This window comes from Trichoplusia ni, chromosome 21, assembly GCF_003590095.1.
Source record: "Trichoplusia ni isolate ovarian cell line Hi5 chromosome 21, tn1, whole genome shotgun sequence".
Lineage (NCBI taxonomy): Eukaryota > Metazoa > Arthropoda > Insecta > Lepidoptera > Noctuidae > Trichoplusia > Trichoplusia ni.
In genome coordinates this window covers 2,635,863-2,757,758 of record NC_039498.1, presented here as the reverse complement: position 1 = coordinate 2,757,758, position 121,896 = coordinate 2,635,863, and the positions used below count along the sequence as shown (strand labels likewise).

At 34.7% G+C, this 121,896-nt stretch overlaps 5 protein-coding genes and 1 long non-coding RNA gene across 18 annotated transcripts in view; 2 read left to right on the top strand and 4 right to left on the bottom strand.

The window, feature by feature from the left end:
* Positions 1-925: 925 nt before the first annotated feature.
* Positions 926-41,356, bottom strand: LOC113504150 (PDF receptor-like; the record flags this gene model as incomplete). The annotated part of the gene is made up of 13 exons (XM_026886312.1): positions 926-1,743; positions 2,057-2,179; positions 2,826-2,942; positions 3,566-3,669; positions 5,713-5,896; positions 8,264-8,349; positions 10,845-10,914; positions 11,185-11,414; positions 12,600-12,741; positions 12,873-12,976; positions 15,455-15,609; positions 19,336-19,446; positions 41,233-41,356. Coding segments are annotated over 13 exons (1,566 nt in total), but the record flags the coding sequence as incomplete, so codon positions are not given.
* On the bottom strand, positions 23,467-26,026 carry LOC113504151. Its single transcript, XM_026886313.1, has 3 exons — positions 25,774-26,026; positions 24,836-25,034; positions 23,467-24,464 (listed from the first exon to the last, which is right to left on the bottom strand). Exons 2-3 carry the CDS (start codon positions 25,018-25,020, stop codon positions 24,275-24,277), a joined length of 375 nt encoding a protein of 124 aa, XP_026742114.1. The 5' UTR covers positions 25,021-25,034; positions 25,774-26,026; the 3' UTR covers positions 23,467-24,274.
* Positions 29,670-31,801, top strand: LOC113504152 (TPPP family protein CG45057-like). The gene is made up of 3 exons (XM_026886315.1): positions 29,670-30,081; positions 30,870-31,061; positions 31,404-31,801. The coding sequence occupies exons 2-3, from the start codon at positions 30,880-30,882 to the stop codon at positions 31,591-31,593; spliced, it is 372 nt and encodes a 123-aa protein (XP_026742116.1). The 5' UTR covers positions 29,670-30,081; positions 30,870-30,879; the 3' UTR covers positions 31,594-31,801.
* A 31,859-nt stretch (positions 41,357-73,215) lies between the features above and the next one.
* On the bottom strand, positions 73,216-81,931 carry LOC113504113 (solute carrier family 35 member B1 homolog). Its single transcript, XM_026886238.1, has 8 exons — positions 81,742-81,931; positions 81,393-81,616; positions 80,930-81,052; positions 80,453-80,689; positions 80,028-80,089; positions 79,452-79,599; positions 78,235-78,370; positions 73,216-77,148 (listed from the first exon to the last, which is right to left on the bottom strand). The coding sequence occupies exons 1-8, from the start codon at positions 81,824-81,826 to the stop codon at positions 77,084-77,086; spliced, it is 1,080 nt and encodes a 359-aa protein (XP_026742039.1). The 5' UTR covers positions 81,827-81,931; the 3' UTR covers positions 73,216-77,083.
* Positions 81,932-84,779: 2,848 nt separating this feature from the next.
* The window catches only part of LOC113504335 (coiled-coil domain-containing protein AGAP005037), a 269,885-nt gene continuing 232,768 nt past the window's right edge, over positions 84,780-121,896 (top strand). For 3 of the 12 annotated variants that reach the window (XM_026886599.1, XM_026886595.1, XM_026886593.1), the window contains exons 1-2: positions 84,781-86,157; positions 98,821-100,677. In XM_026886599.1, coding sequence (XP_026742400.1) covers positions 98,883-100,677 — 1,795 coding nt within the window. In that variant the 5' untranslated portion in view covers positions 84,781-86,157; positions 98,821-98,882. Of the gene's footprint in view, positions 86,158-98,820; positions 100,678-121,896 lie in introns of all 12 variants that reach the window. The other 9 variants (XR_003401555.1, XR_003401554.1, XM_026886600.1 and 6 more) reach the window with 5 other exon arrangements.
* Positions 94,451-121,896, bottom strand: part of LOC113504340 — a 44,659-nt gene continuing 17,213 nt past the window's right edge. For both annotated transcript variants that reach the window (XR_003401557.1, XR_003401556.1), the window contains exons 6-8: positions 101,964-102,078; positions 95,320-95,505; positions 94,451-94,862 (exon numbers count right to left, since the gene is read on the bottom strand). This is a non-coding gene — a long non-coding RNA (uncharacterized LOC113504340). The remainder of the gene's footprint in view (positions 94,863-95,319; positions 95,506-101,963; positions 102,079-121,896) is intronic.

Here is a 121,896-nt window from a genome sequence, read left to right as displayed (position 1 = left end):
ATATTGAGAAAAATCATAGTTAATCTGTGCTTAAAAACTTTTTAAAGTTATCGAGATAAGGAGGACGCCGCTTCCAGCTTCATCTGTCTACTCTACTTTCATAAGACGGTACGCTTTTTTTTTATAACTCTATTCATATCCTCATCAACATCGTAGTCCTCTAAAATCTACTATAATACTAAGTAATACTAATAATATAAATTGAGAAAAACCGCTCTACATAAATCCTACTACGTCATAAGCAGATTAGAAATTATCTAAAATTCATCGCACAGTGGTCGCCTTTGTATCGCATCTACAAAGTACCAAAAAAGCTGCCAAAATTATTTTTTTCTCGTGTTATTCTGACTTTAAATTGATAAAAGTTTTTATAACATTTGACTAATATTCCTTTTGGAAAAAATATGTTTCGATCAAATAACAGCGTCTTTAAATTTATTGGAAAAGTAGTTTCCTAGGTTGATTGCTGCCTTTCGGCTGCTCGCGTATTTTTGCCTCTAATCCTGATTTTAAATTGGTTTAAACTTTTTCCTTAGTTTTATAAACCATGCGCTGTGTTTTGTAATTTTAAAACGTTTATACTGAAATATTGTAATTGCCTTTAAAATACTTGTATCTAAAGCCCGTAGTTGTTTGAGCTTCCGTTTTGCCGACGGCGCAACAGCCTTCTACCATTGCATAAAGCGTGTGGCGAACGATTTACCTCGTATTGTAATATGTAACGTTATTTCTACGAGAAATGCTCTCGCGAAGACCAGACCACCATTATGCGACAAATTCCTAACATTAACAACATCTACACTTAACAATTACAAGAATGAAAACTACAACTTACAACTAGATTTTTTTGGGTTTTGGTTTTTTATTTCTTTTTTTGTATTTTTTATCTCTTTTGAATTTTTTTGTGATTTTTTATCTATTTTCTTTTTTTTCGTAGCAAGCGGTATTTGCGTGAAGCGAAGTCCTTAATATAATGTCTTCTCAACAGAACCAAATTAAATGACTATAGAGCTTTAATCAGACTTTTGTCTCGAGCTGTCTTCTTTTAGCAAGCTTATTTGAAAATGAACTGTATTGAAAGCTTTTCTTTTTGCTCTATCAGCCTAGATACTATTGCGAAATTATTCTACATAATTTAAATACACTAAAGACCACGTGATCCTGTTACAATACTGATTGCATACAATATGCTGTGAAATCGTCGTTTCGAGACAAACTGTTAAGTGGTATTTCTTGCTGCTTCACCCTAATGTCACTCACTACACATAGTACGTATGAGTTGTGCAGGGATGACAAGTCCTTTTCTTAGCACCACACAATTTTAGAAGTTCCCACGTCACTCACCACCTCCCAGTTTTCATTGCAGTTATGCATCCATTCTCTCTGCCGCCTCGCGTTCATCACTTACAGTGTTTGCAAGCGCTGCCGAGAAATGACACGCGCATTGTTTGAGACGGCATTGATGTGGTAACTTGATACGCGATCTGCCGCTGGATCACATACAATATAACCGCTGTTGACGAAAGACGCTGTTTTTGCTTGCAGCACTCGATATGCAATCAGAACTGGATAAACTTTAACATACTCTTTAGAGTTCTCGTCTATACGAGAGTTGTCCTTGGTATCACTGATACACGAGTGATTTACATGCGCGCAGCACGTGGACCCAGCTCGAACTGCACGCGGTGAGCGCGTGGGGTGACCGGGTACTTCGGCCAGCGTGAGGGTCAGGTGGTCCTCGGCCTGAAAGCATAAGATCCACGTAACTAAATGCCGCGAGGATTGCCGTCGGGCAACCAAACTTAGGGAGAAGCAAACGAATGAATTTAGAGACGTTATTGACTCCGTCTATTACCCGTACGTAAAAAAATCCCATTTCTTTCTGTAACTCGTAATTTGCGATGTTGTAAGATAAAAGTGAGAGATGACAGTGTCACTTTAATATAAATAAGGTGAAAAACACATTAAGGCTTCGAATTAACATTACTAAGCAAAAGGCACATTCTTAGTAGTGTTCGGGGATTTGATGATAGTATAACCTCCTTATGATACTCACGGGTCGTAGTAGTCCTCAGGAACAGCAGGGCATTCGCCCGTGAGGGGGGGGTCGGCGAACTGGACGACGACTGGCGTGCGGCGCGGTGGAGTCGGCGGGCGGTGGCAGCATAGAGTCTGACACCTGTACAAGAATAAAACGATTTTTCGAGAGATTTAAGCGGGTTGGGAATTGTTGACTTTTTGAGCGTATCGTCTTCGTCATATGACTGAATTCGCGCGATTTGTTCAGGGATGCGCGCCACGTTTGTGCTCATCGTGTTGCTTTAAGAGCTGACACGTTGAGTTTAATTAGAGGCTGTTACACAGCTAAGTTAAAGATTGGAAGTCTGATAGCAAACACTTGTTAACTTTTTCGACCTTATAATATCACGTCTCCGTACGACACCACTGTTGTTATACGGAATATATGAAAGGAGAAAAAATGTATATGTAATTAATATACACGGCATTTCGGCAGTAAGCAGTTTGATGCCACAGCTCAATATAGTTAGTCGCAAAAGCATTGAGATGCTTGTATAGCAAATGTGATTTCACACAAAACATTTAATATTCGCTTATAGACAATCGCATACGCAGAATCGCTAGTATCTTATATTATTATTCAAACTATTTCTTATGTCTTTCTATTTTAGGGCCCAATAAAAAACACTTCAAAACTTTTTGTAACTACTTCGTTTGACCCCGAAATTTAATAGTAAGCGTGTCATACAGATGAGTTGAATTTGCAAAAGATTGCATTGCGTGCCTAAGTTATGTGTTGTACTCACTCAACCGTGCAACTGTCCTCTTCGGGGTCCGAAATGATAGCGTTATTTGTCGTGGATGAGCCCGGCCCTCCTCCTAGTTCCTGCATCGGTAACTCTTCGCGGATGGCGATTGCGTCTCTGTAACGAAGCATCACCATCGTAGACTTGCCCTAAGACTGATCTACATCAAGTCACTAAGTCACTAAGTCACATCAAAAAATTAAAAAAAAATATTGACAAAATCATTCGTTTCCAGTAAATGATCTAATGGAAATCAGCCTTTATTTATACGATGCATTACGTCTGAAGATTAATTGTCTTACGTTTCGTCGCTCTCCTAGAAAACATGATCAAATAGTAAACATTGCAATAAATAAATGAAATACTAGAGACGTCGATGTGCAGAGATATCGGTGCGACACTAATATGAAGATAAGTGGAAACTTAACAGAACAGACGTTATCACATTTACTGCGCTGCTATACGCGAATGCTTGGATGAACATTGTTTTAATTCAGAGAAAGATTATTGTCACATATTATCTTATAACGTTAGACGTATAACATAAATGTCCGTAACTTAGACAAATCAATAGAGGAAGTTCGATAAAAAAATAAAAAGTCTCTTTTCGCCGTAGGCAATCAAAAAGAAAGAGCTTCGTACCCTACCATCCATAAAATGCCTTTTCATTTGAAAGAGGTGTTAGTAAAAATGCATAACCAGCATAGCTCATCGCAATCTGGTGAATAAGTTGTTCTTACCTTAGAGCAAGAGCTGAAATGCTGTTGACGTTTTGGCGGCGGCGGCGGCGGTATTCGCGCATGATGCGGTAGTTAGCGTAGTGTTTCCTGATTGCGGTCTGAACCTGAGAGAAATATATTAGATGTTTTAAAAGCCAATGAGACCAGCCGAAATATTTATAACAAAGGCTCTTCAAACCAACTGAAATTAAAATCTTATCGAACTTCGGAAAACGTTAGCTATTGTATTGAACTTTTGTTTTTGATACCCTTGAAAGAAATTTGTGCAATTATTAAACCGCACAAATACATTTTTCGTAGTGTGTGATTTCTGTGATTAAAAAAATACCCTTATATTATGTATGAATGGACTTGTGATGCTTAATTGTACACAATCCGATGGCGGCTATCTCTTACCGATTTTTATCAAACGTACGAAGAACTCTACCGAATAATTCATCCGTTTAAGCGCTATGATGCCAGACAGCAAAGCTGTATCTCCCTGTAGGTCTAGCTTCAGGGCTTTAAAACTAATACTTTGTTTAAATCAAAATGTTTGACCGCCTCCCGTTATACTTAGTCGTAATCTTACAATAGACTCGAATGCCAGTGAATTTCTTCGGCTACGAGAATAGCATTGTCCGTAGCATTCATGTGGTCAATTATATTAGAGGTGTAGCACTTAGAGGGGTTAATCGTCAGCGGGCTGATACCTGCCCCGCAGCAGACACTTTTATCTTAAGCAGTTGAAAGATGTAATAACCAATTGCTCGACTTGGTGGATATGTATATGGCAGATATGCTTCGTTTTGAAAACCGTTTTTCCATTTCCCGTGTATTTTATCACTATTTAACTTTTTTGTCGAATATACTTTTTTTGAGGGATCATGAAACATTCATTTACGTGGTAATAATTTATAAAAAAATAACAATTGTTATATCGATTCGCTCATGGACTCCCTTTTCGTCATCCGTTTTGTCTGATTCGTCTGTTTTCATTGATTGCGTATAAATGACTTCATATTTGACAAAGTAGGTATTGTGCTGACTGTTAAAACTTGTTGATTGTAGAATACCGTACATTATCCAAAAAAATGGAATTTGTATGTGAGAAACATTTATCAGAAAGCAAAAGCAAAATACCTTCATAATAAAGTCGCCCTTCTGTAAAGACGATAACTATTCATTGGTTGACCATTTGAGTATTTGTAAGGCCGAATTCTGCAGAATTAATTTTACAACATTGTCACTGTGCAATGTCCAGTATATATGTACCTAAAACGTTTATGTCAAGTGTAACTGACGTTTCTCTCGTCGGGGGTTCGATGGCTTGTCAGCTTGTATTTAATACACCCAAAGGCATACGCTACTATACGTTTCCATCGACATGGTAAACACAGCCAGAACTGATAGGCTGACGTCTGCAGTTCGAAATTATACCGTAATAATATTAATTTTCAATCGATAATTTCTCAGTACCAAACTTGCTTGAGTAATATTAGATGTATTCTCGAATATCAAATTGTGTTAGTAATGCTTTCCTGAAACAGTTCTATTAATGTTCTAGATAAAAAGGCAGGAGTTGCAAGCAGCTTATCCCTCACTAAAGCTGTCCCCTACATTAATATATCCCATTTATTTGTATAGTTAAGCTTGTACCCACATTCATGTATGCAGGCTTTGTAAACGTTCAGTTCATATCTAAGCCCATCAAAAGAATTCCAAGTTAGCCAACACAGCTTTGAGGTGCACAACAAACGGTACTTTTCCGGTAACATTTTCTTGCTACAGCTAAGGTTATCACTTGTTACATACAATTATTTGTATATTCAATAGACGTGCGAGTTTCCTGGAAATATACTCCTTGAGAGCTGACCTTATTCAGAATAATGGCGTGAAGAAAAGGCACCAAAAAGGTTTGCTACGTATGACAATGGAAATAGATGCAACAATTCTTTGTTGTCGTTCACATTTTTCAAAAAGTAGGAAATGCAGTTATACAAACAATTTTGTATGCCAGTGTAAATTTTCCATTCTGGAAATTAACACTTATTAACACCTAAGATAACCCTAACAGTCACTTAACCTAAATGGATACTTTTTTTTTAAATTTCAAAGAGCCTTTTAACAGATAAATGAAAGATGCATTTCAAACACATCATACTTACCTCGCCGTTCAGAAAACAATATATGACGGCGATGAAAAGACCTTGAAAGGATCTGAAGAAGTGTGTCACGTAGCACCAGGTCGCGAAAACTGCAACGGAACTGTCCAGGGGAGCTTCAATCATGCTGAACACGTTCGTCATTCCGAGGAGGGGTAGCAGGATCAAGGCCGCATGCGCCGCCTTCCTATCAGACAAAACAGAATACGGTTCAAAATGCCTAGATTTTGGCTCTACATTTTTGTTTTGGTGACTTTCATATAATATCTCCTGTAACTGTTCAACAAACAGCGTCAAAATACAACAAAATCTCCCAAAATCACAATCAGAAAACAACATTTATCTCATACTATTACAAATTAAAAGATACTCAAAGCTATGTGATCTATGGATGACCACTGCGCTGTGATACATATTTTAAAGTTGTAGTTCAGGAATGGTAACTCATAAAACGAAATGTAACTTTATGTATAAATCATTACTAAAATAGAATATTCTTTATTGTACACCTATCATAGAAAAGCGGTGAAATCGCTAGAAGCATCAGACTAATTGAAGAATAACAAAATTTAAGAGCATTAAAAAAATATCAGTACATCATTACATCATTACATCAATATTATGTACTATAGCTATTAATATACCTGGAATTATTTATTTTTATCCAATCCCGTACTTATGACATGTGTTAAAAAATATTCGATCTATCTATCTATACCTTTACCTATTTACAGACTACCTGGGCAGTCCGATAAGAACCTAGCCTCACCGCCGGAAGGCGCTACTTTCGTAATACATTTTACTTACTATACTATACTTCGTAATATATTTTTAAAAATACCTTCAAAAATTTCGGCCATATTGGTATAGATTTTTTGTTTTGCCGCGTTTTTTAATCAGCCGTGTGTGAGGATTTTAGAAAAATGGAAAAAGAGCAATATCTGTCAGTGATTCGAGTTTCGTTATTGGAAGGAAAATCGTGCCACGAAATTAAAGCTTGGATGCTGTGTACGGTGGCTCTTTTCCGTCGATGGTACCCGTCAAAAAATCGGTTGAATGAGTTTTAATGTACGAACGAAAAGGACGTCAGTTTTTGATGAGCAACGCCCAGGTGCTCTAAAACCACGGAGGATAAAGTAACAAAAGTCGATGGTAATCCGCCGATTGAAGGAGCGCAAGATAGCTGAGGCAGTAGGCATCTCAAAAGACATTCTGCATGAAATATTGGGCATGAGGAAGCTGTCGGCGCGATGGGTGCCGCGTTTACTCACTCCGGACAATAAGCGCTCCCGCGAGACCACTTCAGAACAGTGCCTAACTCTGCTTAAAAGCAATAAGAAGGAATTTTGGTATCGTTTCGTGACCTTTGACGAAACTTGGATTTACTGGTACACGCCAGAGATCAAGGAACAGTCGAAACAGTGGACTTTTCAGAGCAAAAGAAGAGCTCCAAAGAAGGCGAAGACAATCCCATCGGTTGGAAAGGTAATGGCCACCGTTTTCTGGGATTCACAAGGGGTGATCTTCATTGACTACCTGGAGACAGGCAAAACGGTCAGTGGGCTCTACCATGCCGAACTATTGGACAAAATACAACCCTACTTGGCGAAGAAAAAGTGATTTTCTAACATAACAACGCATCAACTCACAGCTCCGCCATAGCTGCAGACAAATAGGTCACATCAGGCTACGAAAAGCTGCCCCATACACCGATTCTCCAGATTTGGCACCGTGTGACTTCTTTTTGTTTCCATTATTGAAAAAGACACTTGCTGGCAGAAATTTCAGTCGAATGAGAAGGTCTTCGCTGCACCAGAGGCCTATTTTGTAGACCTTTCCAAAGCACGTATATTTCAGATGGGTTAAAGAAATTGTAGCATCGCAGGATCAAGTCATCATCGGCCTAGCCTTTTCCCAACTATGTTGGGGTCGGCTACCAGTCCAACCGGTTTCAGCTGAGTACCTGTATTTTACAAGGAGCGACTGCCTATCTGACCTCCTCAACCCAGTTACCTGGGCAACACGACACCCCTTGGTTAGACTGGCTGTCAGACTTTTTCAAGCTTCTGACTACCTGTAACGACTGTCAAAGATGTAGGAATAACAGCCGGGATCCACAATTTAACGTGCCTTCCGAAACACGGAGGAACTCGCTATGACAAAGATGGTCACCCATCTACGGACCAACCGCGTCAAGCATAGCTTTACCTGTGATCGAATCACTTATGCGGTTATAGCACAGCCACGAGCTCCATCGCAGGATCAGGTGTATCTAGTTAAAATTTACTTTTCTTTTTTGTGGACTAAGTACTTATCGGACTGCCTATATATGTATCTAACGAACGAACCACTGAGATCCTACAGAGAAACTATGTGGACGGTTTTGTTAGACAATCTTGTAAAAAAAACGTTTTTAGCATGTTCCTCTAAAAATATAAATAAATTTTAATAAGAAAGACATGACCTTACAAGTTTCCAGTAAACAGAACAGCTCTGGTTATTAAACTAGTGAAGTAACAAAGTATTGAACTTTGTCACACAAATAAATACGTACTTCACTTTCTCCATGTCCGAGTTGATGGTTTGGTGAAGTTTCAGTACCAAGACACGCATGATGTTCAGCAGGAATAGCAGATTCAGCTGTAAAAAAACTCGCATTAAAATATCATCGACTTAGTAGAGTACCTGATAGGGATAGAAAACGAAATATGTTTGTTAAAAGAAGTTGAAGTTAATTGGTTTGTCAACTTCTACAATATATAGATATAGTAGGTATACTAGCTGACCCAGCAAACGTTGTTTTGCCGATTTTTTTTCTAGTTGTATGTATTTTTAATGCCACATTATAAAAAAATAAAAACAAACAATTTCGTCCAAAAAATTAAATCTTTTTTTTTAGTGTGTGCAACCCTTATCACTTAGGGGTATGAAAAATAGATGCCGTTCTATTTTTTCTCAGACCTAGCCAATATATTGGGTAGGTCTGAGAAAAAAATCATAAAAATCGCTCGAACCGCTTCGGAGGAGTACGGTAACTAACATCGTGACACGGGAATTATATATATTAGAAGAGATTGGCTGGTATAGTAGGAAATCGTAAAAAAAATGCTTGTTTTCTATTTTCTTGATCTTGATCCTGAACGTCTTCCAACACGATCCATTATTTGCAAACATCCAATTTCAAATATATAAAATTATTTGAAGGTCTGTAATTGCTTGATCATGCGTAAATCTTACGCAGTTACAATTTTACTATACTAATTATGATGAATTACATTACCAATATGATCCATAGAGGTTAGAACAACACAGGCTTAAAGTCTATGTTACTTACTACACTAATGATAACTTTGTATATTTATATAATTTACTTATAATTCCTGCGAACTATGAAAGCGAGTACTTTAAAACGCGGACCTACTAATAAATAAAAACCTCAAGAGCTCACAATAAGCTTTTGTTGAATTTGTGAAATAATCTCGATATCGGTTGAATATATTGAATTCTCTCCCGTTTCATGTACCCTGACCAGGTATGTTGTAATTAAATGCAATATCGTTAAATAAAGGCGACTGATAATGCACATCAATTTAATCATCGTGTGCATCCATGCGAGATATTGGTTTAGGTTCAGTATTTGCCCGATAATTGTGTGGTAATGGGTTGCTTATGATTTCGTAGGCTGTCTCTTGCATTGAAATTAATTATCACCAATATAACATGAAATTAATTTCACGTTCTCAGTCGCTTACATTCTGTAAAGGCCATGTTTCAAAGTCAAATACCAATACATACATCCATCACTGAATTTGTGTGTTTTTTTCCAGTTTTTTCTAAACTTTGATACCTTTGCACGGTTCTTCAAATGTTTATCTATTTTCAATAGGTAGATTGGATGTTGAACGTTGGTACAAGCATACAGATTGCGTTGCCCGCGGTTATATTTTTTGAAAATCCGGTCTCTGTACGCTTGTGCAGCAATCGACGAGCTGAGCACGCAACGTACAAATTAAAAAAACTGAAAATTGTGAACAAAATTGTAAAACTTTGATCGCGTGCAGTTGCATGAGGATACAACGAATTGATGAAAATGGAGCGTTCATTTTTCAAACTAACAACGTATAATTGTTGTTTAGCCTAAATTAAAATTGAATAATTGCATTGGATCTGATCTTTAAATTACTTCTACTCTAGACTGAATAACTGCTGTACTGAAGTGAAGTGATATCTAGTATCTGTATTAGGATGGGAGCTGATGTCACCACTGCTGATGCTACCGGTATCGCCTTAGACTTTCATAATTCGCTCAACTTTTACATAATTACTGTCTATCTGAAGTATTTACATTTGATTCCTTTACGTTGATAACTCTAATACGTATCAGAAGGACAAACATAAAATGAATACAATCTACACAAATTCAGTGCAATCTAATATAATTTTCAATCAAGGTTTTTATTTACGTTGGAAGAAACTGAATACTTTGGCAGCGATTTATTGGAATAAAACCATACAGCTGTTTTTCATATTCCATCTGTGAAATGAATACGTATCGACTCTCGAAAAACATCAAACTATTTCGAAATGAACCGCAAAAGTCCCAGTAATATATTAATGTTTCGAGAAATTAAGCGTCCGTGTATTGTTGTGTCGGGGAACGGTTTTTGGACAGCTCTTTACGCGTCCGTTGCAGGCTAAAGGACCACTCGGTAAACTCAATGTTTCGCAATCGGGTTCGAATGCACTTGACATTAATATCAGCGCCTGTAAAGACTAATTGCTCTCGTAATTTCAACCTGAATTTTTATGCAACCAGATTTGCTTTGGGATAACGAAAAATATTGTTTCAATATGTGAAATAGTTCATTTAGAATAAAGCTAAGAATATATTTAGTGGTAGGTGGTTTTACAAACTAAACCAAGTCTGTATCTTGGTGGTCATCAACAAAGAATTTCAGTGAAATCTATGTATAGACTTATACCCTCTTTCCAAATGTATCCCATTCAAATTGTATCTACTACAAACAATTTTGTTTAGTATTTTTTGTGAGTATGGATTTTGTTTAAAACAGAGTTGTAAATGTTGTAAGTGTGTATTTCTCTTACAGTAACTGTCCTTGTAATGTTGTACTTACTATGATGATGCCACATCTAGGTCCCTGGGCAAGCCAATAGAACCAATGGAAATTATACCCGTACCAGCATCTGTTAACATAATCTTACGTTAATAAACATTCTATAAAACGAAGGATATATGTTTTATGGACATTTCTGATACTTTTTATTCTTATAAATAGCTTAAACCAATGTGAAATCCCGAATCCATTTAAGCCTCAATGATGCACTAACAAAACTAAGTCTTATCAATTCCTCTAGCTACCACATCTCATAAATAAGATTGATCTGAGATACTCAATACTTTTATTACGTAACAGTACAGTTCTAAAGTTAACTAAACTTAAAAATTAAACTTACTTGTTAACCGTTTCGTCCTTGTAGTAGTATCCGGTCGTTATGGCCCAAGCCACCGTTCCAACTACAGGGGCAAGCCAGCCGATCAAAAAGTACGTGGTATACGACCAATGAGTACGCATCGCCCGATTCGTGACCAAGTTGTTGAGAAATATTCCCTCGATGAACATCCACATGAACATCACAGAGACGGAATACTCTAAGCAGACGTAAGCAGCCTCGCAGAGGTAGGGCTAAAGAAAATATTTTGATTTTAAAATAACAAATGCGGACAACATCACATACATTGTTCTAAACCCTAAGTTAGTTGCTAAAGCACTCGTGTTATGGAATTCAGATACAACGAAGTTACCACAAAGACAGGGAAGGGACCCGAGACAATGTAGAAATGTGAACATAAATTGATCCAAATCACAGTGAATGAAACTTACAGATGACGTCACTATTGTGTATATAAAATCGTTACGTCACAAGATGCCATTTTTAAAAATTACAGTAGCTTGACTTGACAAATTAAGTTTTTCAGAAAAAAGGAAAAATACTCGGCTAATATTTTTCAATTTCCTATCTAAGGGACATCTCTATTCAAAAATAATTTTAGTAAGGCGGTCCCTGGATGTTCTGTATGTGTGATATTGCCTGACATGATGTTGCTGAAAATTTGTATAAATAATCATCATTTTAAAAACTAAATATTAAAAATGATTTTTTTGGGCTGTTTTTCACAATTTGACTATTAGGAGTCGAAGGGAAAAGATGTAAAGCTATTCTGATGTAATGTACATATATCGCTGAATTTAGTTAAACACGATTGTGTAAAAAAAAATACACCTTGTCGGTCTAATGACAGTAAAAACTATAGCCCCCTACCCTTACCTAATTTGAAATCGCTCAATTCGTTTGGGCGAACAGACAGACGAAACTAAAACTTATGTAAAACCCTCTTTTTACGTAGAAGATTAAAAAAGATCGTCATGTTCCCATTAAGGTCAATAATACTTTACAACTTAATTTTTGCAAAATTACCTCAACGCTAACATTAAAATTTATACTAGTAACATCAAACTACCCTTTTATGTCTGTTAAAGTGTAGGCAAGTAGACTTTATTTATTTTTGAACTTTTGAATAAATAACATGTCATTGCGCAAGTGTGTCTTGAGAATCTGAGGCCATTTGTCGTATTTTAGGCCTCCGAGTCAAATACTGCCTTAGTAGTTAGTGCCCGTAAGTGTTGCTGCAGCTCCAAACTTGTGTATTCAAGGAGTGTAGCCAGCAAGATTGTGTAATTAGACGAAGTGTATACGGTGTAATACGGATTAAACAGCCGCGATCAAAATATTGAAAATTCCTAAACGAATCGTATTCTTTTAACAGTTTAAGGTCAATAATGTTGTTTCGACAAAAATTAATCACTTACAATTGAATTAATGCCGTAGATTCTTGATTCTCTGCTACGTCCAAAAAATTGATCAAAATATAAAGCAAGCCGAATTGTAATTTCGACCAAAATCGATGCAAATAAATTGCGGTGTATCAAGGTGCGCCGGTTATGCAGAGAACTGAAAAAACAACAACACATTAAGATTCGAAAATAAATTCGCATTGAAGATGAAGGTCAGTACGAGATCTTGAAAAAAAAATACTTTCTTACATGTATTGAGTGATCAGGAAAATTTGAAAAAAAACTTACCGATACATAGTAAATATAAGCATAGAGATACTCAAAGCGACAAAAGAGATTGAGTACCCTACCATCTCCAAATAACGAGTTATTTCAGCGATACGGAATTTTGCCTGAAAAAGTTAAATTCATTAGTGATATTTTTGTCCTATAAATTAATTAACAAATACAATGACATGACGAAATGGGTGACGATATGACAAATCTAAATCATTGAAGGTTTGTGTTATAGCAGGTCTGTGAATATATACCCAGGGAAAATGGTTATCACCAGTTGCGCAACAAAGAATACTTATAAATATTATTATTTTCCCCTATTGCTCATCTTAACTTTGATTCGCTACCTATCTTAGACTCATCCATGTCGCTCTGAATTCTAATCCCAGTTTTGTCCACGGTTTTATCCCAGAAATGTTATGCTTATTATTGTCAGGACTACGCTGAATACGCATCAGAATGCACTGCAAAAGTAGTCTTAAGCTTTAGGAGATAAGACTCACATATACATTATTGTAGAGGAACGGTTCATTCGCTTCATATGGTACGGTAAATGCAGAGCTTATTTGCAGCGAATATCTCATTTTAACACAAGCATTGAATATAGTAACATTATAGAGAATATTCTGTTTGCATAAACAACATCACGATTTTGAATTTTGGCATTACTCAATGCATGGTATTTGTTGCTATTCGACGGTGATTTCTATTTTATGAATTCAACGAGGGCCAATTATTACATAGGGATATTCATCCAAATACTCTTTTTGTAGTATGTTCAATATTTGAATACATTTCCACCAAAAATAGGCATAAATTTATCCATGAGACATTGAGCAATGAAGCCTTTTTTCTCTCTCTGAGGTATGTTGTACACATGTATGTAGCATACATTGCACTGATCACGCTCTAAAGACACGTCAAAATATAAATAACACAATCAAATCAGCAGTTCACTTCGCTTTCGTCAAGCCTTGACAACAGCCGGGCTCAATTCGGGAGTAATGAGGCTTTGTAAGCGATTATATTTAAGAAGTGTTTGAAAAGCCCCCTTCATTTACGTCAATAAATCTATTTCTGATAAATATTTTTTAAGGGCGTAACGCTTCCTTACCTTAAATCAGTAATTTTGACATTACGTCCAATTCGTAAATGATATTTAAAAACGTTTTCTCGTAACACCAGTTGATGAACTTCTCTTTAGGATCGTTCTATTTTAGTTGTACGTGAATTTGACATGAATGAATTTACAAACAATGAATGACAGCGCTAAACAGGTTATGAATGTGAATTAATTAGTCGGTTTCGAAAAGTCCCCAGAATAGACCGTAGGTACACAGAATTAGAAATCCTAGCATAATTAGGTACATTTTGGCACCGCTAGTAATATGGCTTGAACTGCATGAAAAAGAACTAAACTCCAAGTTTATCAAGATCTTTCCCAAAGTTAAAGTCTCCACTGAGTCACTTAGTTCATACTCATATCACCGTGATATTGCAAACAGTCTTCATCTAAATTGAGAGCGCACGTGTAATATTTAATTAGAATATGTATGCATGGGGTAGAATAGGTGTAGTTGTAGACACCGCGACACGAGGCAATGACGTTAAGGCCGATGTTTCGCAAGACTGAACTAGGCATGTAGGCACTAAACTATTACTAAACGGAACGACTACAGTAGTTATAATAACTTTGAAAATACATCTTCTTACAGTCTGTATCATAATTAATGTGAGTACTTTTACACTTATTGCTTAGGGTCGTAGCTGCGTAGACATTGTCAGCAAGCTACGGCGTAGCCTCGTAGCGGAATGCAGTCGTGAGGAAAGAAATTAGGTTTATCATGTTGTTTACATCTAGTATTCTATGTCATTTTAAGTGTAAAGTAATGTCAGAATGGATTTTAATTTCGTCAATTATTTTATTTTTATATGTATTTGTGTGTTTTTAGCTAGACGAAATAGACAAGTTATACGCTTTTAGCAACAACTAATAAGACAAGTACATTCTAAATGAATTTTAAAAGAGCAAGCCATTTGGTTTTCCAAGAAACCTTTGCTCCTGAAATAAAACTTCTAAAATAGGGACGTGTGGGTATAAAACCTTTAAACTTTAAGCTGAAATATGACTGGGCGTTCTCTGAGCGAAATAGATCGTCTGTCGTTATTGATTTTGTTACCTGCAACTTTACAACTTGTTAACACTGATACTTACATTGACTTCAACCTTCTGGTAACGTACTGCAAGATGCTGTAGGGATTTTCTTAAACTAAACTTAAACTTATAATGGAGGCGAATGACTGATAAAGTGACTCCAAAATATTGACATATTTAGAAGACGTAAATAACTTTCTTTCAATCAATGAAACCTATTGTTTACAGGTTTGATCAGTAAAATAAATAGTATTTATTCAGGCTAAATTTGCAAGATGGATGCGGCGGTTAGCAGTTCAACAAGTCGCCTTACAAGCCTTAGTAGAATATAAAATAAGTACGTCTTAGATTGTTGCCTTTTTCTTTTGATGGTTACCATATAACACTTGCATTGCATTGCTACAAGCATCTCTGACCGTAACACGGCCTTTTAACTTACCTGAGCATCGCCCTCATCGTCATACACTTTATAGAATAGTGACTGGACGAGAGGGGGAAAGCACGGGGTATAGTTAGTCCAACCGTTTGGAGAGCTATCGTTGGCGTGGCGCCCGGCCCAACCGCCGTCCCCGCTACAGCGCCTATACGCGAACTCTAAATTGAAAAGATAAATAATCAATAAATCCACAGATGTTAGAAACAAAAACCCAAACTTCAAGGAAGTGCGTTGTTATTTGTGCAGTATGTTATGTAGAAAGATTTCGTCAAAACGTCGTTAGTTTTTAAAAGATGCAAGGAAAACTTGTCAGCACATGCTCCGAAAAGGTGGAAAAGATGGACCATTACGGAGTTTGGATTATATATATACGGCCTTAATTTGCATGAAGTTATATTTCTACGGTGGCGTCTTGGGTCGGGTCACCTCCTTCCCTCAAATATGGCGAGGGAGATGATTGCTGACCCTTGCGTCATACTCGTGAACGGGTGCTGCTTGCGGTGGCTGGTCGGTCTGCTGACCTTGGCCGAGTAGTTGACAGTTTAAGTTCATAGTGGCATATGTACCACGACCTCAAATATTTGTTTGTTTGGCACGGCACCTACACACTTATTTTGATATATTTTTTAATAATTATATTGTAAATGGAAAGACAGCGTGCTGCTGGGGAGTTTGTTGCGCCGTTTCTTCTCTCACAGCAAAAGCACTTAGGAAGCGGTGACGGGTGGGCAAAACTGGGTGCTGTCAATGTAATTTGACCTTCAAAAAGTGCTACTTAGTAGCCTAATTTGAATAAATGACTTTTGATTTTGATTTTGATACGTAAGCCATAGTATAAAAGGTATACCTCCTTTATACTAGACTTCTTTTAAGACTAAACTTCTTTACGAACGAAAAACTCCGGCCATAAATTGGTATGCCAAGATTTGTTGTAACTAATTGAATGCCCCAAGAACGACCAAACTCGAATCTTTGCTCCTGGCGACTGCATCTGCACTAAATTTTTTTAGTATCTACGACTGGAATAATTTTGAAACCCTACAGCCCTGATCTTGCACCACGTGGCTTTGGTCTATTTACAATGATTGAGGATAAACTAAAATTGAACGGTATACCAACGACACAAAAATAATTGGAGCGTGGGACTTAGCGTGTGAAGAAGTATCTAAGGAATATGGAAAGTTTTTGATAATTGGCTTCAGTGTGTGGGAATATACATTATTATCGGGACCAAAGGAAATTATTTTGAAAAAATATGAAGGTATTTTTTCTTAAGACGTCTTCAGAATTAACAAATAACCATTAAAATTATCAGTTACGTAATTCTGTTCAAAACGTTTATTTGTATACCTCATCCTAGTAAAAATCCCATCTTTATGTGTGTCTCTCAAGGAATCCAAACCATTAAAAGTGTTTGACTGATTAAATAAATAATACGTATTATTTAATTGTTTAAACAATACTACTCAATACAAGCGCATCTCACTTTGATACCTATTTAATACTACCTGGCGCAGTCTCAAACAGCAGCTTGCAGTTGGTAGTAACCCTTTGCCAGCCACTTAAGCAGTGTAGCATCCCTACATACATGTCTGGCAAAATTTTGGGACTATAGTAAATGTCTGGCTAGAAGGTGAAATCATGGTCTTGAGTAATAATGGGTGTCTTTGTGCATGTGAATTGTATGTTTGTGAAACACCCGGCGACACAAGGATTAAATTGCTTAGTGCGGGAGTCGTTATTTTTTTTAATTGATTGATTTGTACTAAAAACTACGATAATCCAAAATTCATGATGGTTTGTGTGTATGTTACCTATGTTGGAAGCATGAGCTGGCAAACTTTCAGTTTTTACGAAATAAATAAAAAATGAAAGTGAATCTTAGTCCATGATGCCATAAAGATAAAATAAAGTGGATTTTAATTAAGTATAAGGTACATTTATGGCATACAGCAAAAAAAGGAATTAACTTAACTTTTTATATAAAACTGTTTGTCGGCTATATTATGTTACTTCAATAGATAAAAAGCATAATTTTCTAATTACTAGAATATAGCAACATAATAAACAGGAATGCTAAGTAAATTAACTCATGCAGCTATCGAGTGTTAAGCCGCTAAGCTGTCGCACAATATCTATCTATTGGACCAAGTTATACGAGCTGAAGACCCGCAAGCCATGTATTAGGGTATAAACCAGACTTGAGATTTGAAAGCCGGCTTTTGGGCTAAGACGAAGACACTGATCAACACAAAACATGGAACCCGATAACGAGTTAAGTAAAGGAAAAATGCATCAAAACGTCTCCCAAATCTTGTATTGACCAGTAGATTATTATCTCAATCGGAAAAGCTTTCATTTTAACGTATATCTCAATCGTGTAGGATCTCATATTTTCACGAAAATTTCTCTTGACTCTCAGGAAGAAGAATCCTCCAAGATCGGACGAATCGAAATACCTTCGTAAATTATTACATTTGTTTAACATCAGGATATCACCCAAATAACTTTTGGGAGAACAAAGATATTACAAAAAATCACGATTGACTTATCATCAAAAAGACCTCCTATTCTTACATGGACAAACTTGGAAAGATCGCAATCGAATGAGCGTCGTAGTTGTCGTGTTGATTTTTGAGATAAAACTTGTAGCTAGTTTTTGGGTTCGGTAACCAAAGGATGAAAAGGGAATTTTATGGCTGAGGTCTACTAAGGACTACTAAAGTCTACTGAGGACTGCTCGACTATCCGTCTGTCACTAGGCATATTGTGTCTTGAATGAACCACGATGGCTTGTTAAAATTTCACAGATAATCACAGATCAATGATGACGATAATCATTCAATAAAATTATGAATCGACGAAACGCGGTAATAATTTTGATGGGTGACATTTCAAATTTGTTTTTCTTTAAGAATTTTGTATGGAACTTTTAATTTTACTGGTTTTCCTATAGATCCAGAATTAAGCTCCTTTACGTACAAATATGTTCTCAGATAGGAGACAGGTCTCATACAAATTTGATCTTCATTCTTGCTTCACTAATATTTTATGTGATTCTAGAATCGATTTCGATAGTGCCGATCGGTTAAACGGACAATGATTAAGAAGAGAAGTTCAAAATATAGAAATAATTGCGAAAAAAAGGCAACACGACATCTTATAATAATAATATTGTGCATATCAATCGATTTCTGAATTATTCTTGTTCCGTGTTCTCGATAGAAATAAGTAGAATAAGGCTAATTTGAAAACAAAGGTACACTGAAATAGCATGTATCAAAGCCACACAAAAAATTATAGGGGGCTAAATACAAAATCCAATGCCAGAAAATAAATGTCTCACTTCAAAGTTATATACTTGACCAATAATTAAAAGATAAGATGAACTGAATGTGGAAGAAGAGGTATGGCAATACGAGCAAGATGACTGTGTCAAGTACATAAGGCTTACCCCACATAGCCATGACGAGTGCTGTTCCTTAGCGCATTAAAGACTGAAGGCCGGGTCTTGCCGCGATAACGCAGCGCGACCGTCGCGTTTGATCAGCATGCGGCGTATGTTCAGAGCGAACCCTGAACTAGCTGCCGCTCGCGCTCCCGCCTCCCGCTAACCCCGCGCCCGCGTGCGGCTCGAGTGCAGCGTGGGCGCGGCGTCCACGCTTTACATACAGTTTTCAATACCATCAGATCTCCTTATCATTATTAACTTTATAACGTCAAATTAATATGCAATAAAATGTAGAGCTGTAGAGCCTAAACGACGGGTGACACGGTACACAACTTGATAGGTATGCGACAGGTGTTTGTTATCGACAGCTTCAAACCATGCGTGAGGCTACGTCAGTTCCATTGGCGGTAACAGTCTATGCCTTAGTACTCACGTGTTGGGTCACTCAGCTGTATATCGGGACAATGTTGGTGCGAGGTTTCACCAGCAAGCGTTGGTGGCCAGCAGAGGAAACCGTCATAAGTTGAGTTGCAGTAAAGAGAACCTACGACAAATTACGTTTTATTAAATTATTATTCGTTTTTTGGTCAGAAATTGTTAAATATTTGATTCATTCCTCTATAATCAAGCAATGTCACACAAAATAGACACTAAACTCACTTGGGTGTTGCAAGTCGACCTTTCAGGCGAAAAACTGTTTGAGGCTAATGTATTTCAAAATTAATACTAAATAAACGCACCACACTGCTCTAACAACCACTTTGTATCACCGTTAGCTGAGCTTCCTTCTGTTCGGTAGTCTCGTGCTATCAGTAGTTTACCCGTTCAATGCGCGCGCCGCTTTCAAATAAACAAGTTATTGACAGCTCCAACTGCACAGGTAAATGAATAGTACGGAAATATAATTTTATTTCAGACCAACATATTCAACAATTGGGCAGTTTCCCCTTTTTTGGAACTTATTCGTGTGTGAAAGATAATTCAGATAACCTTAAAATGTTACTCACTTATGGTCGACTTAATTCATATAAACTACACCCAGATGATCTACGCCGACTATTTTTCTGTGATTGTTTGACGGTACCTCAAATGATTGAAGTGGAATGAATCAAAATTTCCAAAAATTCGGACCTAAAATTCCTTGATTGCACTATAAGCAAATATACAATTACAGTTAATAGAAGCCTTCAGACCATTTTTCGTCACCCAGGAATTGAACCCAGGCCATCAAGCCGTTAGATGAATTAAAGAGACAGATCTAAGACATCACGACAATCATATTACACTAACAGAAAGCTAGGTATACACAGGCAACTAAGCTAATTATTAAATACTATAAAACCAGTAAAAAACTATATCCAGATTAGGGGGTTTAATTTTATCTTGAATTTTATTTGGCTGTCAATATTAGTATTTAATTATATAGGTACAAAGTTAAATTTGACAAAGAAAACTTTTTAGTCCGTCATACAGATTACCTAAAATTATTAATATATCTCGTAAATAAAAAATGAAGGCGATACTTACCTTACCTACATGCTGACGTCACTTACCAGTACGCTTTCACTAGCGAGTGATGTTTCTAGCCCGTACTGCAACATGCCATAATCTAAGGTGCCTTTAATCTTCCTTAATTTTAAATAAAGTGATGAAATGAAGAAAACTTGCTAAATTATTTTTTGGAAATCTGTGTGAGGGACTACACATATTTATATTATTAGATTTAGTCAAATATAGGGTATTTGTCAATCAATTTTTTTAAGGCTGCACACTAACGAAAAAGCTTAACACAACATGCATGCAGAGCTCATGTCTGCGGATACGTTTTTGTTAGAGGCTATTCGACTGAAAAAATATTAATATAAAATAAAAAGGGTAGAAACTGATCAAGGAGAGAGAAAAGGCTGGTGTACGTACGTATTTAAATTTCTGGAGATTGTAGCTTTATAATATCGTGTATACCTTATTTTAAAATTCCCATTTTCCATGCTAACATGAAACGAGGATTTTCCTGTACATTTAATATGATTTTTCGTAAATCAAAAGCGATACTTTTAAATTTCACATTATTTATTTAACGGCAGCGGTTCAAAGGGATTTTATAATAGTTTTGTATTACTCACGTCACTCATTGCAGATTCTGTGAAGCGGATTGATAATATCGACGCAGCCTGTTTGATGCAAAATTTTAATGAACATTAAATTAATAGAGAGAATTTTAATAAAGGCAATATTTTTTTAAAGAAGGATTTATCTCAAAAGTCTTCTACTATTATGAAAACATGATGATGTACTTGCAAATTGAGGTTTCTTTTGAACATTTGCATTTATACTTTTTATTAAAAATATATTTTCTTAGCAGAATGTACAAAGGAACCAGATATATCCCATTACCCCGCACCAGTACCAACACTTCTTTAATCTTTCATTGTATATTCAAATATAACCTTTACTCTCATACTCATATATCGACAATAACTGATAACCATTTTGCAATCCACAAACCAACAGGTTTAAACCACTAAGTAAACGCATAAATCCGCATGTTCCATGTCTGTACCACGAGCTCTTCAACTAACACTGTGGCTTTTGAGTAAGCGAGATGGTGCTCTACTCTAATCGTTTTCTGTCTTGCTTCCACATTGGCATATGTGTATTGATACTAGCTCATAGTACACGCACGAGACTAATACGTTCAACACTTCGTGCTATGGATTCAACGTCGGGACTATTACGGAATATTCCAGTAATGCACAGAACGTGCGATTGTGGACCACTGTTGAGAAGATGTTACGTCACTCAATTCAGTCGGCTAATAACACTTAAGTACGGGTTAAGTTTGATGGAATCTATCCATATTGGGATTCAAGGTGTAATCAATAATTAGTATTTTTCAACTATTTTACAAGTAAACCGAATCAGCTAATGAAGCGAAGCTGCGATAATCAAGGTTTAATTGTTGTAATTATGGTGTAATATACCACGTCACCAACGAATGGTACAACCTCCAACGTCACTGTCGGCGTTGTCACTCCCGTATAGGCCTTGTTAGCCATCAGCGCAAGTGATGAAATCAGAAAAACTAACACGACTGCTGTTTCAATCGTCCGGGATAAATCTTAGAGGCCACTGAAGTAGATGTAACATTCTTCAAGTTTAACACATCGCTTCCTAGTCTCAAACCAAGCAAAGCTTTAATCTTGCGTGCCAGGACAATTTAAGCACACCCAAAAATAGAACAAATGATGGTACTCATCACACAAACATTTTTGTCCTGGGTGGGAGTCGAACTCACAACCTCCGGTATAGCAGTCAGGGTCACTTACCCTTAGAGCAACTGGTTAGTAATGTTTCATTTGTTTTCTAATGACTGAAATTCAATTAACAGTGTTTCCATTAAAGAATCACTTCTCGTACTGTTTTATAAATTTCAAACGGTTTTTAGAAATACCAGAACCAAACTCCAGCTTCATAAAAAGGGCTTGTGTTTATTAGTGGAACTTGAGATAGAGCATATACTAACAAAACAAACGTCATTCTGGAGGGAGTATTTACGATACAGAGACGTACTGAAGCGCAATCTTAAATCAGTGGGCCTGTCACCAACCTCTTGGGAGCAGCTATCTACTCAAAGACCAGAGTGGCGAGGAGCCATTCATCAGAGCATACAAGACTTTGAACAGCGGCGTCTTGAAAACCTAGACGCCAAACGCGAGCTCCGAAAATCCCGTCCCAAGCCCTCATACAATTACACCTACAATGCGCAAGGACAACTCTACTGCGCTACTTGTGACCGCGTGTTCAAGACCAAGGTGGGTTTCGCAAGTCATATACGAGCACATGATCGAAATCAAGCTGCCATTATATGCCAGGGTGTCGCCGTCGACGGAAACGTCTAGGAGGACATCATCATCATCATACTAACAAAATCGAATAGAAAAATAATTGTACGTATGTGCAAAACATCAGTCTGTCAGCTAGAACATAATGTCAGCTTTATTAGGTCAGCTTATTTCAGTGCTTAATAACACTGATTCTAGCACAATACGACCAAATTTTGTATCGGATTTGCATGACCATAGTTTGTCGTATATGTGGCATCAAACGAGACTTGCATATTTAATTCATTCCAGTAAAAGCCATGTCACGTCTCACTCCCGAGTTTACTCTTTTGTTTCATTATTAGTAGGTAACCTCGCGGTCCAGAAATAAATAATTGGACGCTGCGAATGTTGCCTTCGTAATGTCATTTTTGCTGCAATCTAGAAGGCTCGTCGGCAAGACAAGCTTAAGCTGGCTTATTTTAAATTAAACAATGCTACTTGAAAAAGCTTTTAAGACGATTTCAAAGTTTATGAAGCGATTTTATCTTTCAGTCACCATTTTAATAGTTTATTTAACATAAAACAAACTCGTTTTGTGTGAAATGTGTATTACGAAATCGAATAGCAAGTAATAGTAGGTAAAAACAATAGTAAGTTTAATTCTACAAATCTATAAACTTAAGTAACAGTTATTACAGTTACCTTAATAATAATAATTAACAAATAAATAATATTCTATTAAAAGTAGTAGAGTACAATTCCTTTAAAAATAAAAACTAACTAAATCATCAGGTAAAGGCCGACATTCTAAAATTCATGTATTAAATCTGTAGAAAAGGCAAATGTCAACGCAATCTGGTTTGGAAAGAGAAACGGCGAAATTAATAAAAATAAGGTAAAAACATTATTATTAATAAACCGCGATCAGAAATACAAGACCTACGGTTCAACTTTAATTAAGTATACCGCAAAACTAAGCCAAAAATATTTTAACATCATGAGGTATAATTACAATTTAAGAAACGCTCTGTATAATTCAATCTTAGACGCTTAGAAAAACTTCGGCGAAACAGTATTAATAGCCAATTCAAAGGCTCCCGAGCGGTGAATAAAAAACGAAGATGACATACAATGCTAATGAAAAATCGTTTTAAATTAATCAGACTGAGGATTATTTAAGGAAGGTATAGCACACCGCTAATGAAATTCTATTTTTATACTTGTACGGCCGGTATCCTACTAAATTTAAAAAAAACGTTGGCGCCTAGTAAATTTCTAGTCAAAGCTAATGGTGGGACAAGTCGACGGGACGTTTTCTTTACGATTTTCGTGTGTTTGTGGGAACAGGCACAAGCTCGCCGTCTCGCGCTGCCCAAATAGACGTTGCAAAATAACAGTGCGATAGCTTCCGTATAAATGGAGTGGACAACATTAATTACATAAAGATCGGAAACGCGAAGAGATTTAGAACGCCTAGTATTTTAACAGTTTAACAATTCAGTTATCCAAACGAGGACGAAGGATAACATAATATTAAAGCAAGATTTCTCAGCCAACCAAGGCATGTTTTGATTTGTAAGTGCTGAAGAACTTTCGGTACTGCGGTACCTCGACAGGCGTCTCCCCCGGTAGACCGCAGTTCGTCAATACCTCCAAGAATCTTTCTTCATTAAATTCTTTCCTCGCACAAAGTTCAGACACAAATGTAAGCCATTCATTTATATCTATTTCAGATTTACTGAAAGCAAAACAAAAATAATCCATTTTAAAATCAGACCTCATTGATTGTTTGTTGAAGTTTTTCAAAACTTTCCTCGTTATTTGTTTTCGTTTCCCGATTTCATTGCATCATTTTTATTATGCGTTAACCAAGGTTTTTTCAGTTGATTTTTGTGAGAGGTGAAAAGTGGAAAACTATTTCGGACTTTGGATTTAATGAGCTCAGACTCTGTCACTAAAATGCAAAAAGTGACTGGTATAGTATATAAAGTCATAGGTCAAAGACTTTGATGGTTTTGAGTCGAACCAAAAACACAGATCCAGATCTAAAAATCACTGAGGTAATTAAATATCTACTTCATGGGAAAAAAGTGTTAACAAACTTGTTACCCAAACTTATTAAACAAAATCCCCGTATCGGTCATGGTGAGCTTCCTATCGTCAAGAAGGCTGGCTTGACGCATCCAGTAGTCAGAGTTCCACAGAGTGATTGTGAGACCAGTTCTATTCTTGCTGTCGAATAGTTTGGCGAATGCAAAGAACTGGCTCTCAATAGTGGCCTGCTCTTCCTCCATTATTTTGGGTTAAGCTGAAAAAATTGAGACGAAACAAATAAATAAAAAAAAAATCTTGCCAGCCACTGATATTGACTTCTTATGCCTAATAGAAAGGCTTCAAAGTTTTCTACGTGTTACTATCTTATACATCTTTGTCCAGACTTTCAAAATAAATTATCTAAAAGTGACCGAAAAAATATTTTTTCACAGCTTTGTCCTCCTTAATCATTAACCATTTTTATGTCAGAGGTAAAAAATATCAATGTTGCAAGGGTAATATAATTTGTACTCCAATTAGAGGACTTCGATTTTGATAGCTTCCTAGTGCGTACTTCGAGATTATAAAATATAACATTTTCGAAAGCTTTCGTTGAAAACGTTAACTCGACTATTAGACCTGTCTATTAGTGGACCACTTCAAATCAACTTCACAAAGTTAAAGAATTCCATGAAATGTATGCAGAATTTTAAACTATGGCGAAATTCGAAACCCGCTTCGGACTCGATCGAACGTATCGAGTAGCTACAAGTGCATCGTGAAAAGAAACTTTCAATGGGTAGCTAGATATTGATTAAATCCAATTATAGAGTACATCAGAGGCAGGTATTGGATCCCTAACAAGGATATTTCAGTTAACCAGCCTCTGTATAAATTTGAACGGATACTACTACTAATTAGCAATGTCAGATGACGTCTGATAAAGAACTTATCAACCAATTTTTTTTTACACGTGCTTATGTTAAGATTAAAAAAAATCCAATTATTTTTACCTAACAGATAGACAGGGTTATTTTCGAATGTAGAAATAATAATTGATTGAGAAGAGTATGTCAAGGATGTTTTTCAATATGTTTTTTCACTAGCCTAATCGTCTTAATGGCTTTGCATCTGTGAAGACTCGTTTGATATCAATCTTATTGTGAGGCAAATTAATTGGCTGTCTGGATTATTTTCATTTTATAAATAACACAATTTGTTGATTTTATCTTACTTCTGATATCGACGTATCTATTGTGATGTACTTATTTTATTTTAGGAAAATAATTAGGTCGAAAACAATGAAGATAAAAAACTAAAAAAAATATTCCTATAGTTTATGTACCTATCAATTTCATAAAATAAACCTTTTAATAAACAGACCGTACTGCGAATTGGAATACACGAGAACATTCTATGAAATAAATTAATGCTGATGAAAAATTCATATTTTGCGAATTTAAGTTTAATTAAAACTCAATTTGAAAAAGGGAGATAACCAATAACATCTCATGTCAGTATTTTCTTTGAAAATGTGTTCGGGGATCAAAGCTGCATAGTTCCTGTTTTCCGCCTTATCTTCGATATTATTAGCATCAAAGACAACAATGTTCGCAGCAAGCCACCATAAATCACACTTAATAAGACTTGCGACTTGAAAGTCAATAGCGCAACTTCGTAAAATAGTTTCTAAAGAACTTGTCAATTGAAGAGCATCGCAAAGTATACTGTAATTATCGTGGTTTTACTGAGCGCCTTCATGCTATGTAGAGTTGATTAAGAAGTGATTTTATTAACAAAAGGGTTTTTTATAGAGCGGATGACAAAAAATACTAGATTTCGATTTCTTCATACTCAGAACTGTTAAAAATATAATATAATATAATATATAAAATATTAACAGAAAATAAACATTTTGAAGATAGTAAACATAGTACTTAGGGACTTGTATAACATTAAAATGCAAGTGATCATTAATTATTACATTCTTATTAACACACACATTTGCCGCATATTTCAAACAGCAAATCAAATTATCTCAAAACAGATACTTACAGTAAAAGAAATAAAAAAATCCAAAATAAACTCCAAAATGCTACAAAATTGTTGATTTGGTGTGCGTTGACATGACAGTTAATGGTTGCCATGGGTTACGTTCACAATGGAGGGTGCTTATTCTAAAAGCTATGGCGCCCTTTAGCGAAAAAACATGATTTCAACAATAATAATTCTAATGAGGTCGACACTCGTACGTGTTAACAAGTTTAGTACCCGTCAGTCCTAGAAAGCAAAATACAGTGAAATAAATTTCGAGTGACGTCACCTGCAAAATTTTATGATTTTAGTAGTCAGCCCCCACTTTTAATCTATTTCATCTTTAACTATATTGTCTTGAATCTTTTATCAGTTGTTGTTCAGACACAATTGTGTATTCTTATTTTACTTATATTTCCCTATCCCAAAGAGAGGTATTCATGCTAATTAAATCAATAGACAGAAAAACTGCAGTGTGTGTGACCAAACAAAACACGACCACACAACAGCATTAATTAAATTCACAGCTGACAATGCTAAATTCCTTCTATTTTTATCGAACATTGTAAAATCAGAATGCGATTTTATAGAGTTATTTGTATGGAAATATTTCGCAAAATATAATTTGAAAATTTTTCGACTGACGTATACAGCATGTACTTAATATAAAATTAAATTTGTGGAATATTAAATTTCATTCGGTGTAAGTTATTTCGGTAGCCACATTCTAGGTTGTAAAATTTTAAAGCTATTATATGGTGACGGCAATTTTCTGGAGCCGACAAGTTCTTCCTGTAATTTCACATGAGCGGTTATTAAATTTCTCATCTCATTTTAACATGATGCAGCCGGCTGAAGGATATTTAAATACTCCTATGAAGTCTATATTAACTTCTTCGGCATTAAAGTACTAAGAGCATTATTAAATGTTACTTGCCTATTAAGTGAATATTGGACTTTCTAGCTCAATTCTAGATTCGGAAGATTTGCTCTTATGTATGTATCCCCAAAATTCTAGTTCCTATATTCAGGCTTTCGCCAGTGCTCAAAATTAACTTTTACTTTCATAGTTTTAATTAGTTGGCCACTAGGCAACGTTGCAAAATATAACAACTGCCAAACAATATTTGCTCTGTAACAGTCATTATTTAGAGTACCGAAACTGATATCAAATATTCGTAAAACAAACGTTACAGAATAAATAACTGCACGTTTACAAAGCAATTGAAAATGAAACAATGTTTTTAAATGTTTTTCATTATTTTTTTACTCATCAATTTTTCATCATTTAGATATCTATTACGTAATGGACCCGTTCAATTTCATTCCTTTCTAATACGTCAACAACGAAATGCAATTTTATATTTTTTACTTTTGCTTTTATCGACAGTGGAGTTTAGCCTATCACATGTATTATTTTTTGGGGATCAAAAAAGATACAAATTACCATTTGCATACGTACACGGGCAAATCGATAATCAGAAACTAGTAATTAATATACAGTTTAATCTCCATTGTCTCAGCTTTATGCTTGATTTGCTGAGGTCAAAGCGGCCCTACTTACTACAGATTACTTGTTTGCATAGCATCCTTGATAGTTAATCCATTGTCAAAGGAGCGCGTTTATCAATGCGCCGTCTACCGCAATAAGTGACATACGCAGAATATGCGAAGCTAGTAATTACTAATTATATGTTAGAAATCGTGCTCTGACGTCACCTGAACCGGACCGTATTGATCAGAGGCCTGATTTACTATTGCGGTTGTCAAACGATATGATAATTACTGCATACAAGACAACAAGGAAATGAGATGACGAAAATTGAAACACATTAAATTGCAAATATACTTTGGATCTCAAAACTGTATCATACCTATATCAAATGTATATCAAATATCGATCCTCGCGTAGGATAAGCAATTATGTGATCCACGAACGATTGTTCGGAGTTTGGTAGTTTTTTTGCATGTGACTTGAATGCTTATAGCGTATCAAAGTTTACGTTTAACTCACGCCAGAATCTATTGCGAATTCTTCAAAATATAAGCTTTCATAGGGATAAATTGACAGGGGAAGCTATCGTTTTGCATTTCGTATTTTAATTAGACTACTACTACTATACTTCTCGCCCAAACTATAAAGATACAGCAATAAATTCATAAAAAAAAACAATAGTATAAGTTTTATAGAATAACATATAAGAAACCAATATATTATCAAGCGAATTATCTTGCCTGAAGCCACCATTGATGAGCGCGCGTTGCAAAAAATCACAATTCAAGTGTCCGACTTTGCATTTTTACCTCACAAAGGTCCAAGTGGTGCTTACATAATCCCGTCGTAACGACCACAATGAGTCTCATTCTCCAGATCTTGGATTGATGATTTATTTGATACTAGCTTGTTCGTATGGAGAATAGTGAAAACTATAAAAAAGAAATGTACTTGCTTGGTGTCTAAGCCAACCCTAACTTTATTTAAATAGGCTGTGAACCGAAATTCAGTAACTTTTCCAGGTGATGAAGACGTATAATAATGTATATGTTAGTTGAGCTCAGAGCGCTGAGTTCTAGTTTCAGTGCATCGATTTGAACGACACGTGTAACGAAACGACCGACTTGATTGGACTAATGGACGGACAACGTTTACATCTATGGTAAAACAGTTTCAATTTCATACTAAAACAAATTGAAGTAATTCTAATACGTAGAACTTTATTTAATATTCATTTGATTTAAAAATATTTCGAAATAGTATACGTTCATTTTTGCGTAAAAATAAATATTAATAACTTGAAACGGATACGCAATCCGACATCAATAATTGTAAAATTGCGGCCGTTTTTTTGCAAGGCATTTAAAATAATGGCGGGTGTTGGTTTATGAAAACAGGCTGTATCGCGAATTAATTGTTGCTGGTCAACGTAAACTCGTATTGTTTTCGTTTTAAAATGTCACTGTCACTTTGTTGTTGCGACAGATTAGTTAATACTTGATAGAAAAACTCGGAAAACTGTGTTCCAGTGCCTACGGTTAAATTATATGAAGTTTGATTTGATAGTTTTTCACGCGTGTGAAATTATCAGATCTTAAAACAGTTTTTTTATATTATGAAGAGAAGCTCCTAACTGTTTCCCTGGAATTATAGGCGAGACTAAGCCAAGCCTCCAGCCAGAGCAAAGGAAAAGCTAACTGTGTTAGCTACTTCCCGCTGGGCACCCACCGCGAGGTTCGGAGCTCGACTTAGCGCGTTGCGAACAATCTTACTAAGGCAAACTGCAAAAGAGGTCTGAATGGCTTTATTTATTTAATATTTTGGCCGCTTCTAGCTAGCTTATACTAGAAACGGTGGAGTTTGAACGGTAACGACATTTTTAGCCAAACAAAAGTATTAATATTGCAATTTATGCGAATAGTCTTCACACGTAACCGCGGTAGTTAATTAAGAGTTGAATGTGAACTCGTCGTCTTAAATGTCAGGTATTTCATATTCTAGAGAGGTATATCTGGATTTATTAATATTATTCCTCGATCTAGGCCTTCACGATTGAGTTCACTTCACTGAACCACGTTTATGCGATTGCTTCGAAGTCTGATTTATGGATTATGTTTTTTTTTTATTTATGCTTACGTTTAAATTAAAAGTTATATTTTTCTTCTAAACACTTTTTTTTTAATCTTTTGAGATACGACAATATGTCTGGCATGAGTTTTGCCTTCTAGTGATTTCATGAAACCTGAAGTGTAAGTCAAATACGAAAGTTTTTAACTTCGGTTAAGGATCGTGTATCGCTCGTAATGTTTGCATGCGCGGAGGAATCGCGGGGAACTTCCGAGTGCTTCTACTTCTATGACTTCGAGAGCTTTATTATATTGTCTGTCTGTTACGTACAAATAGTATGAACGTAGTTCAATGCAGAAATTGAACGAGAAAAATTTCGTCCAGTCTGACTTCTGTTTTTTTTAATTTGAATTTTAGGAAGAGAACTCTTCTTGTAGTTTTTTGCGAGCTCTGAATAATCTCTATTGTGTCTAGTTTTTTTTTGACTCTATTAAGTTTAGAATTTATTTCTAGATAAGCCGCGATGGATGACGATACTGCCACATTAGACGGTCAATTCGTTGAGTTTGCGAAGTTGTACGATAACAAACGTGACGGCACTACAATCACTCTGTACAGGAGCGACTACTGGCTGCGGCAAGCAAAGGTGCTGGACGACAGGCATGTCACCATGACCGACACCGGACTGTGTTGGTGGAAATTTGAGTAATACTAATTATTATTTTTCATGGCATAAAGTAGATATTTTAACACTTAAATATGATAGAGCGATAAAGTCCTTTATTTATCGGATATAACTATTCCATTTTTCAATGGAGGCATTTAGTACAGCCTCGTGAGCACTCTTTACATGACAAGAAATGGGTAGTCAGAATCTTCCAGACTAAACCAGACCATCGATCGTGCAGTCTTCAGCGGTCGATGCACATTATATTTCCATGCGTAGTAATTCATCGCGCACATAACGCGGAGCATTAATGACACTTATTTAGGCAATGAAAGAGATAAATATGGTAATTTTTTAAATAAAATCTCAATGTTTCTCAGAAAGACGGAAATAACTTACGACGAGTGGTACGAGATATTAACGGATTTGTGCGTTGCCAAAGGCTTGGAGCAAGAAGCTGTCGAGATCCTTTTGACTAATTGTGGGTTACCGGGTAGCACTCCGGTGGTCGTGCCGCAGTACCGAGACTTCTTTGATTCCTATAAGTCGAAATCCAAGCTTGTGTTCTAATGCTGATGGAGAGACCAAGAAAACTATCGATAACAATCTTAACGATAATTTGATTGAAGATTGCCTCTCTCATTACGTATTCTTAACATGAATAACGGGGTTACGAATATATTATCGAGAGTATAACTTTTTGCTCATCACTTTTTTTGAAAATTTATTTCATGAGTAACGTTATAGAGTTTTTGAAAAGTTAGAAAATACTTTATTATAATAGTGTTCGATTTTTAAGTATTATTTTAAACATAAGATTTATTTTGTTTTGTTTTCTTAGTTTCACTGAACGTGTATTTAATATTAATTATGATATTTAGAATAAAAGCTTATTCGTTGTAATTATTATACTTTAAAATAAACATACCAGCGATAAATTTCCATATTCGCCAAATTTTGAATAATTTTCCAAGGTAATTATTTCATTAAAATAAACTAATATTCAATAACACAATACTAATAACGCTCGTAGAAAATGAATAAACATTGTTTTATATTTAATAGAACACATCGTAATAATAATACTCAGTCGCCATGGCCCAAATAATAAATACGGGGAATTATTTGAATATTGCTAGTAATAATTACCAATGTGTATTTAGTATAAATGAAAAATATAAACGCTGTTGCGTCATAGAATATACCTGTTTACACACTAATAGTTATTGATTTATAATCCAGTAAAATACTTTTCACTGTTTCCCTGTTTGAACGGAATTATTTGAAATTTCATTCGAACAGGGTAGTATGCAAACTAACTTTGCTTTTTGTCTTAATTTTCAATTATGTCTTAAATGAATCAAGATTTTGGTTTTTGAGGCAAGATTCCAATGTATTGCTCGTCTCGAATATTCTAGTTTGAAAGTCGATTTTCAATAATGGTCGATACGCAAAATCCTTTTATTCCTTAGGTACCTACCAACCTACATGTAAGATGTATTACATAAAGATGCTAACCTTCATATTCCGTCATAAATCAGAAGTATATTCATTTAGTATATTTACTTGTAAACCGCTGTAACCAATATACCCACGGGCGATGCAATCTGATTGACTTTCCCTAGTTGCCCTTTAAAATTGAGTGCGCGCCACCCACGCGAGCCACCCACGCGCTCCCACTCCCCCCTTCTCCCAGGGCTGCTGTGGGTGGTGCAACAACCATTTCCATCTGCCTCGATACTGGGAAATTTAGAATACCGACAACAAACTAATCATGTTACCGGAGGAATCAGATTTATTGGATATTTTTGCAGAGCCGTGACATTTTATCAATGTTAAAAAAATAATGGATTCCAAAAAAACTAAAGCTGAAAATCGGGTTAAAGTAAACTAGTAAAAGGAGTCCTCTGTTTCCAATCATTATGGGAGTTAGCCATGGCTTTGTTGTCAATGTGTACTTAGGAGAATTAACATTAACTCATTTAATTCTGAGCCATATTTTTTGGTTTTACGGATCATATCCGTTGCGGATCTTAGAAAGCGCAGCGCACTCGCAGCGTTGTCCCAGAAAATCCTTTTACCTTTAGAGCTATGCCATTTAAAATGTCATATTTTACAGCGCACAAAACTGTCGTTTGTACCCAAAAGTTAAACAGTTTATTTTTGGTGTAATCGCCGGTGAAAGCCTTTGACGTTTCATCATCACTGTTGACTTTGCGCCGTGCTTTGAGTTCAGCATATTTATTTAATGAAGCATTTAACGCATACGAGAATATTATTTGATGCGAAATGTTTATTTGGTCAACTAATTAAATATTTCGGGCAACATGGCTTCTTTGTGTGGTTCATTAAAAACATATTTAAATTCGAGAACGGTTTGGGAACCTCGCTTCGTTTTATGTTAAATTTAACATTTTATTATCACAGTTATGTTTCTAACAAGAACAGTGTTCATTAATTTTCATGGTGAAACTAACATAACCGCCTATAATAAATACGGTTATTACATTGACGTCCAAAATATCCATTAGACAAAGCTGAAACAATGCATAGTTTGTGTTCTGTGTAGCTTAAGCCTCAAAATTTTGGTCGGTTAAATACAATTTCAATTTAGCAAAGCATTTTCCTGTATCAACATAATATTCAGATTTACTTAGTAAAATTAATTAACCACAGAAATTGTTACTCGGTGGTCGAAATTCGCTGCAACTTTCCTTGCAATGTAATACGCACAGCATTTCTAAAGCCTTTTCATATTGTTCTAACTCAGGACAATGGATTTCACGTTCGGTTTCCAGTTAATTTTAATCTCTTTGCTCGTTTGACCTGTACTGTTCGACTGCTGGCGAACGAGTGCCAAACCCACACAAATATTGTTTTTGTTCGTACCGGATACCCGATGAATGATCTAGGTGCATCGAGCACGGGTTTCATTCGCCGACTGAGTTTTATTTAAATCTCTACGTGTACTTTTTTTGTTACGAGTCTAACTACGAGAATTTTCTAGTTTTCGAAGCCAATCCAATCGAATATGAAAAGTTGGAAAAATATATTTATTTCATATGAAAGGCTATTTTGGTACGACAATGTTGTGTAAGTGAAGCTCCTGACTAACAGGTAGAAACCGTGAAAGGGTTTTCTAGAATGTTCAACAATAGACGGTGTATTGAATGTTTCCCGTTTCTTTAAATTTTCTGCAGTTTTGCCTTTAAAAGGAAGTAAACCAGACGTGTTGAATATGGAGTTGGCTTCGTTTTATGTAACCGCCTATCAAAATGGTACTATACAGTATTGTAAACAGAGAGCCTGATTTATTCGCGAAGGTAAAATCCACCCAATTCCAGGTTCATTTAGATTAGTGCATTCTCAGTGCACAGCACGTATTGTTCCTTTACAAAAGCGGTCAGCCAAAATAGTTTCCAATTAGCTTTGTATTTAATTCAATCGCATTATTACCAAGCCACGAGTAGGTGTTTGTTTGTGTTATTTTTTTTGCGAATGTCAAAGGCGAGACTAAAATGAACAGTAAAGTGGTTGTTTTGTTGAATACACAATTTCCCTTTTTCATAGTTGTAAACAAGAAATAAATGTAATTTAGTTAATGTTATATGTTCAAAGCATAATGTGAAAATTTCTATGAACAAGTAGGTCTTTGAGCCAATGGTATGTTACACAACTTACGGTAAAAGAAAGAATTTTAGCCTTTGTTCTTTATTAAAGACTTCATTTCTGTTCTGCTTTATTTAATTTTAATCCTAGTGTCTCAGAGGATTTCACAAACATTCAGAACTAGCTTTCATGGATCACACAAACGTTAGTGCTAAGCTTGGATCGAACCCACGACACATCGTTCTCAGTCTTGGTCGATATCATTTTATCATTCAGTTGCTGAGATTCAATTGCAATTGTTTTAATTAAGATGACAGGTCAGTATCAAGTGACATATCGGAACGAAATGTCTTTTCTATATATTTGAACGTTTTTTTTTTGTGACGATTGTGGAAATGCCTCTTGGCTAGAGCGGCAAATAATGATCACTGACTTAGGCTCAAGTGTTCTGGTAAAATGGGCATCCATACTCATCTCAAACATGCAGTTTAACTGTTTAATTACAAATTTGAGATTCGACTATAGATTTGACCAAAAATTGTTTTTAAAACGCGTTACATGTATAATCCGTTTAAATCGGTGGGGGGAAATAAACTATGATGTCTCCGCGCTGCTGTTTTAACTTGATTATAAATTGAACTCTCAATTTAAAAAAACCCTCGATAATCGTCTGAGTTTGCGGTATCGGAATATTCCGAAAAAAAATATATCGGATAATCACCCTCACCAAACTATGATGTTTAATTTTAATTTAATTATTGTTTCATTTTTAAATAGCCATAGTTTTTATGTGAGTACCTCACGGGTTTTGTTTAAAAAATAAAGAAAAGAAACGATGAATGATTTTCGGGGATTTTCGATTAGGGGATTTTCCAAACATTGAGTATTTTACTAATTTTCGAAAAAGACAAAACTGGTTATATAAAAAAATCGAAGAAAGATTAGGCAAGATTTTAGTCTGGTGCTGTATGGATGGAAGCAATCGTCAGACGTAGAAATTAGAAAGTGATAACAGTTTTATAAATTAATGGACTTTTTATTATTTTGAAGGTTCCTGAGGTTATTCTTGATTTAAATAAGTTTTAAAAATTTCTAAGAACCTTTTTCGCTTCACTCACATTTAGATTAAATATTTATTTTCCGACTGGTGTGCTATAGGTATGTCCGAGCTTCTTCAAAATGTGCGCATGAGGACTCTAGTTCTAGAAAAATTTGATTATATATGAATTATGAATTTTATGGGAATTTTATGTAATTCTGTGAAAAAGAGTAGTTCTGTTAATGATTGAATAGTCGCCATATTTAAATATATGCATATGACGTCATAGAAGAAAGAACTGTAACCCAGCTACTTAAGTGCCCAGCACAACTACGACCGTCTCTTAAAGCACTACTTTCTCAGTCGTGAAAATTTGACCATGCACTATACGGCTTTTAATTCTAGTGTCTCGGAGAATTTCGCAAACATTCAGAATGAGCTTTCATGGATCACACAAACGTCAGTGCTTCTTGGAATTATAAACAGCGACCGTCTTCGATTAATACATCTTCATCTTAATATGGTGGTATCAAGTTCCCTGGTCATTACTCTTCGAACAATTTCCATCTTCACACTTATAAAGAAAGGTAATAAGCGTGACGAGAGAAGGAAAGCTTTTCTAGGAAGTAAAGTGATTTGATTAAGAATTGAAGACTTTGACTTTGATTAAGGAAGCAATTTATGTACGATTAAAAAGGTTTTTGGCCTTTTTTGTGTGTAAGAAAACATACATTAAACTACTATTACTTTATTCCTGGCTATCACTAAAGTTGATCATTTTGAGACCATTGCTGATTTAGAATTTTAAGACCTCGTGTTACATATTTTAAAGGCCTTATTATAGACATATATCTCTTATTAGAGGAATAATTTTATTACGTTCGTAAAATTCAGCACTTTCATAAATAAGAAACCGGGGCAGTGGCAGTGGCACTATACTACCTGACCAGCGCCCGTTAGACGAATAACAATGTTGCAAACGCTAGCTCTCATGAAATCCTTTGATTTATGACTTATATTAGAAATATATTTTTCTTTTATTTTGTAAACAAAAGTTAAGGGGATACAGTCAATTAAATCTCGTGTGACGTCACTTACCAGTAAGCTTTTTACTAGCAAGTGATGCTTTAGACCTTATATTTTACTTAAGTTCTTTTATCTTCCTTACTTTAAAATAGTGTGATATTTTGAAAAATAATTATTTTGTATTCTAGTGACGGACCAGATTATAATAGTATATTTAGGTAAATACACTATCGTGTTTTCATTGGAACTCGTATTTTCACCGTTGTATCAATATTCAACAAGAAACAGTAAATATGAGCAAACTGCACATCATATTCTACATGAGTGTGGTCCGGCAGGGTGGAGGTAACACGTTAATAGTTTACAGCCAACATCCGGTGTTGTTCACTATGAGGCTGATGCTGCCACTAGAGCAAATTTCCGTCCTTTTAGTCGCTTTTGAGGTTAAAATCAAAATATAGCTCTAATATAGGACCCATTAGCTAGTAACTTTGTATGTCTGGCTTGGCAACTTGATTTAATCAGCTGTCAATCATTCCCTTTGCGAGCTTCTGCTTTTGGTCTCCCGTTTGCGGAAATGGAGGGAAATGGAATATACTTTTCTGACTACTTTTTACTATTCCTGATTGAGGTTGTTGCGGTTTCCAAGACAGTCAATTATTTCTTCTGAGACACACTAAACTATAATGTTTCGGTGGTTTTCATGGGTAGCTTTGTAGAGTTTGGGTACAGGAGTTGCAGTGACAGGCATGTGTCTCGGGCTAGTACTAATCCAAGGAAGACCGTCGGAGCTTATAGCAACGTCGATTTTCTAGGCGGCCTGATCTCTGACCAAAGTGACATCAATGCAACTGGTAGTTAAAGATATGAAATTGTATACCTAGTTTTCTTTCGGGACGAAAGCATAATATATCTAGATACTTTTTTCAGCGGATTTTGTTTATTGTTTTTTGGCAGGGCACCTACACACTAATATCAATATTGCTATTATGTTCTAGATGGTAAGTAGTTGGAAAAGACGTTTCTCCTCTCGCAGCTCGCAGCTAAAATTGCTAAGCTGGGAAGGATGGGTGTATTGGGTGCTGTCCAATGTAATTTGATCCGCAAAAAGTGCTATTAAGTAGCCTCATTTAAACCAAAGAGTTTTAATTTTTGTCTTCATAAGTACATGGAAACAGTGAATGGAACTAGTATCTCAATGGAACTTTAAAGCGATTTACTTTAGCTGCCTTCATAATTTTGTTTGTTCAGCTAAAGGTGGTGACATTTTACTTAAAATTTATAACCAGCGTAGGAATGTCATTTGATCAGGGGAAGCTAATTTAGAACCATCGGTTTAGTTTCGAACTTATGTCTCATGCAGGTATAAAGTCCTCGATCGAATAGTAGAGTGATTCATTGTTACGGCGAAGGATCTGTGTTATTGGTTTTATTATTGTAATTGACTTGTTCTATAGAGTTTGGTTTGCTTGGTTACAATGTTTCTAGAGATTGGGCATTTGATAGTTTTGCTTGTTATCTTATATATTTTTTTAAAGATGCATTTAAGAAGCTTTTTATTTTCAACATTTTGGTTTAGAATTTTGGTATCAAAGCATTATTTTATAATAGAGTGGTTAATTAAAGAGTGATTCTGAGTATTATTTTAATTTATTTTTTTGGACGTTGGGCATTCGAGTAACTAAATTATTAAAAATAAATGTGAAACATGTCCATGACAGTGAAATCGAGTTCAGTAGTTATAATTAAGGTACATCTAAAGTTTCTGAGCTGTGGCAAAATGACAAAAATTGGAGTTACTACGAAGTTGTGGTGACGAAGGCGTTTTTGAGAAAAATGGAAAATAATGTGTTTTTTTCGATTATTCATTAAGATGAATGCATAACTAATAGATTTATATCCCTGGAAAATGTGACTCAAAACAAGCATTCGTGGATTACACAAACGCTTGTCTTACGCGGGGATCGAACCCGCGACATGTCGCGCTCAGTGGGTTTTGGCTTGGTGGCCTCAACCACTCGGCTATTCGTACAGTCAGAACACGACGTCCTCCGAAACGACTCGACCGATTCTCGTGAAATTTTAGGTGCATATTAAGTAGGTCTGAGAATAGGACATCTATTTTTCATAGCCGTATTATTTTTGTTCCCTAGACCTAATTTTTATGGCAAACAAAGTTTTCTGGGACACCTAGTTATACTCGTAGATATATATGTATACCTAAGTGATGATGATAAATAAACATGATGTGCATTTATATATTTTTTCTTGCACTTTTGTGGGTATATAACATAAATACCTACAACTCCCACTTCCCTACAATCTTGTATAATATAGACGCTAAAATTGGCGTTGGTTCAAATAAAAATGGGCCACTTGTTGCTCTACAGCGGTTGGTTGATGTTGATTGGGCCAGTGCTAGTCCCGCAAACTTTGCACAACCTGTTGCTTTCTCTTCAGGAATCATTTGTTTCTTATCCTGAAACGTTTCCTTAGTCCGTCATTTGTTTTAGCACTTTTTATCGCTACGCCCGCCAGACATTCTTTTAGACTGTCGCTAGGATAGTCGCACACGCACAATTTGTAACAGGATAAACAATGCATTCAATCGTTCCTGCAGCTTAAGTTGCAATGTAGTTTCGTCATCAATCTTCATCAATATGTGGTCTCAAGAACAATACTATAAAACGAAGGGCTTGTGGTGACTCAAGTGAACCAATGACAAAAAATTAGCGGCACGGGCTAACATGACAATGTTGGCACTTATTATCAAAAAATGGGCAAAATCCTGTAAAAATCGATTGAAGAAATTTCCAGCATATCATCGAATCTGCCCGTCACTTTATTTGACAATCTGTCAAAAAATTCAACGCAGACAGTATATTAAGGGCACTATTATGTGTGCAGCTAGCCTAAGGTATAATGCTGTGTCTGGCACTGTCCATCGTGTTTATCCCAGAGACAAATAGACATTTATTAATATCATTCACAGCTATATGCAACAGCACTTTGTTAAGTAACGAGAAGCATTTGTGTGAACCACGAATGCTCGTCTGAGTCTTTGTATCTTTGTGCGTATGACTTGAGTGTTTGTATCACCCAATACGACACAAGAATTAATTCCTTAGAGCGGGATTCGTAAAACAATATCTTCCGAGGTCACAGAAGTAGACAACAATAAACAAATCTAAATATAAATAAATATTCAACCGATTCCCGAACTTATTGCCATTGATCTGGATATAAGACTGACAAATAAGGAGTAAAGCTTGTATTGACTTTGGTTTTGTGAGTTTTCAAGGCGGAAATTGTTTAGAGTTTTTTCTTCATTTCGAAAATGAATTTATTTTGTAAGTATTGAAAGATGCGATAAAGAAAATTTAATTAACTTGTGTTGTGTTAGTTTTGTTTCTTGCTTCTTACAAATTAAATCACATGATTCTTAATATACGCTTTCGACGGTATAAGGCTAGGACTAGTTTATGGCAAGCGTGGGTATCTAGTATCTATCGCTTCTCCACGCTACACTCGAATCGGTTAACGCTAAAACATGAGAAACGCCTATGGAACTCCCTCGCCTTGAAAACGTTACGAATACTTCTAAACATCTGGCGTAATATCTCACTGACTCAAAGTCCACCTGTGTTGTTACAAGCCCCCAAAAAGATATACTTGTAAAACAAACTGCTTCCCGCTGTATATTCGTAGCAGATCGGATCGCACCAGATCGAAATGTAAATAGTAAACAACGTCGTCACAGCCGTTTGATTGAATCGACGAGAGAACACGAACAGCAATACTTATGGTATTATGTATGTAAATAGCGAGTAAATCGTTGTTGTTACGTAAATTCGAACGAAGGTCGAAAATTCGAAATACTGATCTGTTACTGTTGAGGATATACTAGACTTAATTGGAAAGCGGTCTGATGCCGCGGCGCGGGTCAGGTCGCCTTCAGATTTGTTTGTTTCGGCGCGAGTGGGCAATGAGCTCTTTCGCCTCCATTTCCTCAGGTTTTATTTGGTCGAGGATTAACTGTGATCTGTCGTGACTTCCCTTTTCACGACTTCCGTTGTTGTCTGCTAAAATGGTGTTTAACGATCGTACTCTAACTAGAAATGTTCTTTATTTAAATTTTGTTAGTTAAAAGCGTTCAGCTTTAAGCTTATATACATAAATAACAGCAAAGCAGTTTTGCAATAAATTATTTAAAAAGTGTTAGATCGCATTTTAGTAGGAGCTAAGCCTAACGTGACATTTTTTTAATTTCAACACTCTTGTTACCTTTTGTTCGTAAGTATTAACAAGGCTTTACTAAGGTTGGCTGTATATACACCTAATTAGTACAAAACTGATTCTATGAATCCTAGACACAAACATACACGACATACGTGCTACCGATGGCTCTGTATTCTTTGGAAATGAGTAACGTGAAATTCCTTCAATGTCTCAGTCCGATGTTCGATTGTTTCTTTTCGTTTTGTAAGCGGTCGCTTCTCAGTTCCAAAAAACACATGAATTTGGCAAACACTTACTGACTTCGAAGGTAAGATTTGCATATTTTCTGGAACATTGCAGTGGTCCGTTTTCATTATAGTTTTCCGAAGGCAGGTTGCCGACGGATATGAAAACGGACAACAAAGAAAAACTGCGAAAAGAGAATTTGGTTTAGTTTTTTTTTGAGCTGTAATAAGCCGTTGCTAATGAAGCTTGCTTTTTAATTAATTAAAGTATAAAACATTCTTTTTTCTTATACTATTTCTTGCGTCAAATTTTGTATAATTTCCCATGTTCTTTGTTTCGAAACTGACGCAAATATTTCAATAAAATTAAATACTTTTATAATACAAAAAAAGCCTCTATTATATAGTATCCTGTTTTCCTTTTCATCTACATGGCTTTAAATTCTCAGTATATGGATAACAAAATCATAACGCGTCCGTTTAAACCTATTTGACACATCCTGCCAAACGCAGTTGCGTCTATAAAATATTATTAATAAACCTGGAAAAGCTTAACGACAACGAGTATTGTTTATGTAACAAGGTTTTAATTAAAATGTAGACAATAAAGAGTTGACATGTTTTTTCCTGAATTAGTAAAACAGTTGCTTTTATCTACAGTTACAAAATTCAATTAAGTATTCTTTTCTTTTGTTGCTTACCTAAATGTGTTACAAAATATTATTTTCTGTAAAGGCAAAGAAAAACGAAGTTAATAGAATGAAAAATCTAATTTAACAATACTAGGATTCCAGCTTACGGTAAATCTTTTGTTTCTCTACGAACAATTTAATTAACGATGTCGGATAAGCAGACTGGGGAAATGAAATAATACAAATGAAAGTTCAAGCCTCTACATAGAAATGTAATCTTCGCCTGTCTATGCAACTAATGCTCTATTTTACAAACAATTGTATTTATCCGTTCGCTACCTACTCGATGGTAAAATCAAATTATAATTTTCTCTTTATTTTAAACAAAAGAATTATTCGATATTCATCTGGCTGGAAAATGAATACACAGCATAAAGAAAAAAGTAAAATTTCGTGCGGAAAATATGGAAAAAGTAGAGAAAAACACAAGTCTGTCTACTTAAATACGTTTTGTATTCTATAATGACTGATCTACCAAAACAAGTTAAATGGCAACTAACTATATGCAAATACACCATTTAAACAATGATAAACTTACCTTTAGAAAAAAGAAACATTAAGGAAATATATTCAACATTAAGTCGAGCATTTTCATGATAACTACCTTCGCATGAATTGGCTCTACGATATGAAGACACTTTTATAAATGAACAATTTTAAATTAAATTCTAGTTCCTACCGACAGTCAATAAGACATAAAGACATGTCCCTCCCATGCACCACATAATTACCTGTAACAAGATAAAATATTCGTTATAAAGCGTTCGACTCCAACTTACTTCGTATAGATAGTTCAACAGCTGTGGCTATCGAAGTTTTTATGGAAGGTTTGTTCGAGAACAGTGGCATACAAATAAAAACAGTATAAGAACACGGCGTCACTATTTATTTTCAAAAGTAACTTGCAAATAGCGCCGTGAGAAAAATAAGTTGAACTACGTGTTAACTATAAGAAGCTCATACTGAAGAACTTTCTTTCATTCTTTGCGGCTTACATAGTCAATACACATCTAGTATGCTGACGCAAAATAAAAAGTGCTTTTAAAAAAGTCCCTGACAAAGTCGGGAAACGTACCCCATATGGGGTTGAGTCGGTCATTACATGGGGATTAGGTAGTGAGCGTTTGTATGTTTTTTTATATAATTAAGTTGGTCTTGAGAATTATTTTGTTTCTGGTACAATTATTATCTAAACTCAAATAAATGGAGGGCCTTCTTCTTGTAGATGAAAGTTAAATACTCAAGGCTTCAACACAAGTAATATCAAACATGTTATTGACAATTTTATTTCTTGTCTAAATGTATTTTTTTATTTACATACTTATGAAAGTATCACACTGTTTCAAAATAATGCTCCGGGCATGACAAAACTTAATTGGTATTTTCATATTCGTGTGTATGTTCATAAAACTAGTTTTAGCTGAAGTTTCTTTATTGCAATAAAATTGCATAACAATACAGTATTAGATTCGACAGAGGGACGGAAAACTCGTAACGACTACGATACTACGATTTAATAATGCCACATGAGGGCCGATATGGAAAGTCAATAAAATATATTTGCAGTGCTTTAGATATGGATAAATCAGTTCTATGTGTACAGTGACATATTGACGTGTAATCTATACTAATTGTATTGCTGAAGAGTTTGTTTCTTTCTTTTAACGCGCTAATCTCAGGAACTACGGGTTCGAATTGAAAAATTATTTTTGTGTTGACTAGACCATTTATCAAGGAAGGCTATAGGCTAAATAACATCACGCTGCGACTTATAGGAGCGAAGATACAATGGAAAATGTGGGAAAAACGAGAAAATTCTAACCACGTGGACGAAGTCACGGGCAACAGCTAGTATTATATTATCTTTGCCATCGTTACCTATCACTATCAAATACGTTTCGAATTCACGGGATGGCTGCAAAGGATTAAAGCCCGATCTTTTAAACAGATTATACGGGGACGCCCGTCCAGCATACAAAGGCCTTTATGAGATATCTAAAATGTAATAGGACGGATGGGAACAGAAATGAAAAATGTAGAATAGATACAGAATTGTAAACTATTTATAAAATATTCCCTAGTTTGTAAAAGTTATTGTTATGAATTTTATAAATATTAATTATTTTCTATCGATACCTCTTAAAAATAATTTCTAGTTTTGTAAAACAAATTAGAATGCTATGGTGGTAGCCGACCCCAACATAGTTGGGAAAAGGCTAGGACGATGATGATGATGCTATGGGGGGCAGTTCCAAGGAATTGCAAGAAAACAATGTAGCCTACCTTTCTTCATAGGGAAATGTGAACATAGTCGCTTCTGACTGAATATTATTATTAAATTCATTGAAAATGAATATTATGATTTAAGCAAAATGCATTTCACATATTTTTCGAATGCAACCACAAAAATTGTATTTTAATATCGTGAAAGCATTTCGACAAATGCGTCTTGGATTCAATACCGAAAAGGTGAATTCGGGTTCGGGGCTGCATACAGGTCTTTACAACAAAATCATGCAGTCTGACGACCAAAGGCCAGTATAGGCAAGTGAAGACTTTTGACAAAGGAACGAGACACTCTATGTTGTGTTTTACGTGTGTCTTTGCAAGTGTACAAGCTAATTAAACGCGCTTTGGTGTAAAAAAAATACTACAAGATATAGGCTTCACCTTTTTGATACAAAAAAACCTTAAGCTGACTAGGGATGCTTATGATGCAAGAACTGCATTAAGCATTTTGAATTTGTTCAGATGCTCATAAAAATATATACCTATGATCTTACAAATCGAATTAATAAGTTAATACGAGAAACTGAATAGACCAAAGCTTAAGACAGTCTTCAAAGTCAGTCTATTAATTATAAGTTCATACGTAACAAGATGTTAGCCGTTGTCTTGCCGAGGTATCTACATATCAAACTTGGATTAACGAAGTACGGAGGTAACACTAGTCTAGTTCTAACTTAGTTCAGTTTAACTTATAATTCAGCTTTGGATAGTTCGATGCGGTTTGCTGCGGCAGAAGCCGTGTAACTCTCGTATTTGTATTAATTACGGAATGTATTTCATATATTCAACATGGAATTTAATACATGTTTAATTAATGAAACCTCAGGTACATGTATGTTGTATTGTTTTGCGTCATCGATTTTCATTTCACTGTCATTGACGGTTTTGTATTGACTCTACGTTTTTATTCATAGTTGATTACAGTTAAAACTAGACGTAAGTTACAGGCTACGAGCAAACGTTACCCAGTTAATAGTTTAGCATAGTAGACTTTGATATTTGTCAAAAAAACTGTTAAGGCATTCAGACAGATTTCCATAAAATTTTAGAAAAGTATTTATTATTTCATTTCGTAAACAAGAAATTAAATGCGTACAGTGATTTAAAATATCGAATGACGTCACTTACCAGTACGCTTTTTAATAGCAAGTGATTTTTTAGGTCCCTCTATCATACTTCTCTCTCTTTGTATCTTTCTTACTTTTTAATATTGTAATTAAATGAAAAATACGAATTAAAATGATCTTTTGGAAACTCGTCTGACGTTCTAAACAGATTAGATTTAGTCAAATACCCTATCCTGCAAAACGACCTCACACACCTATTAAAGTACCGATGCAATTACCAGTACAATCATGTAACATGGGTAGGTTTCCAATGGAATGCATTCGGATGGGGTGAGACGGGGTGGTCCGGCTCCACGCACCTTTACCACTTGTACGTAGACCAGTTGATGTGTGAGCTTAGCAATGCCAATATCGGATGTTCTGTTGATGGGTTGTGTGTGCAGTGCGTCAACAACATCGTGTACACAGATGAAAATGTCTCTTTCGTAGAATGTTGCTTTTGCGAAATGTCGTTGCTGTTTACATATCTATATGTATACGAGGAAAATTGTGAACTGTAAATCGAAACGAAAGTGCAGCTGTATTTTTTATTTACAGTAAATTGACTTTGTCTACAAACGATACCAAGATTTAGGTACATACATGCAAGTTTTGGTAATTTTTACCATTAACATTGACTTGTTGAAAACTGTATTGAAGCTTGATTGCAAGATTTTTACTACAAAAAAAAAAAATAATTACGAAACCATAGTTACTTCACTATTATTAGACTAGACACAAAAATAGGTTATATTTTGAGCAGTTGCACCTAAGAGCGGATTATGACTGCAATCATTTTTTTCTGGATATGCAAACGAACAGAAAAACACCGAAAATTGTATACTCATATTTTTAAGTACGGTATCTTTTGTAGATTGCAAATATTCTTTTAAAATATATTTTTTTCGATTTTATTTTAATTAGGAGTATTTAAAGAGTCGATAACATTAATGAGGTACTAACCTTGTCCAGCCGCCGCTGGATTAGTCTTGTTCAGACACCAAGGTCTGATGATGAAGGAATCTGTAACAAAGAGGAAAAGTATGTCAGTACTGTTTGCATGCATTCTTTTGAAACGATGGTTACCGAAAATTGAGAAAAAAATGCTTCCTAATAGTCAAGGCTTTGAAAAACTTTTACCGTTTTCGGAACCATGCAACCAAGAGTAATTCTACAAAGCTTTGACAGACTGTGCCATTGCATTCAGCTTAATGTCCCTTTTGATAGTTGGTATACAGAAATATAATTCCATAGCGGATGTTGACATCCTTAACTGTACAATAGAACGTAAAATTTTGGGTCGATTCTAGACTGGCGAAATGAGTGTAAAGAGAGGTTGATGTGAAACAGTTAAGTGTTAAACATTCATGAAATGAGGATGTCAAAACTTACCGTGAATAGCAGCAGTTGCTACTTAACGCTTTAAGATTCCGTAGCTAACAGGTACAGGATCTAAAACAAAAATTAAATTAAGTACTTATAAGTTTCAAAAATTAAGACTTTTGACGAGTATATAGTTGATACACTTACCTGAACCTACGGCACCTCAGAGGGCTGTTGACACGATTGGTGTAAGATGGAAGGTAGATGGAGTATCTGCAAAAGAATATACAGTCAGAAAAAAATAACGGTTTTGGAAACTCAACAGAAAAATAGTTAGGAGAAAGATCTGCTTCGAAAAACTATAAAAAAAACAAGTCGAGCACCCACAACTAATCAAAGCTTAAGAAGCCTATATATGATCATCTATACCTCAATCTATTTATTATAACTTCACAATCAGACTATGGATTGTCCACACTAAGGACCAAAATTTAAAACCCCTACATCATTATTATATTTTCTTTAAAATGACTCTAACACTTTAATTAATTAAAAAATATTGAGTGCCCAAGTGAATGAAAATATTTTCCTTTTAACAAGTAAAAGGCCCTTTGAACAACATTTGAAAAATAAGATTGGAAACGGCAGCAAAATGCAAGGTACAACATCGCCTTTGAGCGCTCACTATTCTCGAGTAATCAACAAAATAACGTTTGCTGTCAACAACTGCTTATAACTTGCATGTTTGCAACCTCTTCCAGCAATTGAAAAGCGATGTACATATATGTTATCATAAGATGAAATACAAACAGACAGCATGTTTACATGAAGCTCTGTGAGCAATTCGTTATGAATATGACTCTCGGTCGCAAGGGACGGACTAAGTTTGCCCGCAAAAGACTTTCATTAACTACGTTTCTTTTAGATTTAATATTTATATTGCATACGAGTGACCATGTAACCATGGGAAGTAATAAATGTCTGGATTAGACTTGCAATATTAAATTTTTACTAAAAGATACTAACTTTTATTGTACAATTGTTAATTAAAAATATTTTCATATAGATTTGCAGTTTCCTCGAATCTGTAACCCATCTTGATTTCTTGTCTACATTGGAATAGAATTTGGACTATTCAACAATAACTCCACTTAACAAAAAGAAAGACTTATAAGCATAGCTAAAGACAAAGGACTAAAGTTTTTTTTTCAATGCTGAAAGGTGCATCTGAAAACTTGATAAATATCATCTGTAATATGAGAAAAGTTAGGGGCGAAGCTGAACAAAAGTGAAAATTTCTAACTAGTGCAGTGATATATCATTTTAGAAAGATGCATTAGGATGTCAAAGTTTGGTTTCCTGGAATATTGGTCGATGTTACTAAATATCTTTTCAAAGGCGAAATTCCTGAAATTCGCATTTCATTCTGAAACTTTTGACTATTCGGAGAATAAATATTCGATATTCAGTTTTTCAAGGTTTTAATATGACTTCATTTTAGCCCCGAATATCAGAGACTACTGATTTAAAAAATTGCCTTTTAAAACAAACTCTGTTCCTATTTTGGAAAATTAGGTGATACACTTATTTAAGAAATCTTATTATTTTACCAGAAAATATACTTATTTCTTTTTAATTCTTATAAAGTGCTGAAATACATTACAGTGTCAGTTCTGCACTTTTAAAACTCGATTCCGATGTCTCCCTTGACCTGATACTTGACATAGATCTCAAAAGGCAAACTTTACACAGTGTTAACGCACAAATTCCGTGTGTACATTGCACTTTGCAGCTATCAGCTAGCCCGCCTGGTGTGACATTACTACTTAAACTTTTCAGTAATGGAAAGTCGGTAAATTGTGTATTTTCTTGATAGAAATGGATTACAGATTTTAAACTATCTATCTACGTCTTGCGAGGCGGGATTTTACTTGTATTATTAATAAAAAACCAATTCGATCTGTTATGGGATCATTATCATCTTCATCCACAGCATTTGTCCTCCCACTGCTGGGCATAGGCCTCTCCTTTCTGTGCCAGCCTCATCCAGACTAGACCCGAGAACTTTACTATAGTCGACCCATCTTGCTCCCGGACGACCGACGTTATAGGATATACAAATTTAATGAGAATGCATATTGATTTTCACTAGTATTTGCTTTTACACATGATTTGGGTATCCGTTTGTACTTTCGTATTTATTGCATCCGATGGTAGATTTTGTTCTGTACATTCATGCTATCTGTCAGAATGTTTATACTAACTCGATCCATAGTTTTTCTTTTTGCGTTGGCTTGCGTTTTGATTATTCTCTCCTACATTATCTTCGTGCCGTTTTAATTTTTATATCAGACTTTTCGCTGCCCTTCTTTGATGTTAACGTATATTTTTTCTAAAGCTTTGTTTTCGTCTACAACCAACCTTTTTCTTTGTTATTCCATTTCATTTCTGCTCTTAGTTAAAGTTTTATTGTTATTTAATTTAATCCTCTTGTTTGCGTGCTATGCAGGGCAGTACTTTTATTTATAGTTCAAAGTGTTCCATGTGTGTATTTTATTCAGGTTTAGAAATGTAAGGAGTAAGTCTGCCCTTTGAGGGTTTAAGTCTGTACACAGCACACTTATAGAATGCAAAGGCCGCGCTAAGAAGATTGATCGGAAAAGGCGCGGACGACATAAATTTTCCGCGGATGCACTTTAAACACATTTCCAAGATTTATTTATTTCCTTTTTGATTTCCGGATTACCTTATGGTTTTATCTGGAAATGTTTTGAAGTGTATTCTTTATACAGCCGTTACTATACAGCTATTTCGATTGGATTCGACATTTATCATCTATAAATGTAGCTAATATCGGAGTGTCAGTTTGTAATATTGGAATAAACGTTTCTTACTACACGTGTATGAATATAAATGCAGTACATACTCATTTTTTATACCTTTTTGTTTGTTTTTGCTAATATCTAAAATGGCCGGACCGATTTTGATGGAAGTTTTATTGGAAGGTATTTAATGTAATAAGGAGTTAGGAGTAACTAAGGTTGCTCTTATTTTAGAAAAATAAAGTTATGTTGCAATGTCCGAGTACGGTCTATAGCCATACATTTTTTTTAGTAATTCGTAAATAAGAACAAAAATCTGAAAATAAGTTATACATAATTTAAAGAAATGCTAAACACCCAAAAATTCCCTCTATTGATAAATTTTACGCGAACAACGTCGCGGGTGCAGCTAGTCAGGTTTATGATAAGATATTATATAAAATAATTTATGACACAGCGTGGCATTGGTGTCAATTTTATTCACGAGTTTTAAATAACAACTTTTACTTATAATTGATGTTCCACGTTAAAGGTGTTAATACTAAGTCTTTTGATCGCAGGTTGTGGCTCAAGCACCCTCTTGAAACCAACTAAGGACCGCCTGCAGAAAAGAATCGACTTCAGTGCAAGACAAGCAAATTTGGCGAAATGGCGGTTGTGTACGTTCTGCGATACATTTGCTTTGGAGCCAACAACGTCTTCGAGATAGTGTTCTCCATAATTCAACTCAGAATCAAGAGACGCCTGGATATAATTTTCGATGCCATCAAAAGGGCTTTCACACGCGTTACTGGGTAAGTTTCCATTTACATCGATTTCAGACCTAATTTTTCCAGTAGGCGTAATTTATGATTAATAATAGTATTCCTACACAGCGTAGGTTTCTGATATAAAGGACTTCGCAATTTCATTCTGTACAACTTTTTCCATAAACTTCCAAAAATATGATGTTTTTGTCTCTCTTTTAATGAACTTTGGGACGCCTTTTGTTAGTCTGAGTCAAGCGGCTCTTTGAATGTGTCGTTTTCTGTTTTACGTACTTCGTGTAAAGCGAAAGCATAAAAGCTCAACATTTTCACTGAAGGTAAAATTATGATGAACTACACCATAGAAATTAAAGTTCATTTGGATGAGGAAGTTCACAACTATTTTGAAAGCTGTTTACTTGTTTGGAATGCTTCTGCAATTTCTACTACTTCATATGTTACATCGGAAATAATATTTTTGCATTTAGTTATTACACGCGTGAAGTCTCCAAATGATATTTATTTGCAGCGAAAAACAAGGATTACAAATACTGGAAGAGTGTGGATGGCTGTTTTTTTTTTTTTTGAGACGATGTTTGGGTTTCTGTTACGCGTTTAGACAAACGAGTACTGAATGAATTCTTAAGGAAGGGAATTCTTAGGTTTTAGTCTTGAATAACTTATGCAGAACATTAATTGGACTCGAAAAACAGTGGTACCTAGATCCTCGCGGACAAAGCCGCAGGTGACTGCTAGTTAAATGAATCGTTGGTTCATTTGCTTAAGGGTACGTTCGGCTTTGTGCTTTTGAAAGCGTGAATGTTTCTTTTACTGATGTTTACATTTGTCTGTTTGTATGTCTATTGAGCTGTGAACTTGATAGTATGATAGGTTGTCTTGTATGAATTGTATCATGTATCCGACACTAATTTAGGATATCTGATAGCTAAGCAACTACGTCTATTTAATGAAGATATTAGCAAACGTCTATAGCAGCAAAAGTTGTTTTGCCACACAATGAGACGTAGGGAAAAATAAAATTATGGTGATATGAAAAATATTGTCCGATTCTTAGACCTATCAAATATGTAAACTAAATTTCATAACAATCCATCGAGCCGTTTTAGACATGAGAATGTTAGATTAGATTAAATAAGTTAATAAAAATTACAAACAAAAACAATTTACAAATGCATTCGTAGTTTTTAATCAAGTTTTCGGTTCAAAGAAATAGGCAGAGTTAAATGGTTTACATTTAATTTTTTTACATTACTGTTCCGGGAAAAAAAAATAAGCAGAGAGAATAATTACAATTCTCTAGTTTTTAGTCATCGCGTCAGTTATTAACCGATTTTAATTAAATTTTTCGTGGAATTTAATACAATAGTTCCCTTCTAACTTTACAATTTCCGAAATAATCCAGCTTGAAATGACCTTGCTTAAAATGAGTAAGTGTGTCAAGGGATGTCTAGAAATAAGGGTATCTCTTGAGGTCAATGGGGATCTTAAGTTGTCCGCTATTGTCAGCCGCGTGGAAACGTCCTCCTTGGCTCCCTATTTTTCGGGAAATATATTTTCGAGTCAAACACTGACTGAATTAAGATATTCTTGGAGCAAGCAATTCCTGTTTTCTAATGAATAGTACATATATACAATGGAAAATCAATTTGTAGATTTTTGTATCTTAATTTTGAGGCACTTACCGATAAGCTAGCAGACTGACATTTTCAGGGTAGCTTCAAACCCAATGACAATGTACAAATATTAAACTCTCAAAATTTGATAAAATTTGACATTTAAAACCGTGGGTATTAAGATTTTTAATCTACTAATTATTTAGAGATTCAATCACGTCACTCGTTCAAAAAACTCTTGTTATATTATTTAGAAGCTTCTCTGAAGAGTAAATTAAAACTATGTTGTTGAAAAGATATAGCATAAAGGATTCCTAATTGACTGCTAAAGGGAAATTAATTAGTTGGTTACAAAACATGTCAATTAGCGAAACACTCGTGAGAGCGCAGTTATGCCGATACATGCCAATTAGCTCACCTGAAGTGGCGTTTTCATAGACTGAAACTTAGCGACGTCATCATTTAGCACGGCAGCGCTATTATACGACTTTCAAAACTATTGATACATCACTATCATTATTAGGGTAAAAATATTAACCTATTACAAAGAATCAGATGTCTGTTGAACATGAACCCTGATAGCTAGTTGAAATTTTCACTGAATGTTTTTGTCTTGCAGCTATTACAGCAAATATTAAAAGTATAAATCTAGGCTATGCAATTTGTGAAGTTGTGAATCTATCTTTCCTTAGCCTATTAGTGTGTAACACTCAGGGTCTCTAATTCGCCTCACAATCATCATTTTTTTGTTTATTGACATTAGACGTGGAATTATTTTGCATGTCTTGTTTGTATGTTTGTGTGTCGTTCAGGTTGGATTTTTGTAACTAAATTTTGAAGCACTTCCCGACAAGCTAGCAGGCTTAAATTTTCAGGGTAGCTTCAAACCTGATAACAATGCAATTTAAACTTATAAAAACGGCTGGATCGATTTTGATAAAATTTAATTGGAGTGGCATTTTTAAATGTGAGTATTTAGATTTTTTTAATCTATTAATGATTATAGTCAAGTCTAGCCGGGATCTACTTTAAAATATGATATAACGATTCAATATAAAAATGGAAGGGCAGAATTTTGGCATCGATATTGACAGCTAAGTTGTTTCCCGGCTTTTGAAATACGTGTCTTATCAATTTGTCGACGTCCGAGTGAAGTACAATTAATAACAGCACTACAATCTCCGGAGCAAGACTAGTACAAACAAATGTAAAGTTCTTTAACGTACGGTTAAAATAAATAACACAAGCAAAATGTAAATTCACTACAGTTTTATTGGGTATGTTAGATGTTTATAAAAATACAACTCGTAAACGTGTGGGTTCGGTATAGGCTACTAATGTACGAAAGAAGTATTTACCTTAAAAATAGTTTTGCATTTCACGGTCAGTTTAAATCAAGGGCTCTTACATGTACCAATTGGCATAGGATTGTATATTTAGTATGAAATCAAAGATTTTAAATGATAAATAGTTTATCACTGATATTAATAGTTGAGTTACAAATATTTATCGCTGTCTTAATGAAAGCTGAGCACAATTAAGCGTTTTTGAAGACCGGTCTTATCTTAATAGCAATGTCTTATCTCATTTTTTTTTCTTAAATAGTTCAATATAGTATTTGACTAAAAAACTAGTTTCAGACGGGCTATTGGATATTATTTAAAATGGTATCATTCAGCAAACCAACAAATAACTGAAAGTTAATTAGTTAAAACTAAAAATAGTTGACCATACAAAATTTTATATTGCAGATATTGGCTTGTATATCTACCTATGTCTGTAATTGGCCTTCTTGAAATATTGTCGTAAAATCAAAAATACCAATCTGTTAACCTTTAGTTGAACAGACAAAGCTCTAAAATGCGATTCCGTTTTTGTTAGGAACACAATTACACGGTAGTTTAATGTAAAATTAATATTTTTGAATTGGCCATTGGCAGCTGGAAGATGACGCAAAATGAAAATATAAAAAAATAGCTTATAATTCTTTAAAAATGATTAATATCTTTTTTATTTTGATTAAATTGGTCGAAGAAATTTCAAAGCAGTGGTCACTTTTAAAAATAAATTTTATTTTTCTACACAGACCATTCATGACTTGATTTGAAAAATTGCTCAAACTGTCCCCTTTTTACTTTATTAGCAGACCAGCATAAGGGTTCTAAGCGTGCTCACTCCAGTACCTCAAAAGCTAAAATAATAAACTTTTTCAGACACGCCACCAAAAAATAGTAGTTTGCACTGAACTCAGCTCTGCGCCATCCTTTGATGCGACTTTTATGGAAAATATTTGTTTATTTTGCTGTTCGGTAAAGATACTCTATATTGGTGCGATACTAGTTTCATTAGTTTAATGGATGAAAAATCGTATTTCATATCTTGACTTACTAAATTTAAAGTACTTAATCAGTTGAACACCTAATTGCTTGCCTAATTCAAGGATCTAATTCAATTGAGTGTAAAACTTTTCGACTTATCCGAGATAATTTTCAAACTCTAAGATCTATCTGAGATATTTTCCAAACTGTAAAACTTGACATAATTTGACATTTCTAAGATTTATCTGAGATTATTTCTTGAGTGTAAGAGCTTACTGAGGTAATTACCAAACTGCAAGGCAAAACTGCAATAATTTTCAAATTCTAAGACCTAACTTATATAATTACCATTTTAAGACCTATCGGATAATTCTTAAACTCTGGGTCCCAAATCAGATAATTCCCAAACTCAAAGAGAATTGAAAACGGTTCACAGACAGTAAAAGCTAGTTGGTCGTCAAAATCTAAGATCTAACTAAGATGACTCAAAAATTTTGAGACATTAGTCTGATAATCGTCAAATTCTAAGACTTTAATGAGAAATTTCAAAAACTCTAAGACCTTAATGAGATAATATTCTAAACTCTAAGATCTAAGTCGGACGGTTGTCAAAATCAAAGATCTTAACAAGATAATTCCCAAATTCTAAGACCTAAGTAAGATGAACGTCAAACTGTGAGTCCTAATTAAGATAATTGCCAAACTCTAAGTCCTTAATCAGATAATTCCCATATTCTAAAACCTAACTGAGATAATGCCCAAACTGTAAGATCTCAGACGGATGGTAGTCAAACTCTAAGTCTTAAATCAGAAAATGCCCAAAATCTAAGACCTTAATGAGATATTTCAGAATCTCGAAGACCTAAGCAAGATGGTCATCAAACTCTAATGAGACCCTAATGAGATAATTCCCAAATTCTAAATCCTAAATCAGATAATAGCCAAACTCTAAGACCAAAGTTAGAGGATCGTCAAAGTCTTGGAACTAACTTAGGTAATTGCCAAATTCTAAGACCTAATCCGTTGGTCGTCTAACTGTAAGTCGAAAATCAGAAAATGGCCAAAGTTTAAGCCCCTTATGAAATAATTCCTAAACTCTAAGACCTTAATGAAATAATTCCCAATCTGTAAGACTTTAATGAGATAATTCCTAAACTTTAAGATGTAAGTCGGATGGTTGTTAAACTCTGAGTCCTAAACCAGATAACTGCCAATCTCTTTGCCTTAAGTCAGATGGTCGTCAAACGTCAAAAGTCTTAAAATCATATAGTTCCCAAACTCTAAGGCCATAATGAGATGATTCAAAAGTCAGATTATCGTAAAAGGTTTTGAGCTACAAGTAACTAAGATAATTTCCAAACTCTAAGACCTTACTGACATAGTTCGCAATCTCTATAACCTAAATCAAAAAATCCCAACCTCTAAGATCTAATTCGGTCGATTGTCAAATTCTAAGACCTTAATGAGATAATTGCCAAACTATAAGTCCTAAATCAGATAATTCCCATATTCTAAGATCTAACACGCAGCTGAGATAATTTCCAAAATCTCGATGACAAATGATCGACATGATGAGAGTCGGATGGTCGTGAAACTTTAAGTCCAAAATAAGAAAATTACCAAACTCTAAGATCTTAACGACATAATTCCCAATTTGTAAGACCTTAATGAGATAATTCCTAATTTCGAAGATGTTAGTCGGATGGTCGTCAATCTCTAACTCCTAAACCAGATAACTGTCAATCTCTAAGCCTTAAGTCAAAATCATATAATTCATAAACTCTAAGACCATAATGACATGATTCCCAAATTCTAAGTCCTAAGTCAGATTATCGTCGAAGTCTTTTAGCTCAGATAATTTTCAAACTCTAAGATCTAAGGTGGATGGTCGTCAAATTCTAAGTCCTAAATCAGGAGACTCTCAAACTCAAAGTCTTTACAGATAATTCCCAATCTGTAAGACCTTAATGAGATAATTTCCAAACTCTAAGACTTAAGTCGGATGGTCGTCAAACTCTAACTCCTAAATCAGAAAATTCCCATACGCTAAGATCTTAATGCGATAATTCCCCATCTGTAACACCTTCATGAGATAATTCCCAAACTCAAAGATCTAAGTCGGATGCTCGTCAATCTCTAAGTCTTAAACCAGATAATTTCGAAATTCTAAGTCCTAAGTCAGATGATCGTCAAAATCATGAAGCTAACTGAGATAATTTCCAAACTCTAAGACCTTAATGAGATCATTCCTAAATTCTAAGTCCTTAATTAGATTATTGCCAATCGCTGAAACCTAAGCTGATGATCGTGAAATTCGAAGTAATAAATCAGAAAATTCTCAAACTTTAAGATCTTTAAAGATAATTCCCAATCTGTAAGACCTTTATGAGATAATTCCTAAACACTGAGGTGTAAGTCGGACGGTCGTTAATCTCTAAGTCCTAAACCAAATCATTCGCAAATTCTAAGTCAAAGCATGGTCAGAGTCATGGAACTAACGTAGATAATTTCCAAATTGTAAGACCTGAACAAGATAATTCCCAAATTCTAGGAACTTACTTAAAGAAATGGTCGGCTAAATCTGAGGCTTCAATTTTCTCACTTTAAATGCCAAACTTAGTCGATTTCCCGATTTAGCATAAGCGTCGGTAATAAATTCTTAACAAAAGGTGAGTGTCTATTTCAAGTCTGAATCAGTCGAGTATGAAGCTCGTATTAAAAAGACATAATATATGGAGATTATGTCTTCTTAATTTAAGAAAATTAGTTGAGAGTAAAACTCTAAGTGTCCCCGTTGAAATATTCGTCCTTACTTACTTACTTTGGGATTGATTGTAATGTGATAAGTCAAAAATCATAAAGTAACCAGATCGAGTTGATCTCGCGGCTCTAAGTTCCAGGCAGACAAATTGGGTAATTCAGAATTAATGGGTTTGGAGAAAAATGTATTTGAGAATTTGACACCTACCGAATTTCAATATCAAAAGTTGTTTCTTATTATAGAGGTCTCAGAAATACATCATTGGCAAAATTTTCATCTAATTATGATATAACCCGGTGACGAATGGACAAACAAGCAGACCAAGTGCCTCAGTAATATTGTTCCGTTTTGTCCTTTGAAAACCGGACCCTAAAAGCTAATAGGTCCCAGTTCTTTTTTCTTAATTCCTGATAAGTTATAATATTTCCCATAGTATTGTAAGTTACAGCATCAATTTAATGTAATTTTTAATTAAAAAAAAATGCCTACAAGACAACTACTGATACTTAAATTGTTATTTAGAAATTTTGTTCTTAAGAAAATTTTAATTTCAGAAATAGAGAATAAGTTCAGGTCTAGTAGACGAATTAAAAGTTATCCAATCTGTATTAGACTAGTCGCTCGAATATACTGAAACCGACAAACGTCGGAAAGACCTGTCGCTTGTCGAAAATAAATGACATTCCCATTCATTCGAGCGCTTCGAGTAAAATTAACTAATAAACTAGCCGTTTAGTACTGATCAATACGCTATACCCACAATTTTAATGCCAAAGGTCATTTACAGAATCTCCAAAACCAACACATTTGAGGTATTGACTGATAAAAAATATTTAGCGCTGCCTTGAATTGATTGGCCGAGAGGTTTCCCAATTATAATAAAAAGACTTTTAATTTATTACTTTTTAATAACGAATGGCCGCCTTGGCGTCGCCTTTCTGGCAACGTGACAGTTAAAAGGATTGAATTCGATACAGGAATTATTTGATCTTACGTAATGTTCGCATAAAGGACAATTTGTAATTGGCCGGACTATTTCTCTCGATAGCACGAAACACCGTTCTTAAAAAGGTGTTCAATTCAAATTCAGTGTGCAAATCAACATGGGTTTGATCAACGATCTGCGCAGTTAAAGCTTTCGAAAGAAATGACCTTGTAGGCTGTAAATTGATTTAAGTGTAAACCAATTAGCGAGAATCGAAAAATTGTGAGGTTTTGAAAGAAATCCCAATATTTTAATGATTCTCTGAAAAAACGACTGCCATGCACTTTAATGTTTTGCAGTCCTACCCAACCCTTGAAGTGGCTTAGTTGTGATGGTATAATAAGATTATTTTTTTACAAAATTATTTTGAAATAATCATTACAACATTTTGATGCTGTGTAATGATTGCATGTGCAATTTCGGGACCCAACGTGAGCGATCCATATTCCATTAAGGATGAGCTATTTATTAAGATTGTTACTTTTTCCTTTTTTATTTAAGGTTCAGTTTCTACGTTGTATGAGAATAGGTTTCTTGCCCATACCATAGGGTGGGGCGCGATATGCGATAGTACCCACCCCGCCCGTTAGTAAGTCACGCCCCTACTAGCGAATACCTACAGCGTTAAAAACATAATGAGATTAAGCTAAGGCCTCTTCTTTTGATATATTTCAACAATAAAATACTTAGAATTGTTTTAAGTGTTCTAAAGTTGTGAAAATCTATCATTTTCTCCAGCGAAACGCCATTTCATCCGAGTATTGGAAAGCAACATATGGACTCGTATTACGACGATGTTGATGATGTAAAACCGGATAATTTAAAAATAATGTGACTGGTAATTAAGTAAATTTCTTTTTCCAGCGTTTTGCCTCAAGTTAGGCCGCTTTTAGTGATTTTAGGCGTATTCGGTTGAACTCTAAGGGCAGGGAGTTTAAAATGCGCCTTTGATCAAGCTTAAATACCCCTTTTTTTGGTAGAACCATACGGACAAACTCTATACCGCTGTATCGATCCACGCAGGTAACCTAGGTCCGAACTAAGTACAACTATCCGCTTGTACACCTCCAAAAACCCGTAATTTTACTTTATTTTCATATCATTTTGTAGATATGCAATGATTAGGCAATAATTTTATAGTTTTTAATAAATAAATTGCAAAATCAATAAATGCAATTCATATATGTACTGCCTTTGCATAGTCGGGAGAGCGGGAGCGCTATTGCGCGTCACAGAAACTAGGGCAGCTAGTTCAAGGGCAGGGATACAGCAGCGAGCCTTGAACTTATGTTGTGTTTGGGTTCTGTTCCCACCTCGCGACTTTTTGAAGTTCAAACATTTCGATATTTAATTATAAACGATTTAAATATTTGAAATCTGAAGTTTCGTGCGTAAAAACTTGGAAAAACACAATATTTTAGTAGAAAATCCAATAAAAATCGTTAAAATATGGAAAATATACAACAAAATAATTTAGAATTTATATTAAAGTGAAAGAAAATATAAATAAACTGAATTAATAAAAAAAAATAAGAAAAAAAAATAAGTAAAAAAAAAGGAAAAATAAACCAGAAAAATAATCTCAGGTACTTACCTTATCGTAGAAGCTCGCTCGAAAATTCTGAAATTTTTAATTTCTCAACCTCAGCGGTAAGGGAGAAGTGCGCGGTATTTTATTGATTGCCTATTATGCAATAGGCAATGGTGGGGAATGTTCTGGAGCCCCGTTGGCAGCGTCTGATGAGGAGACCAGCTTCAGCGACGCTCGGGGTGCGAGTGATCCCAGCCCGCCCGCGTTCAGCTACTGTTGCTGAAGGTCACGAGCCACGAAATACTTTGGATGCGGCTTCTACCTGTGAGCGTAGTACTAGTAACACCGAAAAAAAAACCTTTAAACATACAAATTACAAAATCTTCACTTTGGCTAGTTTAAAACTAGATATGATAATTACCATTTGAAATAATAGAACCAAATAATTGGAATCCTACATTTTTTTGAAAACAAAAGCCTTGTTGCATGCTAGCGTGGGCGGAAAGCGGAATGGCACATCCAAATATTAAGAAGTCCATGTTTGTCCATCCCCTTACTACCCACTGAAATGTTGCGCTTATTGTTTTATATACATGTGTGTATATCCGTGCAGTTATCGATTAAATGGCAGAACGAAATTAAATGATGCGCAATAAGCCCTAAGGGTTTTTCATGCCTATTTATTTTAATAGCCTGACTTCAGAGTACATTTTAAATATTCCTCGTGAATTTTTTTCGTATCGATCAATAAAAAAAAATTAAATATATTTTTTTTTAATTTCCCCTCTTATTTTCATTGTTTTGAGGGATATATGCGTTTTCTGGTATTAAATTAGTTGGGTAAATTTTCAAGGTCACTGTAAATGTCATAGGTAACTGCGTCGTAACATTTCGTTCGGAGTGCAAGGTGAAACATTTCCAATCGGATATTCTGCGCTGACCGTGAAATATTTTCGGCTCTGCCTAGTATTGATTAAACTCGTGGCACCACTGCTATTTAGGAAGATACATGGAGTGGTCATCTCGTCAGTCAGCACGCCAATCAACTCGAATATCAATGATTTGACAGCCTGTTAGATCATCAAACTGGATATTAGCAATGTGGCATTTGATAAATTGAAGGTTTATGACTATTTCAGTATAATATTCGAGCTTCATCAATACATCTGTGTAGTTTCGAAGATCAATATTATTTAAAGTACTTTATAAAAAACTATGATTATGAACAAGACAGGTATAGAAGGAATGTAATTATGTACGACGTCATTTCTCGGTAAGGATCCCGAGTTTCGGCAAATTCCAGGTTCTTAGCAGCCGAATCATTCTCAACAGTTCACCTAGAAACAACCTCGTTGATCTTTTAATAATTGATAACATTAATATTTATTTTGTAAGTACATCAAGTACTCTTTAGGCCCTCATTTTCTAATAATTTCTAAACGTAGCCATTCCATGAAACTCCTTGAGACATACTCCTGTCAGTAGCTTCGTTAAGGAGGTTAAATTATCTAAAATATTGTTAACAAGTAAATCCTATACACGTGTACTGAATTAAATATTTGATAGAAAATAATAAATTATTTTTTAAATAAAAATTAAAATAAATGTTTTGTCTGAAGTGTCTCTTGAGACATCGATGGAAAATATTATAGGAAAAGCCTCTTCACAGAAAAATACGGCGGAGTACCCCATGAAAAGAAACTGAAATGGTACTCTTAATGAATCTAATTTTAATATATGAAGAATGCTAATTAATAGTTTCACCACAAATGACTACTAAGAATCTAGCACAACTGAGGTGAAATGACGTCAGCTTTTTACTCGTCCATATGGAAATCATATTATGTATGTTTCTCTTTTACAAAAATACAAAAATATCAGAGAACATTCATAATAAATATGACGCTGGCATCAAAGAAGGTCCTCAGCTCAAAATAATCTTTTGTGCATTGCACAACAGAATGTGAATAGAAGAGAAAATGCATTGTACAAAAGGCACACGTGTAAAAAATCGTCTTGCTTGTACCATCTTCTTATTTTTTTACAAAAATTATTTCCTCACATACAGTGCCTGAGGCTGTTAACTCTGGCTTTTCTCAAGTGTAGGTTTTTTTACCTCCGCTGCATTTAAAAATTTTTTTTCATCTCATTTTCTGACATAGAACAAAAAGGTCAATTTAATTTCAGTATTAAAAACTATATTTGCAACCCTCTCAGACGGTCCCAAATTGGTGGTCGGTTATGTAAGCTCAAGGGCGAGCAGTCGGCTTTACTGTCCTCCAAAGAGTCTAAAATTAAAGAGGTTTTTAACGAATACCTGGCATTTCAAAGTGACATCGCCAAACAAGTTAGTACTTCTGGAACTCGCGTTACATAACAAAATTAAATCTTTATTAATCGTTCAGCCGTACATTTCGTTGTTTATTCAGTAGCTTGACTTTAGATTTGTTTAACATCAGCCTAAATACTGTCCACTGTTTCTCGTATAGGGAAGGTTTGACCCTTGATCACCACACTGGCTCACTGCTGGTTGGCGATTTCAGATTCCATTAGTTGAAATCCAGGTTTCCTTACGATGTTTGGGTTTACCGGTTTTTCAAATAAAACATTGGTAATTCACCTGCTTTTTGGTCCTCCTTTTGAACCTGCACCTCGTTCAAACAAATCGATGCATTGAGCTGCAAGGCCACCATGATATCCACCACATTTATATAAATTCAGCTGAATATTTATTAATTCTACAAAGCCTGACAAATAATGAAACTCACCAAATGAAAAAATAAAATAAAACTACTATGTATTATTTTGATTCCCGTAAGATCTGAATCAGACTTGAACAGAATATGAAAATTTAATACCAGCTTCCAAATTATATTTAATATTACCGTCCTTCGTATCCTTTTCTGTAAAATCTCGACAAGCATATTTCGTGTAAATTAAAAATTACATTTGTGGAACTTAAACGTCTTCGAAGCGGAAATAAATATGGTGTTGAAAAATATGACTTCAGTCTCGTTACTTATGTGATGAGATATGATCTTTGATGTCAGAAGTGGTCTTCTTCATACAGTGTCCACTCTTAGATGACCTTCTCAACAGACATCGTAAAAGGCTACAAATACGCGATTTTTATGATTCCTTTCTTGCATGTTTGCTATGATCAGATGTAAAACTGTATTTTAATTACATTGTGATAAATAATATCAATTTTTAAATATCAAAACAGATCATCAATTTATAATGATTTACGTTAATGATATAATTTTTGTAGGACTAAAACAGTTACGATACGTCTGATTAAATAATGAATAAAAAAATGATGCTTGCTTTCAGTGCTAAAATCATCAAATCAATAAAATTGATTATTAAGACTGATAATGGTAGGTCTAAGAACCGGACAACATCTATTTTTCATACTCCTAAGATTCTAACATTTCTTTTTCGTTCATATAATGATTTTTTTTCTGCACTATGGCAAAATAAAGTTTGCTGGGACTGCTGTCATCAATGTTGATCAGCGATACTAAAAGCCTAATTCGAAAGCGTCTACGCGTATGCTTTTGCCGTAAACTATGCTGGATTTTCACTTGGTTCTTAACAGCTCAAGTAGTTATTAACACCTCATCAACTATGAATTCCTATATTTTTATTGTCTGTGTTAGCTAAAACTTATTTTTATTCTTGTTGTAAAATACCGTTGTCAAGAATCTCTTTAGCAACAGTTTTAGATAGTGTTTCTACTTGAAGTTCAGTCATTAGTGACGTCCGACATTTTGCCTTAAATATAAGGTAATATGTGGAATAAGAAGAAATAAAACAAGTTATTTTTCCATATTTTGAGTTTAGTCTCTTTAATTACATACTGACAATTCCGCAACTTTTTCAATTTTCTACGTAAATTATTGAGAAAATTGACAAAGGTTTCGTATCAAGCGTTCGCCACCGCCGACGGACGGCGAGCAACTGGCTGATTGGTGGAACATACGCGCAGGCTTCATTACGTTTTCAGCGATGCCCACAGTTAGTCTCTCCTTAGCATTCACAGAAGTAGGTTACGCTCCGATCGTCTATTAACTATAACAATTTCTTCGCGGACTCAACCGTCATCTTTTAAGAGATTTATTATAAACATTTTTAAATAATTGTGTTTTATTGTATTTCTGCACTATGACTAGCAAAAAATGTTTACAACAGAAGAAAGAAAAACATAATTCATGAAAAAATACTGCGCGGTTCTTCAGCGCAATTAAAGAAATCCAATTTCATAGTCAGTTTAATTCCATTGAATCTTGTAATGAATCTGATTCGACTCTTTTATTTTAGAGATTTTTCGAACAAACAGAGGTCTCAGAAAGTCTTGTGAATAATCAAGAAGAGAAAATGAAAATAACAGTTAAATATTAGATTTAATTAATTATGTTTTAAGATGTAAAGTGTTGAAAATTAAGGGGTATTAACAAATAGATAAGAATATATTTAAGTGGAAGATTACTATGAATTTTAAAGAGAATGACTAGAGCAATGCTTGTGGAATGTGAATTGTACAAAGTACATTAAAATAAGTTGTGAAGAAAATGTAGTAAAAACGGTTGCTTCAGTCTGATCCACTTGAAGAAATTTCTTCAGTCTTGTAATGTGCTTACAAATGAAGAACCTGTATTTGTTTTCGCACCCCATTCAGATTTCTTCGCTAGTCCAAGTCTTTCCTTCCCCATCTGGCCAAAGCAGGGATTCTTTAAAAGCTTTTGTTTCTGAATAACGAACTTTCGTGGCCGTTTGTTTTTCCCTCAATCTGTATTTGATCAATAACAGTAGTAATAATATTTTTTATTTGTTCACAGATTCAGATTACATTCTCATGCCTCTTAATTGAACTAGTATCATCTGGGAAGTTAGCGGCTGAGATAGAAAGGAATAAAAAAAATGAGAATTCAATGCTTTTGAGTAAAGTAGTGCAATTTATTGTGGACACCAAGCTGCGGTCTAATTATAGAAGATTGAACCCCATAAGTTTAGCAAAAGCCAAAAACTATTATTCAGCTATGACCAAAAACGTACGGGCGGGCCCAAACAATGGCCCAGCTAAAAAAGTCTTGAGGCAAGACGAGGCTGACATCGAAGACATCAAACGAGGGGTGTTAGTTGAGAACGAACTGAAGAACTCTCTGGACCACAAACAATCCGCTTTGTACGACAGACCGTACGTAGAGCATCAAGGAAAGAACGATTACCTCGTCATCAGGGAGGACATATTCGATTCGTTCGTAACCGTCGTGCCAAACCATATGTATTATAATGCGGAGAAGAAGTGCGTGAATTGGTTAGATGACTGCAGCTTGGGCGGCATTCGAGCAAGATTGCTCAGGGGTGCCATGTCTCCATACAAATAAAGCTTAAATCCATGCAACATAAATGTTTTACATCTGTTATTATGTATTGTATGCCACATCAAGAAATATCTCGGGGAAGGTAATGTAATTTTTCAAGTTCTCCGAGTTTTAATAACCACTTCTAAGACGCGCTTCTTAGCAGTGGTTACTAAAACTAAAACAAATCTCTTTGAGAGCTTGGAAACTCTGTGTAAACATTCGTTATTCATTTGTACCTCTGAGGAAGTTAACAGTAATTAAATTGAAGTTTAGAGACGTATGCGGTAACTTGTTTTTGTGGCGTCTGATGTTCTGCAAATTTTAATCAGAATATTATTATGAAAAATATTGAAATTAATAATGAATTACAAGAGTTACCTAATAAATAGAACCAGTTATGATTACTGCGAGAGATTACTTAAAAGTGACCAGTCGGGATTGATTGGATAAAGCCATAATCTAGTAAAACTGCACATTGAATTTTCTTTCTCTAGTATTATTGCTGTAGGTAGATGATTCTCGAGTAGAATAAAGAAAAGTTGCCTATTATTACTTTTGATCGATTTTTGTCGGCGCAGTTACGGTTTCTCCTTAATAAATACAATTTTACTCTAAACCAGGTAACAATTTTATTGGTATTCAGGAAAAACCACAATATGAGCATAACAAAAGTTTTAGAGAATATAATTAGAAATGTATTCATGTTTACTTAGCAGATGCTTTCAATTTCGATTTATTGTTTATTACTCTTTAGCATCCCACTATAATTTCTCTCAGCATAAGAATATCCTTACGATAAACGAGTTTGGGTGGGTAGTATTCCAAATATTAAATAAATCAAGTTTAAAAAAATATTTAATGGTGTCATTTATTAAGCAGAAAATTTACTGTACAAATTGTAGGCTGTATAAAAATGCTGCGTACTTAAATATCATCATCGTCATTGTTCTAGCCTTTTCCATCTATGTTGGGGTCGGCTTCGAGCTAACTTAACCAAATGCAGCTCAGTACCAGTGTTTTACAAGGAGCATAACAGCCGGCACCCACAGTATCATACCTTCCGCAACATGGAGGTACTCGTTATGACATTGAGGGTCAGCCATCTACTGACCGATCGTCTCAAGGGTAGCTATACATGACTGTGATCAATCAACTTGTGCAGTTATAACTGAACCACGAGCTTACTTAAATATACTATAAATAAATTAAAATCACATGCGAGATTAATAGCATCTTTTAAGGAGTTACCCATGGTTTTCTTACTCAGAATTTCACTCAATACCATTTCCATTTAATTAGGTACCGTAATTAACTCAGCGCGTAGCGGGAATAGTTAATTGCCGAAGAAACTGGTCAACGATATACTTATTGTAATTGGCGCGTGATTGTAATAACTTGTGTATGCAGACGTATAAGGCAAGCTAAGAAACCTTAACAAAATAACAGTTTATCGAATTTATTTTATTAATAGACGAATATATAAGGGAAAATGTAATCAGAGAACTGATAACCGATTGTACCTACATGAAGACCAATTATAAAATGCTGTTCTTTTATCAGATATGATGGACAAATGGTTCGAAAGTTTACACAGAGATAAATTACAAGGCCTTCTCCAAAAAAGTATTGGAATTGTAGACTAAACTTGAAATTTTTGGACACAAAAATTTATATTGAAAAAGTAGGACCGAATTCCTTTTCTCACACAATTTTTCCTCCTCAATGCAGTAGAAACTGTGAAATCAAATCAAATGCAATTGAAGTATGGGTTTTATTTTAAAAGGAGACAATACATTTATGTTTGCTTCTATTACATCATTATGTTGGCAGCTTCAATTACCAATCAACTCAGGGTATTGCAGTGGGATGCTCAGCTCGCGGCGGATCACGTGTCGTCTCATCCAATCTGTACTGAACAGCTTTCTAATATTACTCAGTGTTGCCCCTGTGGGTTTTATGTAAATTGTAGTTTGAAATAGATTTTCTTGCGCTGATGGCTTGTTAAGGCGATAACACCGGGCTAACTTCCATTTGCGCCTTCGATAAGAAGTAACTGAACATTTTGAATATCTTTTTATCTTATTCAATGTTATAAAATTAAAGTAAAAATACCTAGTAAAGCAACTTTTCAGTATACGAATAACGATTTGAGTCATAACTCACTTTAGTATGTAGTTGGTAGAAATTAGAATAGTCACCTAGATATAATGAACACGTCATTAAATTAGAGTCTTGTAGCACAATTTTAATGTTTATAGTAATTAAGTAGGATTGAATGTTAACTTATACATATTTATCTATAGATAAACTTATCTTCTTCCGGCGTAGGTCTAAGAATTATTGAATAAGAAATATATAGGTTAGCTAAGCGATGCCGTTGAATAACGAACATTCCAGATATAACATTAGGCCGGGGTTATGTAACAGATTCATATTGATCGATGCATTTATGGCCGCCGAATCACAGCGCTCGGACCAAGGTTAGAACACAAAGCCCAGCTTTATATACCTGGCGGATGCCTTTAAATACACTGCTACCTTCATACACAGTGGGATTAAGATGCAGTCTTTGTGCATATAACTTGAATGTTTGTTATTCCAACGCGACACAAGGATAAGAATCCTTAGTGTGGGAGTCGTTTAAAAAAATAGATTTAAGTTTTAATAATCAATTATCCATTTTGAAATTATATCTTGTTTAGCGATTAATGATAAATTTAAGATTAGAAAGCACGTCTTTTAGAGCGTGCTCAAAGTTGATGAAAAATAAGATTTAAAATTATTCGTCATTTTACGTCTTTTAAATGTAATGGTAGTCGAATTAGGAAAAATATATGTTGTAAGTAGATGCATAGTTGGAGTAGTAAAAAATGAAAAAAAAATCGATATAAAGTATTTATATAGGTACTAAATATAAGCAACATGAATTACAGATGATGCAATTTTCTTGTTTACTAGTTTATTGAAGTAAGATTACGGTACAACCTTCTTGGTAGCGAGGATTATTATCTTATCATAAGTATCTGAATAGAACCTTAGATTTTCTCGATAAATAACAGTTAATGAACCAAGGTTTTACTTGAGCGGTGTAATTCCTTGTAGTTTATATTCCCATGATATCTGAATGTTGAATTAAAGTATTAAAAAAATATCGAGCTTTTTCTTTGAGTACCTAAAACTATTTCAGATATTTTTTAATAAGTTTCGGAATGGATCTTTTTAACACATATTATGTCCTTTGATCACTTTCCATTCTCATTAAGCAGTTGTTTCATCGAGGAAGGGGCACGCCGCCATGGTAAGTCGGAAGCTGAAAGAAATACTGTAAATAAAACATTACCTTCACTTCACCTTCTTCACAGAATTTGGCTTAAAAAAAATATAGAAAAAAAACAACGTTACAATACTAAACTCCGTTTGTTTAGGTAAGTACTGAAACCAATCTAGATGTAAACTTCTTAAGCCCACTTTAAAAAATACAACTGTTATGGTATCGATTGTTTTGATTTAAAATCTATAATGTTGATATACCTACATTAGTTTTAGTCATCATCATCGGCCTTTTTTTTTTTTTTGTTTAGGCGGGGGAATCCTCATGGACACCCACTCCCTCGGGGGAGGAAATGGGTAGTGTCGGACTTTTACTGACTAAACCTGAACCGCCGTGCTACGTCATCCGCGTTTTTGTGTCGGTGTATGGCAATGCGTTGCAATCCTTCATACACCGACCGCGGGCTTCCACCGGCCAGTAATGTGGGCCGGTAGGTCACTTTCTTGTGTTGTGTGGAGGCCGACGTGTAAAGAGCGTCGGCCTCCTCGCCTCATATTGGGACCGCATCCATAGCACCGAATGTGGCCCCCCGCCGTGGGTAATATACTCGGACATCATCATCGGCCTAGCCTTTTCCCAACTATTTTGGGGTCGGCTACCAGTCCAACCGGTTTCAGCTAAGTACCAGTGTTTTACGAGGAGCGACTGCCTATCTGGATTCCTCAACCCACTTACCTGGGCAACACGACACCCCTTGGTTAGACTGGCTGTCAGACTTTTCAAGCTTCTGACTACCTGTAACGGCTGTCAAAGATGTGGGAATAACAACCGGGACCCACAATTTAACGTTCCGAAACACGGAGGAACTCGCTATGAGAAAGATGGTCACCCATCTACGGACCAACCGCGTCAAGCATAGCTTAACCTGTGATCGAATCACTTATGCGGTTATAGCTTAGCCACGAGCTCCTCATTAGTTTTAGTCATATTTTAAACATTTATAATTGAACAAATATACTACTATAATAATTTCTGTAAGTAATGCAATACCGGTCCTGGACTAATTACCTAATGGCGGTTTTCTTTAATTAATTAAAAGCAAAGCGTGAAACTCTCATCGTTTACAGAAGTCTTAGTTTCACATTTACATACAAACACAGGTTAAGCTTGAGCTTCGGTTTAATTATGCAAGTGATGTGGAAATAGAATTATAATGTGTTTTTCTGAGAGGAAAAGTATACTGATGGAAAAAAAAATACTTTAACCATAATAAAATGGATAATTGGCAAATGCTGGGATAAAGGTTAATTAAATTAAATACTTAATAAAATAGAACCACATTTGGCTAGACAAAAAAAAACGGTTTTCGGAAGCCTCTTTTCATCATGCATAAATATTATGCAAGTGTAATACGGCACACCGAAAACACATTTTGTTGAATATTAATTTGGTCTTAATATACCTATGTAATTTTTTAAATGCTTATAGTTCCATGTTAATTGTGACCGAACCGTGATTAAACCCTTTTTAATTTCTGTCCATATATATGTAGGTACACCTACGCAACACAAACAAGTCATCATCTTTATTCGAGAGCTGCTGAAAATCACTACTGCATTTTTTTTATTGCCGCAAATGCTTAATCCTTTTCAAGTTTGGCTCGGGTGGAGCACATATTCTCATGACATTTCACTATTTTGTTTTTCTTTACTCTTTTTTTCGCCACGGGCTAACTTCATGGGAAGAGACTCGGTTCTATTTAAAAGCATGCACGGGGACACGGGTCCAACATGCAGAGGCTTTGTTGAGAACTCTAATCTATAATGTGATGGGGTTTCTACCAGAGGCCATCTAGCACTGTTCGATAAAATAACAGACATGGATGACCCAAGGAAGATACAAAACTATCGCAAATTGTATTGTGTTTAACTAAAAAGGGCTATTGGTAGTAATCATGTTAAATGGAATGATTCCCTATTTGCCCACAATAGGCAGCGAGAGGTAACATCAGTGAGATGAGGCTAGGAGTGTAGAGAGGTGAGACACCGATTTTACCATCGGTGGTCCGGAGCGGGTTTCCTCGTCATTAAGCCATTAGAAACTCCTCTCTAGCCAGCCAGTTAAGGCAAGAAAGAGCTGGGAGTCCCCTTTAAGAGTGATCCCCTGGGGCATTCAGGTTCCGTTGTGTCGCTAATCACAAACAGCTCGCCACCAGCTGCCCTGCGGATGTATGCTTCAGATACATTTAATTATTGTTTTAATAGTTTTATTTTTTGTTTTGACTATCAGTTTAATGGTGTGTTCCTACTGACGATAAATAAATTATTTCTTTCTTTACTAGTGTGTCCATATGGATAACGGTTAACATGGTGTTTAACAAAATAGTATGTAATAACATCGGGGTACCTACATATGTTGCAATAGTAACTGCACCGGCAACTAATTATTTTTGTGCCTCTTGGATAAAATTGTCAGTATCGACATTCACTGTTTTTCAATTTCACTCGAAGGTTGTTGTTATTTTTTCAAAATGTGGCTTAAGGTACTTGAAGGTACGTGACAAGTAGCTTGTTCGGTAACTGCGTTAAGTTAGTTGCTTATTATTAGTTATTGTACTTTTTTGCCATGCTTCTAGAATGTTGGCGGTTTTTTGACAAATATGCACCATATTTTAACAAATACATTATCTTTCAGTCAATGATAAAGCCATTAGTGACGAAATTTTGTGCTACATATGTCGTCTGAGTTCTGGCTGGATAAAACCACCAATTTATGATTTAATCTTCTGGCTAAAGTGGCAAAACAGCTACTAATACCACTTTTCTTCTGTGACCTTTGTTTTTGACTAACTTGAACTCCCGTCATTTATTGGATAGCTCGCAAATACTGAAAATAGCAGCCCTTAAACTTTATCTCCAGAAAAACAGATTTTATTCTGTTCATTGTTTCCATTTCACAATCATGATAAGTAAAATGTGCGTATGCCATTCAGTAAATTACATTTCCGAAAATAGCATTGAGTTTTTCCGTTTTCCCGCTCATAGAGATATAAAACTTAGGGTCAATGTTTGTGCTATCCTCTGTACTTCCTAAATCGCCGTGTATGGTGTATAATTGGAAAAAAGGTAACATGTAAGTTCACTTTTCACCCTTACGAGATATTTAGAAATGAGGGAAAAAACGGATTCATGTAAATTACCAAGGGAGCTTTCCATTTTATTTTTAACATGAATTCCACTCTCTTAGGGGTAAAAATTTGGAATACCCAAACCTGGTGATAACATTCCAAGATTTTTCGTTGATAATGTTAGTCTATTACGGCCGCAAATGAGTCATCCTCGCCTAATTTGGTGACGAGAGACAGGCATTGCTCAATGTGACAATTTAACAGGGTGTTGCGCACTTTTTTGCAGTCGCTGCAGATGTGGCAGGAGCACAGGACGGATGGATTCTGAAATGACCTGCTCCAAGACTCATTATACGTTTTACCAAAGAGAGCACGACGAAACTCCTTCCAACATTAATTACAGCTCGAAGCGGAAGCCTCCATCCACCGCGACTAGCGAGGATTTTGGCATTCAGCTCCCAGGATTTTTTTTCAGGATCCACATAGGCTCACAAGCTACTTTTCATGGCCCAAAGATAAAATGCTAAAAGCTAAAAGGCTCGATGGTCCGATACACGATGTTTCCGACCAAAAAGAAGCCCCGACCATCGGAAAATATGACGGCGGCAGATGGACCTCCTTAATTCAGCATCAAGCTGCTAAGTGAATCCACTGACATTAGAGGTTGACGCCTACGTTCGCTAGAAATAAAGATCAGAATTACACTTTTTGGCAATTTTATCCCGAGATATCACATGGATAAAGTAACTTCTTACCGAAACCCACCAACTCCGATGTGAAATCCTGCTGATGGCGCCTTTTCTACTTTTGTAAGCCATCAAATACGAACCTCTCATTTTTACACAGGAAGAGTAGAACCCTGAAAGACCCTATAACGATCGGGTTACCATAGACGCATTTCGGCTAACTGTGAATGTAAGGTAAATCAGACAAAACACTAACAGTTACAATAGTCTTTATCAGGTTCACACACAGGTTCTTCTCGACATTAAAGATTGTTTATTTTTATTTTCTAAAACATTTTCAGATGATACGGGTGGGGATCTGGGCAACCGAAGCCACAGGCAACTTGATCTGATGACGCTTGCAGTGCATGGCATGCACTGCAGTGCATGCACTCATATAGGCGGCTTTTAACAGCGAGCCGGTTTCATCCCTGAAACGTTAATCCCCGAATAGGGAAGGATTTTCATCTAAAACTAAATTGAATATTGATATAATTCAAAAACAAATACTTGTGACTAAAATGAGAATAAAATGTTTCTGTTTCCTTCAAGATACCGTAAAACTTCAGCACCAAGATTGAGCACAACGATTTTTAAACATCATTTTGCGTCACCGAAGGTCATTCGTAATAAATATTTAACGTATTTTTTTATTAGGTAAATTATGCTGATTTTGTTTCCTGTATCAACGTGTTTTCAATTTAGTTTAATGTAAGCAATTTCATTATGTGTTTATTTCGTAAATTGTAAGAAGTTATCTTGGAAAAAAAATATGTGAAAATTTTGTATGATGGTTTAATTTTCCAGGTACTTTTTTCATTTCCTTTCTCCAAAGCTGGGCGGTATCCATATAACTGGGATGTGTACCTGTCATGTAAGTATACCGTAACTGGCATAATAAATACGTATGTATGTAAATAAGTGTCATAACCATCAACAAACATTAAAAATGAGAAGATTTACCTCGGTTGGGTTAAGATTTGAATACCTATACCAAAGTACAACCATGCTCCCATTCGAGTCTAATTACTTTGCCTAACCAACTTAATAAGACCTAAGCAAGCTTCTCTTGCCTCCCACTTGCTATGGAACCGCTTGAAGTGGAACATATTTTTTGTTACTCCTTTTTGCTATTTCTGATTAATTTCGTTGCGGGTTCAGGCAGTTAATTGTTTCCCCTGGGACACACCGATCTGTTTCATTGTAGATCCTGGATGACAGGAGTTGCTGACGGAGTTAACGAGCATGTGTGGCGGGTTAGTCCCAAATAAATAAAAATATGACGTTGGCAATTAATGTATAAGACACGAAATAAACTGAAAGGATGGGAAGGTTAGAATTAAGAAAATAGGCAGACTTGTTAAAAATGTATATTTTACAAATAAATAGAATTTCCTTTTCAAAAGAAACATTGTGTATACAACAGCCTTATTAAATGCGTTAAACTGTAATCGGTAACAAAATATTTGGCTGGACAAGGCCTACAAACCATTGGAGGATGGATAACGACCTTATGTTAGCGGTACTGGTAACTCAAAAGGACCCTTATGTGAATGGAATAAGACTGATTTTAAAGAATCTAGAGCAGTTTTGAGTTAGATTTCTTAGTTACCACCAACGCAAGGTGCGTCATAATTATTATTGAACATAAGGATCTGCGTGCACTAAATATAGCAAAGAAATTATATCTTTGGATATTTAACAATTTTTAAACACTAACTTTTGTATTTATTTATATCATCATCTATTTATAAAATTATTTACTGTTTTATAAAATTGGTATAATTCCTTTGCGAGGAAGACTACTTCGGTATACAGGTTTATCTCTCTTTAATATTATATAGCATTATTATCAGATTGGTGACTATCAAAAATAATTTATAGAAGATATATGTATACAGGTACAATCAACAAAATTGAATCTTGGCCCTTTGGACGCTGGATCCTACAAAAACAGCAAAGATTTACCTCTTCAAATGGTCTAAGAGCCCGTGGACCCCAGACCTACGTTATTTTATGAAAGCTGATAGCAGATACTTCTAACATAGGTGAGAACAATGGTCGATTATGGGGTTAGGGTCATGGTGGCTTTGGCAGATAAACGGCTCTACAGGTGCCTTACTGCCTGGCTCTTACTCTAAAACTATTTCCAATTAATAGAATTTATTTTCTTTTAAAATCGAGTGCCGATTTTTTTTAGGATTGTGTTATTTACTTTCTTTGTGCAAATATTTCTTCTGTAACAAATAGTTTATCATTTTTATGACATAAGAAACATACCATGGAAATGTATGTTAACGCCACGGGTTAACGCGAGTGTCGAACTTTTATGCATATTCGAATGTCGGGGTAGGTCATGATTCAATTTCGTCGATAGTACATTTTAAAATAGTTCTAGTATTTTTTTTATATTTAAAACTATCGAGTATAATATATAATATGTTTGAACTACCTTGTTATAGAATATATTTTTGATATAACTTAAGGTTTTGTCGCCATAAAACCGAATGCTGTGATTGGTTGGCCAAAAGAAAACCACCGATCATAGCATATGACGTATGCTGGCAACTTCTTGTGTTGATTAACGCTTTAGAAGTTGCGGGTCAGTGTCGTAGTAATCTTAGCTTTATTTGTGCACACGTCATCAGATAATTAGGCCTATAAACATTAATCATTATTTATTTGGTTTCTTTACAGACGAACACTGTCGATGTATGCTCAGTTATAATTACTAAACAACAGCTGTATTATAAATTAATATATTTCCTTTAGCCAAAGGCTAGCTTATGATATAAAATGCAAAACTTGAGCGTTAATATTACACATGTCATTTATAACTCTTTAATTTTTCATATACATTTTTTTCTAAAACAATAAAGTCGGTTATATGTCTATAGAGAAAACCTAAGACTACAAATATGAATAAATAAATTAAATTTATTATAAATAATGCTTTTCTAATTCATTATTATTTTTATGTTGAAACGAATGTTTTACAACATGGTTGGTAAATTCTCATTTAGTCGATCCTGTAAACATTTCAATTATACTTGTATAAAAGACAGATTTAGTTTTTTTATTCAACACAATAACTTATAAACTAGGAACAGAAACTAAATGGCCGGCGAGCACATAAGGACGATCCAAATTCTCAGGACCAGACGAATTAAGCCTCTTAAGACAACCAAAACCTCAGACGTACAAGGACTATAGTCGTTAGGTATCCGAGACTTGTTTTGCCTTGCGTCAGGCTAAGGCTGCGAAACCACCATGTAACTATCGTAAAAAAAGTCTCCACAAATCTATGTAATGAAGTGAATGTATTAGTATTTAAGAACATCAAACGTCTTTACGTATCCTTGGTGAAAACGCAGACTAAGGACGGCTAAAATTAACAACGTAATAGAATGGAATGGAAAGTAAAATAAAATAATTATTAAAACAATACTTAGTAATCTCCGTCGACAAAAACTTGATGTTAAGACTACTATAGAAATAAAATGCTGAATTTAATTCAGACACAATATAGTTCTCTTAAATAGAGTCGAAATTAAGACTCATTTAGTAATCATACTTACTCTTCTAATGCGTTATAGCATTTATACCATTTCATAATGTATACATGTGGGTATATATAATTTATTTATATTACAAAAGTTTTGTATAGATAAAATTTACATATTTCTACTTAAGCATCGACAGCTGAAACATTGGGTTTTATATCATGGGCTATAAACATTTTTGTGAAAACTGTAGCACTAAGAGTGTTTTGGATTTAATCTAATATAAAGGCCAAAGTTGAACAGCATACAACATCTATTATTTTTCATGTGGCGTGGCGCGCTGTTTTTCAAGAACGTGGTGTGTATGCAAAAACGCCCATGATCACGGAATTAAAACCTTCTGCACCTTCACATATAGACGAGCAGTCATTATACGAATATAGACTGTGCGTCACGTGCTGCTGTTAAGATTTCCGCATGAGACAAGCAATAATTGTTCAACTAATATACTTTTCATAAGTCTGGGTGTATTTTGACTGTGATTTGTGTAAGAAGAAATTAAACATAAAACTCCTTAGAGCGAGGTTTGTATTATTGAAGTTGAAATCGTCGGTACTGGTAAAACATTGGCCTTTCATTCCTCAACGGAACTCAGACTGTGACAGTTACACTTAATCTTAAGACAAATATAAATAAACATCAATAAAATGCTTCACAAATCCAATATACATAAATTTATAAATATAATTTATGATTGATAGTAAAACAATGCACATTACAGTAGAATTGGTAAATTCGTGAAGGTTTTCAAATATAAAACTAACTACTCAAACATTCTTATAAACAATTTGCTAAGTCATTGAAGTAATTGTACCATTGCACAAACAATCATAGTGAGAAGTAAAAGCCCTGTTCCCGCTGCTGCCAGTAATAAGGCTAACTCTAAAGAGGTTTTTAGACCAGAATTCATAAAATAAGGAAATAAAAAATATAGTGCCATTGTCATATCCTTTTGATGATTAAGGTTTAGCTTAATGTTTTAAAAAAAAATAGATGTCGCTAAGTCAAGTAACAGACTGAATAATCATATAGCAAATACACAAACGGTCAAATCCAAAAAGCCTTTGATATCTGCCTGTATCATTTATACATTTCGCATAAAATCATTTTTTTTTCTCGAACCCTTATTTCATTAATTGATGTTGATAAAAATAGCAATAGTTACTTAAGACGGTTAAATAATGGGCTCACGAAAAAAAAAAAAAAATTAATAAATGGAAAAAATATGTTGGCACTATTTTCTTGTGTAATATAAATTTGAACTTTTCTTGCACATTGTGAAATGATTTCACATCATCTGACTACAGATATAACAGACAATTAAAAGTAATACCAATCATTGGATCTAAATCTTGGTGTTCTCATACAAACATACACTCATAGTATTAAATAAAGAACTACTGATTTATTTCAGTAGTATATTTGATTTGAAACATTTATGTTAGACAAATCAACGCACCTTGTTTAACTTTTTTAAGTAGTTAAAAATGCAGTATAATTAATTATACTCCCGGATACAAAAACTATACATGAACCTTATCAGAGTTAGGCAAAGAAAACACAGTTTTGTAACTAAAGGCCCAATTATTTCAAAATGACAAACAGTTGGGAACAGGGCTTATACTTATTATTTGCTACTTAGTTATAATTGAACTAAATAATTATTTTTCTGCCACTCGCTTCGGAGGCGCCTTGCCTTTACTGTAGAACATGTCTAGGAACAAACCTGGAAAGAATGGAAAGCTTAGTTAGGTAAAAAATATATATATTAATTGGCATTAAAATAAGACACATTAAATGTTACAATAAATATGGCTTTTAATATTTTTGGGACTGAAGTAGAACAAAAGGCTTATTCAAATCAAAGGATAGTGATGTTACTGAAATTAAAATAGAATCCAAATTTTAATATGAAACTTCAAATCTACAGGACTGACATTTGTTTTTGATAAGTAATGTGACTGACTTTTCAGTTGAATGCATTTGCTTGATTTATCAGCAGTAGCTGATGTGTGTAGTCTACCGCACGAGTTTTGTTCAAGTTTGCTATATTTGCAATATTTCTATTCAACAATATCATTACAGGAACCCCAGTTTTTTTACTCAGGTGTGAATTAACCTTAGGCTCGTCCAAATTTGTCAAATATAATAATTTTATAGGTACTTTGTTTAAATATCTTCGACAACTTCAATTGTATTTTAATGAATGCAGAAAATTGTATGGATTTAGCTTCGTCTTAACGAACTCGTCTGTTTTCTACCAGATAAGTAGCACCAGTAATATATACATTAGGAGTATTAGAGTTGTATTAGATCATTCTTAATCTTCATCTTAAATATTGGTAGTTTTTAGGATGGTGAGAAAAAAAGTATTGGGATCCAAGAAATGAAGAAAGACTTTGCCCAGCAATCGAAAGTAATTGTCATGATAAGCTGGAATAAATCACTATTAGTATAGATATCACCTCCTTAGGAATAGGAATATAGGATAGGAAAGAGGCAAGAGTTGTCGCATACCCATTTAATTCAAGAATTGTCGACAGAACCACTGGATTTCTGTAATCCAGTAGTTCTGCCGAGTTTTGTTTGACACGCCGAGTAAATAATAAAGACAAACATGACGAGGCGCGAGCCAGACTCGTCGGTACGTAAAGCGCGGTGTTGCAATGATACACCGACGAGCTTTACCGACGACTCATAAAACCGCGGTTTTACTCGCTCGTCGATCAGGGCCTTTACGCATCTTTCATCCTGACGTTTCTAGTAAACTTAGCAGTGAGATAAAACTGATTTTATATATCTATAGCCATACCTGAAAACACCAAGATGGCTCCAAGCCACTGTCGTGGTATCAGTACGTTGCCAAACAAGATGACTGATGTTAACACAGTGAAGAACTTCCTCGTCGTGGTCACCACTGAGCAGGGAAGAGGGCCGTACTCGGCTACCTGTAATGTAAATAACGTCTTTAGAATGTCCTTGGTTAACAGATACGGCGAGAAAACTGGTAAGTACTTTTAAAGCGTGTCGCAAAAATGATGAGAGAAAATAAGTTTGTAGGTGTGCATATCTTTCAGTAGCATCGTTTGTCTCTTGTTAATTGTAGTCGTGAGATTCGTAGATGTTTGATGACTTGGCTTCTATGCGAATACAATTTGAATATCTGAGGTGAAAAAGGTAACTGTTGCAACAGCTAATCAAGTGCGTCATCAGGTCAATCAATGTATAGAATTTTTTTATCAATAACAATAACGTAATTGTTATCTTAGAACCACGTAATGTTTTAATTAATCCGATAAGGTATATTACCGAACCATTACATTTCATATTTCCATAAATTACGAACTGTAGGTAAATCCTTACTTTAGACGGTCGGATTGACGTTGATAACGCAGCAAGAGTTTGTACATAATATTTTTTGTTATTTCTTTTAATTTCTCAACCATATCCGTTATCGAGCGGACGATTGTTTTAAAACATATCGGAACAAATTTGAAAAATATTGAGGCCAAAGAAATATGTATTAGCCGCAATGGAAGAATACATTCCATTTTACTTTAAATGTAGTCAGCTGCATATGTTATAGACATTTTACTTTTATTTCTTATCTATTACATTACAGGCACGAACACTGCTATGCAGAGTATTCTCGTATTCGAAAAAAAGTAATTTTTAGCCTTTGCTACCTTTGCCTGTTTCATGCTAGTGGTGGCAAGGCATCATTTTATTATAGACACAAATTACAAATTAGAGTATATCACAGAACATAAATTGCAAGCGAAATTGAAAAAGCTTCACCAACTTGAATAAAATGTTATACAAAATATTTAGTTGGTCTGGGCATCGGCTACTATTTATTTTAGTGATCTCTAATATTTATAATATGTAATGTTTAATTGGAAATTGGAAATAATTTATATGGCAGACCAACAATTGCAGCAAATCAAAGTCACCTGGTCCCAAACTAGGCAGATACTAAGCATATTAAATGGATAATTAAAAGCTACATAATAATATAAAGATACTTACCATGAAGAATATGAACATTTGTCCCATCGCACCTACTACGGCGAGACCAATGAGGTAGATTATAACCTCTGGGTACACCGACACAAAAGTGATGAACTTGAATATTTCACCGCTCAGCAATACTCCTACTGACAGTATTAAAGTCGACCTGAAACAAATTAACAATTTTATTTCGAAAAATGTTTACATAATTAATATCAGATCAAAATTGATCAAACCATGTAAGCACGAAGAAATAACAAACATACATACAAACTGTCGCCGTTCTATTAATAAATGCGTCTCAATTGACAAAATTAGATCGCTGGGCATGCTTAATTAATTAATTATTCACTTTTGTTACAATTTTAAATTCGCAAATGGCATGATAATATGCAAACAATATATTTTAATGTAAATAATTTTATAAATACTATAAATATTTGGATTATTCGTGGGATTTATTCAAACATGTTTATTCAACAATCGCTAAAGGCAAATAGCAAATTCTCCTACATTTGAATAACACACAAGATGCTGGTTGTTTTAAGAAATGAGAATGTTTTGTGTATTAGAAGATAACTTTGTATTACATACCACCAATTAGTGTTCAGCATCATAGCATAAGCAGAAGGCGAAGACTCGCTCTTGATACGTTCCTAAAACAACACACAAAAACTTTAGCAAGACATCTCGGTAGAATCTGTGGCATTACCCAGTACAGACAAATATTTCGTAAAAAGAATGGAATTCTAATGTTAAATTGTTATGGAATGTGAAAAATCTCATGTATTTATAGAACCAAAAATCTTTCTAGATTATGTAATTTTTTTCAGAATACCAGATTTTACAACAGGAAAACTGTACACTCATAGATGAAGTTTCAAATTCTACACACTACAGTAACAATTTTGGAACAAAATAATAAGCAAATGGTGACTAAATCCTTTTCACTAAAAACATTTGATAACAGTGAATTTCTCATTAATAGTTTAGTACTAGAACAGGTAACTTCAAATTACCTGTACAGCTCCTGTCAGGCCGTCCATGGTGAGTGAGAGGAACAGTAACATCTCTCCAATACCAAGTCCAGAGGAATCATCTTGAACCTTCTTGGCGCCTTGATCTTTGTACATGAACAATACAACACCAATCACTATCAATAGGACGAATAGATACTTCTTCATTGGGTAAGACTTGTGACCGATTAGAACACCAAGCAGCATCACTGGGATAGGTTTTGCTGCCTTTCCAACTACCTGTAATATGTAAAGAAGTGTGTCCCTTTATAATTGTAGAACATGTATGGATAAATTTAATCTCAGGAACATAAGGTATAAAAGCAGAGAAAACTGATATACTTATTTAGGCACTGGCAGCACATAGATACTGCTTAAAAAAGAAACATAATTTGGTTAAAGATGGTTTGAATAAAAAGGTGCTGCACTATGTTGGTTTTTATGCCATTTTGTAAAAGGAATGTGGTTGCAGATCTTTACCTGTGTTGGATAGTTGATCCATTGCAGAGCCATATTGGAGCACACCATACCGAGAAGGTAGGTCAGGGCTGATGAGAAGTAATACACCTTTCTTGTTGAGTCGGCTTCTTTCTTCCATGATAGCTGAAAAGCAAAGGTAATTTATTATGTGTTTTCTGTACTATCTCGGTTCTGTGTCTAAGCAATAAACTTGGCTTATACACCCAAGTTGTAATTTGTTCATGAAACTGTTAGTACTTATGGTTTATTAATATTGAAATACAAGATTTAGTACTGGCTAGAAAAATGAAAATGTAAAGGACTTTAAGGTAATAATTTATTTTAAAAGATACTGAATTCAACTAATACAATACCTACAAATAATAAATAAACAAGGAGTTTTAAGGAGGCTTAGAATATTGAACGCAACTTTTAAAGACGTTTCTTTAAAAAAAAGTTGATCAATTCATTCAATAGTACTCACCATCAACAGCTGGACAAATGTGTAATTAACGATGCACTGTGTAAGCACCAAGGATAGTGTACACGTGAACTTTTCATTATTTTCACCGTACTTGCTACGTGTAATTTTCTCTTGTAACATAGCGAATACAGAATAACATACAAATATCGCACCCGAGTAAACAAGAAACCTAAATTCGCTCCTAGTTTTAACCATGTTGACGAAGGTGTTATGCCACACGAAAACTGTAAAAAAGGTTTTAATTAAATTTATTGTAACAACATTCCAGTTGGCTGCACAGATTTGGCAATCGTTCTAGTACTTTGATTTCATTATAAAGGTTTCGTATTCAAAAATTAAATCTACAAACCTTTATTAGGTATTATATGCCAAAATGAAACTTGATTTTGATCACTTTCTGTAACAATTTCAATTTTTGGCTCGTAACTTGACATAGATCAGTTACAAGTGTCTAAACAAAAAATGCTTCAATTTGATACACCGAAAGCCTGCAAGGACAAAACGCCGATTCGGTGTACTTGGCTTTCTCGCTTACTCAGCCTTAGTTGGAACGAGAAAGGCAGTATGAACTGTCATTCGTCCACGTGTGCTTGTGACATGGCTTGACAACAAAGTTCAAAATGTACCACAGATAGGTATATAATCTAAGACCACAGAGGATCAAACATACCTTTTGTCTTCTTCATACAGAGTACACAGCGATATAAAACTAAAGTGCATGTCAAAATTAAAGACATTTTATTTTGGTAATTGTTGTTAGGCGGATTTATTATTAAATTAATTATTAATATTCGGATAAGCCGAATAGTTTCTGACCCACAAGTCGTGAATTGTTCCGAGAAAATTGAACTCACGATGATAAATAATTAAGAAAAATAGAAATACCTAAATTCTCGTAGAACTAAAATGATGTAGCGTAAATATATTAAATCTATGGAGTTATGTAAAATTCAAGTTTTCTGTTTCCTATAAGTAAAATAGCTTGCAGTTGTAGTTCCAAAAATAGGAAACTCGAAAAAAAGTTATTTTTCAGTAAAAATGTTCATCTTTAGTGTGTCCTTTATTCATACTTGCATACAAAAATTATTAGAATATAACACAGATCATACATATTATAATATAATACACAGCACATAGATGATCAGATACTTGTACAACTGCGTTTAGGTCTTGAAAGAGGTTAATTGAATATAAAAATAAAAAAAACATTGTTTCAATTAATCTCTAGAAACATTTGAATATCATGGAAAAAAATATTTATATATATTAATATTGTACTTACGATAGCTTAAAAAAAGTTAACAACAAACATTTTATTAATAACTCAAAAATAAACTGCGCTAAAATATATCGCGACTATGGTATCGTAGTCATGAATTAATGAACTTTTATTAATTATGAATCTTTTTCTAGAGATACATGGACATTTTTTTTTAGTTTTTAACGAACGCATGTCTACAGAAAAACGGCATAATTTTGCGACTTATTACATGGCTTATTCACCTAATAGGGAAAGACGCCCGCCGCTTTTCCGAAGCGAAAACCAAACTCCGTCTACTTATCTTACTTTGGTCTTATAGCTAAAACACAATTTATGTCATTGTAATTGGTCTTATAAATTTTAATGTCTGTAGGAATTAAATACTGTAGGAATTGATATTTTTGAAGCTTATAAGACTTTAAAGCTCCATCTTTAGTTTATAGCTTAGATTCTGGTTAGGTTTGCCATATTGAATTTTAAATCAAAGTTCCAAAAACTAGATGGCGCCATGTTCGTCTTGTTTTTGACTGTGAGTAGGTACTCCTGTGACAGTGAATGCAGGCCATGTCGGTCCTGACCTCTAGTTTACCTAGACTAAAGAGACCTACTATCCTAAACTAAATAGAGTTTGGAGATAAGAGCAGATGGCTCTACAGTTGATGGAATCTCTTTAGTGTTCAGAGCAACATGTCACCAAAATGTTTAAACATAATAAGACCTTCATGAACAGAATGCGTTTTTAAAATTATCTTCAACCACTTGTCAAAATTTAACATTTCAGTAGCGTGTTCCTCCGTAAACGATTGTAGTAGCATTGATATCATTATTTTCTTGCTATTCTTTGGGACCTGTTTTGTCAAATGTGTACTCTTTGTGTATCCGTATAACCTGGTACCAAAATCGGACTCAGCTTTTAGATATTGTCTTCCGTCCGATATGGATATCGAAACGGATAGTGAGTAAATCTAAGAACTTAAAACAGATAGATAGTCTAGAGTCTGAGAAAGGACTACGGCAACTTATTTTTAATCTATTATGGCTTTGAAATTTGGGTCAAATATTATTTTCGAGGATACGATTTTTGGGGGAAATGGCTAGTTGAAAATGGAGGATTAATAGGCTTAAATATTGTTTATTTAAAATAACGTCATTATGTGCACAGCGGTTTTTGGATATTTTGATTTAAGGAGGGGTCAAAGGTTTCACGAAGCAAATTTGACTCAAATATTGCATATTTAAACCATGAAATATCCGTTGCGGAAGTAACTCTGTAGTTCCACCTGTCTGTTTCTCTCTGTAAAGTGAAGTAGCGGCCAACAGCTAGTCATATCATATTCTGTTATAATATATGTGCTTGGAACATCGAATTAGTGCCAGCTAATCCGAGAGCAAATGAAAGTCAAAACGTACTGTGTTCAGACACCTTATTGACCTCACTGACTTGGCATATGTGAAAGCCCTATTGAGGCAACGAAATTTCTTAAAAATCTTTTACACTGAACTACATTTTTTTTATAATTCTGCAGTTCACATTTAACTTTACTTACCGTATTTGTGGGCTGTCTAGCTATCTGTGTAGTTAATCCGTACAAGCGCCATCTAGGTGAAATTATAATGCAGACCCATTAACGAGTTTCTCTGACGTAAGCGCAGTTATAACAGAGGGCGCTGTTACTTTAAAGTCTTTATAAATACGTAGAGGCCCGAGTTTACTTTCTAACTCCGACAGGTGGCTTTGCCTTATTGTTTCCTTTTTCGGAACTCATGGACCCTGGATTTTCAGATTCAAAGACTATGATGCCGACAGCCAGAACGCCAAATTGCTATTTTGTTCTTGCAAAATGTTAGTGTTTTTGTTGGCAAGATATTATTTAGCTAGCAAATGCCGCTGTGCTTTGGTACAAAGTTAGATGACATTTTGGACAAAACGACACGGTACCTATAAAATACTCTATAATGTATTGCACTCAGGTTAAAATTTATTTTGAAGTATGAGTGAAGCCTAAAATGTGCCGAACATAAAACATGTTCCTAATTCGTAATTTTGTTACCCTTTCCTAAGATGCCAAGCTTTATTTATTGAAAATTTATTGAAAAGCATACATAACATAGAGATATACAATGAAACAGGATCAATTTCGCATTATACAAACAGGAAAGACGTAAGCCGCACACATTCTTAACGATTCGTCCTCATCCTGTCTTTTCTGTTTATGTCGCGATGCTTATACAAGTTTATGAAGTTAAAATTTGGGCATTCTGCGAATCTCAGGTCTTTTCTGTTTGTTCTGCCCCTAAATATACATTATATTCATACTTAGTGCATTCATTCGCAGAGCAATACACGAAAAAACAGATGGCGCTGTGATAAAGTATACTATAGTATACACACATAATATATTTACTTTAACATTTTTTAATCGTAGCGGAAGTTGGCTGGAGCTATTTTTATATTTATAGCGCAATCTTTGCAAATGTTTAAATGTTGATGAATTCTCAAGGTACGACTTACCTGAATTAAATGAAGTCAGCGCCATCTGTGCTTGCTACATGATAAAACTATGTTTAAACGCAGTTTGGCATTCGCTTGGAAGCGTTATTCAAGTACAAGTTTTACAATAGAAAATATGAAATAATGTACGTATTTAAAGACACACTATTTTTTTTTTAACTTAACTACCACTTACTTTCACCCATTGTTGTAAGTTGTGATTTGTGCATTTTATTACAGTGGGCGTAAGTATTATAGGATGAAATAAAACACAAGACATTTTCACATTTAATACATCAACATCAAAAATATTTTCTAAAAACCTTACGTTAACTATGTCTAAACTCCAACAACAATTTAGTAAAACGGAACGCAACAAAACGCGCTGGTGATAATGAAGTAAATACTAAAAGCAACTCTATGTTGTAGAGCAAAGGTTTACACTGCCAACACGAATTATGGCCTTCGAAAACATAAAAAAAATGCTAAAGCTATGATGCAGATTATACGTAAAAGGTTATTTTATAATGTTAGCAATAATTTTATCGTGTAGACAGATAATTTCCGGTCAAAACTAATACTTGAAGGTTAATGCAACCAAAACTTTACCCGTAAATGGATTTTACGAAGTTCTTAAGTAACTATTTTGAGTTCATGTAAGTTAGTAAAGTTTTGTTCAACTTGTGATTAACTTGTGTTTTGTGTTGTAACAACTTTAAAACTTTAAAATATTGTTCGTTACATGCTCCCGAGTGTTTAATTGTCGTGAATTACAATAACATTTGCATAAACACATGTTAAGTTGTTAGTGATATTACATGACGTAATTGCGGCAAATTCAAGTGTTGTAACAAAAGTTAATTCTCTACTATGACTCATGGTCGGGATAACAATGATTTCTGTTGTTCTAACATGAACTTGTGTTATTATTACTTCACATATTTGTTGCAAGATGTGACCTTATCTGTTCTATGATACTCCACCAGGTGCGATACCCGAAAATATATTTCAAAGTAAGTTAAAAGTAATGCTATATTTATACTTGATTCAAAAGTAACCTTTTTTTAAATTACCTGTCTCATTAGTACCAAGCGAAAATGATATTTAATTGCTTTATATTTAATACATGTGACAATTCCAATAAGATTCTAATTATTTTGTTTATGAAGTAGGTACGTACATTAACGAGTATTCTCATTATAAGTTATTACAAACTACGAAATAGTGTTAATACAACAATAAAAACAATTATGGGTTTACGAAGTTAAGCAATATTTCGTAAAATGCAAGCACAGGTACCTATCGTAACTTCGTAAGTAGGGTTGCCAGGCGATCGTATAAAGCCGGACATAGTTAAGCTGTGTTTTTTATTACATGTAAGAGTCCGGTTTTTTTTTAGATTAACGTGGCATTCGATTTTATTTATATTTATTATATTAGAATTTAAAAAGATTTAAGTTTACGATTTTACTATTGTTGAAGTCAACGAAAAATCGTGTACAACTTTATAGGGTGTCTGGCTAATTTTTAATGTCCTGCCAATCAAGCTGGTCTATTGGCCTATTAAGTTTCGTGATTCGGCAACCCTACGCAAATAAGTACTTTACAAAGGCTACACACATAGTAGTGATTTAACATCGCGATACTGATAACTTCAAAACCACTTGAATAAACATAGAAATACATAAATACAATAGAGACACAGTAATAAGTACATTAATATATCTACTCTTATATAGTTAAGGTAGGGACGTGGATTTCTTACAGGAAATGTAGAGGTACGCACTTAATTACGAAACCTGCGGTATCGATGTTGGCCGATTATTGCGCATTTATGCTTTATAGAAATGTTTACAACATGTTTTAGGTAGGCAAGGTGCCTATTCTACTTATTACTTGGCCATTTTAATGCGGTTATATAGGCCATTAGAAACATTCAATTTTGACTACAATTCTAAAATACGTTTTTTTTCGATTACCCTTAACTCCTTATCACAGCCATTCACAGTCATAACACACAACAAGCCTTTATTTTTTACTTGTTAACGCATCGTAAAGGTCATTAGAGCTTCTTTTAAACCACGATATCAATCACCCTACCTAATGCTACCTAACTAGTTTTGGGAATAATCCCATTCACAACACCGAAAGTCAATGCTTATAAGCATGACAAGGAATGTACGATTATATAAAGGTATACGAAGTATTTAGTATTAAAAGTATATAACTATCGCTAAGACATGTTAGACCGATTTGAGATGATAAGGTTTTATTTCAAATCGGTCTAACATTAAAATATCTGTTGTTCTGAGCCATTCTTGGCCATAAAGAGAGGTTCCCAAAAGAGTAGTTTAGGCCTCGTATTTGACTTATCTTTTACTATTTTGGCATCTGGTATCTTTTATTTCTGTGTTTAGTACTGAAGTCTCCCTTTGTACGCGATACTCCCACAATCCTGAACGTGCTCCATCCATCATTTTTACTACCTCGTCATTTCGTGGCCCTATACGGCCTTATCACCGTACTATCTTCCCTCACTTCTAAAGAACGCCCGTTTATCGGGTGCGTTCATGGCTATTGGGCTACTAACGACTTAAATAGCCGTTCTCGGGTACTTGTTAATATAGGGGTTCAAGAATAATTCTTCATGCTCGTAAGATCATCTTTTCCTTTTTTACTATCATTTTAAGATGACTCATTAGCTTATATTTGTAGTTTTATCGGGCTCAGTCCGATGTAGATACCGTTTTTAAAATACATTGGCAGATAGTAAAATCTTTCTATCTGGACCAATGACAAAAGTCAGTCTTCCTATTTAGGCCAATATCAATTAGACCACTGTGCTTATCAATCGCGGAAATCTGTCATAGTCAGTCATTAATGCCTACCGTTCCACACAAATTGGAACTATTAGTTCCTAGAATCCTCCCTGCGATGACATTATTTTCCTACATTAGGTCACTTTGGATTCACTTATCCTTACTTACAACCTAAAACACCGAGAATAATGGAATATAAATCTATCTTTTTAAACCTACTTTTACCTTAACTTAGCTCTGCATTATTCAACTAATAATGATAAACTGATTTGAAAGTAGCAAATCTTTTTCAAATCGGTCTAACATTATTTCAAATTCCGTTCCGAAAGAGATTCCAGAACTCCTATTTAGGCGTCGTTTTTGTACTTCAGCCTAAAATACATAGTTCTGATATTTTCCTTCTATTTTGACTTCTCTCATTTCATTTCTATCTTTATTAACCAAGTCCTTCTCTTGTACGTATAGTACCACAATTCTGAACATGGTTTACCCATCGGTTATGCTTTCTCAATATCAAAGTCCTTATTACTGAGCTATTTAAGCTATCTTTTCTTTACTCGCCTAAAAAGTTCTCGTGCCTAAGAATCGACCATGAGTCATTGACATTGCCCATGATCGATTCCACACGAGGTTTTTGCGTGACTATTTAAGAAGTTAACAACAACTTACGTCTGTTAGTTTCTTAAATGGTCTCCTGACAACCAGCCCTGCTCATAATGGCCTATGACAATAACTAAGTTTTTAACTTTTCCAAGCTACCCGTTTACCATGTCTAATGATTCTCCATTCCTATACAATCTCTCAACCATCCTGAACAAGGTCACCTTGACTAATTAGCCTTACTAATATTTAACCTATTGAAACACCAAGATGTTAAAAGTACACCAAGAGATCAAAAATACACAAATTAAATGGAATATAACCTAGACTTCACTTAAAATAAACTTTGCTAACCTCGTCGCTTTGCCTTATCCTAACTGCTCTGTCCTGTAAGTAATAATGTTAAATTGATTTGAAAGTAACGCTTTTATAAAATCGGTCTAACATTATTGCATATACTGTTGCTCTGATCATTTGAGTTTTATCTCAAAGAAAGAGATTCCAAAACTCAAGTTTAGACGACGTTTTTGTATTTCCGCCTAAAACACTTCAGTTATGGTATCTTCATTCTACTTTGCTTTTTTGCAAGTCATATACCAATCTTATCTTACGAGAGCTTACTTTGTAATTCAAGTACGACTTTTCTAAACATGCATTTTCCATTATTTCTCAATATCACAATCGTTTTAACCAGATCTCTTTTGGAATTCTTACAGCCGTCAAAATACTCGGAAGCTTAAGTGTGGCTATTTAAGAAGTTATCATTAACTTATGTCTAGTAACTTCTTAAACAATCACTATAACAACCACTTTATCCATATTCCCACTCAGGAGAACTAAGCTCCAAACTTTTTCCTTTTTATTAGACCTACCAGTTCCAGCGATCTACGTTTCCTGCAATCTCTAAACCATCCTCAAATCACCTTAGGTCTACTTAACCTCTGTAAAACTTAACCTATTAAAACACCAAGAGATCAAAAAGAATATAACCTACACTTGACCTTCACTGAACTTTGCTTACAGTAGTCCTGACTTAACTTACTCCTATATTAAACGAATTTGAAAATGAATTATCACACCATTGTCAAATCGGTCTAACATTATCACAAATTCGTTGCTCTGATTCTTAGAATTGAATCTTATAGAAAAAGATTCCAAAACTGGAGTTTAGGCGTCGTTTTGAGACTTTAACCTAAAATACATCAGTTATGGTATCTTCACTCTATGTTGGCTTCTCGCATCTCCTATACCTGTCTTATTAACGAGTCCTTTCTTTCTACCTATAATGGCTATCCTAAACATACATTTTCCATTATTTATGATTTCTCGATATCACAATCGTTGTCACCACATCACTTCTTGAATCCTCAAAGCCATCAAACTACACAGATTTTTGTGTGGCCATTTATGAAATTAACAATGATGCCTGCCTACTAATTTTTTAAATAGTCACTGCTGCATCTCGCCTATCCCTGTTTCCAAACATGAGAACTAAGTTCTTCGCTTTTCCTACGTAACCAGTACCAATGAATCATGCTTCTGATCTCTAAACCATCCTAACCGAGGTCACCTTAGATCTACTTAACCTTCCTAAAATATAACCTATTGAAACACCAAGAGATCAAAAGAATTATAAACGGAATATAACCTATTCTTTACTTTCATTCAAGTATGCCTGCTGTTGTCCTGCTTAAACAGTCTCGTATGTCAAACATATTTGATAATAAATTATCACACCATTATCAAATCGGTCTAACATTGTTACAGATTCTGTTCCTTAAAGAAAGAGATTCCATAACTCAAGTTTAGACGTAATATTTTGTACTTCCGCCTTAAATACTGAGTTATGGTATCTTCATTTCATATTGAGTTCTCGCATCTAATTATCTTATCTATCTTAGTCCTTAGCCCTTTCATTGTACGTATAGTACGACTTTCCTAAACATGCTTTTCCATTATTTAAGCTTTCTCAATATCACACTTATTATCACCGTGCTTTATAAACTATCTTTTTCTCAACGCTCGAAAAATCTTTCGATTTTCGAAACCCACTCCTTCGAACAGAAGTTTTTTCCGTGGCTATTTAAGAAGTTAACAATGACTGATGCTGCATAGTAATTTCTTAAACAGTCTCTGTTACAGCCAACATACTTATATTTCCAAACAGAACAAAACTCTTAACTTTTCCCATTAGTCCTACCAATTCCAACGATCCACTTCAGCTTATATCTACTTAACCTTCCTAAATATTAACCTATTAAAACACCAAGAGATCAAAAATACCATGGAAAGGAATATAAGCCTATGCTTCACTTAAAATTAATCAATTTCGTCTATTGTAACTGATTTCAGCTTCAATAGGTATTTGTTACACAGATACTGATATTCAAGTAATCTGTAAGCATTTGTTTTAATGCGTGATAACACTCTAGTCAGTTTGCTCAGTGCCTTTGCAATGTCGCAATGTCAATGTCGGACTAAACTACGTATGTATGTTTACGTAGAACTGCTTACTGTGTCTAGAATTAGATTCAGAGTAATGGCCGGTAGTATCCAACAACTTTATAAAGTCAAGATATGAAATCGACACAGAATGCCTTGAGCAAGAGTGATGCACAATACCGAAATTTCAAATCCTATTCGAGTCGGTAGCTGCAACAGTCGTCTATTTGACTTGCCGCCTTTATGAGATCGTCGTAAATATTTGTGTCAAAAACTTATTTGTTCCGAGTCTTGTGTGTGAGTAGATACTCGCGAGCACCTAAATATCGTGCAACGTCTCGTAGCCTTGGCGTCGAATTTACTGCTACGCAAAATCAAGCGTTTCGCAATGTAAATGAGTTTTGTAGCTTATTAAACTGACAGTACAGTTGAAAAGATATGCTTAGTATTATGTAATGGCCAGAGAGTTTTAAAAACATATGGCCCTGATAGTTATTATGTATTTCGAGAAGCAATTATAACCGTAATTACGTGTTTGCTTAGTTTGACACGTCAGCACGTGAATTTGTAGTTACAGCGTTAGCGTGCTAGTCTGTATTAATTATCACATCGCGTGTGTTTTTGTACCGTAGGTTGTTTTACCTTTTAATCAATCGAGTCATCCTATCATCGTGCATTATAAGAAGTAGTTTTGCGACCTAGGTACAAACTTGCCCAATGACTAAAACGCTGTTGTCTATGTTCCTAAAATTGTGCTCCCTTAGTCGCCTCTTGCGACACCAACGGGATGAGATTGAGAGGTCCTATTCTACGCGGAAACCCCACGACCGATTATTTCTGAATAAGGAACAAAGCTAAAAGTTTGTTACCCCTTGATCTCAAATCAAGTTAATTTTTGTAGCAAAGCAAAAAGCTAGTGCTTAGCATTTGCTTGCATGGCCAATTTAGAAAGAGGCCTCGTAGTTTTGTGCGAGATTTTGTTCTTAGCGAAACTAGGTAACACATTTAGTCACCCATATTTTCACTCTGACCTTTCCATTGGCGTAATTGTTACCCAATGGCCCGCTACCTTGTCCAATGCGACCCGAAGGTGCCTATCCTTATCCTAAGATATTACCTAAAACACCAAGGATAAAATGGAATATAAACCTATCCTTAATACTTATTTTCCTATGTGTTTTTCTTCCACTTTCTCTTTCATTGATTGTTTTTTCCGTATTCCAAGTGGTTTACTTGAAATACGGTAATTACAACTGCACCCTTCAATAAATCACTCTCACATCTGTTACCTGCCTCTGAATAAACTTATCATTCTTGGCACTAAATCCTCTGTAAAGACATTTATGAAATGCTTTTGCTTTTCCACTCATGCCAAGAAATCGCCTCCGAAAGTCCCGTTTGTCGAATCTCCGGCTTTACTTCACTTATCACGCCATCCTATAGTCTACAGATATCCTATCCTAACAAGGTGACCTTGTCTTCTTAAACTCTATGAAACTAAACACTCAGATCGGAATATAAATCTAAAATATTAAAATTACCCGTCTTATCCAAAGTGACCGTAACCTGTCCGTCTAATGTTTGGGCCTTATTGAATTCGACATGATTTGGTATTCTGTTCTGTATTTTTTAAATGGAATCGCCTGTTCAAGCATGATACTCAAAAGCACTGGATGGCAATTACTCTGTCCATTCAATAGCTTCTGGGAAAACCTGCATGTTTCATAATAACATTCGTGCGCAATTTCCTGTAATATTATTTGAGGTTTATCAATAATCGTTGTTATACACATATTTGTTTAGTGGTTATTTAGTAACCCTTTCGTGACAGCAGCATTTGCATGTCGCTGAATTCGGTAAGCTCATGGAAATTTAAATTCCCACCCAATTACCACTCATTACGCTATCGATTTAAAACTGTGTTGTTCCTAATAGATCAATGACTATCTATTCTTTTGCTAGTTCCGTATTCTAAACTTCATGCCCATTGCAGCCTATGTCAGCTTTCACCATTGATATTTTTTTAGGAGTAATAGCACGAGCCAGCTACCACTTATAATGAAATGTGTATTTGTTTAAATCTACGTTTCATTATAAGTAGTAGCTAGAAAAACTACGAAAAAAAAGCCTAGGTGTGATTTGGTTACTGTAGGCTAAATAAATAAATTGTTTGCTTCAATTACTACTGGTCAGAAACGAAAGAGTGCTTGTAAGTTTTAGAATGCTCTCTTATCGATTAAATCTCAATGCTCTAGCACCGTATCCTAAACCCAAGGATCGAAGATTTTTGCGCAAAATCAAAACTAGGAACTCCCTTTATTACTTAATCTGGTTAGTTATTTTCCTTGACATTTTAAGCAGTTCGCCTGAGAGTTTGCTTCGTCCTCTTCATACTGTGAATCTTGATAAGTAATGCCATAACAAATATAAAGATGATTATAATAAGTGCTCTCCTTGGAAATGGCCTGTTCATGGAGGTAGCCACATGGTGATTTCTGACACGCTTAGGCATATTGGTTTATTCCAATAAACTGCCCTGTAAGAAGAGTCTTACGGTTACCAAAAACGGTTGCAAGAGTAATTCATTGAGCGCTTATTTATCGTCTTCAAATAGATTTTTATTGTTGAATGCATCCTTTAGGCAATTTTTTTAAAACCTGACAAATCTTACAGACTTTGCTTCTGCTAAGCTCAGGGCTCAACTTCTGACTGTTTAATGATAACGGGTTTCCAATTAATTTTTTAGGACATTATGTAGATCTTTCGAGGCAATATTTTTATGTATTCTATTATTCTTTAATGTCAATGGTCTGTAGTTTGTTTATTGTTTTTTGGGCAATCTAATCTGTTCTCCTGAGATCATGATCATGCTTTGTTCTCTTCAGGCTGTGAATTTTAATAAGAAGTGCTAGGACAAGTATAAAGATAATGATAAGTACTCCTCTCCTACGGATGGCCCTGTTTATGGCCCTGACAATAGGGTGATTTTTAATGCGTTTAGGCATGTTTCCTTATTGTTATGTACTGTCCTATCAGAAATGACTAACGATGTTCAGAAGTTTATATGAGAATAATGTGGTAAGCCGAATCGGTAATTTTTCCTACACACGAAATTTACTTGACCAATTTTAGAATTTACTATCTTCTCTCGTTAATTTCCCATATTGACTGTTTAAATTCACTGATGTAAAGGAGAAATCTTTGAAACCTTGAAGTATAATTATGGTTGCGAAATCCCGAATATGGGCTTTTTATTACTACGAGTGGTTTCGAATAAAACTCCTGTAAAGGTACTCTTAATTTTGAGAACTGTTAACAAGTTAATAAATCTGGGCTTGTTGATATTTTAACGACTGTATCGTATCACGCATAAGTTTAAAATTAAGTTATTTTTTCAAAACATTTCCTTCAATCTTGATCATATCGGTTGTAAGTAATAACTCTATATAAACGTACGATCTGAGAATGCGCTGGACAAGGAGGTTTAAATCATGCAATAGGTTGTTCTAGTTTAAATCCGGATTTTTACAATCACCAGTGCGTTTTGAATGTCCCCTTTATGAATATATTCTCTGAATAGTAATAGCAGCGGGGTTTTAGTTCATTGCAGCTTTCCGACCTTCTTTTTCTGGATTTGAGAGTTTCTACAAATATCGAAGTATACAATTCATGTCTAGACCATATAAAAATGTAGTAGAAATTGATTGGGCCTAGACGTCGTTTTTTGGTGGATGTGTCCCACAGGGACCGTTGTGGTGTCTCCTCCTTCTCCGGCCGACTCCGGCTTGCGCTCGGCTCACTCCAAGGAGACGTCAAGATTTCTTCTATACCCGATGAATTCTTTGGTGAAGTTTAACCTGAAAGTTATTATATTGTAATTGTTAATTCAAAGAAATTAAAATTGTGCGTTTAGTGTTACATAATATATTATTCTAAAATCATCATTTTATTCTCTACGCCTTTTAGGATGGCGATTGAAAAATTTGCAAAAAAAAAACTCTTCACGAGCCAACATGAATGGCATATTTGTTCATAAAATCGGAAAAAGTGGTGTTTTTTTTTTAACTTACATTATGTCGATACTTTATTTAGACGAAAGTATTGTTTGCGCAAAATATTAATTTGGAATAAATTGTCTAAATGTGCACATGTATTATGATGATACAAGCTAAGCTCTGTACCAAGTAGACAGCGTATGTATGATGTCACGTTAAGTAATATGTAGTGAAATGAGTAAAAATTTACTGGGAATATTACTAGTAATACGGGAACAATTGAAAATAGCTTATTTTATGAACTGTAACCATTTTTTACCTTTCTATATTTATCCAGATGTTAGATAAGCTTGATTGAAACCGCTCTGGGCTGGACGCTATCCTGCAGAAGGGGTGCGCAGCTAGGCGCAAAGCCGCCCAGGGTTCAGTTTAGGTTCCTCAAATGAGACTTGAAGCCTCACTGGAATGATAATCAGCTCACGACTTAAAGCGCCCATCACGGCGTCTGAAAATTAAACAAGATTTCATTGAAAAAACGAAAAGAAGTCCTCTAATCACATTTGATCACTGTATTCCTTTTACTAAATCCTGTATTTATTCCTTAAGCCAATATGGATCTTATCCGTTCGAATGTACAGTGATGTTACCTACTTATCTTACATAACAATTGCCATTACATTTCTTTAGCATTCATTTGTGCAAGTTTTGACTCAAGCAAACATTGCAAGTTATATAAAAGCTTGTTATAATTCTCAACGAGCCGTCACGGTGGATGGCGCGTCACACTCTATAAGCATGTTAATATGTCTATTAAGTATGTATTAACATTCTAGATATCGCATTTCCTAAACGACTTTGTAAATTCCACGTTTGTCGAGGGCGATAAAACCTAGATAATGCACTGACAATATTTGTAGTACCTATCTAACACGCCTTAGCGTCTGATAAGGCTTTATCATTGCAAGTTGTGGACGGACCGAGCGATAACACTCAGAATGCATAAAAAATGGCTTATTTTAGTGTTAACGGCTTGACACACCTTTTAAAATTAAATACCTATGAGGAAATAAAATTAATCCAGCACTAAATCCTTCAAGAAACGAGCGTTAGATTATTTTGGGGACAGCAGCCAAGGTTGTAGTGTATTATTTAGTTTAAATGATCCATGTTGCATTGAACAAAGACAAACTAGATATTTAGAATAAGAAACTAATTTTATTGCTATCAATGTTTTTTTTTAATTCTAAATAGCTACCTAAAAAAGTAAAAGTATTACCATGGTACACAAGTTTATTGGTATACAACGCACTGAAGCTTTTCGATTAGAATTATTTGATATCCTATCCTTTTGAATTTCCATTTTCACCGTTATTTTTTTGCTAATAACTCTCAATAAAAAATTGAAGCAAATCCTCAGCTATTATTTCATATATGAGAAAGGTATCACATTGCCCTGTGACCGCATTTCGTGCAGAGAGATCATTTTACTGCAATAATATAATTGGAACTTCGGAGAGTACTAATTTCCTCGCAGTAAATTGGTCTGCCTTGAGCAATCAATTAGTACGTACTTTATGGAAATTCCGCGGATTAAATTTAATTGAGTTGCAGCGTTTCTTCCAATAATGACTTATCGATTTTTTAAAAACAATGGCAGGTGGATTCAGAGGGATTAAACAACGAAAATCTAAAAATATAATTTTAGTTTCATTCATTGGCCTAGCCTTTTCCCAACTATGTTGGGGTCGGCTACCAGTCTAACCGGTTTCAGCTAAGTACCAGTGATTTACAAGGAGCGACTGCCTATCTGACCTCCTCAACCCATTTACCTGGGCGACACGATACCCCATGGTTAGACTGGTTGTCAGACTTTTCAAGCTTCTGACTACCTGTAACGACTGTCAAAGATGTAAGAATAACAGCTGGTACCCACAATTTAACTTGCCTTCCGAAACACGGAGGAACTCCTTATGACGAAGATGGTCACCCATCTACGGACCAACCGCGTCAAGCATAGCTTAACCTGTGATCGTTTCACTTCTGCGGTTGTAGCTTAGCCACGAGCTCCTCTATTTTTAGTTTATGTTGATAATTTAAATAGTTGTTATTCATATGAAAGTAAAAAACTTATAACACAATAACAGTATGTAGATGTATGGTAAATATCTCATTCTGTATATTGTATGAGACTAAAAACTCCCGAAAAGTTGGACAGTTTCTTTTACATAAAATAATACGCTAATTCTAGGTTAAGCTGTACTCAATGCGTAGAGTTTTTAAGAGTTGTTTAATTACAATAAAAAAACCTAAAATGTGTGGGAATTACATTGGAGCTTCAATATTTGAAACGATAGCTTTAACACTTAGATGCCCGGATATGTATGCCCAGTTGTGTAATACAAACTAATAGTAATTGATCATACTATATATCTCTTTAATTGTAGTATCTGTTACATAATAATGATCTAATACCACAGCCAGAGTATTTGATCATAATTACGAAATGATAACATAATTATTAATTATGAATTTCTCAGCAGCTTGATAATGCACTAGAGATATGTGTTTCAAACAGAATCATGTTATACATTATCAATGTTATAACCACATTATAACGAAGTAATATGGCGTGTGGATAGTTAGTTTTATGTGTAAATATGTGGTTACAGGATAAACAAATTGCTAATAATAATATAATCGGTCTAGTGCGATACGGACTAAAAACTCTAAGGTTGTTACAGATGTCGAAAAAGGAAAACGAAAGAAAAAATATTTCATAGTTTATGACAGTGTGGTGACGAATCGACAGACAGGTTTTTTACTTTTTGGGTACCTATAGAACCCTAAATGCCTTCCAGAGATAAGCTGATTTTGGTTCTACACAAATACGCCTAGTATTAACTCTTGGTTAGAAATTATATGGTTTTAGGTTTAACCTCCCTCAAATTAAACTCAGGTAGCAGTTTTCTTGGTTTTTGTGCCACTGTTCAAAAGCAATTAACATTTTCACATTATGCCATAGACGGTTTAGTGTCATGCGTTTTATGTAGCAAACTAAAAAGATTTATCTCATTCTCATTACGGACGATTTAACAGATTTTTGGTAATTATATGTTAGAAACACATACATATTAACCTAAATAAAATAGTATTTAATATTCCCTCGCTGAAAGTTTTCCTATAGAAAGGCAATTTGGGGCCAATATCTTTAAATGACTGTGAAGAATATGCGACGCACCTAGGAAAGTGATACGGTTTTCCTCGCTCGTCAGTTTGCCTGAATAAATAAATTATTGAAAGTTACAAATGGTTGCACGATCGACGCTGGCGCGCCTGACATTGATTATTTAAAAGGAGGTCATGCTAAGACTGACACCGAAATAGAGATAGGGTAAATTTTCATAGATTTATCAACTTCTAAATTTTAAATTTAGTTCGTATATACTGTAAAGCTGTGGGAAAGCAGATCCAATCTTCGAAATATCGCAAAACTCTTTTAATGGGGTTTTGAAAATTAAGTTGGCAGGTTTCCAAACTGTGCCATCGATTTGTGTGGGTCTAACTTCCCCTTGAAGTACGTTCTTCTCAATATTGTGTGTTTTGCCTCGCTGCACAATGAAAATGTACGTTCCACAAATACATTGGAAAGTTCTTAATTGAATCGTGAAATTTCGGTTTTAACTTGGTTTTGTATCTGACAGACACAAACTTAATTTTTTAAACATTTTTTTTAATAGAAAGATACTTTTAGCGTAGAGTCTTAATTTTTTACTTTTATATTGTCAACATAATGTAATGTTTTCTTTCTGTTTATTTTCAGACCAAACGAAAGTAAATCCAACGAAATCTGCAAATAACAAGAAAACCTGAAGGCTCGTGAAAATGTCAGAAAACAATAAAAAACGTGCTGGTAGCTTTCGGAAACTGTTTCCAAATCTATTCTTTTCTCATAAGTCGAAAGACAAAAATGCTAATAAAGAAACTCAGTCTAATACGAAAAGTAGTACAGAATCTTCTAAAGGCAATCAGTATCATAATCCGCGCTCGATAAGATCAGATAAAGGTGCACCGGAATCAGGAGATAGCGAGCGAATATATGAAAATTTAACAACACGGCGTCCTCAAAATGATAATGAAACGTTAAGCAATGAAATATCGAGCCACCACTCGTCTAGCAGTACACTTGTATCGGAGAGTACGAAAAACAAATCGATCGATACTAACGAAGCCTCTGAAGCTGAAAGTATAGCATATACTAATTACGCAGCCAGGCCACAAGTACCACCTAAGCCGTACAACGAAATGTCACATTCTCCACACACGTCGAGTCGAAATAATCAATTAAACGATTTTGATAAAACACAATATCCTGACGTTTACTATCATTCATTGGAGAAACTGAATGATAAAATATCACCGCTCGATGAAATTGAAATTTATAGAGCGTCACAAGCGCAGGCTAATCCGGCGTCAGTTGGTGCTGAAATCAAACGTGTGAGTACTAAATTCTTAATTTCTCCTAAAAAAGAAGCAGAGGTACGCACCATTCAACCGACGAGAGCTCGTAGTTTGTCCTTCGACAATAACAAAGCGAGAGAGGATGAAGAGAACAAAAAGGTTCGTTATTACAACAAGAGAGAAGAAAATATTAGGAAACCTTACAACTATTCCGCTCCCACTTCACCAATGCCAATTAGCCACAAAATACCAAACATGCCGAAAACAGTGTCACCATATGAGCACGTTAGAAAAACAATGATAGAGACTGAGGAAAAACGCAATTCATTGAGCAGAAGTAGTCTACGTAACAAATCTACGCCGTCACCGAGAGCCGACTACAGTCAACGATTAACTCCTACTCCTCAGGATAATTCGAAGCAGGATTCTAAAGACAAAGAAAAAACCAGGCAGAAAGTTGAAGCGTTTTACTGGCAAAAACTGAAAGAACTAAAACAGAAGGAAGACGAATATCTGATCAAACAGTCTTTGAATTCTTCTCTATCAAGTCCTGTACGCCTGAAACCTGCTTATAACTCAAACTGCAGTTCTCCTAATTCTTTCTCCTACAGGATGGATTCTAGGAGTGGCAGTTTACCTCGCGGTCAGGATTTAAAATCTTCTATGAATCAGCCAATTTACGCTTCAGGTCCATTCGCTCGAGGCGCACCCGAACGACGAACAGACACATTTATTAAGAGACGGATTATAGTTGATGATCCAGAAATAATTTATCGTCATCCAGAAAAACTGATTTCGAGGACCGCTTCTCCTGACTTGCATGATCTTAAGTTAAGAAACTATTACCGGGGTACTATACCTCAACAAAATAGTGGTATAGGGATGTCAAAACGCGTTAGTTTCGAAGAAAAGTACGGAAAAACTTCTAACAGTGTTTTATTAAGTGCTCGTGAATTAAAAGTCAATGAGAACAAAATGCAAAACAGGCAGACCGAGTTAAATGTGAACCCTCATAAAGTCAGTGAATTACAATCGCGAGTGCCTCCCCGACCTCCTGTCCGAACCACAAGTGTCGGTGGAACTGGGAAAAATATCAAACTTGGAAATAATAAGAAGATTATTCATTTTCCCGGCGCTGTTCATTCGCTTTGCTCAGAGTCGGAGAGTGGATCGGAAGCCGGTGAAATACAGAGGATATTGAAAACCAACGCCCAGAAAGGTAAGTTTCTATTTCAGTTTGGATTTAGCATTTATTGGATTTTCAACGTCAATATTGAACGAGCTTGAATCAATACGATATTTATGCTATTATTCCAGATACAGTGAATTTAGTTCGATTTGATTTCCAGTTGGGAGTATTAATTTCTTACACATAGTTTTGTGTTTCTTTATTATCTTTCACCGAAGAAACCAAGTAGGTTGTTTGCAAAAGTAGTTGTTAAAATTTTGCTTTATCTTTAGATACGCTTTTAAAGATGATGATTTACAGGCAACGTTTGTTATTTTTAAAATTTTGCTTGTAATCAATATCACTCACTATGAAAATTTTGGCTTCCTATGAATCTTGTAACATTGAGAATTGTCGTATATGTGTACGTGGTCGTGTCATATTCGTACATAAATTGCTTAGAACGAAATATCCGGCCACAACTTGTCTGAGTTCAAACACAAACTGTCTAACTGTGTTGACTCACTAATTTATTAGGTGGCCCTTTAGAGCGTCCCTTGTAGCTGCAACAGGGAGTCTTTAGCCATTAGACACCCCCACCCACTATCTAATTTGCTAACTGAGGGAGTTGGGAAGTCCTTAGGGCATGCTGTGGTTTCCGCTTTAGCTACCCTTTGAAGCTTCACAGGAGATGACCTCTTGAATTGTTCTCATGTAATCTTCTACACCACAAAACGTTTTTTTTTAATTTATAGTCGTCTTAGTTTACTAATTCCGGTTTTAGCATTGTACCACATGTTTGGGTTTAGTGGTCTCTGTTCTCTTTACCAAAAATCGTGATCCTACTTGATGTAGGATGTATTGAGCTGTTGTAACTTCAAGGCACTTCAGTTTAACGCCACCTCAAAGTTAAATACCTCCGGTATAAATTACTGCTGCTGTTCTATTTGTGTGTATGTACATGCACAAAGGTGCCCAAAGGCCTAAAAGGAGTCATTAGGCGGTTTTAAGGGTTCACATTACTGTAATTAAAAAGCACATTTTGTCCGGGCAAAGACGAAGAAATGGGACGTTGACGCATTGGGACGCAGTTTTACGTACGAATTAAGTCTTTAACTTCAATTTATTCTTATTTGTTATTTTATGGTCCTTTTGTTCTAATGAACTTGCAATGATTGCATGAGTTAATTACTAAGGAACTGATAACTACCAATCTCTTGTGCAATGTCTATTAATATAAAGTTAGAGCCATGTTAAGAATAACCAAATTCTATTTTATTTAAATTCTTTCACAAAATATTAAAAACTATGATGAAAAAATATAGTAGTATATTTACCTTAAAAGTAGCTCCAGTTTTCACTTCGCAGGCCCTCAAATTCAAGAATCTCTGAAATATGATCTGCTGAAGGATCTAGTTATTAGTACGATGCTGGGTACGTTTCATGTCCAGTCTAACAACAAAAAATGTGTTAATATGGGAACGACACACAGCGTATTGAGGTCCGTTACAACGTCTAAATGCCACATCTGTTCACACTACAGAGATGAATTCATTCATGGAATAAACTAAGAACCATTTGGCATAAAGGCTTCATAATTGACCCGCTGAAATATAAACAAATTAATAGTACAGATCACAAATTAAAAAAAAAGTCAACTGTCAGAAGTCGCGTTGCTAAGATTACATTCTAATACGGATAAGACAGGTAAGCATTCAGCCGCAACAAATTGAACTGGAAGACCCCTTAATCCCTTAAGGCGACGATGACGAGATAAAACTTTATTAAAGTTTACTGAAGCTTCAATATTTTTTGTTGCCGTCTTATTTGCTTTAGCCCAAAACCTTAAAATGAAAGGCAGCATGCCAATACTTTTGGGGTACGATGAAAAATGTATATTATATTTGCGTGGGGTGTCTTAGAATATACGAAAGTACATATGATATAAACGATCTTGATACAAGAAATGCTGTGAGAAACAGTAGGTTGATAAAAAACCGTATTTAAAAAATATCGAGCGACTGTCGCCTGTAAGTGTCATGCTAACTTTGTCATTGCCGAGGCGTATGTAGAAATAAACAGACATTTTAAAACGTCACCTAGAAAGAATTTAAATAAAGTGCTTTCTGAATACGGCCTTTACTATCGTGACAAAATTTCAGGAACATTTTCCCTTGCCTAGTTCAGTTGAAAGTATATGGCCGTCTAGAAAAGTTTTAGCTTAAACCTAATGCACCCGACCGAGACGCTGGCCACGTGACAGCTTTATTTATTCCCTAGATAAGGAGCTTAACCGGTGCGCATTTTAAAACCGCTTCGTTAAACTTTCAGAAACTATTCCATAAAATCCGAGATATATTTCGTCACATCGGAATTGCGACTTATGTTTTTATTACTTATTTATTAACTAGCTGTTGTCCGCGCGCGTTTCAAATCGAAAATGATCCTACGGATACACAAAATCGAAATAAACACTATCCTATATAGTAATCCTGGTAATAAACTATCTGTGTACGAAGTTTCGTCTAAATCCGTTCAGAGGTTTTTGCATGAAAGAGGAACAACCATCATTAGTAGGAATAAAACAGTTTTATGCACTAAGCCAGTTATGGGCTTATCATTATTCGTTGTGTCATATTTATCTAAGAAAGACAACACAAGGTTAATATGAAAACGTAATAAACTACACGTAGTGTACTAAGCTAAATTCGTGGTATCAAATCAGTTCTAATCTAATCTATTTGATTATTTACTAATTTATGAAGGAAATATTAGATATTTTTTTATTCATAGTATTACATCGTATTCTACATCATTCTTTAAATGTCAAGGTTTATCAAAGAGGCGATTGTAAACCGTAAAACGTAATATACCATTATATTTCTACTGAATTATTTTATTATATTTGAGTCCCGAAAAGTAATCTCAAATAGTATACTTGTTTCGTATTTAATTTGTTTAAAAAACGTTGCCTTTCTTTGAAAACTTTAGCATTGTATCTTTCAACGTGCTTAGGATTTCATCAGAGAAATATGTCCATTTACATACATAACTATTTTTAAACTAGACATTCATTTCATTGCTCAATATTTGAGTATAGAATGGCAATTGAAATGAGAGTTAATTTACAAGCAAAAGCTCGTTCCCTGTAATGACGTTTAATTTAATCCTACGTCATCGACGCCAATCATATGACATGTCAATGTCAGGCCAAATCTAGTATTAATATCCGTTTACGTCATTGCGATGAAATCACTTACCAAACTCAACAAGAGAAATTAAGTACCACAATGTTTAATAAACAATTCACATCATGAAAGAGTTTATATGATATTCGAGTTTTTTGTGGCTTAGAATGGTATCTACATGGCACAAGTAATAAAAAGCAAGTTATGACAAAAGTCAGCTCAGAAGAGGCTATTTTAATAGATATTAAATAAAATTTTAATGTTAATTAATCAGGAAAACCACCTTTACAAATCTTGAATCGGAACCATGGTCTCGTGACATCAATCTTTGGTGTAAGGTAATTAAACCGAGGGAAGCCTACGTCCAATATTGGACCGTGATATTCCATTTTGATTTATTATATTAAACCTATTAATGCAATAAAGCACATATTTGTGTGTATTTGTGATCAATACTGTTATAATGGTAATTAGTCAGGATACTGCTAAAGAAAAGCTCAGCTTGTTATAACTAAGTTATTGAAACTATTTTGATACTATTTTGCCTCTAACCCGTTGTATTAACTATATATAGTTACATTTGTAATACGTCCCTGGTACGGACGCACTGAGTTGGGCATTTGAAATTCGAGCCGGGCGTGACCACCGTACATATGTTTGAGTTAGGCAAGCAATAGCTTTGCGGCAACAAATTCGATGGAGAATTTGTAACATGGTTTTCAATCAACCTGCCGTACGCCAGCGGGATCCGTTTCAATTTGTACTTGCTTGAATTTGGTTATACAAATAGTAAAAGAAGGTTTTTTAGAAATCTCCTTTAACTTTAATTTGATTTAAAATATGTACATGTGAACATATTAATAAGTCTTACTAATTTAATTGGTGATGGGATTGCTCATCAGGCCACTTAACAATTTTCATAATTGTATTTTCACTTTGGTTAAAGACTAAAAGAAAGATAAATTGTTAACAAAATTAAATATCCGATCTAATATCCTATGAGTTAAAAAATTTCAAATAGAAAAATATTACAAGTTACTGACAATAGACAAAAAAGCATGAAATAGATTCATTCAAAAATCAAAGGCGCTTAAGACACGTCAACTTAGTAGCGTTCCAGGAGTGCGGTTCCAAAAGAATTGAAATCGAATAAAAATGTAGTGATTTATCCATAATAATGCTACATACCTAGTAACACCCTTGACTCTGACCTCTTTTCACAAATGCAATTTGTTTTATTTATATTTCGAATTCAAATAATATGTATCAAGCAATTGTTTTCTTGTTTCCATTTTTAGCGTCGGTTTAAAAATTATTTCTTAGAAAAGGCATTAGTCGTGGTTATTAATGTTAAGTTTAAAGTATATGTACAAAGCGGAATCGAACAAGGCTCTAGGCAGTCAGGTAAACCTACCTTTAATAATATATTAATAGGATTCTTGCCTTAATAGAAAACTCAAGCGCGGATATCCATTAACAAACCTTCTCACAAACTGCTTATGCAGGTACTTATATTACTACTACGTATTATCTATTTGCTGAGCCTGCTCTCATTTCGCAACCTTTGGCATTTAAAATCCTTTCCTATATACTACATTTTTATTTCAGCTACAACGTTACATACTGATAATTTTCCTGTCCATCCAAAGGTTGTCTGGAAGATATCGCTTCTAGCGATAAGACCGCCATTGTACCCTAACATTGTATGTATTAAGAATCACTGCTGTAATTCCATGGTGTACAATAAAGAATATTCTAATATAATTTAATATAACGTTCTGGGATTTGGGTAGGTATTTTATATTTTATTCGCAAACATTTTTTGTTTCTTAAATAAACATTTTATTAACGCTTAATCATAATATTAACAGAAGTAAACAGACTGCCTGAAACCCGGCTTCAATTTGTTTCATTCTCTACCATCCAGCCAATTAAAACTGTTCCGATGTCGCTTCGTCGTATTGAAACATAAAGTTATCCAAGTTTCATTGCATTTGACTTGAGATTCAGCCTTCAATAACGTTGTTTATTACTTTATTAACTATTTACTGCAATATTCAATATTGAATTGACAAACAGCAATAAGAGTCCTTGAGTCGTGTACGGCGAAGGAAACTTTAATGTTTAGAAATGCAATTTGCTTAGTTATTGGATGTCCAATAACTTTGCTTAACAGAGTTATAAGTTTTCATAAGCATGCTCTTGACGCTGTTGTTGCAAGCTTGTTACTGCTTTATCCGTTATACTTTAGCCGTTCGTTTTAACTTGATTGTTTGAGTGGGAGATAGTGAACCACGCGTGCGTAATGCGACTACTGGGTCTGACAGGTTAACCTTTGTGCGGGCGTTTTAAAGCCTTTATGAGAGTACCCAACTCAGGGGTTTTGATGATAATGTTAGTTTTATATAACGATTACGGTAAAACCAGAACATACACAGTCACAATAAACTTTAATCACTTAAAAGCACTAATACAGAATGAATAGAAAATTCTTATTTCCCTAACAGGTAACTTATTTCAAAATATCTCGAGAAACTACTTTATCTCAACAAATAATTGGATTTACAGCCTGTAGCTGTGTGTGACAGTAGATGTCACGTCAGTGTCACGTCTCGTGGTCTTTGGAAACCACGACATTAAATCGATTAGACACGCGCTCCATTTTCTGAAAAATGTTTCAGGCAAGATTATTCTGAGAAATGTTACACCTTCGAAATACAATACGTAAAGCTGTTTTCAGTGGAATTTGGATACAATGTAAGAAATTACCTGCTATAGTAAATGTACAAATGTACTTTATTTTAACTATTATTAAAACGGTAAAGTCAGAGTGGGATATTTTACTTTTAACTTCTCCGTAACAACTTATCACATCGATTTAAGTCAGTAAAATAAAGTCTTGATTTTATGGATGAGATACAGTGACTTGATTATCCGACATTGAACAGTAGTCAGTGGAAACTCGATACGATTTTAAACGTAATTGCAGTAGGTGACGTGCCTCGCTGTGACGTAATCGCCTGGCGCCGTTCCGACGACCATAGTAAACCATTTTACTGCTAAATGAGGCTACATTAAAAAAGTTAGCATGCAGATAATAAATTCTATCCCATTTTAGAACAGTAAAAAATGAGAATATAAGATCTGCAAACTAAAAGTTTGCTGCACAGCTAAGCGGATTTACTATAAAACTTGTTGTTGGTTATCTTGGCTAAAAGTTGCACTAAATCTCCAAGTTTCAGGCTATCCCAGCAAATTTGTTTTAAGAACGCTTCGGTAGTTTAGGCATGGTGTGGTTATAGATATTATTTACTCATTAAGTAATAAAAGTAGCACATATTGAGGTGAATTTTAATAACAAATTAAAGTTCCTATTAAATTATAATTTGCAAACTTTGATCGTATTTCATCGGTTTTATACAATCCCAATCAGACAGAGTTTTAAAGTACTCATGCATGAAACCAATCACTCTTGGTTTTATAGGCACACATGGCACATGTCAGCATTTTTGAGCAACTACTCTGCACCTGCCTACGTAGATGCGTACACATATACCAACTTTAATTTCATTTCAGCAGTGGACTTTTCAGACGGCTGGATTCTATCGTTCGAAGAAGCAACACTTGGGTTTCTTGGAAAAAAATCTACAAAAAATAGTATTTGAATAACTTTTGTTAAAACGATGAGCTTTATTTATCTACGGATTGAAAATAGCTATTAAAAATGTAGACACAGGTACCTAATAACGAAACTGTTTTGGTAGTCTACCAAATAAGCTTTAAAAAGCTCATTATTTTACTAATGGTCTATTTGAGTTCAAACTGTAATTACCCCTTTGAGTGCGGCTACTCACGTGGATAGCTATTGGCTGTGTGCACGGACTATAAAACGCTCGTATCATTTTAATGAGCCGCAGTAGACATACGTGTGTAAAAAAATTACTGATGAATCAATCAGGCAAATTAAACTAGGTATATGATTGACGAGAATGATCTGCGATTTTGCGTCTTAAAAACACTATTTAATGTTTAGTCTGACAAATGAAAATCACGTTGATTTATTTTAAATATACCGCGAATATCACTTTTAAAGAACAATGATCAATAATATGAGAACCGAAGTAATGAAATTGGTTAATAACTGCCGTGGTTGATAAATATTTAAATCAACCCGATTGTATTTTTACATGACAATGGTACATAATTTATCCCTCACAATATTTTAATTAATTCGCTCTGGTAATAACAATATGTTAAATGCGTTATTGTTTAATATCGACTGTAATACGTTTCACACACTGTATCAAAGGTTTCGGTTTAATTTCATACGCTTTTTGTCTCTTTCGCTTTGTTGCCTGCTCATATATATAAGAAATATATTTTTTGCGTGTAAAACGAATGAATGCTTAATTATGTATGTTTATAGTTTTGAAACAATAATATTAATAATCACGTAATATCGATGGGTTGTCAAATTAATTGGTTTTGCCTGCGACCCTTTTTTAATTAGTCTCTTGTTACAGATTATGCCTCATTCAATTAATTGGCTTGTGATTGAAATTCAATGCTCTGTGTCTGCGCTCTGTTTTATCTTCGATGCGATAATGAGTTCATTTAATTTACTTTTAGCTATTGGGATTATCCTACGCCAGGTGCCTTGCTGCGAAACAAATCCTTCGGCGAAAGCGTAATTGTCATTGATACTAATAGTCGTAAGAGCTTTATGTGATGGTCGGTAATTTAATAAAATATGGTCTAGAAAGTATGTGTTTCCTGGATAAATGGGAAGGATGGATGTTTGTCAGTCTTCACGAAAAATCACTGAAAAGATTATGGGGATATTTAGAACACAGATAATTTACACAAATAGGTTAGTTTTTATCCCAATTTTATGTTCCCGTGGGATTATTTACGGGCCGCATGGCTGCTGGCAACAACTAGAAAGGTAAAATATTAAATTTGCAAATAAAATATGAAAATTCATACTTCTTTTACACTGAATACAATTTTTATAAGAAATGTTACAGTATCAAGGTTTTTCTCGTCGTTGGGCGGAAACTCCGTATCCGCTGCTTGTCGAACGTGATATTTATTACGGAAATTCAATAAGGATCTGTTACTTTTATTACTTTTTAGGAAAATATGAGATTTCCAGACTGGATGAATTTAATTACAGCAGACATTTATTTTAACTAAAACTGCATAGGTACCTACTATTTTTATTAGTTTACTTAAAAATATGAGAAGTTCCACAACGGTAATATCAAGATTTATATGGTTTTAGGGTTTATTCGATTTCTCTCATGAATTATTGTCGTAAATACAGTAAGTCTACAGTCCAAACACTAAATATAAATTAATAGTGTACATAAATTTCTACCTCTTTATAATTTTCAAAAAAAAACTTAACTGTTTTAAATTATTTAACGCTCCAGTTCATTCATAATAAACGCAGCCCAATAATATTCAAAGAAGGTGTTCTGAAACGCTAAACCACTCATTTCACGCTCGGTTGGAAGCCGCGGATCCGTTGCGAGGGGGAAGAAAAACAATACAAACAAGCTGCTCTCCCACACACAGACACACAGATGTTACTTACACACGTAACTGTGTGTAAGTTCCTAGTCTCATTGAGTTGCGAGACGATGAGACTCATTGAGATCAAGAAAGAAAATGTTCTCCACGGCGTATTGTATAACATCAACGCTGTGATGAAACCCCCAGCTGCATTGTTCCGTGTTAAGTCTATTGTTGTAAATTGTAAACGTTTTGCTTGTTTTCGTGTGGCGGTTTATTTATTATACCTACTAGCGGTTTCCTCCCTGATATATGAAGGTGTCCGTATCGTTTGTTGTGAAACAATGTGTTCTTGTTGATTATTTTGCAGAAGAGAATTAAGTACCTATGTGAACTAGTGGTAGCATTGTATTGTAAGCAATCAGGGAGAAATAAAACTATCAGGATTATTGCAGTTATAAATTATGATCAACTTTTTTAATAAAATCAAAAGCAACACCATTTCGCTACAACTACCTATATTTGATATGTTATAACAACATTTGTATGGGGAAAAGTTTACATGCTATACAAATACGATTCCAATGGGACTTTATAACAATGCCGGCTCTAATTTATCCCTAGAACAATTGCTAAGGTTAATTAAAATACCCTGCTACGCTTACAACGTATGAGTAGGTAACAGAAACTAAGGGTTCGTTTGAAACTACGGGTAAACAATCATGAATATCCCTACACACACATACACGTAACGTCGGCATACATCATTGTATGTCACACGCCAACTTCATAAAGTTTAACATTTATGCCTTAATAAAGTATGCAGTTCAAATACAGATATTGATAGACATGTCACGCGTTTGAGTGTTACGTTCGTGTTAGGGTTCCTAACATAAAATTTTATATCCATCGCATGTAAAGTGTCGCTATTAAAAATGTTGACTATAGCTACTAATGCACTAGACTTGCACAATAAATTTCTTTAATCGATATGTATCGCAGCCATCGATAAATTCAACTGTCAACGCATTTCATTTTTATTAAGGTTTATAATCACTTGAGTGTTATAATATGGAAAAATAAAATTTACAAGTCTTCACACATAATGGAATTTTTTATGCCATTAATCTTCAAACCTTGTTCTAATTAGTACTAAGCGGTATCAGCCTCAGCGTGTGGTTTTGTGGAAAATATCCAATTAAAATATCAAGGGAATATTTCCATAATGTCTGTAGGTCTTCGGTCATCGAGTCCTCGGATACAAAAATAGAACAGAAACGACCTAAGAGAAAGGGACCTTAATTGGCGTTTTCCTTTGTTTTACTTCTTAGTTCTTGAGTTGATTCTAAAGGGAGAAAACATTGCAGTGCAGTGTAGCAAATAAACATCCCAGTTTTTCCTGTTTCTTTTGCGTCAATTAGTATTCGCCAACGCAGTCAACTCACTAATTGAAAGCTTTGCTTTTAATAAACCTATTTTAGAATAATATGCCTATTTTCGGGTTACTTTCACGTTTTACACAAAGCATTTAACTTTTTATATTTCTTTACTCCAATATTAAACAAATATTTCGTAAGAATGTAATTTAGAAGTTTCTATTTTCTCATTCAGTCTAAATACAACGAAATATCCTCATTCACGTAAGTTTGAGGACGATTGTTTCAAGCAAATATTGTTTGAGCGGCTTCTATTGAAAATGTCGAATTGAGTAAACTTGGAGCCGCAATCAATAAACAATAAAACTTTCTACATGTGCCGAAGTACTTTAATCAGTTTTAAGGTGAAAGTTTATATTGAACGTGAATACAATGTTTGTATTAGTTCAATCGACGTAAACCTAAAGATGTTCTAAATTTAGTCAAAATTAAAAATCCCTGAATTTGGATTTGAGTAACCTTTATCACGAAAAAGAAAACCCTATTTTATAAATCACATTTCGCCATTAAATGAAACAACAATTATTTTAGATGCATGATTCCTACTATCTACTATTTTCATATTATAAGGACCATTTACTTCAACCACGCCTTTGCGAGTCTATTACGGGTGTCCATTATAAAATATGATCTCATGCCATAGTAAAATAACCAGAGACGACAGGGAAAACCTTTTACCATTCTGTTTTGGTAACTCTATGAATACACAGCTGCCATTTAATGTTCACTGCAGACAATTTATTAGACTATTTACGATGGCCCCATTAGTGATAGTGTCTTAATTAGCTAATAAGCTTATGCTAACTGAACATTCAGTTATTGATGTTTCGATTAAAACAATTAAACAAGGTGTGTTAGGTGTGACATTTGTAATTGCCAGTTTAGATGGATAAGGAAAATTGTATGTGCCTATTACAAACATATTATAATTAAACTCGTTGCTACACAAAATATTCTAATTAACTAAAAGGAAAATGTGTTCGACAAGAATTGTAAGATATCGATAATGCTTAGGGCTGAATGAAAAGCGACGGTTGGAATCGAAGTAATTTATATTTAACTCGAGACGTTCGCTAATTGACTGTTGTCTTGACGCGGAACGTCTTTCTTGAAAGCTACTATTTCTTCGAACGATTCTAAGTTAAGAACACTATTGTCGCTTTCCTATCATAGGTATAATGCTTAATGTCATTCCACGAACAGCAAACGTTGTTAATACACTGTAAGGTTCGGAAGTAATATGCTCCTATAGAGAACTTTAAAGCTAGTTGATTTTTGGAGTATTTTTTTTTTTATGTCAGTAATAGGACTGCTATCAGTATGTGTATTTTTTTGATTGAAGCGAAGGTTTTTGCCTGGCGGAAGACCCTGATTGTTTGATATTCGATATAATGAAGTCAAAATGAATTAGAATGTATATGTAGATTTCTTGGAGCAGTGTCGAGAAATCCGTCTAAGTAATATTAATATCATTTCGTATTTCTTATATTTATAATTTTATCCCGACGTCTTCTAAATTAATCTCAATTCCATTAAGTATATTAATGGCGCCTGTTCTAGTGACCTGCAATGCAGTTTGCTTATTTGGCTATCGGCTAAATACGACACCGGTTAGACATCAATTTGGCTTGGCCTGCGGGCTGTTTACAAACGGCTTCTGACCAGGCTATTGAAAGGAGAGGCACGAGCTGTCAAGACGGATGATTGAAATTATTCCTAAGTTTACATCTTCAAACCCTTAATAAACAGGTTGTTTAGATTTGGCTGATTGTGTTACTGATGCACATGCATCAACGTAAAACTTTTAACTACAATTTTGTCAAACTGTGCGTGTAAAAACCTTTCTTTAGCAACAAAGATTTCAGAAAGTAAGTTTGAGTTAAAATATGCACTTTTATAGGTTATCGCATTTTATGAATCAATAAAATGTTCCCGATACATCATTTACAGTACTAAGTTACCTAGGTACTAAGGTTAGCTTACACAAGAATGTATCATTCAAGCCTGAACCTGGCAGTAGACGTCTAGGATATATAACAAATAGTAAAGAGTAAGTGCATGTTGTTCCTCTGGAGAAATCAAATGTAGTATTATGTCAGGAATTTTTATGGATCCAGTGAGAATACCCTTCATAATTAAGTTGAGGACCGTTTATCAAAACAGGCTGACCTTTGTGGTTTTAGCATAAAATTGCTTTCGTTGAAAATTGCTTACTTTGTATGTTAAGTAAATGTCTTTATCATTTTATATTCAAATTCGGGAGTCCCAGCTAGTACGCTGGAACAAATTTTAATGATTGTAAATGTTCGCCTATAAATCATATTTTTGCATAAAACTGTTACAATTTTTCATTTATTAAATCCTTGTTTAATACCTCAGTGTTTTAAGCGCTTGTATAATTCAGTTTCTAACATTGTGGCACCTATTGTTCGTGATACAATGACAAGCGCTCGCATCGTATCATGACAATGTTAGCAAACTATCGTGGATATTATACGGAATATACGATTGAAACGCACGTATCGTGGACTGAACTGCGGTTAAAACTAGTTCGACAACTGCTCCAAGCTCTCAACATCAGCAGAACAAACAATAAGCTGAAGTTTGACTGAATCTGAACTAAACAGACCTAAAGTATAATGTACACGATGTATAAGCAAACATGTTTCATCGACGATAATAATAATATTATGTTTAACACGTTGATAAGTTTATAACTAAGTGTGAATAGGGCTGACAGGTCTCAAAACATAAAAAACTATGTCGTTTTTCAGTTAAGTAATCAAAATAATGAATCAGTACTGTTTTGTCGAACATATCTTCAACCTGCACAAAAACAGTTAGAGAAACTTCGCAAAGTAAATAATAATTCGTATTGTCATGCATGTATTGCACTTTGTATTCTGTTTTGATACAACATTCCCAGGATTATTGAAATACTCACGATAATCTCTTTTCATTTAAATGTGATGCTATCTTGGCATCTTTTTTCTATTCCGTCGATAGTACAACAACTCGAAATAGTGAGAGGCATAAGTATTGAATGAATAATAAAATGTCTAATTTATTTCTCAAAAACACGACGTTGAGGTAGTTTAAAAATAAAATATGCACATCTGGGGCCAACCCTGTTTTGGGTTCTGAAAGATTTTTTAAAATTTAGAGCTTACTAATGAGGCTGCATGCCTGGGAGACTATTATATTTCCTAGCAAACTTCTACGTTACTTTTTAAAACTTTCGCTTCGAATATATTATACAAATGATTTCGGATCGTAGTCGCTTTTTATTAGTATGAGACTCGATGCACTTCCACTTACCCTAAAGCCTACATTAACTTCAGGAAAATGCAATTACCCGCACGCGATATGCTTATAGGATTGCCCAGGTTTACGTTAAATTAGACTGACTCACAGTCTGGATATGCGACGCACACCCCTAATAATATTAACAGGAACATTGAATTATACAAATGGACCTATTTGCTTTAAAATCTGAGTTTTGTAAATGTTTTTGATATACCTCACAAAACATTAACTACTAACAAATTATTATAATTGAGAATTTGACACGCTTAATGTATATTGAGTCGGTTGCGTAATAAGTTTGTTAAATGTTAAACCTAACTTTTTCTCTTCAACACTTGAATGACTTTTGATAAAATATCCACACAGTCGTTTTGCACAGGATAAATGACACAGCATATTGTGATAGCCGTTTCTTTTATTTAAATCTATCTGAAACTTAAAGTTGAATTCAAAGCTAGAATCGGGTCAGGAACTCCTTCAGTTTTCCAAATATTTTTTTACCTGGTGAATATACGGAAACGTTTTGCGAGTCACCAAACCTTTCAGCAACATTCTGCCGACATTGTTTTGGCAGATAAATTCTAACTGCGTAAACTGAATTCCAGTTAACTTAGTTAAAGGCCACAGAATAGTTCGGATGCCGTGCCAACGTTTGGTCGAAACCGAATGATTGCGTAAATTGTGTGAATCGTGGGCCTCAAATATCTGCTGGGCGTCGAACAGTACAGTTCCTGGTTCATGGTTTTACACCCCATCATTAATTGAAATTCATCTCAATTCGGACTTCGTGATTATACTGTAGCACTTTCAGGCTGACTTATTATAAATTGCTATTAATCTCTAGTTCAATGTAATAAATTATTGGACAAGTTCACTTCCGTTCAAAGTGAATCCAGTTTCAACTTGTTAATATCTAACTCATTTTTCATTAATATTATTGCTATAATCAAATCGAAAAACTTACTTAGCTTCGTTACGTAATTAAATTCAACTTTTTTGCATTTAAAATATGCTTCTTTGCACACTACATTTCAACTCGTCTGTCTGGCGCTATCTCTTAAAACGTACAAATTAATTAGTTATGAAAGGCTACTTATACGATGTTCTGCAGCACTTAAATCGTTCAAAAATGTCAGCTTGTTTTAGTACGTAACTGAAACTGGCTCCTGTACAAAAAAATAAGACCAATTTGTAAACATTTGCAGCTTTTATATTTATGGCATAAACTAACGTGGTCATTTTTAAACTTACATTGCAAGAAATGCATATAGCTTGTTTAGTAACAATGTCTTTTGTATTTGCATTTTCATGCGATAGACTCACGTATGCGTGACGTGCTTTTAACTCATTTAAAATTTTATGCGGCGTGTTGTTTTGAATTTCAGCGTATTATTTTAAGATTTACTCCATCTACATATACAGCAATAAAACAAACATTACTGTTTGTTATGCGGTATTTCTGAGCGTATACGACGATAAAACAATTTGATATTGTTACAGTATACTGTACATGTTACACGTTATGGTTATATCGCACACATGCCGAGGTAAATGTGTAGTACACCTACGTTAAAATGCAAATTACCGTGTCGCAGTTCAAAGGACTACCAAATTGAAGTGGAATTAGATCGTAGACCAGCTTTGTAACCGGACCGATATGTGGTGTATTTCACAAAATAAATTATGACGAATAAATCCATAAAACAAACTGTGAAAGATGAAAACCCTTTAGAATTTGCCATAACCACTACTAATATCAAAGTTGACACATACGAGGTACAAACACTACGATTAAAATTTTAAAACTAGCTCTGTCGAACGTTGAAGCAGCGTAAAATAAACACTTAAGCATACCTCCGGTAATTATACTGTAAACAGGTTAAAGTGATTAGTGTTCCTTTGAAACATCTACGTCATATTTCCTCAAAGGGGAGACTCGATAACACGGATATTGTTGCATATTGTGTGAGCCTTATAAAATTTCCTTACGACCACGATAATATATTGAATTTGTGGCTGCCTTTATGAGGTAACACGCGCGGAGGTTAAATATGTAGGGTTTTCTTTTCATGAGAGACCTATACCTTCCTATCTCGGAGAAAATATATGATACGTTGTTTTAATATGGATTTTGTCTTTGAGCTCACTTGTCTGTGCATAGTTACCGGTTGTGCAATATGTGTATCTAAAAGATAGGCTCAGGTTAATAAATTGTTTAAGGTGAAAAATTGTTTTCATAGTAGCTTAAGTTCATATACTCTTTATTAGATTTTTAAATGAGTCAAAGCAATTCTGATATTATCCACGCCTTAATTTAAAATCCCAATCTTTATATTTTGATATGTATGTAAGCGATAAGTCAGAAATTTTCGCCTAATTAATTATTATGCACTATGGTAAACTATTAAATATCATATGTACTTTATATATTCTAAGACTCTCACGATGATCAAGTGATTTCTTAATTCATTTCAAGAACGCATACTAAGTTAGAAGGCTTACCAAAACGCCAGAGATTCTTCCTTTAAAAACACGATATTATCAAAGGTATTAATTACTATTCTTCTGCTATTTTATAGTCAAAGTTTCTATCACCTTCTTCATAGGGTAGAAATTGATAGAATTATGTGACCCCTGCCGTACTCTATATTAGCATGCTACCTTTATCTTAAGAAAACTGGGTCTATAAACAAACGGAACAACAAGAACTAACAATTAATTGTTGTAATATCTTTGTTCAATATCCCTCGAGGGCTATCAGTCAAACAACTTTTAATGTAATTTCAGATGCCTTAAGAGATGAAAGTCGGTACACAAAGTATCAATCGCAGAAGCAGTTCTTTTAAAGAAATAAATAAAAATGAAACCTGAACCTTAAGATGTGTTCTAACATTAAGCGTCTCGGATTTTTCAATAAATAACATCTCTGCTATGCTAAACTTAGAAGCACAAAGCTTGTAGGTGCATAGGCATCCGCCTACTGCTGTCGCTCAAAGCTAGAACACACCCTTATGTCAAAAATAATTACACAGACGTATGTTACATTTCAGTTTATACTGCCAATATCCACCCAAAGTGATCGATATAGCCAAGTGAAGCACATTTTTACAACATTTCATATTTTATGAGACGATCGATGTTTGACAGTTGCTCGGCCACTAATACCTGCCATCAAATTTTCGCAATGTAGAAATAGAATTGTAGCGCCACGATATTACCTTGTAAAATATTTATATGAATGACAAGCTTATTGTCTTGCTCTTCCAAGATGTGACTTGTTATAAATATAGTCTATATTGTAAGATTACCAATTTAAAGCAAGCGGTAAATTAATTAACGGTTACCTATTCATAAAACAGTGTTCATTATTCAAAATAGCCTCGAACTAAATAAAAAACAACATTATCACGGGAACGTCGTTAAAACGTTGAACGTATAAAAATCTTTAATATTTCAACAAGGGACGCTTTTACTAAATGGGCTTATAAATATCACACGCTCGTAAAAAAACTCTGTATATTTTCCTGGAAAATGAACCCCGGTATCTTTAACGGCGAAGAGAAGAGCCTTTACAGGCAGTGTTGTAAAACTTAAGTGTCATACTTAACTTGCTTATCTGTTCCGCCGTTTTTCTAGCAGAGTGAATAGAACTTGAATTATCGATGCCCACTAACAAGACAGAGAAAAGTTTGTCATATTAGATATTTCGAATTTCTTTTATAAAGCTCCGTAACCAAAGTGTAAAATTAATAGATTAAAAAAATCTAAATACCCACGTTTATAAATGTCACATTTTGACAGTTTTTATAGTTGTTAATTCCACTGTCATTGGGTTTGAAGCTACACTGAAAGTATCAGCCTGCTAACTTCTCGGGAAGTGCCTCAAAATTGATTTGCAAAAATCCAACCGGAACGACAAACATACAAACAAACAAACAAGAAAGTGAGTTTATAAAAACGTGGGAAAAATGTAATCCCATATCTGAGGTGTCGCTCGTACCCACGTTAGGTGTTCGTTACGTGGCTTTTCACCACCGTGACCAGGCTGTATCTCACGAACCGCGACAGAGAGTTAAACTGTTAAAATTTGTGTCCGCTATATAACAAATAAAGTATGACTTTAACGGTTGTTAACATCATATATTTGTTGGTAGAAGATAAATAATATGGAAAGTAGGTAGTCACACTTTCATTCTATTTGTACGAAAAAGTTTATCGCGAGCCCGACTCGCACTTGACCGGTTTTCTGCCGTGACCTTGAATAAATAATGAATTTCAGTTTATGTTTTAGTAGCTTCTGCCCTACGGCTCGCTCGTGTAAATGTTACTTATCGTTGCAAAGAGGAATCTACGTATTATACCAGCATGTTAGCTGAATGTTTAACAGATTGCATCAAACTCATTGTATTATTATTAAATTAACTATATAGTATCGTAGCCAAAAGCGAACACGATATGAAACTCTGAAAACAAATCATTTTAAGATCTAAAGCCAACAGCTCTAAAGACAACAGTCCTCGCTACCTCGAAACAACAGTAATTATTTTGCTGCGGACTTACGTTTAGACTGTGATAACTCCTGAGATATTTAATGAAATTAAGTGATGTGAAACTGCAATTTTATTTGAAATTGAATACTCGTTACGATTAACGTTTTATTTTCAAAAGGATAAATAGCAAATTAACAGAAATACCTTCTCAAATAAGCGTTGTTTTAGAACAAAATGTATTACCATAAAAAATATTGAGCCAAGTTAAAAGCTAGACGAATGATGTCACTTTATCGTAGACCTTTTAAGGTGTACAATGTTTGTAGTAAAGCGTTTGCATCGAAACCGTAAAAATAATCATTACTTTCATTAGAAACCTAAAAAATTGAGTTACTCTGCTATACTTGAACACCTTCCCCTTAACTTATCTCTTAAAAAATCGTACTGGAATATCGTCAAATGATTGAAGCGTACAAACATCAGGACTTTGTTCTATCGTATGCTATGATAGTAATACCTTTATTTATCTATTTTACACAGATCGTACACAATCCGTTTGTTGTACATACAAAACGTTTGTCAGTAATGTACACCCGGTTATATGTTATAGCAGAACAACATATTAGTTTAATGCTTCAGTTCGTATGTCGTCATACGGGAGGCGCCGTGCGGGCGCCCGAAGTTCGACGTCATAGAATCTGACAGCTGGGTATTAAGTAAACCAGGGATCGTGTTACAATGTCTTAGAACTTTGTTGCTAGTACAATCACCTGGTATATAAGCTTCCGTAGGTTAACGTACCGTTAATATCCTATATGAAATTTGGTATCGCTTCTAAATATAGTTTATTTTTAAATTTTATTAGACTTGGGAGAATTTGTCATTGTATCACTACGATACATATTTTTTTGCAGTTTCACTAGTTAGGTTAGATTAAGGAAATTTTAATCATTATACTTAATTAGCCTAGACAATAAATTAAAGACAAATAAATGGCAGAGTAGATTAGAATGATCTAACTAGTTTTTAGGGATGGGTTTTATGAAAAATATTGTTTTATTCTGTTCTTTGATTTTAATTGTAACTATTTATGATGCATTTTTTCTCTTAACAGTTCCTTCTAAATGAGGAAGGAATTTACTTAAGTAATTAATCTTACCAGCTTGTAATAAATTTTCTGTATAGAGCTAGAAGCTTAGGGTTAAGTCCAATCAAATGGTGATCTAACAAGTCACTATCTTTCAGACAGTAGTATATACTGGAAAATGTGAATTTAACCAATTGTATTTAATCTCATAGTGAAACTGAATTGTTTATTCTGTAAATAGTAGCATCTCATCAGAAAATAATGAAAAATAAAGAAAATCGAAATATCGCATTCACATGATAACTGTTTGCAAGTTAGTCGAAATTTCCTAATGCGACCCTGACACGAAACGTTGGATCAAGCTCAGTGAACTCGGGTAAAAAATTATTATCATTATTCTATGGGTTTATATTTGTGTGGCCTGAAATACTCTTGTAGAATTTTGTCACGTCATCAATAACAAAATAATCATTACGAAATCACGACCTCCTAAATAATAACGACTAAAATCGTATTTCATTTTACAGGGATCTAATACTTTTTTGCGGACGCTCAACATTTGAAGTAGATTGCATAAATAGTTTTATGTTTACGAAATCGAATGCTAAGTTTAAAATCAACACATATGCTTACCAAACCACTTCAATAGTCTTAATTTTAAGTTATGGTTATCGAATCGACTACCATTATTATGTAACTTATCAAAATATAATTAATACTAAGAACTTAAAATAATCCACCTTTTTGAACCTATTTATTTTGCTGAAGGTAACAGCACGAATTCATTTTTTTCTTTTCTCGTTCGCTCCCATTTCTGCATTTGTTCCTGCCCCTATCTTATTCGCCGTAAAACGCAAGAATGCCACATTATACCACATTTACATTAGATTTCTCAGAGCTCTCATTCTAGTTACATGTCGATTTTAATTATTGAATATTATATTAATGTGAGAAAAATGTAGGACGGTCCGAAATGGTCTTTTGAAGAAAGACCAAGCTGATTTGAGTAGTGTCCTGACTGACCCCACCTTACTCACGATCAGTAGGACGTAAATTGTGTGTTGCAAAATACTCAAATCGCCAGACAGTTTTTTAAATGTCCATAAAACGACGCAAGAATGCCACATTATTCCACATTTACATTAAGTTTCTCAGAGCTCTCATTCTAGTTACATGTCGATTTTAATTATTCAATATGATACTAATGTGAGAAAAATGTAGGACGGTCCGAAATGGTCTTTTGAAGAAAGACCAAGCCGATTTGAGTAGTGTCCTGACTGACCCCACCTTACTCACGATCAGTAGGACGTAAATTGTGTGTTGCAAAATACTCAAATCGCCAGACAGTTTTTTAAATGTCCATAAAACGACGCAAGAATGCCACATTATTCCACATTTACATTAAGTTTCTCAGAGCTCTCATTCTAGTTACATGTCGATTTTAATCATATAAAATAATACTAATGTGAGAAAAATGTAGGACGGTCCGAAATGGTCTTTTGAAGAAAGACCAAGCTGATTTGAGTAGTGTCCTGACTGACCCCACCTTACTCACGATCAGTAGGACGTAAATTGTGTGTTGCAAAATACTCAAATCGCCAGACAGTTTTTTAAATGTCCATAAAACGACGCAAGAATGCCACATTATTCCACATTTACATTAAGTTTCTCAGAGCTCTCATTCTAGTTACATGTCGATTTTAATCATATAAAATAATACTAATGTGAGAAAAATGTAGGACGGTCCGAAATGGTCTTTTGAAGAAAGACCAAGCTGATTTGAGTAGTGTCCTGACTGACCCCACCTTACTCACGATCAGTAGGACGTAAATTGTGTGTTGCAAAATACTCAAATCGCCAGACAGTTTTTTAAATGTCCATAAAACGACGCAAGAATGCCACATTATTCCACATTTACATTAAGTTTCTCAGAGCTCTCATTCTAGTTACATGTCGATTTTAATTATTCAATATGATACTAATGTGAGAATAATGTAGGACGGTCCGAAATGGTCTTTTGAAGAAAGACCAAGCCGATTTGAGTAGTGTCCTGACTGACCCCACCTTACTCACGATCAGTAGGACGTAAATTGTGTGTTGCAAAATACTCAAATCGCCAGACAGTTTTTTAAATGTCATTAAAACGACGCAAGAATGCCACATTATTCCACATTTACATTAAGTTTCTCAGAGCTCTCATTCTAGTTACATGTCGATTTTAAATTATTCAATATGATACTAATGTG

Bases quoted from the DNA above. Each gene is read 5' to 3' on its own strand.
- LOC113504151 (XM_026886313.1), bottom strand. From the start codon at position 25,020: ATGGAGGAAGAGCAGGCCACTATTGAGAGCCAGTTCTTTGCATTCGCC. The intron at 24,465-24,835 runs GTAACAAGTTTG...TTTTGCTTTCAG, and splicing joins ATTTTGTTTAATAAGTTTGG to TAAATCTGAAATAGATATAA.
- LOC113504152 (XM_026886315.1), top strand. From the start codon at position 30,880: ATGGATGACGATACTGCCACATTAGACGGTCAATTCGTTGAGTTTGCG. The intron at 31,062-31,403 runs GTAATACTAATT...AATGTTTCTCAG, and splicing joins CTGTGTTGGTGGAAATTTGA to AAAGACGGAAATAACTTACG.
- LOC113504113 (XM_026886238.1), bottom strand. From the start codon at position 81,826: ATGTCAAGTTACGAGCCAAAAATTGAAATTGTTACAGAAAGTGATCAA. The intron at 81,053-81,392 runs GTGAGTACTATT...TTTGCTTTTCAG, and splicing joins CATTTGTCCAGCTGTTGATG to CTATCATGGAAGAAAGAAGC. The intron at 77,149-78,234 runs GTATGGCTATAG...CATTCTTTCCAG, and splicing joins AGCCATCTTGGTGTTTTCAG to GTTTGTTCCTAGACATGTTC.